At 43.1% G+C, this 144,179-nt stretch overlaps 1 protein-coding gene across 1 annotated transcript; it reads right to left on the reverse strand.

Moving 5' to 3' along the window:
• Nucleotides 1–38,893: 38,893 nt before the first annotated feature.
• On the reverse strand, nt 38,894–101,150 carry ETNPPL (ethanolamine-phosphate phospho-lyase). The gene is made up of 13 exons (XM_073602230.1): nt 100,996–101,150; nt 84,728–84,846; nt 84,410–84,569; nt 75,091–75,165; nt 74,645–74,738; nt 71,783–71,899; nt 64,040–64,122; nt 62,188–62,413; nt 57,737–57,891; nt 52,591–52,680; nt 50,992–51,122; nt 47,246–47,310; nt 38,894–40,430 (listed from the first exon to the last, which is right to left on the reverse strand). Exons 1-13 carry the CDS (start codon nt 101,049–101,051, stop codon nt 40,311–40,313), a joined length of 1,491 nt encoding a protein of 496 aa, XP_073458331.1. The 5' UTR covers nt 101,052–101,150; the 3' UTR covers nt 38,894–40,310.
• Nucleotides 101,151–144,179: the final 43,029 nt, after the last annotated feature.

A 144,179-nucleotide genomic window follows, 5' to 3' on the forward strand; every position in this document is an offset into this window, starting at 1 on the left:
CTGAAAGTTCTGAACATAACATGCTGACTGAACACTGTTCCTATGTCACAATAGAACGACAGCGACATGTTGTACAAAGATCTGGATATAACCAGTTTGCTTCTAGGTATTTACCAGAGGGCAAAGACCAAGCACCTGATAGTGTCAGGGATTTATGAACAGCTTTGGAGAACCATGTCAAGGTTTCCTAGAATGTCAGCACAATCATCTACGTTTGTGAGGTGTACAGTACTTCTACAGACAACGTCTGTCTGATAATGTGAAAAATATGATACTACTGTTGTAAACAAAATACATAAAGGTGTATGCCATTGTATAATAACATACATTTTTATGAGAAGAAAAATCTGACACACTAGTTTTATAGATGCAATGTGACTTCCCGGACACTATCCTTTCATCAGCCCGATCATGTGCCACATCCCATTGGGTATTTAGTTGGCCTTTGATTATTTAAAATTATCCTCATCTTCTTGAGGTCCAGCTCTGCTCCACCTACCCTGCCGCCATAGTCTGACATTGTCATCATTCTGGATTTGTTACTATCTAGGTATGTGTGTTTTGCATAGATCATTATCCATTTTGAATACTCTTTGGTTGTTCTATGGACATTGTTCTAACTATTATTGTTATACATACATAGAACTTCTGTGGCTTATGAGCCTATTCCCATGCAAAATCCTTTTTAGGTTTATTTGTTTAAAAATTGCAGTATAAAAATTGCAATGTAAAAAACACCACTATATAGATACAAAGCAGCCCTCTAGGTATGCAGAGAGGTGGAGGCTGCCTAGAGCTTGGCTGGAAGTGACGCATGGAAAACATCAGCTTGACGCGTTTCATCATTAATTGGCGGTGTTATCAAAAGCAAGCCGTTTTGTATCTACATTGCAATTTTTTACTGCAATTTTTAAACGAAAAAACCTTAAAAAGAATTTTATACTATGGGAGGCTGTCTCTCCATTTATTTTTTACCTGCCCAATAATCGTGTGGGACAACCCCTTTGGCCGCAACAGGGAGGAACTTTGGATTCGTGAGAGCAAGACACCAGGGATTGTGGGACAGGTCCCCCTAAAGACCTACAAGCTTTTCTGACTTTCCTTACTATAAGGCTAGGAAGTCACCGACATCTGGTGAATGTGGTGTGAACATATTACACGTGGTGGAGAACACAGGGGAAACCCTGGGAATGAGGCTCAAAGCACTCAAGATTGCACTAAAGACTGTTTGCACTATGTCACTTTAATTTTTATTTGTCACTTATGTTTATATTTGTACCATTGTTTGTCAGTTATTATTACATTAGTGGCATTCACAGTATGTCATAACTTTTTTGATAACATTAGTTCATGTTATAGCAAGCTCTGTCTGAGATCAGTTGATTAAAGGAGAAGTATGGGTTTGGGTTTCTTTCCCTATTCATATTTACCTAGGTGCATACTGTCCCCCGCTGTCTCTGCACTGAGAACCGAGCCACTGAACACCGCCGATGGCCTGGTTCTCCCGGCTCCCCGAGAGGAGAGCTGCTGACTGTCAATCAGCAGCTTTCCTACTCTGCTCCTCCATGCTCACTGGAGTGCTGAGCTGTGGAGGGGCGGGGAGCGGCCGTCTCAGGCCCTCATCGGCTTGCTGAGAGACTGAAACAGCAATCAGTCCAGGGACCTGGCGGATCCAGACTTCCGAAGTCGGATGGCGCGGTGACTGGACTGAACTTGGTGACATTAGCAGAGAGCTGACTTCAGACCGCTCTCTGCTGAAAACAGGTCACAGGGGTGCAAAATGAATTGCACTCCTGTGACCCTTAGGAGAAGCCCAGCCAAACAAGCCCAGGCTGGACTTCTCCTTTAAAGGAAGCATTCATGTTTGCTCACTATAGAAGCATGCTCTGCTTTCTGCTATGCAATGCTATACAGTGGTTATGCTTTACTGCTCTGTACCACAGCATGGGTTTATGAGTCAGCCTATTGATTGAAAACCACCCATTACCATGTGATGGCTATCTCAACAGCTGTTTAGCACCTGAGCAGAATATAATAATAAGTCTCATGAATTAATCTGCCTGGGTTTAGTTGAAAGAGGGTATGTTGAATCCTGCTTAAAATCTGTGAACCCCAATCTTAACACTGAACCCCATTGAAGTCTATGGGAGGTAAATCGTGTTGCCTTGGTATTGCCATTTTCAATGCTAATAGGCAAGCTACTGTTGAAAAAAGGACACGAAAAAGCTGAACGCTGTTATTGGGAACATTTACTAATGCAATCAAAAATTATTTAAAAATATCATATAGAATCTATAACAGTGATGGCGAACCTTGGCACCCCAGATGTTTTGGAACTACATTTCCCATGATGCTCATGCACTCTGCAGTGTGGTGGAGCATCATGGGAAATGTAGTTCCAAAACATCTGGGGTGCCAAGGTTCGCCATCACTGATCTATAAGGTTATTTCATGCGACTTCAATGGCCACATTGAAAACACACAAGTCATTTAAATAACATATTTGGGGGATGCCCTAAAGCTGTACTTGGTGTTATGGAACAGTATGCTTTTCATGGAAAATCTCAATGACTTTGTACACTGGCCATTTTTGGTTATTGAATTGATTTTTCTGTCTCTTTTACAATTAGCTTGGCTTACAAACAGTAGCACCCAATCATAATTCATTGTGGTTTAAATATAGTAATAAAAAATATCATAGATTACCCTTAATATTCGAACACCCCTTCTTGTACCAGACCAGGCTACATGCCTTTCAGGGGGGGAGGCTGTGCAAAGCACCCTTGTTCCAATGTTGACAGGGGTCTCCTTTTAACCTCAGTTTCTTCACTAAGGCAGGCAATAGATTATGTGATTTTCTTTCCTGCGACCACGGTTAAAGTGTTACTAATGGTTATTTTTTTTAAACTTAAAATACCAAACATGTTATACTTACCTGCTCTGTGCAATAGTATTGCACAGAGCGGCCTGATTCTCCTCTTCCAGGTCTCCTGCCAGCGATATTGGCTCCTCCTCTTGGGATTGCTATGGGAGCACACGTTGTATGCTCCCTCCCGAGCTATGTGTCTATGAAGCCGTGTCCATAGAAACATATAGCGGAGCTTAGCTCCGCCCCCCACTTCCTCCTCACTGCTTTTGATTGACAGCAGCAGGAGCCAATGGCTCTTGCTGCTGATCGAGTCCCCGTGTAAACAGGAAGAGAGAGAGGAAAAGATGCAGCCATGCACAGCAGTGGACCTTTTCTCCCCTCTCTTCCCCTTCACACAGGGAAGGTGGTGGGTAGAGCAATATAAAACTTTTTTACCAAGGCAGAGCTGTGGGAGGGCTCAGCAGGCTCCACCAGCTATAGGTGGCCTGCAGAAAACTACAGGAGGGGGCAGACACAAGACTAGTAACCCTGCACAAGAAGAGAGAGCACTGGTGACCGGTCTTTATTCCAGGAAGTTCCTGCACATAAGCAAAGTTTCCCGCTGGATTATTGCACAGGTATGGAAATACAATCAATACACAAAGCACAACAAGATTCAATTAGGAAAACAAGGGGTTTTGCAAAATTGGGTGCAGCTCTGCACAGAACCAATCAACTTCTGTTTTTTTTTTTTTTTTGTCAAAGCTTAATTGAACAAGCTAAAGTTAGAAGCTGGTTGGCTACCATGCACAGCTGCACCAGATTTTGCACTCTCCAGTTTTAGTAAATCAACCACATATGTCTCCTGTATTTAGATGATATTTGCTTATTCTGGAGTTCAGTTTTAATTATTTCATTTGAACCAAGACCAAATAGAATTTTTACCTGCACCAATTTAATTTCTTTGCGCTTAAACTCAGAAACACATGCCAGTTGAGAAAAGGAATCCCACATCTTATTGAACATGTTATGGATCAAATCTTAAAAAAGTAAATAACAAAGGCAATACATGTGTGAGATAGAAGGTGCAGAAACTAAAATGCACAAAGAGAACAAGAAGGGACAGAACGTGGCATATACACATCAAAAGACAATACAGTCAAGAAACAGAAGAAATGAGTACAAACGAGGAGAATAAACAATGAGCACTGAGCTACTGACAAAGCAGGAGACTGTGCTTCAATAACAACTTTATGATGAGTGACGCTTTCTTTGTTTTGTTACTGTTCAAGCATTTCTTTTTAAATAGACTCAGATTCCCAAAGTCTCTGTTGCTTGATAAAGCCCGAAAAATCTATTGGAATTAGAAATTAGCATAGACATGTGAAAAGTAAAAGGTACTTTGCTGAAAGTAACATTGCCATCATTTTCTTGACTGAGGTATTGCTGATGCTTCGGCCGTGACCTTACATCTCTAGTACATACCCTCGACTACCCCAGTAAAGACACAACCACTTACTTTGGATTTAAATAGCCAAAGCAGCCTTTTTATGAACAAAACCATAAATCACAAAATAACATATTAAACCATACTGTATAAACCGACATAATTTTTTAACCATATTGTACCTAACTGAGTATTTCCTGAGTCCTGTATCAATTTAATACCAATTTACCACCTGATGCAGCCCGATGACCGATAGCCCCTTATTGACGTCACTGAGTAGGTACGGTACACCCATACTGAGATGGGCCCAACCCATTACACTCCACCCACTGTTTTTTTACCCTGTCCACCTTAAAAACCTAAGACCCCTGCCTGCTGCTATGACAGAACCAACCCAAAACCCCTGTGTAAAGAACACCCCCGAGCTATAGCACTCTATAGCCCCCGTTGCCCCTGTAAGAAACAACCACGGGATGATACGGTCCATGTAAAAAACGCAGAAAATTGAAGGGAGGGCGGGCAAGTGTCTTTTTTGATGCTCTGCTCCCACTGATCTACAGCAACTCACACCTTCTGCTAGACCACTGGTGCCACACCCCAGCCACACCCTACCCCCCTATGTAATCAAATCAGGTAAACCTACCCACATTTCAAACCAAACCTCTTAACTGCCTGACTGTAGCCTGCCCAGCAACCCTGTCATGCAGGCCCTCCACCTATGCTGCACTTTCAGTTCCAGGCCTATACTTGACTGAGGTATTGCTAATGCTTCGGCTGCCATGACCTTACATCTCTAGTCCATATCCTGACTACCCTAGTAAAGACACAACCACTTACTTTTGATTTAAATGGCCAAAGCAGCTTTTTAAAACCATAAATCACAAAATTACATATTAAACCATACTGCATAAACCGACATAATTTTTAGCCATAATGTATATAACTGACTGTTTCCTGAGTCTTAGGTTAATGAAGGCACATATTCCTCTATAGCATCGGCTGTATCAACCACCACATTCCTATCTCGGCCCCCAGCAGCAATTACACCAGGACAATTTAATACCAATTTACCATCTGATGCAGCCCGATGACTGATAGCGCCTTATTGATGTCACTGAGTAGGGAAGGTACACCCATACCGAGATGGGCCCAACCCATTACACGCCACCTACTGTTTTTTGACCCTGTCCACCTTCAAAAACCATTGCCCCCCACATGCAATAAATAAACTGACAGACACGTGTAACACATAACATATACCCGACCAACAATGCTTACAACAGCAACCCACACCCTGATGAATCAGTCTGAATCAACACAAAACAACAAAACCTGAATGGGTCAAACATACTGTCGTTCACGAGGAATGAAAGAGTAACCAAAGACCAGGAATCGCTAAGATTTCCAACAACCAATTCTTTGCAGAACCTGGTCACCCAAAACCCCACCCCCTCCGTAGCGGACCCTATCCGAAAAGAATGTGAAGAATAATCTGAAGGGGAAAATCCTGCAACCTGCAAACATACTTTGAAGACCACAATAAATTGAAACCGCGACAAAGCAGAACCGTCAGCATGTTTCAATAAAGACCCAGGCCCAGTAGGCCAGATTGAACAAAGTCAACCTGTCTTCTTAACCCGCAACATCCAAATAAGCCAATCCCCCTTCCTGAAGGACTCACTAGTTCCCCTACCCGCAATGCTCCAAAAAAAGACAGCTCCTCTTTAAAAAGGAAAAAGTTAGAACAAATCGCAGGCAAGTGGTTCATTAGGGCATCAAGCATCGCAAAATAAACAGGGCGATGGGAATCCGCCACCTGTCGGCCTTTTTAGTAACCCCGCAAGGCCAACCGAATTAGAAAGAACTTAGTGACAAATTTGACACCAGACAACCTGAACAGAAAGGCCAGGCCGACGAAACTGAGACACCCTTCTTGCAGTTCTTCCCCAAAGATTACACCAGAATGTGGAGCCGGTACTCATCCCAAAACAACCACCAGCTCATATCATGCACGCTAAACCCATTCATATGCTATCCAGGTGGAATCCGCCACCGACCGGCGGGTAAAAATGACTTTCCACAAATGACTGGGGCACGTGATTCCCAGCTGCTCCACCTCCTAAGCAAACTGACAAAATCTGTCCCACTACTAGTGAGAAAGCGCGTCAGCCCCATTATTTTCAACCCCAGGAACATGCACAGCATTCATGAAAACAGTCAAACTCAGACATCGCAGAACGAAATGTCAATGCAAAGACACCACAGGAGGGGAAGAAGCACAAACCTAGTTAATGGCGTGCACCACAGCAAGATTGGCACAGTGAAACCTCACGCGTCTGTTCTGAGAAACCTGACTCCACAATTTCACAGCCAGTACAATCGGAAACAATTCCAACAGCACCCAGATGCGGATGAACACTGAACAGCTCCAGGTGTTCAGCCAACTCCCCGCGCACCACTGGCAGTAAAAATATGCTGCAAACCCCATGGAACCTGCCGAGTGTGCCCAAGATAGACCGCATAGACTGCAATTGCAATTTTTGCACAACGGATTGCACTGGAGACTCCCCCTCTCAGGTCCTTCAGCTCATCCGGCGGCAAACGACATTCCATTCTAATAGTGTCAATGAAATCCCCAAGAATTTTAGCTCAGTGGTGGGGCCCCCAGTTTTTTTTGCCACCGCTAACGGCACTGCAAAAACCTGAAACACATCTTGGAGTGTTGCCAGCAGGGTCAGGCAAATCCGGTCACCCAGTGGACCAATCACCAAAATCATCCAAGTAAGGACTGATCGATGTTACACCCGACAAGTCTCGCAAAACCCATTCCAGAAAAGAGCTAAAAAGTTCAAATTAGGAAGAAGAAATTGCTCAATCCATGGGCAGGCAACGATCCCTGAAGTATCGCCCCTCCCACTTGCAACCCAACAGCCGAAAACTGTCTGGTTGGACCAGCAGCAATCTAAAGGCGGGCTCCATGTCGGTCTTGGCCATAAGCGCGCACTTCCCGAATCTACGCACGCACACCACCGCCATGTCAAATGTCACATAGAACAGAGTGCTTAAGGACAAATCGATCGCATCATTCACCGAACCTCCCTTAGGATGGGAATGGTGATGAATCAGGCAAAACTTATTGGGTTTCTTCTTGGGGACTACCCTCCATGGAGAAACCTCTAAGTTAGCTATCAGGGGGGAAAGAAAACAGACCCACCATTCTCCCCAATGACACCGCATTGAGCTATTTTTTCAAAACCACGTCTGGATGTAAATATGTCGACTTCAAATTGGCCAACACCGGTGGGATATCAGACAATGTGCAAGGAATTGGAAATCTATCCGCAAAACCCCGCAAAAGCAACTGAGCAGCGGCCCAGTTTGATCTCTACTTAAAATTGCCGCCAGCTCTTCCTCCCTCTTTCCAGCTTCAGCAGATTTTCCTCTCCCTTGCTAGAAGCATTTAGAGGAAGGATGCGCCCCTCCACAGCTGAAGCATTTATGTCTAAAACGGCAAGATCCACTAAATCTGCAGGTCCCATCATTAAACAGTCAGCAGAACCCCTTCAGTGTTTCGGCCAATGGTAAAGAGGCAGCAGCACTCCCGGTCCCCCCAAGAAAGGTAGCAGGGGCTGCCCTTGCCTGGGTGATAAGGTTCATCCACAAGGCGATGTCCTTATAATCCCATCTAAACGAGGGTCTAACAGCCATCCACTGGCGAAATTGTTCGTCATATCGCAACAACGCCACTCCCTCATACACCCTCTGGGCCTCACTAATTGAGTCCAGATAACAGAAAAGGGCTGAACAGTTTTCCAACATCTTTTCTCCAGTGACACTGGCCAGAATATTAAATGCCTGAAGCCAGTTGGGAAAATTCCTGGGGATGAGACGATAACGCCTCTTTTCCTCTTCCTCCTTCTTACTCTCGTCGGGCTTCACTTTATCCAGATTGAACTTTTCCAAGGGCAATAGTGAAAATATTTCCACGTATTCCCATTTCTATATCCTGTCTTTTACTTCTGACTTAAGGTGCGCCCCAAGGGGGCCCTCATAGCAGACGTAAACTTTGCATTTTGTGGAGTCAGATAAACAAACCTTGTTAGAGGCCATATCCGCCTTCTTTGATTCCACCCCCGCTGTTTCCGAAGCGGTGGGCGAATCTGCCAAAAGAGTTTGCGTAAAGCCGCCCCATCAGTCGCCGTCACTACTGACCGTGCTGCAGCTGGGGGCCCCAATCGCGACTGCGTCAAACCAGCAATGGCTGACCCATTGTCCCCCGCAGATGTCCACCGCAGATGTTCTGACTTAAGGTGTACCCTAAGGGGGCCCTCATAGCAGACGTAAACTGTATTTTGCGGAGTCAGATAAAGGAACCTCGTCAGAGGCCGTATCCACCTTCTTTGATTCCGCCCCCGCTGTTTCCAAAGTGGTGGGTGAATCTGCCAAAAGAGTTTGCGTAAAGCTGCCCCATCAGTCGCCGTCACTACTGACCGTGCTGCAGCTGGGGGCCCCAATCACGTCTGCGTCAACCCAGCGACGGCTGACCCATTGTCCCCCGCAGATGTCCAAGCCATTACCGGGGAAACCTCCCTCGAGGAGGGCTGGGCCATCTTAATGAGAGAGCACATCTGGGCACTGCCCAGGGGCCCCAGCTGCATGGGGGGCCCCTGCACTTTCCCCAAAGAAGCTGCCCCTTGGGGGCCCCATGATGGCACTGAGAGTGATGGATACACAGGGGAGGCAGGCTGGCAGCGGTGCACCGTGCTGTCCAGAATGATACCTATTTCACAGCCAGCAGGGAGGGGCAGGCCGGAGCGCCAGTGATGCTCTGACCCCGTCCCATGCAGCTTAAATGCTTGGGACTCAGAGGCCGCGGGGTAGGAGTTGGAGTGGGAGCTGCTGAGTCGGCAGCACTGAGAGCCCACCTGTGGACGTGGCATTGTGGATGGTGTCATGGTGAGCCCAGCTGTCCAGCACTGTTTGCACTGAAGGGCTTGGAATGCCCGGAGGGATGCTCCCTCCTCCACCCCTCCTTCTGCCTGCATGAATTGATTGGCATAGGTGAGTCCTTGTCACAGTGCTGGAGGTGGGCACACTGTAGGGGGTATCAGGGATGTAGTGGGGTCACAATACAAGGGGTATCTTATGGTATATGGTAACATTGCTGGAGGGAATATCTATGGTGCAGAGATGGGTCAGAGTGCTAAGGAGATATCTGGGGTGTAGAGGGGTCAGAGTGCTGGTGGAATATCTGGGGTGCAGAGAGGGATTAGAGTGCTGGGGGAATATCTGGGGTGTACAGGGGTCAAAGTGCTGGGGGGGATATCTGGGGTGTAGAGGGGTCAGAGTGCTGGGGGAATATCTGGGGTGCAGAGAGGGATTAGAGTGCTGGGGGAATATCTGGGATGTAGAAGGGTCAGAGTGCTGGCGGATATCTAGGTTGTAGAGCGGTCAGAGTGCTGGGGGGATATCTGGGGTGTAGAGGGGTCACAGTGCTGGGGGGATATCTGGCGGGTAGAGGAGTCGCAGTGCTGGGGGGGGTATCTGGGGTGTAGAGGGGTCAAAGTGCTGGGGGGTATCTAGGGTGTAGATGGGTCAGAGTACTGGGGGGATATCTAGGGTGTAGAGGGGTCAGAGTGCTGGGGGGATATCTAAGGTGTAGAGGAGTCAGAGTGCTGGGGAGTTATTTATTTGGGGTTGAGAATCCAGGGGTGTGGAGGTGGTAATGGGATAACAATTTTAGGGGGAAACCTGGTGTGTGTGTGTGTGTGTGTGGGGGGGGGGGTTGGGTGGAGTTAGGAGTGCTGGATGTATATATGATGTAGAGGGGTTACAATGTTGGGGGTATCTGAGGCCCTGTCAGGCTGGATGGTGCCTCATGATTTTTATTGGCGGCCGTGTCTATACTTGTTACAACTGTCCTGAGCATCATTCTAGCAGATATATTATATGTACAGGACAGCTTTGTTACTTTATATATGTAGTATTTTCCCACTCTTTCTTTGCTGTACAGAATGATTGTTCATGTAGTTAAAGCGGACCTCCACCCAAAAGGGGAAGCTCCGCTTTTCTGCCTCCTACCTACTTGATGTCTGTTTACCTGCACTGTCTCCATTGTAGGGGCCCCAGAGCATTACTTTGCCCAGGGGCCCATGATGCTATTAAGACGGCCCTGGAGGAGGATGCAACCGCATCCTCCTGTGTCAGAAGATCCCTACACCCTGTCAACAATGCCATCTGGAAGTTGGACACCAGGGAATCCTGCCCCACTGCCGCATTGTCAGGCAGAGGGCCCCCCCACCATGCCCTGATCAACTGCGTTAAACCACCCAAGGAACCCCCTACAGCATCCCCAACAAACAAGACAGGAGACACAACAGGAAACGACAACAGAGACAGAAAGAGGAACATCTGCTATCCTAGGGCTGGGTCCAGCACAGCCGTTTCCCCAGATCCCAGATGCTGCTTGGTTTCATCCCCAGCCGTAGCATCCTCCTCCAGTTGTTCTTCTCCCCCCTCCGAATCTGAGATCTCACCTTCTGACCGGTATGCAGGGCTCTGGTCTCCGGGTGAGTTCAAGGCTGCAGGGACAGGGCGCACAGCAGCCATTCAGATGCATACTCCCTCACTGAGCACTCTGCCGGCCACTCCTGCCCACAGATGCTGTCCTCCTATCCTGAACCCTGGGAGGAGCGACAGCGACATCTCCTCTGCTTCTCCCCACAATGGTCGCGGCCGCACCAGTTAAGGGACTCGCACCAGTTAAGGGGCTCACACCAGCCGACACTGCTCTCCCTCGCCAGGCTGCCCTGCCAGCGGGAGAGGCTCCCGCCGGCCCAGCCAAATGGTCCTGCAGATGCTGAAAGGAGAGCAGGGAGTGCGGATCCATAGTAGAGCTCCTGTCCGGGTCCCGCCTAAGACGGGGATTCCTCCCAGCCCCACCAGTAAAAGAGGAATGCTGCCTCTTAGCTTTTGGGGCTGGAGGGTCCTTAATTGGGCTCCCTGAGCAGCAGATAACCCTTGGGGTCCCTTTTGGGCTGAGACGCGCAGGAGGCCTTGACCTCCTCGCCCATGTATGAGCAGGGGCAGGTGTAGCTGGAATTTGCCCAGCCCTCGACAGCATACCCAAAAGTTGTGCGTCCAACCAATGAGGGCCATTCGCCAATGCTGCTGTCTGCAGCCGTGAGAGCAAAATGCATTTTGTCTTCACAGGATCAAGGAGGCACAAGTGTCTTTTTCGATGCTCTCACTGACCTACAGCAATGCCCACCTTCTGCTAGACCACTGGTGCCACACCCCAGCCACACCCTAGCCCCCATGTAATCCAATCAGGTAAACCTACCCATATTTCAAACCGAACCTCTTAACTCCACCCTTGCTGCGCTTTCAGTTCCAGGTCTATACCTTTTTTTTTGTTTATTCAAATTTTATTTCTTAAAATATAAGAACATGCATTTAGTAATGTGTCTTTAAAACACCTGGTTCTACAGACCCTGGATCATACTGACCTCCCCATGTGACACACATGAGCTGTGCTCCATTCGCTTCAGTGGAGTGCATGGGAGACAACAGGGGTCTCATTAAAGAGAACCCGTCACTGTAAATATCCAAACTTATAGGGATTTATAAATCCCCTATAGGATAGCAATACACCTAAATTAAAAGAAAAAAAAAAAAGTAAAAAAAAAAAATGAATGTAAAAACAAAAACATTTACAGCCTCCCCCACCCCTACATAAACACATGGGTCAGTAGCTCTAGAAAAACTATATGGCCATCACCTATGGTTAATTCTTTTTTGTTTTTTGTTTTGTTTGTTTTTTTTCCATCTTATAATTTGTTCCCAGTCCATTCATATATGAACACAGTTTAGGTAATACATTTTTATTTAAACTTTTTGTAATGATATATCGTGAACCCATCAGGACCTGGGCTTTTTCCCGACGCCCATTCTTTTAAAGCTGTATTATTCTCCTCTTCTGTTATTGGTTTTTCTAATGTAATTAGCTTGTTCTCGGTTACTTCAGGTAGTCTGGCACTTTTTTTTTTAATTAGTTTTTATTGAAAAAACACTGTATACAAAGCATATACGAAAAAACATACATAAAGAAAAAAGGAAGGGGCGGGGGAGAGGTTGAGCAAATCTACTAATGAGCCTTAAAATGACATAGCAGACAATTAAAGAAAGGTGACTATTGTACATATCCAATATCATGTTATAGAATCAGAAACTCTATATATGACCGGTATCAATGTTCAATGTTGTCGCAAGCTAACCCAATTGCCCAAAATACTAAGGTTGTCAGCAGACATGGGACATAGACACCATTGAATTCTCTGTGAGGGCCCTCACTCAAACATAGAACATTTGAGAATTCGACAAAATAAAAAGTAAGAGGAGAAGAAATGAGAAAGAAAGAAAGAAAAAAGGGGGGAGAAAGATTAAGGGTAAGTGTGGGGGGAGGGGGAGAGGGGTGTCTGCCTCGGTCTAGTCCCTCTGAAAGAATATATTCGGCATATATCACATCATTTACTTATTTTGAGACATAATATCCGTATATGCGGATGTATATTTGAAGGCAAACCAGCAGGACCATATTTTCTTTACCAAATCAGACTTATTCCTGAGGGAATAAGTGAGATCTTCCATGTAATATGTGTGATCTACTTCCATTAGCCATTGGCGTAATGAGGGTATGGTCGGTAGTTTCCAATATCGAGGAATGAGTGCTTTTGCTGCATTAAGCAAGTGTCGTGTTATAGATTTCTTATAGGCTCCAACTGATGAGCCTGTACAATGGAGTAGTATAACCCATGGGTCATTGGGGATCTCAGAACCTTGAATCTCTTTTTTCCAATGCAAAATAGACAACCAGTATGGGCGAATTAGTGGGCAATATCACCAAATATGTGCATGTGTAGCTCGTTCGCCACATTGTAGCGCACCACTGGGGTATAGTGCCATCTCGTTAGCAGTTTATATTTTACTTCCGCCATTTTGGAGGCCGTGGAGGAGGTGTGAACCATTAGGAGGATAGTGGATTTCTGGACCTCTGATATCTCTTTATGAAGATCTTTCTCCCAGTTGGTTAGGAAAGTAGGGTTTCCTGTGATGGTTAGCGTCTGTAAAGCCTGGTAGAAATAGGAGATGGGTTTCTCAACTGGTTGATCCTCAGAAAAGGCAGATTGTATAGGTGTTAAATCTGAGGTGGTCCGGAGAGGTTTCGGGAGAGAATGAACAAAAGCTGTCATGAAATGTAACAGCACAATGCTTACTATGCCTGTTAAAACTGTGGCCTTGCATTATAAACTATCATAGGCGTGCGCACAGGGTGTGCCAGGTGTGCCTGGGCACACCCTAATTGCCTTGTGTGCTGCATATTTCCCCCTGTTTAGACCACTGATATTTCATCCCCCCTAAAAATGTTACACAAGCCAAACATTTTTGGGAAAAGAAAATTAACAAAATTACACTGTCCACTGCCCTACTGACACCATCAGTACATATACACATGCATATGTATTTGAGCTTTGGGGTGCACACCCTAATGTAAGAGGCTGCGCACACCTATGTAAACTATACTATGTTTTTCTGTTTATCAGAATACAAATCCTCCTATATAATTACCCCTGATGTGTAGCGGATTCTTTACTGTCAGAGCAGTAAGAATGTGAATTCCCTCTCACAAGCAGCAGGGAGCATCGTTAGTTTAAAAAAACTTTTAGATGGGCACCTTAACGATCGCAACATACAGGGATATAAAAATTACTATTGATATAAACTCACACACACACCACAGGTTGTATCAATTGGACTGGTGACCTTATTCAACCTTGCCAACTATGTATACTATGTATATAGCAAGGGTGCCATTCAGAGAATACATTTTCTGATTGTAGGGCTCATGTCACATTCTCCACCTTATCCAATCAGAGAACGCTATGCATTCATTCTCTCATAATCATTACCGATTGTGTGATCACTATCAATAGACAAGCTACAACCACCTACAGAACCCCAGACTGATGATCCATTATCTGCCATATATATTTTTATACACATGTCTAAAAAAACACATGGACTTAAAAAAAAAAAAAAAAATTATGCTCACCTAGGTGGATTCAGCATCGATCTGATACTGCATCTGTTCCCCACTGACTTTGCAATGAGAACTGAGTAATAAAAAACTGATTGCTCAGTTCTCCCTCTCCACTCTGAGCAGAGCACCGGTACTGTCAGTCAGCGGCTCTGTGCTCTGCCCCTTCAGTGCTGGCTCAGGTTCTCAACGGATCGCCGAAAGGCTGAGCTAGGTTCTGGTACAGGCATCTGGGTGGATCCTGACCATATGGTCGGGATCTTTCCTGAGCCTGGACCGGCTGAGGGATGTCAGCGGTAGGGATGAGCCGAACACCCCCCGGTTCGGTTTGCACCAGAATCTGCGAACGGACCGAAAATTCGCACGAACGTTAGAACCCCATTGACGTCTATGGGACTTGAACGTTCGAAATCAAAAGTGCTCATTTTAAAGGCTAATTTGCATGGTATTGTCCTAAAAAGGATTTGGGGACCCGGGTCCTACCCCAGGGGACATGTATCAATGCAAAAAAAACTTTTAAAAACGGCTGTTTTTTCGGGAGCAGTGATTTTAATGATGGTTAAAGTAAAAAAAAAAAGTGAAATATTCCTTTAAATATCGTACCTGGGGGGTGTCTATAGTATGCCTGTAAAGTGGCGCGTGTTTCCCGTGTTTAGAACAGTCCCTGCACCAAATGTCATTTTTAAAGGAAAAAATCTCATTTAAAACTGCTTGCGGGTTTAATGTAATGTCGGGTCCTGGCAATATGGATGAAAATCAGTGAGACAAACGGCATGGGTACCCCCCAGTCCATTACCAGTCCCTTTGGGTCTTGTATGGATATTAAGGGGAACCCCGCACCCAAATTAAAATAAGGAAAGGTGTGGGGCCACAAGGCTCTATATACTCTGAACAGCAGTATACAGGCGGTGCAAACAAGACAGGGACTGTAGGTTTGTTGTTAAGTAGAATCTGTTTGTCATTTTGAACGGGTACATTTTTAACGTGTTTAGCTCCAGCCAAAAAATCTTTTTTAAGCTTTTTGGAAAACATAGGGAAGGGTTATCACCCCTGTGACATTTGTTTTGCTGTCTTTCCTCCTCTTTAGAAGATTTCACCTCACTTTTTGTCCCAATGACAAATGTTTTTTGAAAATTTGGGTTTTTTTGTGGAACAAGGATTGGAAAGCATCAGTGGAAAGGAGAAATGTTTTTCCCATATTAACTCTTACAGGAGAGAATTTCCCTTCCTAGGGGTAGATTTCATCTCACTTCCTGTTGTCTCCTTCCGTTTGCAAGTAGGAGTCGTTTGTAAGTTAGATGTTTGAAAGTAGGGGCCTGCCCTATATACTCAGCATAAATTTGGCCCTTAGGTGTTGTTGTGGCCACAACAACGTAAGCCCTCACAGGGCCCTGCTGTGAAATATTAGATCAAGAATTGTAATTACATGCCCCTGTTGAACAGGGCAGAAAAACTGGGCCTTTGGTGGTGGTGGTGCTGGTGCCACAACACTGTAAGTCCTCACTCGCTCTTGGTGGGTGCAGAAATGGGCCCTGCTGTGAAATATTAGATCAAGAATTGTAATTACATGCCCCTGTTGAACAGGGGCAGAAAAATTGGGCCTTTGGTGGTGGTGGTGGTGGTGCTGGTGCCACAACACTGCAACTCCTCACAGACACTCTAGTTGGAACGCAGGAACGAGCCCTGCTGCAAAGTATTGCATCAAAAATTGTAATTACACGCCCCTGTTAAACAGGGGCAGAAAAATTGGGCCTTAGGCACTGGTGCTGGTGCTACAACACTGCAACCCCTCACAGACACTCTAGTTGGAACGCAGGAACGAGCCCTGCTGCAAAGTATTGCATCAAAAATTGTAATTACACGCCCCTGTTAAACAGGGGCAGAAAAATTGGGCCTTAGGCACTGGTGCTGGTGCTACAACACTGCAACCCCTCACAGACACTCTAGTTGGAACGCAGGAACGAGCCCTGCTGCAAAGTATTGCATCAAAAATTGTAATTACACGCCCCTGTTAAACAGGGGCAGAAAAATTGGGCCTTAGGCACTGGTGCTGGTGCTACAAAACTGCAACCCCTCACAGACACTCTAGTTGGAACGCAGGAACGAGCCCTGCTGCAAAGTATTGCATCAAAAATTGTAATGACATGCCCCTGTTAAACAGGGGCAGAAAAATTGGGCCTTAGGCACTGGTGCTGGTGCTACAACACTGCAACCCCTCACAGACACTCTAGTTGGAATGCAGGAACGAGCCCTGCTGCAAAGTATTGCATCAAAAATTGTAATTACACACCCCTGTTAAACAGGGGCAGAAAAATTGGGCCTTAGGCACTGGTGGTGGCGCCCAGAACCAAAAATGTTCTTTCAAGCTATCAGCGTGATGATTGAGGAGGAAGAGGATAATTACTCAGGGATAGTCACTCAGCATCAGCATAGGCAGTCTTTGAAGGGATCTGAGATTTAAAAAAAAATTATTCGGTTACATCAGCATCAGGTGCTTGGTAGCTGGTGGTGATCCAAGACTGATTCATTTTTATGAAGGTCAGTCGATCGACCGAGTCGGTGGACAGATGCACCCTGTGATCGGTTACAAAGCCTCCATCAGCACTGAATTTGCGTTCCGAAAGAACGCTGGATGCAGGACAGGCCAGTAGCTCAATTGCATACTGTGCAAGCTCTGGCCAGTGATCCATCCTCAAGACCCAGTAACCCAGAGGATTTTCGGTGGGAAAGGTGTCCAAGTCTGATCTTGCCCCTCGGTATTCCTGCACCATGTAAAACAGACGCTGGCGATGGTTGCTGGAACCGATCATACCTTGGGGCTGCGGACCAAAAAATTGTCTGAACGCATCGGTCAGACGGTCACCTTCTCCACCGCTCCTTCTTTGACTGACCGAAGCCTCAGCAACACGTTGTCCAGAAACAGGAGTTTGTAACCTCCCAGTCTCTGGGAACGCGTTGCACAGACCTTTCTGCAAGGCCTCCCGAAGATGTTTCATCCTCTGCTCCCTCTGCGATGGCAAGATAAGGTCCGCAACCTTACCCTTGTAACGTGGATCAAGGAGGGTTGCCAACCAGTATTGGTCCTTCTCCTTGATACCACGAATACGAGGATCCTTACGCAGGCTTTGCAGGATCAGGGAGGCCATGCAGCGTAGGTTTGCTGAGGCATTCGGTCCAGAGTCCTCTGGGTCACTAAGGACGACATGGTCCGCAGCCACCTCCTCCCAGCCACGTACAAGTCCATGTGTTTCTTGGGACTGATCCCTTAAAGACTGCTGCTGATGCTGAGTGCCAGGCTCCACCTCCATACTGACACAATCTTCCTCCTCCTCCTCCTCCTCCTCGTCCTCTTCCTGTGTGATTGGCGGGCATGCAGAAACACTGTCTGGATAAAGGGGGCCTTGAGAGCTAAGGAAGTCCTCCTCTTCCTGCCTCTGTTCTGCCTCAAGTGCCCTGTCCATTATTCCACGCAGCGTGTGCTCCAGCAGGTGGACAAGGGGGACAGTGTCACTGATGCATGCACTGTCACTGCTCACCATCCTCGTGGCCTCCTCAAATGGTGACAGGACAGTGCATGCATCCCTGATCATGGCCCACTGGTGTGGGGAAAAAAAACCAAGCTCCCCTGACCCTGTCCTGGTGCCATAGTCGCACAGGTACTCATTGATGGCCCTCTGCTGCATGTGCAGCCGCTGCAGCATGGCCAACGTTGAGTTCCACCTGGTGGGCATGTCACAGATTAAGCGGTTCTTGGGCAGGTTAAACTGCTTTTGGAGGTCCATCAGCCGAGCACTGGCATTATATGACCGGCGGAAATGAACACAGACTTTCCTGGCCTGCCTCAGGACATCCTGTAAGCCCGGGTACCTGCCCCAGAACCGCTGCACCACCAAGTTAAGGACGTGAGCCAAACAGGGCACATGGGTCATTTGTCCCTGTCGGAGGGCAGAGAGGAGGTTGGTGCCATTGTCGCAAACCACCATTCCTGCCTTAAGTTGGCGTGGCGTCAACCACCTCTGAACCTGCCCCTGCAGAGCTGACAGAACCTCTGCCCCAGTGTGGCTCCTGTCCCCCAAGCACACCAGCTCAAGCACCGCATGGCATCTTTTGGCCTGCGTACTTGCGTAGCCCCTTGAATGGCTACGGAGCACCACTGGTTCCGAGGACAAAGCACAGGAAGAGGCCATGGAGGAAGAAGAAGAGGAGGGGGTGGAGGAGAGAGGTGTGTCACAATCATTAGCATTTTGGAGGCGTGGTGGCGGAACAACCTCCAACACTACTGCACCTTGTCCTGCATCCTTCCCAGCTGCCAGCAGAGTCACCCAATGCGCCGTGAAAAGTAACATCCCTGTCCATGCCTGCTGGACCATGAGTCAGCGGTAATATGCACCTTACCGCTGACCGCCCTGTCCAGCGAGGCATGGACATTGCCTTCCACATGCCGGTAGAAAGCCGGAATCGCCTTCCGTGAGAAAAAGTGGCGTTTAGGTACCTGCCACTGAGGAACCGCACATTCCACAAACTCACGGAAGGGGGCAGAGTCTACCAACTGAAAAGGCAGCAGTTGAAGTGCTAGCAATTTTGCCAAGCTAGCATTCAACCGCTGCGCATGTGGATGGCTGGGAGCAAACTTCTTTCGGCGGTGCAGCAGCTGGGGCAGGGAAATTTGCCTGGTACAATCTGACGTCGGTGTACCAAAAGCAGATTGCCCACAAGTACTTGGCTGTGACACACCTAATTCTACACCTTCATTCCTCTCAGTGCAGGTCTCAGAGAGGACTGAAGGTATAGTGGGGTTGGAGATCTCAGCTGATGAGGAGCAAGGAGAGGTCCTCTTTGTTCTTTGGTGTGGGTCTTTTAGATACGCTTGCCAACAAACTGCATGGCAGGTCAACATATGTCTGGTCAAGCATGTGGTACCCAAGCGGGAGATGTTTTGGCCACGCGAGATACGCTTGAGACATATGTTGCAAATAGCAGCGGTGCGATCTGATGCACTCGTCTCAAAAAAGGCCCACACCAAAGAACTTTTTGAATAACGCGCAGAGACTGCAGCGCCCTGCACATGTGGAGCTTTGGGGTGTGATGCAGTCAATGTGCTGCCCTTAGGCTGGCCCCTGGAGGGCATCCTGCCTCGTTGGTGATGTGCCACCTCCTCCTCCTCCTCCTCCTCTCTCCTATCAGGCACCCACGTTGAGTCAGTGACCTCATCATCCCCTCCCTCCTCATCACTGGAGCAAACCTGGCAGTATGCTACAGCAGGGGGAGCATGACTGCCAGATTGCTGTCCTTCTTGGGCACCCCCTCTGTCTGCGCTCATGTTACTGCCTTCATCGAGCTCAGTATCATCATCAGAGCCTTCCAAACGCTGGGCATCCTCCTGGAGCATGTGCCCAACACTGTGGTCAAACAGTTCGAGGGACTCCTCAGGAGGACATGGTGGGGCTAGGGAAGGAGTCACTGATGACATTGAGCCGAGGGAAGAGGCCGCTGCTTTGCCAGACAAAGTACCCTGGGCATGGGTGAGAGAGGATGAGGAGGATGAGGACGGCTTGGTCATCCACTCGACCAAGTCTTCCGCATGTTGTGGCTCAACACGGCCAGCTGCCGAAAAAAAGCCCAAGCGTGTCCCACGGCCACATGCTGATGAGGATGCACCGTCTCCATGACCAGCACTAGACACAGAGCCTGCTTGCCCTCTCTTATTGGCTTGTGACTGTCTGCCTCTCCTTCTTGGCCTTCCAGACATACTAATGGCCTGTAGCTGCACTAAGCTGGGATATGTATATATATATATATATATGTACTGATACTGCAGCTAGCAAAATCAACTGCCTGCCTGTAGTATGAGAACACCACCAACCTTCTACAGGTAGCTTTAGCTGAACACTGTGAGGTGGACGCACCCCACTAACTTGTAGGTTTAGCTGAACACTGTGAGCAGGACGCACCCCACTAACTTGTAGGTTTAGCTGAACACTGTGAGGTGGACGCACCACACTAACTTGTAGGTTTAGCTGAACACTATGAGGTGGACGCACCACACTAACTTGTAGGTTTAGCTGAACACTGTGAGCAGGACGCACCCCACTAACTTGTAGGTTTAGCTGAACACTGTGAGCAGGACGCACCCCACTAACTTGTAGGTTTAGCTGAACACTGTGAGCAGGACGCACTGCACTAACTGTAAATAGTCTAGCTGCCTGACTGTGGTACTAATAGGATCAAAAGAACACCATTCATTTTCTTCAGGTAGCTGTATATACTGTAACAAGACAAGCCTGCCTGTCAGTAAGAAGAAAACAGGAACGGATCTAGCTGAACACTGTGAGCAGGACGCACTGCACTAACTTGTAGGTTTAGCTGAACACTGTGAGGTGGACGCACCACACTAACTTGTAGGTTTAGCTGAACACTGTGAGCAGGACGCACCCCACTAACTTGTAGGTTTAGCTGAACACTGTGAGCAGGACGCACTGCACTAACTGTAAATAGTCTAGCTGCCTGACTGTGGTACTAATAGGATCAAAAGAACACCAGTAATTTTCTTCAGGTAGCTGTATATACTGTAACAAGACAAGCCTGCCTGTCAGTAGGAAGATAACAGGAACGGATCTAGCTGAACACTGAGCAGGACGCACTGCACTAACTTGTAGGTTTAGCTGAACACTGTGAGGTGGACGCACCACACTAACTTGTAGGTTTAGCTGAACACTGTGAGCAGGACGCACTGCACTAACTGTAAATAGTCTAGCTGCCTGACTGTGGTACTAATAGGATCAAAAGAACACCAGTAATTTTCTTCAGGTAGCTGTATATACTGTAACAAGACAAGCCTGCCTGTCAGTAGGAAGATAACAGGAACGGATCTAGCTGAACACTGAGCAGGACGCACTGCACTAACGTGTAGGTTTAGCTGAACACTGTGAGGTGGACGCACCACACTAACTTGTAGGTTTAGCTGAACACTGTGAGCAGGACGCACTGCACTAACTGTAAATAGTCTAGCTGCCTGACTGTGGTACTAATAGGATCAAAAGAACACCAGTAATTTTCTTCAGGTAGCTGTATATACTGTAACAAGACAAGCCTGCCTGTCAGTAAGAAGATAACAGGAACGTATCTAGCTGAACACTGTGAGCAGGACGCACTGCACTAACTTGTAGGTTTAGCTGAACACTGTGAGCAGGACGCACCGCACTAACTTGAAGGTTTAGCTGAACACTGAGCAGGACGCACCCCACTAACTTTTGTAGGTTTAGCTGAACACTGTGAGCAGGACGCACTGCACTAACTGTAAATAGTCTAGCTGCCTGACTGTGGTACTAATAGGATCAAAAGAACACCAGTCATTTTCTTCAGGTAGCTGTATATACTGTAACAAGACAAGCCTGCCTGTCAGTAAGAAGATAACAGGAACGGATCTAGCTGAACACTGTGAGCAGGACGCACTGCACTAACTTGTAGGTTTAGCTGAACACTGTGAGGTGGACGCACCACACTAACTTGTAGGTTTAGCTGAACACTGTGAGAAGGACGCACTGCACTAACTGTAAATAGTCTAGCTGCCTGACTGTGGTACTAATAGGATCAAAAGAACACCAGTAATTTTCTTCAGGTAGCTGTATATACTGTAACAAGACAAGCCTGCCTGTCAGTAAGAAGATAACAGGAACGGATCTAGCTGAACACTGTGAGCAGGACGCACTGCACTAACTGTAAATAGTCTAGCTGCCTGACTGTGGTACTAATAGGATCAAAGGAACACCAGTAATTTTCTTCAGGTAGCTGTAAATACTGTAACAAGACAAGCCTGCCTGTCAGTAGGAAGATAACAAGAACGGATCTAGCTAAACTGAATACAGTGTATATATATATATATATGCAACACCTGGGATGCATATATATATACACAATACACTGTAAGTGCAGCTAACTGACTGACTGTTCTGCCTAATCTATCTAACTCAAATCAAATGTCACTGTCTGTCTCTCTCTCTCTCTCTCAATGAACGCCGGAACACACACTACACAGGGCCGCCGTGCAGTCGGCCTTATATAGTGTGGGGCGTGTACTAAATCCCCTGAGCCATAATTGGCCAAAGCCTCCTTGGCTTTGGCCAATTATGGCTCTCTGTTCAGGCGGCGCTGTGATTGGCCAAGCATGCGGGTCATAGTGCATGCTTGGCCAATCATCAGCCAGCAATGCACTGCGATGCCGCAGTGAATTATGGGCCGTGACGCGCCACACGAATTTGGCGCGAACGGCCCATATCGTTCGCAATTCGACGAACGATCGAACAGCCGATGTTCGAGTCGAACATGGGTTCGACTCGAACACGAAGCTCATCCCTAGTCAGCGGATTTTAGCCTGCTGTCGGCTTAATATGGGTAGCTGGAGTTCAATATTAACTGCACTACCGTGAGGAGAAGCATAGCCAAAATAGCTTTAAACTCTGTCTGCATTGTTAGTAAAGGTCAGTTCAGGTCTTGATTCATCTTAGGCCTAAACTATAATAGATAAAAGTGAAAAGTCTGCCTGTATAAATGTTTACTTAAATGATCATGGCTCTTCACATGCTGAAAATGACAGCACATTGCATAATACTGCTGACACAGCTAAAGATCAACAACTGAAATGATTCAGTCTCTGAACCAATGCCAGTGTTCTGGGGAAAGGATCCAGCAACTGTTCTTTAATACAGACATTAATTGTATTAATTCTCCGTAACTCCTACGTTTGAGTTCAATTCAGGATAGCTCGGGCAGAATGTCTTGAGCTAGCAAACAGGATGTTCCATGTGAAACAAAACATAAAAAAGCCATGTGGTTGCTGGCACAAGCTTCCAGCACAGTAAGTTACTTAAAGCTTTTATAAGCTTTTATGAAAATGTGCTTGACCTAACTGAGAAGCAAAATGTTATTCTGTACAGATATGTTAAATGCCCTGTGCCCTGTGGAACGCCCGCTCCATCTGTAACAAGCTAACATCTGTACATGACCTCTTCATCTCTCATGGCTTGAACATACTGGCCATAACAGAAACCTGGCTGCAAAATTTTGACTCAGCTTCTCCTGCTGCCCTCTCCCATGGTGGTCTCCATTGGACTCACTCCTCCAGACCCAACAGACAGAAAGGAGGTGGAGTTGGCTTCCTTCTGTCCCCACAAAGCACCTTCCAAGTCCTTACTGTCCCTCCCTCTCTATCCCTCTCTTCTTTCGAGATGCACTGTATTCGTCTGTTTTCTCCCATTTCTCTGAGGATTGCAGCAATTTATAGGCCTCCAGGACCGGTATCGCGCTTCTTTGATGACTTTGCTGCCTGGCTACCCTACTTTCTCTCCTCTGAAATACCCAGTATGCTCTATATAATTGTGTCCCATAAGGTGGTACCCCTATTCATACAGCCTGTGAATGCTACCGTTTTGCTTTTATTGGATTTAAAGCTCAACTGAATCTTAATTTTAATCACTTGCACTCCAGAAGATTTTACCCCCTTTCCGACCAGGCCATTTTTTGCTATTTGGCACTGCACTACTTTAACTGGTAATTGCACAGTCGTGCAACACTGTACCCAAAATCAAAATTTATATATTTTTTTCCCACAAATGGAGCTTTCTTTTGTTGGTATTTGATCACTACTGGGTTATTTATTTTTTGCGCTATAAACGAAAACTGACAATTTTGAAAGTAAAAACACAATTTTTTTCCTTTCTGCTATAAAACATATCCAATAAAAAAAAAAAAATTAATTTCTTCATACATGTTGGCCAAAATGTATTCTGCTACATGTCTTTGGTAAAAAAAGAAAAATCTCAAGGGTAATTGATTGGTTTGTGTGACATTTATAGCGTCTACAAACGATGCGATTTTTGCTGGATTATTTATTTATTTATTTATTTTTATACTACTAATGGTGGTGATCAGCGACTTATAACAGGACTGCAATAGTACGGCGGACAATCAATCTGACACGGGGGGGGGGGCTGACTAACTGCCACTGACATCACCAGTGACAATAATATAGTGATCAGTGCTAATAATATGCAGTCACTGTACTAATGGCACTGGGTAGGAAGGGGTTAACATCTAGGACGATGAAAGAGTTAAATGTGTGCCTAACATGTGCAATGTGTATGATATGTGCTGATTTTACTAAGGATCTTGTTGTTTTTTTCCTGCTTAGCAGGGAATAAAAAGACATCAAGATCCCCTGTCAGTGAACAGAGCTCTGTATTGTTTACAATCACAGAGCTCTGTTCCACGAATCACTGAACCGATCAGCGGGGTGCCGATGGTCAATTGTTGAATGAGACCCGATGATCGGCTTGTGCTGTAATGAATCACAGCACAGCCAGGCCGCACAGATCTTGAGGAGAATAACTCATTACCTGCCAGTATATTGCAGAGAGGGTCCTTACTCTTTTTATAGAGGCAGTGGTTTCTCTGCAAAGGTCCAGCACACCCCCTATAAAGCTAGGGCTTTCCAATCAGCAGGAGAACACAAACTTTGCTAATTGCAGAGTCATAGAACAGATTAGAGGGGCTTTTAAACTAGGTGATGGGGGGTCCAGATGTAGGGATTGCCAGCGTGGAACAAGGTTCTGAGGGTAGTATTGGGGGCATTAATGGTCAGGTGACTAGAGTAACTAAACCCAAGGTTAAGTAATTTGACAAATCTAAATTGCAGCCTTAGAACAACCAGCAAGGAGATAGTATGTGCATTCGTCTACTGTTCACCATTTCCTAAATGTTTTGCAGGACAATTTCATGGGTCAGATGGTAAATGCACCAACAAGATACAAAGCCTTACTAGACCTATTGATTACTAACCATACAGACCTGATCACGGATTTAGAAATACGGGGCAACTTAGGAAACAGCGACCACAGGTCAATTTGTTTCAGTATAAATCACAGAAATAGGAAACACAAGGGTTATACAGAGACACTGAATTTCAAAAGAGCCAACTTCCCTAAACTGCGATCTTTGCTAGAAGATAATAAATGGGAAAAAACCCGGGATCAAAGAACATGGTGGAAAAATGAGATTCCTATAAAAGCATACTAAATAAAGGTATTGGCCAGTGTGTTCCATTGGGAAATAAATTTAAAAGAGCTAACAAAAGTCCTGGGTGGCTTAACTCCAACATAAAAATGCACATAAAAGCAAAAGAAAAGGCCTTAAAAAAAATACAAGACTGAGGGGTCATCGTCAGCATTCCAACTTTACAAAGCATCCAAAAGGAAATATAAGGGTGGAATCAGGGCGGATAAGATAGAACACAAAAGGCACAAGAGGAAAGTAAAAAAAAATCCAAAGAAATTCTTTAAGTATATAAAAAGTAAGAAAGGGAGGTCAGAACATATTGACCCCATAAAGGATGATGAAGGGAATCTGGTTACAAAAGACACAGAGATGGCGAAGGCTTTGAATATATTCTTCTCCTCAGTCTTCACAAGGGAAATGGGGGGATACAGTAACCAAGAGAGTAATGTTAAGCTTGATAAAACGTCACAGGAAGCACCCTCATGGCTAACAGAGGACAGAATTAGAAATAGACTTGAAAAACTTAACATTAATAAGTCACCAGAGGGTCCTTAATGAACTGAGTCAAATGATAGCCCGTCCATTTTCCGTATTTTTTATGGACAGTTTACTGACTGGAATGGTACCAGCCGATTGGAGAAAAGCCAATGTAGCACCAATATTTAAAAAAGGGCCAAGATATATCCCTGGGAACTACAGGCTTAACATCAATAGTCTGCAAGCTATTGGAGGGGATGATAAGGGACTATATACAAAATTTTTGTAATAAAATTGGTATCAGTAGCAGTAATCAGCATGGATTCATGAAGAATCGTTCTTGCCAGACCAATCTATTAACCTTCTATGAGGAAGTGAGCTGCCATCTAGATAAAGGAAGGCCTGTAGATGTGGTGTATCCGTTATTTTGCGAAGGCATACGGTACAGATCTCCATAAACGTTTACTGTTGCCATGGACCATAGGGTGAGTACATGGATGGAAAACTGGCTACAGGGGCAAGTCCAAAGGGTGGTGATAAATGTGGAGTACTCGGAATGGTCTGGTGTGGAAAGCGGGGTCCCCCAGGGTTCTGTCCTGGGACCTATCCTATTCAACTTATTCATAAACGATCTGGAGGATGTGATAAACAGCTCAATCTCAGTATTTGCGGAGGATACAAAGCTATGTAGGGCAATAACTTCTACGCAGGATGTGGAAACCTTGCAAGAAGATCTAAACAAATTAATGGGGTGAGCAACTACATGGCAAATGAGGTTTAATGTTTAATGTTTAAAAATGTAAAGTAATGCATTTGGGCGCCAAAAATATGAATGCAATTTACTCGCTAAGGGGAGAACCTCTGGTGGAATCTAGAATGGAAAAGAACCTGGGGGTCCTAGTAGATGACAGGCTCAGCAAGGGCATGCAATGCCAAGCTGCTGAAAGCAAAGCCAACAGAACATTGGCATGCATTAAAAAGGGGATTAACTCCAGAGATCAAACGATAATTCTCCCACTCTACAAGACTCTGGTCCAGCTGCACCTGGAGTAAGCCGTCCAGTTATGGGCACCAGTCCTCAAGAGGGCTGTGCTGGAACTGGAGAGAGTCCAGAGAAGGGCAACAAAGCTAATAAAGGGACTGGAGGATCTCAGCTATAGGGAAAGATTACAAGCATTGAGTTTATTCTCTCTGGAGAAGAGACGCTTGAGAGGGGATATGAGTTCAATGTACAAATACCGTACTGGTGGTGACCCTAGCATAGTGAAAAAACATTTCCGTGAAAGGGAATTTAAAAAGACATGTGGCCATTCACTAAAATTTGAAGAGAAACGGTTTAACCTTAAACTGCGTAGAGGTTTCTTTACTGTAAGAGCGATAAGGATGTGGAATTCTCTTCCACAAGCAGTGGTTTTAGTGGGAAGCATCGATAATTTAAAAAAACTATTAGAATGGGTACCTTAACGTCTACAACATACAGGGGTATACAATGTACTATTAACATATTAGCCCCCACACAGGTTGGACTGGATGGACTTGTGTCTTTTTTCAACCTCACCAACTATGTAACTATGTAAATAAATTCAAGAGACCTCTGCAAGGAGACCACTGCTTCCACACAGACAGGAAAGATCTTTCTCTACTGTACAGTTGAAATGTATTTGGCTGATTTAAGCTGAAAATTGAATTAATAAAATGAAGTTAATAAAATGAAGTTCCAAACAAACATCCAATTTCATCACAAAAGCTCCACACTGTCTACAACACCTTCTTTTTACAACATGCTTCAGCAATATCTACGTCACAAAGCAAGGTTCATGGTCTTAAACTGGAGTTCAGTTCACAGGGCACTGTTGGGCACTCTGTAATTACCTTTGTTCTTACTTCCCCTTGTGACACATAGATACAATGTTTTCCTTTTTTCAGATCTCTTCAGGACAATACAATTTTTCTCAGAAATGTAAGAGATTCTGCAGTGGAAATTACTACAAATAAGAATGGATTTTATTATGTTTTATTATGTTTTTTTTTTTTTTTCCTCAATAAATTTTTATTGAAAAGTGTTTAGGTGATACAGAGTTAAAGAAACACGTTCAACATTATTTTTACAGGAAATTTAGTCATCGTTATGAGACTTTGGTACTATATGAGACAATGGTACATCTTGCCTAGTAGCAAATAAGTGGCATATACAAGGATATATGTGGTAATATCATTGGTTATACTATTCAACAAGTGTAAGGAACATTGCCAGTTAATCGACTATGAACCGGACACCCCGCAAGGGTGCTAGACTGTGTCCGTGAAGAACTGTCCTCCTCTCCCCTATATGTTAACCTCTGACTCCATCCGTCCGAGTGTTTAACCAACGAGAGTAAAATGTCATAGATTGAACATAAAGTGAGTTCTAAGGAGTAGATTGGGTGCATTGTACAATTAAGAGTTATGAGCGTCAGATAAGGTATTTCTGTCAGAGTTAAGGTTAAATATTTTGATAAATGCCGGAGATCTAGTCCAATCAGTCCACGGTTGCTACATGTGGATAGTTTTCATTTTGTCGTGGCGTAACGCTAGGGTTGTTTCATGTGTGAAGTGGACATGGGTAGTGTGGACTACATCTTTTAATGTGGGAGGATCTGGGTCTTTCCATTTCCTAGATATACTAAGTCTGGCTGCTAGGAGTATGTGTGTTATGATAATCCTCATCGGATTGGGGTACTGTTCTATGTCTAATGAAAGTAAAGCCAGGGATGGCCTTCCTCTGATGGTCAGGTGTGTAACTTCCGATAGTAGTTGAAAAATGGAGCTCCAATATTGTGTGAGCTTGGGGCAATCCCAAAATGTATGTAGCAAATCTCCTTTAATTCCTCATTTCCTCCAATGGGTGTTGTCAAGATCTTTGCTAAATTTAGAGATTCTATCAGGGGTCATATACCAACAATATGTCAGTTTATATGCTAGTTCCCAAAGGGTGGAGCAGCAGGTGGCCTTATAAATGGATTTACAAGCTTTTTCCCATTTGTCTATTGTGAATGATTGTCCTAGATCTCTTTCCCATCTGAGTATCGGTGTTGATGCAGTGAATGTGGTCTTGTGGTGAAGCAGGTTATAAAATAACGATATGCCCTTACGGTGTGTTACAGGAGATCTAAAGTAGATCCATGCTTCTTGGGGAAGAGTACATTTCCAGGTTGTGAGTGATGTAAGGCAGTGATGGGTGCGAATGTACAGGAACATGTCAGAGGACAGGAGGTGATATTCTTTTTGTAGTGAGGAAAATGATTTGGGTTTTTTTTTGTCTATCAAATCAGACAGGTGGATAATGTCGTTTTATTTCCATCTTAAGTAGGAAGTCGATATCATTAGATGGTGTATAGATTCTATAGGGATGTGTACATTGGAGGGTACAGAGTGAGTCAAAGATGACTGTTGGAGTCTGAGCCAAGCTTTAAATGTCACCAATATCGTCGGTGAGATGTGGGAAGGGACCTTCGCTCCTAGCGTAATGGCAAATAACCAAGAGGATATATTACCACCGGGGATTGCAGATGATTCTATTTTGCCCCACAGTGTGGGGAGGGGGGGGTAGGAACCATTCTCATGTTTTATTATGTTTTATTAATATGAATATGGTTGACCATAGGTAGCTTTTATCGGTGTGACATTGGCAAACGGAGACATATTTGCTCATCCCCAGAACATGGGGCTGTTGCAGGTCTCCCCATACAGTAGTTAGGATGAGGTTCTCATTATAAACCTTTATCACATCAGAAACCAAATCACAAATAATGCTAAAACCTGGGAGTACAGTACTGTATCAGTTTTTTTATTCATCTTTTTTTTTTCCTTGTCAAAAGAAGTTTATTGAGTATACAATGTTATAAAGATACATAAAGATACATAAAGTAAGTTTACAAGGATCTATAAAGTAAGCTCATTGTTTTACAGTAGGGTTTATAGAGGTAAATATCATGAAATTTCAAATATTAAACATTGGGTTCACGTAAACCTAAATTAAAGATATATATCATTTCCTTAGTTACTTTTGTAGGTATTTAAATGATTTATACCTACTATACATATTGTTTACAAGTAGAGTGTATATAGGTCAAATAAATTCTGATAATGAGCTTTAATCGTAAGGTGGAGAAAAGGAAAGAGAAAGAAGAAAAAGGGTTGAAAGGTAGAGGTATGGTCCACAAGGTTGTCCCGTTCGTCAGCTTATTATTCTTTTCAATTCTCTTTGAAGCCTTAGAATGGGTGTCTCTGTAAGTCATTTAATCTGTTACCATGGCAACAGGACAGAGTCATTGAAATTTGACAGGAACTGTTGTTTTATCCAAGGATGCCAAAGTTTTTCAAATTTTGAAATTTGATTTTGATCGATGGCTACCATCTTAGCATGGGACATTGTATTATTCATTCTGTGAATTGTTTCTGCTAGTACCAATGTAGGAGATTTCCATGCCTTGGCCACTGTTTGTTTTGCAGCCGTTATTAGTTGGATCATAAGTTTGAATTGAGAGAGTGTTAACCATTCCGGTTTTAGATTGAGTAAAGTTAAATATGGATCTGGTTGTATTATTTTTTTAAATTTTTTAGATGCAATCACGAAGACTTCTTTCCAGAAGGTTTGGATTACTGGACACGTCCACCATATGTGTAAATATGTGCCTATTTCTGGGCATCCTCGAAAACAAAGAGTTGAGGTATTAGGTGAATATTTTGCCACTCTAGCGGGTACAAGGTACCAGCGAGTTAGGACTTTATAATTTGTCTCCAGTGCCAAGATGTTGGGTGAAGATGACTTAGATGTGAGCCATATGTTAGACCAGTCCGTGTCTTCTAAAGTTCGTCCCAGGTCCTCCTCCCACCTCTGAACGTAAGAGGGTCTATTAAGATTTGCTACTCCATATAATTGATTATAAAGTGATGAAATTGTACCTTTAGTAAATGGATCTTTTGTACAGATTGATTCAAAAATGGATAATTGGGATAATGGTGTATCCCCCTTTAGGAATGGTGTATAGAAATTTTTGATTTGGAGATATCTAAATATCTCAGAGTTTGGTAGATCATATTTTTCTCTAAGCGATGGGAATGAAAGGAATGATTTAGATGCTATGAAGTCATTTAGTGTCTGAATGCCTGATGTTGTCCAAGCTTTAAAAGAATTTGGGTAGATCCATGCCGGATAAAAGGCCGGATTTCTGATAAAAGAAAGGAGAGGATTGTGTGGAGATTGTAACTGATATTTGGTTTTTAGTTTATCCCAGAGAGATAAGAAGTGTTTAGTTATGGGATTATGAATTTTAAAGCGGTCTTTAGGATCAAGCCATAATAAATTTGATATTAATAGAGGGTCATTTTCTGAAGCCTCTATAAATACCCATAATGGGATTTCCTGTTTTGCATGGTATTTGGACAGACTGGCCAAATGTGCTGCTCTGTAGTAGTTAGTAAAATTAGGGTATCCCAGGCCTCCTTTATTTTTGGGAAGATGTAGTGTGTGTATAGGTATACGTGGTTTAGAAGAGCCCCATATAAACGAAGTTGCTCTTTTTTGTACTATTCTCAAAAAATAGGAAGGAATTGGAATAGGGAGGACTCTGAATAGATAAAGCAATTTGGGTAGAATAGTCATTTTGATTGCATTAATCTTCCCTATCCAGGATAAAGGAAGTTGCGACCATTGTTTTATTAGATTTGTGATCTGTCTTAATACAGGAGGATAATTGGTTGAGAATAAGTCAGAATGAGATGCTGTTAAATGAATTCCAAGATATGGGATTGATTTTTCTGCCCATGTGAATGGGAGTGCAGCCCTAGCCGGGATCAATTCCATGTTTGTGAGTGAAATATTAAGCACTAGGCATTTCTTAGGATTAATCATAAGGCCGGATAGGGCTGCAAATCCATCAAGAGCTGGTATTAAGTTAGGACCAGAGACCTGTGGTGATGATAGAAAAAGTAATATATCGTCTGCAAATATACATAATTTGTGTGTAATACCTCCTACTTCAATGCCAGTTATAGTTTGGTTTGTTCTGATGTATTGGGCCATGGGTTCGAGTATAAGGGCAAATAATAAGGGAGATAATGGGCAACCCTGTCGGGTACCTCTTTCGATATTAAAGGCTTCAGATTTGTATCCAGCATATTTTATATAGGCTTTGGGTTTATTATATAATGCTTTGATCCATGTTAAAAAGTGGGGTCCAAAACCCCATTTTTGTAATAAATATTGCATATATTGCCAGGATACTGTGTCAAATGCCCTCTTAATATCGAGAGATAGAAAACATAAAGGGATTTTCCGTTTTTTAGCAATATGTGCCAATAACACTGCCCTGCGTATATTATCGCCTGCCTGTCTATTTGGCATGAAGCCTACTTGATCTCTATGTATTAATTTTCCTATAATGCTATTGAGGCGTTTTGCTATTATTTTTGCTAATAATTTAATATCGAGGTTTAACAGAGAGATAGGCCGATAATTCACACAGGAAGTATCATCAGAAAGGGGTTTTGGGATCATACAAACAATTGCCATTAGTGTTTCTTGCCGAAAAGAATGTCCATCTAGAAGTTTGTTAAAAGTTTCAGTGAGAATGGGAGAGAGTATTTCTGAGAATGTTTTATAGTATAAAGCCGAGTAGCCGTCTGGGCCTGGTCTTTTGTTAAGTTTTAGGTCTTTTATGGCGTTAGCAACTTCATCTATAGTTATAGGCTCATCCAAACTGCTTTTTTGATTCTGAGATAACTCAGGTAAGGTTATTTTTGAGAAGAAGGATTCAGCTTCTGTAGGATTAAATTCATTGTTTGTCTTGTATAAAGTTGCGAGATGTGAGTGAAATTTATGGACTATTTTAACTGGATTACAAGTGTAAACATTTTTTGATAATTTCAAACGTATTGGTTTGAAAGATTTGTTAATTGAATTTAATGCCCGAGCCAAATATGTACCTGGTTTGTTTGTATTCATGTAGAAATTGTGTTTGGAGCGTTTGAGGGATTTATCAACTGACTCAGTGAGAAATAGATCGTATTCCAATCTAGATTTTTCCAGATGAGATTTTGTACTCTGAGATGGATTATCTTGAAATGATATGTAGGCTGCATTAAAATTGAGTTCTAGTTTTTTTTCTAGATTTTTGCGTTCCCGTTTAAATAGTGCCATTTGTCTTTGTATTGTACCACGCAAGACAGGCTTATGAGCTTCCCACAGTGTTATTGGGGAGATGTCTGTTGTATTATTAATTGATATGTATTCCTTTAAAGCTTGTTCAATGGCCATCTGATGTAGTGGGTGTTTGAGCATTATGTCCGGTAAGTACCACGTTGGGTCATGCGCTTTTGGTATGGCTGAGGCTATAGTAGTGTATACTGCATTATGGTCAGACCACGGAATCGGAATTATATCTGATGCAATAATTTCTGGTATCATTCCTATTGTTAGAAAAATATGATCTATTCTGGTGAAGGTTTGATGAGGGTGCGAGAAATAAGTGAATTTCTTTTTGATTGGGTTACTTTCTCTCCATGAATCTACCAGATTGTATTTGGAAAGAAGTTGAGAAAAAGGTAATCTAGAGGTTATTTTGGATGGTGTAAAAGGTGATTTATCTAGAAATGGGAGGAGGACCTGGTTCGAATCCCCACACATTATCACTGTTCCTATTTTGTGTGTATTAATCACTTGTAATATATGTGAGAGGAATGGTGTAGGTTGTTTGTTAGGAGCGTAGTAGGAAATCACCGTGATTGCTGTATCCATTATATAACCCATGAGTATCAGGTATCTACCTTCTGGGTCTTTAATTTCTGATGATAAGGTGAATGGTGTGGATCGGTGAAATGCAATTAGAGTTCCCCTTTGCTTGGTACAGGCAGAAGCCGTGTAAATTTGTTGATAAAAAGGAGAAATATATTTTGGAGTAGAATCTTTGGTGAAGTGTGTTTCTTGGAGGCATACTATGTGAGCCTTCTTGTTATGGAAAGTACGGAAGGCTTTGGTCCTTTTTTGAGGGACATTTATTCCCTGAACATTCAGGGAAAGTATATTCAGTGGTGCCATGGCAATAGATCAAATAGTTTTGACTTACTTTTTGTTATGCAGAGCTGACTGCGCAGATCAACCTGTGTGGACTGAAGAGATGAATAGATAGAAAAGAACATCTTTTTTTTTTTATTCAGTCTGAGATGCTTATGAAGCATCAGTGTTAGCAAGGAGCACTTAAAGCCAGCCATACATGGATCAAAATTCAGCTGGTTCAACAGAGAATGGATGAATTTAGATTCAAGTATGGGCTATCGATCGACTTATGTACAACCAGCCTGTTGGGTTTTTCCTGAACGGTCAGTGCCGCCGGCTATAGCTGGGCAACACTGATCATTGTATTCTGCCGGCAGGGAAGGCTCCTGCTGGCAGAATATAATAGCTCAGTTGGAGTGAATCCGTTTTTTTCATTAAATCCACTGATTAAACGAAAAAAAAAAAAGGAATCATGTCTTACTTTATACAATGAGGAAATACTTTTTCAGCAGCATCTACCTGGTTTTATTGTCTCACCATGTGAGGCCAAAATGCAGTTTACATGGTTAATTTTATCACATGTGTCCTATTCAAAGGATTAGGCAGCTCATTGCTACTTTCACACGAGCGCCTCCACTTAACAGAATCCACTTGCTCAGCGGGGGGATTGCTGATCCCCACTGAGCAGGCGGATGACAGGTCTGTGTCCACTCTGCTGTGCAGAGCAGACACAAACACAGTCCTGCTCTCCTCTATGGGAAAATCAAATGGAAACAGACTGCCTGTCTGATCCGCCAGGCGGATGGAAAATAGGACCGCCATCCGTCTGTTTTTGGAGGACAGAATCGGATCGGATGGCGTCCACTGATGTCCACCGCTTCATAGAAGAGACTGTAGGGTACGATCAGGTCTGCCTGAAAAACTGACAGGAGGACCTGATTGGACACCCTATGTGAAAGGGCCCTTAGTCTTATGCCCCGTACACACGAGCGGAATTTCACGGTCACACAAAAGTTTTCTGAACTTTCGACAGTCAAGAGCGCGGTAACATTCAACACTATGACGAGCCGAGAAAATGAAGTTCAATGCTTCCAAGCATGCGTCGAATTGTTTCCGAGCATGTGTGGTTTTTTGCACGTCGGAATTGCATAAAGACGAACAGAATTTCCGTCAAGAACTTCTTCCGTCGGAAAAATAGAGAACCTGCTCTCAATCTTTTGCTGGCGGAAATTCAGACAGAAAAAGTTGGATGGAGCATACACACGGTCAAACTATCCGACCAAAAGCTCCCATCACACTTTTTTTGACGAAAATTCTGACTGTGTGTATGCAGCATAAGTTTTATAGGCTGTAGGAATTATTGGGGTTTTCAAAATTACCAATATGATATTTAATTTAGACTTCTATAAGGTAGCTAACTGATTTTCTGATCGGTTTCCCAGCTATTGATCCTGTGTTTTCGTTAAAGAGCCATTTTTGCAAGGGTAAGTTTCTATTTTCCTTTAAACTTTCTTTTAATCTGTTGCGTTGTCTAAAGTAGCGGTCTCTAAACTTCAACCCTTTTCTTGCCTTTTTCTGGCTCTCGGGGCAGTATTCCTCCCACTGATATGAAACACTATTCCTCCCACTGACACTAAAGACGAGGCACCTTTCTTTGCACCGACACCAATAGTGGGGCATAATTCCTCCCACTGATACCATTGACAAGGTACTTTTCTTCGACACCAATAGTGGGGCATAATTCCTCCCACTGATACCACTGACAAGGCACTTTTCTTTGACACCAATAGTGGGGCATAATACCTCCCACTGATACCATTGACAAGGCACTTTTCTTCGACACCAATAGTGGGTCATAATTCCTCCCACTGACATCAGTTATGGGGCAGGGGCACTATTCCTTCCACTGAAACCAATGATGGGACACTATTCCTTTCACTGATGGGCACTATTTCTCCCACAAATACATATGATGGGGCCCTATTCCTAATCACAGTCCCTATATAATTATTGTACTGCCACTGACCATCAAGCCTAAAACATTGTTTACTCCCACTGACACTAAGTAATGTTCTACTCCCACTGGCCACTGTCTGGCTCCCCTAAAAGCCGAAGTACAGTAAACTGGCCCTTTGTGTAGAAAGCCCCTGGTCTAAAGCAAACGTTTTAGAAATATAACTAATATGCTCTGTGTAATGATGTACAATACTTGCTAATTCAATACAGACTGCATGTGGTCCTGTTGGCAAAGTATTCATATGATAATCCCGACCACAACACCATCTGCCTGGAGTTTGCATGTTCTCCCTGTGCCTCCGTGGGTTTCCTCCGGGTACTCCGGTTTCCTCCCACAGTCCAAAGACATGCTGGTAGGTTAATTGGATCCTGTCTATATTGGCCCTAGTATACAGTATGTATGAATGTGTGTTAGGGACCTTAGGCTGTAAGCTCCTTGAGGGTAGGGACTGAAGTGAATGTACAATGTATATGTAAAGCGCTGCGTAAATTGATGGCGCTATAAAAGTACCTGAAATAAATAAAATAAATATGATAAGGATTGGAACATCAGTACAGAAAACATCAGAGATCCAATTCTTCTTTTTCTTATTTGCTTTGATGATCTTTGAAATACATCCACAAAGTCTGATGTTTCAGCATGTTCATAGCACTTTTTAACCCTGACACTAGTATCCTAATGCCATCCATACATCTTCTGTCATGTATTAAGACCATAAAGATAAAAGGTTAGTGTTGTGTTTCTGCTGTTCAGCTCTCAATAAATTCATATAGGGGAATGGATGTACATACACAATATGTCAGTAATTACCAAGGGGTAGTCATCCCAAAAATGTATATATGTGTATGGCCCCCTCTTTTTTTTTAATGGTGGACAGCTTTACCTATTATGTCTGATTAGAAGACATAGGATGGTATATTGTGCAAAATGTTTGTATTTCTATTATAGATGGCTACTTCTGTTTAGTGTATGCCTGTCCTAAAAAACAGTCCTGAAGAAGCCGACCACCTGCGAAACGCGTAAATTAGGACATTAGTGGCAATATTATTTTTTGATTTTTTTAATATTTACCGTGATGTTTTTATTGAGATTTTTGCAATAAATATTGGTTTTATGTGATATGCAAGCTTCTTGTGTATAACTGGGGGTCACCTTTGAACTTCTTTTATTTCATTTGTTTTTGGTCATTTTTTTCGGCTGTTCAAACATCCTTGTGTAGGATTCTCTTAGAAGTTTTTTCATTGAACAGATTGCACAGAGATTTCAAGTATGCTTATAAATGTCTATTGCAGTAGCCAAGGGTTTTCATCCCACAAAAGTGCTGGCAGGTCTCATTTTGTAACCCATAACAATAGCTTACATACTTCAAGTGCAACCTGTGCTGTGGTGTGGGCCCATCAAGCCCTATACAAGACTGATTATTTCAAACATTTGTGCAACATTTGTCTCACTAATGGGAACAGTACCAAGCCAGGATACTAAAAATGTATGTAGCATGACATGGTTATGGATAGTGTTGGCAAGCAGCATACAGAATTTATTTTACAGAAGACATAATTGGTGCAGAGAAATCTCATGAGCTACACATTGTGAAAGCTTGCCAGCAAGGTAAACACACCTAGGAATCATACGGTTGAAATTTACACAAGTCAGGAAGCACTCTGCCAAAAAAAGAATCAGCTTGTCTGAAAGAATGATTAAATACAAAGGGCATCGGTCACTAAAATTAAAAGGGGAGGAAAATCTTTTTTTCTACACAGTGGCTCTCTGCAGCCTTTTAAGCAAATGGGGCAAGATTTATCTTTCCAGCCTCCCTGGGCCAATTATCTGGTGTTGACCCTCTCTTCCCATCCGGCTGGCTACCTTTAGGCCAGCTATAGACAGAGTGATTTTCGCGATTTCTCAATTACCCCTTCAACACAGACAGTGTTGACAGTGGAATCCCTCCCACTGAGCCATTGTGTTGTGTCGGCAGGGGAGCAGTACTTGCCGGGAGAACACAGTGATTATTGCTAGCGGCTATGACAGCCGCTAACAATAAACACATGTAAAATATGACAGGCTGGTTGTACCCAAGCTGATCAATTGATCAACTTGGATACATTCAGCCTGCCCATACATGGTTCGAATCTCAGCTAGTTCCTGCTGAACCAGCCGAGATGCGAACCATCTACGGTCAGCTTTAGTGTCACACTACTAAAACCATTTGTCATAGTCACACAAGGCACACTGAGGCTGGAGACAGAGAGACTGAAAGTCCTTGAATTCTGAATCCCTACAATGATCTAAAAACAAAAGCAAACTTCAGCCTGCTCTGCTATAAAGTTGAGTTGTTGGTGTATGGACCCAGAATGAAAGTAGTACACTATTCTACCAATAATCTGTATAGAGACAGCAACAATGATGACCCAGCTACATTTCACAGGCAGGTCAACAGGGTGGTAGAGACTGAAATGAGAAAGTGTTACTGGCTTGAGAAAACAATGTAGGAGTGTTACTAAAATGCACAGAATCTAGTGCAGCTGTAATTAGTAACCAGTCAGCTTTTTAGGTATTAAACTATATATATATATATATATATATATATATATATATATATATATATATACACACACACACACACACACACACACACACACACATATATACATATATATATATATATATATATATATATATATATACACTCCACCCCAGACTGAAGAATGAAACAAGAATGCACTATTGTTATAAGTCAACAATCCATTTAGAAATATGGCCTACTTGCAAGATTAAAAGAAGCTATTTTCAGAATGACTTTTTTTGTAGATAAATATTTGATCAGCCTTATAATGGAAAACAGGTTGGAGTAATTCACCTTTGACATCTTTTATTTGTAAGATTAATGCAAAAGAAAAGAATATGCAACACACCAAGGCAAGTCATCATTTATATAGGATTTATTGATATGTCATATATTTATAGTAAACAGTAAGGAACAGTGATAATACAATGCCTTACCCCATAGACATACCTATTAGTTTAGTACTACCCGAAGTATTATTCTCCTGAGTTTCATACTGACAGATTTAACTGTGTAACTGTCGCATTGTGTTCCAGTAACTATGTTGTAAACCACATCTAGTTGATAGTTATGGTATTAAATGTATGTATTATATTAATATCACTTGATAACAGACAACATGCAAAATAATGCCATCTAAACCTTTGTGGGCTTCTTGTTTTTTAAGGCCTCATGAACATTGGGCATTTAGCCCCAGTGCATGAGATTCCGGTGTTCTGGTGCACGCAGAAGACAGAGGGGCACTGTTCAACCCCGCTGTCTGCAGCCTGTAAAACTGTAAGCAGTCCGAATTGTGGGCCTGGTTGCATACTGCTGTAAGTGCCATTTAGTGCAACATCCAGCCCCAGCCAACTGCAGAAACCTCTCATGCAGCTTTATAAGCTGCCGGCAGCAGGGCTGGAGGGTGCCTTCCATTTGAACCAAAATGCCAGGATCTCATGTACAGGGACTAAAAACTAATGTGCGTGAGTGAGGCCTAATGCATCAGTACATATCAAAGAGAGATCAAATGGATAAAATTAACAGTGTAGTCAGCCTGGTAACAACCATGTCATAACCCAACCATTTATATTAACCCTTAGCACCATGATCTGTAAATTGTTCATGTTTACTGTAAGACGTTGAACTCAATATTTTACTCTATCGCTAATTACAGTACTCTATATATCCTGAACTCATACTGAAATGTGTAAACGGGTAAAAACAGAACATTTATCTGTGCCATACACATTTATTTATTTATTTCTGGTACTTATATAGCGCTGTCAATTTACGCAGTGCTTTACATATACATTGTACATTTACATCAGTCCTTACCCTCAAGGAGCTTACAATCTAAGGTCCCTAACTCACATTCATACATACTAGGGACAATTTAGACAGGATCCAATTAACCTACCAGCATGTCTTTGGAGTGTGGGAGGAAACCGGCGTACCTGGAGGAAACCCACGCAGGCACAGGGAGAACATGTAAACTCCAGGCAGGTAGTGTCGTGGTTGGGATTCGAACCAGCGACCCTTCTTACTGCTAGGTGAAAGTGCTACCCACTACACCACTGTGCATGTATTATACTGTTCATAAAATAGCTATATATGTTAAAAAGTGTTAGATACTTAAGCCATTAAAACATGGATATATTTTCCATTCCAATACAATTTACTGAAATGACATGCATTCATACAATATGGAGAATTTGGAGCTCAGTAAAACACACATACATCAGTTTAGATAGAAACATATCGTTGTATTCCATTGCAGTTTGGGAAGAAAGAGGTCCCTACTTTGTTCTAATTCTTTTATTTGTGTTCAAAATATTTTCTGAGCGAAAACCATTTTCCTGGGGTCGGCAGGCATTTGCTGGTACATTGTTTGTGCTCTCGTGTGAGTTTTTCGCTTCCTGCAATAAAACAGGGTATGAAGATGACAAAATTAGAAGTCAGAGGTTTATGAAATTATAAACACAAGACCACAAATTTTCATTTAGTCTCATTCCAGTCAAAGATGAAAAGCAAAAATTAATTATGTTTACAGCCTATAATATTCCTTAACCACTTAAGGGCCGAGCCTCTTTTTTAGATGTGTTGTTTACAAGTTAAAAACAGGTTTTTTGATAGAAAATTACTTAGAACCCCCAAACATTATAGATTAAAAAAATGCATTATAGCAAAAAATGCTAACACCCTAGAGAATAAAATGGCGGTCGCTGCAGAACTTTCTGTCACACCGTATTTGCGCAGCTGTCTTACAAGCGCACTTTTTTTTGGAAAAAAATACACTTTTTTGAATTAAAAAATAAGACAACAGTAAAGTTAGCCCAATTTTTTTTTTATATTGTGAAAGATAATGTTACGCCGAGTAAATTAATACTCAGCATATCACGCTTCAAAATTGCACCCGCTCGTGGAATGGCGACAAACTTTTACCCTTAAAAATCTCCATAGGCCTAGAATTATTGCTCTCGCTCTACCGATTGCAACAACATGTGTGGTTTGAACACCGTTTTCATATGCGGGAGCTACTCATGTATGCGTTCGCTTCTGCACGCGAGCTCAGCGGGACGGGGCGCATTTAAAAATGTTTTTTCTTATTTATTTTACCTTTTATTTTTTATTTTTACACCATTTAAAAAAAAAAAAATTGTGTCACTTTTATTCCTATTAAAAGGAATGTAAACATCCCTTGTAATAGAAAAAAAGCATGACAGGACCTCTTAAATATGAGATCTGGGGTCAAAATTTACACTAAAATGCAATTAAAAAAAAAATGTAATTTAAAAAAAACAATAAAAAAAAAATGGCCCTTTAAGAGCTATGGGCGGAAGTGACGTTTTGACGTCACTTCCGCCCTGCAATGTCATGGAGACAGGTGGGGGCCATCTTCCCCTCACTCATCTTCATGTCACCCCGGGGGACAGACGAGATCGCCTCTGCTGCTGCTGATGGCTCCGGTTTGTGGCGGAGGGAACCAGAGTGTGGCAGGAGGGGGGCGGCCCTCTCCTGCCGCTGATAAAAGTGATCTTGTGGCGAATCTGCCACAGAGACCACTTTTATCATGTAGCGGTCCACCAGCCAAACAAGAGGATACCAGGGTTATGGCAGCTAGCTGCTGCCATAACAACAATACTCCTCCTCAAAGTAAGGACGTATATCGGCGCGTGGCGGTCCAGAAGTGGTTAAAGGGTAACTCTACCAGTAATATGGGCCTGAGTGACTAGATCTCCATAATATTCATGGTGTCAGAACAAACATACAAAACAAAAATCAAGCCCTTCCAAGCCTTGTTGCAAAGGCCTAGTTTACACTCTAGGAGGTTACCCATGTTTTTACTGCTCCCGACCTACACCCATATTGGGTTATACAAATGCCTTGGCTGCAATGCTTCGCATTATGGTGCAGCAAACATTATCCTCCCCCACCCACCCAATTGCATTTGGCAGGCAGTACTGCCATGAACATGACCAATTCAAGTGAATGGTGCTGCACCGCAACTCTATGCAATGCACGTAGCTGTGGCATGGTGATGCTGGCTTGTAGGGCATACAACAGGCAATGAGGAGGTGATATATTACCCCCTCACTACCTGTCAAACACCACAGGTAGCTATTCAGAGGGCTAGCACAAGTGTAAATGAGCACTTAAGCTGGGTAAACACGTATCAAAATGTGATCCGTATTTACCTCTCTCTGTTCAAGAAGCGGATCAGTATATCAGTTTCTGGTGAACAGTCTTGCTGGAGAACCAGCAATCGATCAGCTGCTGCAGCCATATAAGAAAACAATAGTGCAGTGGGAGACATCCCTGCATCACTTGTGTTGATGTGTAAATCTGTGAGGTTTCTTCTGTTCAACCTGCTGGTTGAACAAAAAAAAACTCAAAGTCAATACCCAGCTTTATAGCGTTTGTAAATCCAACATTTCATATTCTTGATATGTGCCTGTTGTACCATGTACTTGTATGAAAAATTATCCTGTTCTCTTTATATTGCTTCCTTTATGTGAAATCCCTGGTGTTCCTGCCAGTCCCTCTGCTTTCCTAATAAAAACTGACCACACTAAGCAGGAGAACACACTGGTCAGCTCTCTAGTTGTGCTGGGAACTCAGACAGCTCTCCTCCAATGATCAGACTTGTCCTGACACGCCTCTCCTGCACAGCCTTTCAATGGGAAGATCAGTGTGCTGCAGCTTCTCCTCCCCCCAGCTCTTATGCTGCTGAGAACAGGGAGAATAGGGGTTATTTACGAAAGGCAAATCCACTTTGCACTACAAGTGCAAAGTGCACTTGAAATTGCACTGAAAGTGCACTTGGACGTGCAGTCGCTGTAAATCTGAGGGGTAGATCTGAAATGAGGGGAAGCTCTGCTGATTTTATTATCCAATCATGTGCAAGCTAAAATGCTGTTTTTTATTTTCCTTGCATGTCCCCCTTGGATCTACAGCAACTGCACTTCCAAGTGCAATTTCAAGTGCACTTGTAGTGCAAAGTGGATTTGTCTTTAGTAAATAGCCCCCAATGTGTCTATACACAAATGTTTTGCCTTTTATTTCAATTTTAAACTGAATGGGTTGTTTTTTTGCACCAGTGATCAGCAGATTTGCTGGTGCCATGCAGGTCTCCAGCAGATCTGCCAGTGTATATGCTTACTCGTACATCCTGTATGGGTAAGCAGATACAATCTGACAGAAGGCATGAATGAACTACCACGGTGCTCCACAGCACTGTGGTAGTTCATTGAAAACTATAAGCCGAAAGCTGCAAAGGCTGTGAAAATAAATAAAGTAAATATTTGTGTCATTTATCTTACAAGAATTTTCTTGACGTTTGTGTGGTTTTACAACTTTGTTTCAGTTTTATTGTTCTCATGAATCAAAACATATGAGCTTATGTACAAATCAAAAAAAAAATATTTACATTGGTATGCGAAGGGGCCCTTATACAAAAAAAGGGGGCAATAAAACAAGTTACAAGCTTCCCTTCATTATCTAACCAGCCTTCGAAGAACGTGTTGCACTGGGTAATATCTCCACTTTTCTTTACTCTATGTTTGCTCACTTTGTTAGAAATTTACATTTCATTTTCCCTTCAAAACATTTTAACATCCTAGATTGAAAGCTCTAAGGAGCAGGGCTCTGATTCCCCCCTGTATCGAATTGTATTGTAATTGTACTGTCTGCCCTAATGTTGTAAAGCGCTGCTTAAACTGTCAGCGCTATATAAATCCTGTATAATAATAATAATAATAATAATAATAACAGCATGATTATGAAAGCAGTTCTCTTGGTGACAAGATCCTAGCACTGCATGATTTCAGTATGGGATCTGCATGTATGAACTGAGTATGCAGAATAGGGGTTAAGTGTTAAGGGCTCCTTTTAAAGTGGTTGTAAACCCTCACATATACTCAGTGAAGTGATTGGCCTCGGGTGATACACAGAGATGAAACAAATCCTCCTAACCAAGTTTTACCTGTCTATCTGTAGTCTCCTCTTTGCTACACCTGTTCAAATTGAGAGATTTATAAAGTTTGTCTGAGCTGTCAGAAAAAAGGGAGGCGAGAGCTGAACGTACACAATTCAGATCTCAATGAGGAGAGCTCTGAGAGCTGATTAAGGGAAGTGGCACCCCCCCCCTTCATGCAGCACACAGGAACAGAGCTGAGGCTGTCAACCAGCTGGAGCTCCTTCTCCTGTCACCTTTTTGTCTCTTGGTGTCAGGAAAACTTGGTAGAAATGATTTATGCTGAGAGCAGAGGGATAAAGCAGCGGACCGAAATGAAATACTTTGAGTACATGCTATAGAAGGATATGTGTTGTTCATATTTCATGTCTGAGGTTTACAACCACTTTAAAACTGGTGTTTAGATTTTTTTTTACTTATTTGTTGGGACTTTATTAATGAGACACTTTAAACAATTCCCAGCACCTTTCACTGTTAACTGTTTTAAAAATGCTACCTGCTTCCAATATGCTCATCCTTCTATACCAACAGCTAGTTACACATCGCTGTGAGCACTGAGGCCCTGGGTTTCCAGTTGGGGTGCTCCTGATGTCCTTTTCAACCCCCCCCCCCCCCGTTTTCTTTCCTTTTAATTACCTAGGCTCTTCAGGGATGTTTTTTCCTTATGTACTCCTTTGCCTTTTGCAAAGTGAAATCCATGTACAGGCATCTTTTCCACTTGCTTTTTTAAACCATTGGGGGGAATACTCATTTCCCTTTTTTTGGGTTTGTTGTACCAGGACAATTTTTTAGTATCTTTATTTAAGAGAAGATGTGTATGTGTATATATATATATATATATTTATTTTTCTATAGATTGTTTTTACACTTCTTTTTTATATATACTACTCTTATATATACATTTTATATAATATGAGATTTGGTATCCATTGTTGCTCTCATTGATGAATATCAGATGTTAGGTGTACACATACTGCTTAATTTAATTTTTAGATCATCTTTACAGTGTGCGGGGTGTGTAAATATATGTTTGTGTATATTGTGCTCTCTCTCTGAAGGGTTTTTGCTCTTGTTTATCCTTCCAGTCCTGCATTCATTAAAGGAAAGAATAGTGGTTCATTTAGGGTTTTCTTTTTCCCACAGTAATATGGTGCATGTTGGGGCTTCATTATTATGGCCGCCGTTATATACACTTGGAGCCTGTGACCAGTGTTACTATTGGCATGAACGACTCCAATATCATGGCCCGGGTTTTTGTATAGACAGGCCCACAACAAAATGGCACGCATCGTGGCTTCCCTTTAATGGCCGCCGATGCAGTAGATATTTCAGTAGCTTCCACCATCCGGTCAGATCCCCCTGAGGAAGACACGTGATCGCCCTGTGTCATCACACGTAGGGGAGGGGCCAGGACAGTGGAGGAGACAGTCACTTGCTCTCTGAGCTAGCTGCTGATTCACACAAGCCTGCAAACCATTTGGAGAGGATTTTAACATTGTATGTTCTCTATAGCCTGGTGTGCTGCAAGCACCCATAAAGTGTGAGTACCCTGATGTTCACCTAAAATACATTTCTATATTTAAAAGATAATGCACTATCTGGCCTCTTTTGTATTTTAAAATGAGGATACCATCTCTGGATTACACCTGGGGGAGCCTGTAAATCCTGCTACTTAGAGTCCAGAGGTGGTTCAGCTGCTGTTATGGACCAAACTTATTGTGTGACCGCACAATTGGAGGCAAGCGCAGTCACATGGGGGGGGGGGGGGGGCAGCACATGTGTGAAGTCATGGTTAATATTATTTGGATCATCATCACAAAGTCACTTTATGGGACATTATATTATATATATATTTTTTCACTGTGGACTTGCTGAAAATAAGTTTTGAATATATATTTTTTTCACTGTGGACTTGCTGAAATTAAGAATTTGATATTTTGATGTTTACTTTAATTTTGTTATATTTCTTTCACTGTGCAGTTGATTGACAACAAGTATTTCATTTACATATTTTTTTACCATTTATATTCTTTGTTTGGGAATTCAAGTTGCTCCAACATTCACTCATGCATTGCCCATGGCAATTGTATATATATTTTTTCACTTGAGTGAGTGATATATCACATAGCACTGCATTTGTTTATTTTTAATCTTTTCCACTTGTGCCTGCTTCTCTGGTTTAGGAACACTTAATTTCCTGTTATCCATATTGTTTTTCTATTGTAGTATGACTAAGGAATTTTTTGACACTTGCCACGGTTCCTATATTCAACGCACGACTGCCTACGACTTGTAAGTTATTGATACCAAACTTCTATATGTATATCTTATTGCAGTCACACGTTGTATTCTTTAAAACTTTTCAATAAAAATGTATTGAGATAAAATGCTACCTACTAACTGTTGTATTGGTTGCATTTCCTCTTTGGGTTACCGGTCAACTCAACTAGATAGCTGTGTGCCAAGTTACCGGTATGCCCCCCTCCCTTGGTTCTTCAACACGTTTCTACATGATGTAACCCTACAGACTCCTCCTTTTGGTCTAGTTATAAATGAAAGATCATCATGTCAGGTTTGCTCCGTGGTGCCAAGATCCTTAAAGCGATGTATGTACTGTGTATCTATGTGTGTGTCTATCGATCTATCTATATTCTACAGTATAAATGTATGTGTGTATGTGTATATACGACCAACCAAGCCGCTCTCTTCGGTCCTCCCAAGACCTCCTGCTCTCTAGCTCCCTTGTCACCTCCTCGTATGCTCGCCTCCAGGATTTCTTCAGAGCTTCTTTGGAACTCCCTACCCCAATCTGTCCAACTGTCCCCTAATCTATCCATCTTTAGACGATCCCTGAAAACCCTTCTCTTTAAAGAAGCCTATCCTGCTTCTAACTAATACACTGTTTTACTTCCTCCATCAGCTCATCCCCCACAGCTATTACCTTTATATCAATTGACCCTCCCTTTTTTGTAAGCTCTAATAAGCAGGGCCCTCTGATTCCTCTTGTACCAAATTGTAATGTAACTGTAATGTCTGCCTTTATTTTGTTTGTTGGCGCTATATAAAATAATATGTATATATACACATATATATATATATATATATATATATATATATATATATATATATATATATATATATATACACACACATACATACATACATATATATATATATATATTTATTTTTATTTATATATTATCTGTGGCTTTCTCCCAAAAAACAGCAAAAAAAAGTGCTCCAAAATTGACAGCTTACCTTTCTTTTGTTTCCTTTCTGTCTAGAAGAAATACTTGATTTGCTTCCCATTGCTTTCTCAAATGCTGTAAAAAATAGATATTTGTATGAACACATGCTTCTAGTCACCGACATGTTTCATGCTCACAAGAAACTCATAGTAATTGAGTGCCAAGGGAATGTAGAATCCTATACAGATGTGGACAAACACAGACTCCACTGAATACATACTGTATTTGAAAAGGGGTTCCAATATTTAACGATCACCACCCAATCCTGCCAAAGCTGGCAAATAGACAATGGTGGAGATTTAGGAAAACTGGTGCACACAAAATCTGGTGCAGCTGTGCATAGTAACCAATCAGCTTCTAGGTTTTAGCCCAGGTTCACACGCTGTACTTGCACGATTTCATTCTTGCATGTCAGTCCCAACTTCGAGGGGCCATTTCAGAGACATCTGTGCGGGTTTCTGCACAGATGTCAATGGAAATCGCACCCCCGAAATTGCCAAAAGTAGTACAGAAACTTTTTGGAATCAGTGCGGCGCCGCAAATGCGGCATCGCACCGATTCAGACACTGCCATTGCCAGCTATTTCCGACGATTTGGCATGCAATTTGACACGTCAAGTGGCATCATTGTGAACCAGGGCTTATTGTCAGAGCTTAATTGAACAAGCTGAAGTTAAACGCTGATTGGTTACTACGCACAGCTGCACCAGATTTAATAAATCTCCCCCAATGTCTATTACGGAAATGTCTATTGCTTGGGGTTTCCAGAAATATCTTAATGACCCCCCTGTGACCAATGGTATCCTTTTTGCGCACAGGTATGTTCAATTGGATATGCGCATATGTTTTATACAGATTTATTTAGGTACCATAATTTGGTAGTCAGATAATTTTATTAAATCTAGCTTCCAACTTTTGCATGGAAAGCCATCGTCTTCTGGCTCAAAGGTCACTGCCTGCTACTCTGAAAGCAATATAATTAGAACAACAGGTGGTGTAAAGATGCATAGAGGAATGAAAAAAAAAAAAAAAAGGGTCAATAACCATTTGTGGAAACTATACCCCAAGCACTTATGCAAAATTTTTAGGCCCCTTTCACACGGGACGGATCCGTGTTGATCCGCCCCGTGTTTATCCGCTGCTCAGCGGGGATCGCTCCGCTTTCCCCAGCTGAGCCGGCAGATGACAGGGCGGGACCCGCACACTGTGCAGGGACCGCCCTGTCAGATCTCCGCTCTCCCCTATGGGGGATCGGAGGAACACGGACCGTCTGTCCGTGTTCATCCGATCCGCTCTGCAGACGGATAGAAAAATAGGATTTTCTTCCGTCCGCAGAATCGGACGAGAGCGGAGCCGGACAACATCGGGTGTCAGCGGATGTACATCCGCTGACACCCGCTATCCCATAGGGATGCATGTATGTCCGTATTTCATCCGAAAACGGATGGATGAAATACGGACATACGGTCCGCATGTGTGAAAGGGGCCTTAAAAAGCATAATGGTTGATTACTCTGCCATATTAGTTATTGCTAAAAAAAAAAAAAATTACAGGTTTCAATGGTGGAGACAACCACTAAAAATTTAGCTCATGATAAAAAGAACATAAAATGTTCTGGATTGGCAAATGTAAATTTTGACTCCCTGAGCTAAGTAAAAATTTAAATCATTGGCAAATGTCCTGAATAATCTATACAAACTACAGCAATATTTAAACCTGAAATTCCAATTCCAGGAAGTGTTTACAAAATCTATCTAACCTTGTTCATTGCTGATTATCATATTTCATGGCAATGGACTTTATCTCTTATGACGTTCATGGAAAGAACATTAGCATATGATAAAAATGTGGACAGAAAAACAAAAAACAAAAAAACAAAACAAAAACAGAGCCCACTAATTTACTTTCTTTACATTTTTGAGTGGTGACAGACTTTCCATTATCTCAGCTACTTTGATAATATATATTTATAGCAGATAAGGTTTTCCTTGAACGATGCATAATATGTTTTGACCTAGTTTTTCTGAGCCATCATAAACTCTAGACTCCTGTCTTTTACTGTTGTGTTACATTGTATTATACATGGAGCCAGTGTTATGTGGAGTAATTCCACATGATGTTATGTTCAAACACACATTTTAATAACTACATAAAAAATACCGCGCTATAACCAAATGGGTGAAAAAATTAAAAAAAGAAATAAAAATTGAAAATAAACGTATTGAAATAATAAAATTATTGTGAAAAAACAATGATAAAATAATAGTTAAAAACTACAAAGCAAAAGCAGCTGCTAAAAGTGAGATACACACAGAAATAATGGAAACAGTTGGTAGCAGCGCTAACACCAATGATATTTGACACAAGTGCTTAAACATAAACTGTGATAATTATCGTAAAAATACATGAGTTATAGAGAAAACGTCCATCTATATATATGAATAGTGTTCAAAGCCTTAAACCAAATGTGAAGAATCATCTTATGTGCTGATTGAATAGATCCTCCACCACAACCACGTGATGACACCACACAGAGTGCTCGCTTACCCCAAGGCAAGCTCTATAAGCCTGCGACCTGTTACCCGGTCAGGGCCTTTATCCAAAAGAAAATCAGCGGGGCGATATTCCAGCAAACCCTACGAAAGTGGTCAGCAAACGGCACAGATCTCGCCGAACATGGGTCACGTGGGCAGCCAGATTAGATAGCATTCAATATCCTAAATATTGAATCTCCCAATCCAAGAGATAGGTAACTTCAGTGTTCATAAATCCATACACAAGTTCAACAAGGAGAGCAAACCCACCCAAAAAACAAAGCGGGGTAGAAATATGGTGGCCGTAGGAGAAATGAATCGGTCCAAAAACAAAGGTAAAAGGTTGAGATCTTCAGTCATCCCCAGAGAGAGGTGCTGTGTGCTGGACAGGAGTAAAGAGATGGAGGGTGCACTCTCCATCTCTTTCCTCCTGTCCAGCACACAGCACAGCTCTCTCTCATAGCTAGCTATGATTAAGCACTATTGAGAGTGTGAAATGCGTAAGTTTTTCTGCTTGTATCCTGCTGTTGTCATGAACTTTTGATATTTTTCACAATAAAGGCATTTTTATTGGAGTGCAGCTGTCCTGATTTTCTCTCTTCATTACTACATGCTGAGCCTGCACCTGCTACTTCCACCTCAAGGAGGGTGTTACCTTCAATACACCACCTGGAGCGGTAACAATCTTTTCTATTGTCACTGATTGGCAAGCCTGTAGCTTGCCAATCAGCAGCTGGTCAGCTTGTCCTGCCCACTGCTTTCTGGATTGGCAGCACTGCCTGTGTTGCTGAAACCGCCCCACTGTGTGCTGCAGTGTCTGGGAAGGGGAGCATATGACACACAAATGAAAGATTTTTTTTTTTAATTTATGAAACTCTTGCATCACATAGTAACTGGATCTGAGACGTGTTTAGACTGCCACACAGGAGTCTTTAGCAGTACCCTTCTCCGGGAACTCCTAAATGCAACAATTTGTAGGGGTGTCCTTTTCTGGCCATATCGTGTTTTTATGCTAAACAGGTGCCGAAAATCTTTATATCATATAATGTAATACAGGAAAACTGACCACAAAAAAAATAAATGATCAGAATATTGTATCTAATTAGCTGATTATTAATCAAAGTCGGTAACTAGCAGAACATGACTACAAGGTTTGTGACATTCAGTATTCAGACAGTAGATTCTAATTTCCAGTGGAATGTCTATCACTCACACACCCATACCTGTAAGAAGTTCATCAATAGCATCAACCACCATCTTAGCATCTTCTTTAGAAAAGCACATGGGGGGCTTGAACTTCAGTACATTTCTGTGTGGACCATCTGAACTAAGCAGGATCCTTTTTTCTTTTAGCCTAATAAAAAGATTGGTCATATCATTTGAATTTTTGTGGTACTGATAAAAATGCAATAATTTAAAAATAATTACATTTTTAAAAAGTTTCAGAAAAAAGACACGGCAAATATAAACAGCAAAAAAGGCGTGGCTTTCATAGTACAGTATATACAACCTTAACTCCGTGAACAGTGAAGTACACATACCTCAGTGAACTAGCTTGTTATCAATCCTAAATTAGCTGTGCAACAGAACATAGCTTACATAGAAATGTCATTAGGTGTGCTGTGTCATTTACCACCTGTCATCTGTCTGTTCTGTATCCGCATTCACCAGTAGGGATGGTTGTAAATGAAAGCAGGTTGTAAACTAGATAGTCTACAGAAATTATTAGTTTTACAAACCTTTTTATTTCAGAAAAAAAAATGCTGGTACAGGTGTGTATTACATCTAAAAAAAGATTGTAAAAAATATTGTAAAAAAATGTAAAATAAATAAGGAAAAAAAAAAAAAAAAAAGTTTAAAGCGCCCCTATCCCTCTGTGCTCACGCATATGTAAACGGTGTTCGTACCACACATATGAGGTATTGCCGAGAACGTTAGAATGAGAGCAATAATTCTAGCGCTAGACCTCCTCTGTAACTCATAACAGATATCCTGTAAAGAAGTTTAAAATGTTGTCTATGAAAATTTTTAGGTACCGTCGTTTGTTTCCATTCCACGAGCGTGCGCAGTTTTAAATCATGACATGTTAATCTATTTACTCGGCGTAACATCATCTTTCACATTATACAAAAAAATTGGGGTAAATATTGTGTTTTTTTTTTATTGCGTTTGCAAAACCTTTGCACAAATATGTGTGAAGAATTGCAACAATTGCCATTTTATTCCATGGGATTTCTGCTAAAAATAAAAAACAAAAAAAAATGTATAATGTTTGGGGGTTATAAGTAAATTTCCAGCAAAAAATACTGTTTTAAACTTGTAAACAAGTGCAAGAAAATGCCTGGTGGCTACACCTGTCTGTGTTGCTTTTGGAGAGGTTCCCTAACTTCTTGTCTGGTATAAAAAAAAAACAAGGGGATATCGCTTTATCACCATTCTGCATTTATACCAGAATTTTACCTTTTCCTACTCTTTCTAAAACAAAAAAAAGACAGAATTTAAAGGGAAATGCTATCACCTTGTATAAAATCATACAGTACATGGTCCATATAGTAAACGTGGTGCAACTGTAGACTTCCACAGGAAATTGTTCTTATCAACTTCGTAGATCTTTTAAAAAAAGGCTGCATGTCTTTCTTCATGTTAAAAATATAACTGGTTATTAACATTTATGAGTAATAACAGTGTAGATTGTTGATCCAGGGAGTATGCAGGCTTTATTTTTTATGTTTGGTTAAACTTGATGATCATGTATAGTGTTTCTACTGCCTGGATTGTTTGAAAGTGAATATTAATTTTCTCAGTGCTTTTTAATGACTTACTTATATATAATATGTTGAGCTTCGGCTGTAGCTGGAGTTCTCAGTTTTCTATCTTTTACCAGGTCGACTCCAATAAACAGTCCAACTCCCCTGCAAAATGAATATAACAAAAAAAGATTTGTTACAATGGGTACTGGGAAATATAGAAAGGGTGAATCTTTCCTGTGGGGACACAGAAAACGAAGCATAACAGGATTCGACATGCTCTTATTCTAACTAGAACCATTAAGGTTTGGCTTTAGATTTTTTTTTTTTTTTTTAGTACAAGATAAAAAGCATTTTTTTCTACTACCGGTATGCATGTTACAGTAATGTGGCCTAGTCTTAGCCACCTTATTCTCAGAAGTTGGACAGTTTCTAGATATACAGGTTTATAGGCTTTAATTGCCTGGCCATAAAGTTGCCTACCAAGTAGGTGGCTACTGGTTGTAAAAGTTTTTTCATCCTAGCACTAAACACAAAAGACTACTTTGTTATTCTGTAAAAATGGAAGACGTGAAAATTGGAGATGTCGCGCCTTGCAACAATCATTTTCCTGTTTTCTTAAAAAAGCAGTATAAAAAAAAAGCAGGTCAAGTTCGATGGATTACTGGAGACAAAAAAAAAAAAAAAACACACCTTTCTCCCCAGCTTTCCCTATCATATCCTCTTGTGTGCAAACACTATACAAAGCCATCACACACTATAAACAGAAAATGGATAATATGCATTGTGACTATATCCTTCTCCAAAAAGAATCCATACACATCTACTACTTAAAGAGGAAGTAAAGCCTCTGAAAAAATAAAAATAAAAATACACCCTGCAGGACAAAGGCATAATGAGTGCTTACTAGCTCATTATGAATGACTTACCTGAGATGGAAGCCCCCCGAAGTGACCCTCGTTCGCCCCCTCCGACGCCGCCATCTATCTTCCGGGTATCGCGGCACCAGCACTGTGACTGGCCGGAGCCGCGATGACGTCACTCCTGCGCATGCGCGCTGATGCCACCACTAAAGGCATGATCGCCGTTAGAAACGGCGTGCTCAGTGCGCCTGCGCCCGATGTTTACGGCGCATGCACCGTAGACATCGGTGCCGCTATTTCTGCAAATAAGGTTTAGGAGATATTTCTTGCACTTACAGGTAAGCCTTAATCTAGGCTTACCTGTAGGTTAAAGTGGTTGTAATGGGTTTACAACCACTTTAATGGTGGTCTGTTTTTCATTAAATCAATTCTATGTTTTTCTGCCTCCTTGTAATGTCCTTTGTGAGCTCCTGAGCCTCTCATTTTCCCCCCTCAATTGCAAGTGCATATTGGTTATGGTCATGTGCACCGCTCTATCCTCTAGTCTCCTAGATTGTAAGCTCTAACAAGCAGGACCCTTCTGTATTGAACTGTAATTGTACTGTCTGCCCTCATGTTGTAAAGTGCTGCGCAAACTGTTGGTGCTATATAAATCCTGTATAATAATAATAATAGTCTCTAGTTCATCTCGGAAACTAGCAAGAAAGAGGGGTTGGCTACATTCTTACATACAGGGGGACCAAGGAGGATGAATGTAGCCACCCTCTAACAGAAGGATGCATCACAGTAACAAAAAAAAAGAATTTGGAGGAGGCAGAGAGCAATAGATGGTACTTTTTCATATAGGAACACGCTACTTGAATAGAATATATGTTTTTAACCAGTCTTTGGTGTCACTTTAAAGTAATTGTAAAGCCTCCATTATTTTTTTTTAATTAAAGTAGTAAACATGTCATACTTACCTGCTCTGTGCAATGTTTTTTTTACAGAGCAGCCCCAATCCTCCACTTCTGGGGTCCCCCACCATTGCTCCTTGCTCCTCCTCTTTGACCCCACTTTCTATGGAGGCACTCATGTGGGTTCGCTCCCAAGCCTCTCTGCCTGCATCTATAGACACAGACAGCGGAGCTCCTCCCCACTCCCCAGTCCTAGGCTTTGATTGACAGCAGCAGGGGCCAATGGCTTCTGCTGCTATCAATCTGCACAACGCTGGATCAATAATGAGCTCAGGTAAGTATAAGGGGGGATGTCTTCTGCAACAGAAGGTTTTTGTTGACCTTAATGCATAGAACGCTTTAAAGCATACCTCCCAACTGTCCGTTATTTCGAGGGACTGTCCCTGATTTGGAACAAAGTTCCTCTGTCTCTCGTTCCCCCTCATTTGTCCTCATTTGTCCCTCATTTTTCTCTGATCTATATAGTTGTATATAAAATACATTTTTTATCTTTCAATCTTTCAAAAAGTGTTAGCCAGTGCTAAACCTTTCATCCAATTTCTAAAATTGCTTAATTTGTAAAGTCCAAAAGGTCAGAAGGAATAGTATGAGAAAAAAAAAAATACACTGGTGGGTTTAACATCATTTTTTCTTGTAGAATGCTCCTTTAAGGGGGCGTGGCAGGGTGGGTGTCCTATGCCTACATACTGTAATTTTGCTTATATAGGTGTCCCTCATTCCTATCTCAAAAATTTGGGAGGTACGATTAAGGTATAACTAAAGGCAAAACTTTTTTGTAGTTTTGGAGAGAGTAAAGGTGGATTAAAACACCTATTGGGTTTTTATGGCTGTCTGTGCCCCCATTAAAGAGATTCACCCTCTCCATTTGTGCTGTTTACCATTATTGAAAGTGAAAGTAAAAGAAAGTGCCACATTTTGGGTTGTCCCCAGAAAAGTAATAGAGGGGAAATCTTCCCATGAGGACACTAGGTGACATGGGGGTCCTCAACAAAATCCCTTAATTTGCAGGAATTTCCCCACTGCAAAGGGACACAGATGGCGAACGAAAATCTGACAAGGATTATAACCCTTTCTTGCTCTATTCAAAATGCCTATATTTCTACTTTAAGGTAAAAAAACTTGAAAGCTTTTACAACCACTTTAACCACTTCAGCCCCGGAAGGATTACCCCCCTTAATGACCAAGACATTTTTTATGATACGGCACTGCGTTAATTTAACTGACAATTGCGCAGTCGTGTGATGCTGTACCCAAATAAAATTGACGTCCTTCTTTTCCCACAAATAGAGCTTTCTTTTGGTGGTATTTGATCACCTCTGCGGTTTTTATTCTTTGCGTTATAAACAAAAAAAGACTGACAATTTTGAAAAAAAAAAATATATTTTTTTACTTTCTGCTAAAACATACCCACTAAAAAATGTAAAAAAAAATCTAATTTCTTCATCAATTTAGGCCAATATGTATTCTGCTACATATTTTTGGTAAAAAAAAAAAAATCGCAATTAGTGTATATTGATTTGGTTTGCGCAAAAGTTTTAGCATCTACAAACTATGGAATATTTTGATGGAATATATTGGGGTTTTTTTCTACTAGTAATAGCGGCGATCAGCGACTTATAGCGGGACTGCGGCATTCAAATTGGACACTTTTTTTAGGGACTAGTGACACTAATAAGGTGATCAGCACTGTCACTGAAATATGACACTGGCAGGGAAGGGGTTAGCATCAGGGGAAATCAAAGGGTTAAATGTGTCCCTAGGGGTTGCTTTCTAACTGTGTGGGGGGTACTTGTACTGTAAGAAGACAGAGATCCATGTTCCTGCTTAGCAGAAGCACAAGATCTGTCTTCTCCTGTCACAGACCGGCGATCTGCCTTGTTTACATAGGCAGATCGCCGTTCTGTCTACCTTTGGGAACAATCGACGGGTCCACCAGACCTGCTGATTGGCTCCCGCTGTGTCCAATCACAGCGGGAGTGGGTCACCAGTGGCGTGCGTGCGTGCCCCAGACTCAGAAGAATGAAATCACGTACAAGTATGGGATTTTGCGCTAAAGGGCCGCCTTGCTGCAGTATATGATACGTCGGCAGAAGGGCACGTACAGGCATACTAAAGTACCTGTATGTTGCCCTTTAAGAAGCGGCTTGCGGGAGTGTGCTCTTGCTGCAAGCTCCGTGAGTGTGATCGCGGGTCCCGTGGACTCGATGTCCGTGGGGATACCTGCGATCGTCTCACAGAGAGGAAGAACAGGAAAAATGCTGATGTAAACAAACATTTCCCCGTTCTGCCTAGTGACACTGACACTGATCACAGCTCCCTGTAATCGGGAGCGGTGATCAGTGTCATGCCACATATAGCCCCTCCCCCCTACAGTTAGAATCACTCCCTAGGACGCACTTAACCCCTACAGCGCCACCTAGTGGTTAACCCTTTCACTGCCAGTCACATTTACACAGTAATGTGAATTATCCCAAAATTGCGCCAAAAGTGTCCGATCTGTCTGCCATAATGTCGCAGTCATGAAAAATCGCTGATTGCCGCCATTACTAGTAAAAAAAAAAATATTAATAAAAATGAATAAAACTATCCCCTATTTTGTAGACGCTATAAATTTTTGCGCAAACCAGTCAATAAACGCTTATTGCGATTTTTATTTTTTTTACCAAAAATATGTAGAAGAATACGTATCGCCTTAACTGAGGAAAAAAAATGTTTTTTTTATATATTATTTGGGGATATTTATTATAGCAAAAAGTAAAAAATAATGCGTTTTTTTCAGTTTTTTTTTTCAATTCTCAGTTAAAGTGACGCACTGCCAGCCAAATGGTCCGGGGGTGAAGTGGTTAAGCAATTAAGGATCTGAGGTGAATTTTCAGAGGACATTTAATAGGTGGTGAGGTGGCGATATGTCGCCTTTTTTCACCAGTTTGAACCCTCAAAATGCTGCACTACTGTGACAAAATTGCATGCAATGCACATGGTTGCAGGGTGGTTGTGGTGCAGCCCCATCCACTTAAATGGGACACGTTATACGTTGGTGCTGCCTCCAAAAACGAAGTGCTGTTTCATTTTTTGTACACCCGACTAGCTGTATGCCTTCATTCAGTTGCATGGTCAGAAGATGGAAAAACGCCGCTGATTTTCCCACCCTGTGTCTGTTCCTGTGAACAAGACCTTTATATGTGTACAAAGAAGCACAAATAAACTGTTGTGAGAAAGCCTTTCCTCACATTTCAAACGTGTCAACGTGTCTTTACAGCAGCTTACTCATACAAGTGAGCTACGCCTGCCCTTACTTATAGTAAATTATAGGTAAACAGTATTAACAGTATAGCTGTTTGGAGTGTCCTTGGAAACCATACACAGACATAAATGAGTTGTGTTTCCCCAGAGCTCAGTCACCTGATATCTCCTATCAGCTGATGCTTTTCTTTCTGCTCCTCCAGCAGTTCCATCAGATAGTTGCCAACTCTGGTAGCATTTCCTCGTAGATCCTCCTTTTCAATAACATCCAGCACTGCCAAACCAATGGCACAAGAAACTGGATTTCCTCCAAACTGCACAGAAAGACATTAGTCATGGTCAGAGCCCTAAATTATACTGTTCTAAAATGCAAAGCTTAGCTTAAATAAAAAAACAAAAAGATTGCTAAATTGACCAGCTGCGAAGCTCTCTAGTGAGTCCTGGTGCCTGAATTTTGTTTTTAATGTGCTTGGCCTTGAGCCAGCTGTTCCCCTCATCATATTTTCCATCCCGAATATTCTCGGAGGTGACGTGCAGTTCTGTGAAAAAGAGACCGCTGTAAAACGCAGCCCTGCTGTTCTGCAGATGTTGGTTTATACGAAAACTGTCACGAGAAAAACTTGGAGGAGGCGGTTGCTGATCTGCTTATGAAAACATTACTTTTCTGCCTTTCAAGCTGATCCTCTGGCTTCACCACTGACCTGGACCAAGTATGCACATAAAAATCAGGTGACTTTTCTAGATCAGAGGGTCAGCATAACAATTAGGCATCTACCATTTTCAGCATGTAGCCTCCCGATTTCTTTCACAGAAATGAGGCAATGACTAAGCAATAACATTTGCTCGAAACGCGTCTACCTCTTTGTCCCCTGCTCCATCTTTGTCCCCTGCTCCATCTTTGTCCCCTGCTTCATCTGTCAACCACTTGTCATATGAAACCTTAATAAAAGGATTTTTGGAAGTTCAGCCATCCAGAATAATTTCCTCATACTCTTTCATAGTAGGTTTAGGCTCGGTTCACATTGGTGTGATGGAGGAACCCTGCGAATCCACTGCGGGTTCCCGCATCGCACCTGACTCGCAGGCAGTTCAGACTGCCCTATGCGAATCGCTGGGAGTGTCAATACAAAGTTAATGACACCCCCAGATCAGTTCGCATATCACAATGCAAACTGTCAATTCAATTTCATGCGATCCGATTCTGGCTCGGACCAAAAAAGGGTCCTACACAAGTTTGGTCCGAATGCGATGCAAATTCAGCCATACAATCTGTATAACTGAATTCACATTGCACAGACATCGCATGTGATTTTCACAGCAGTGCAGTGTGAATCACGTGTGTTGTCTGACATTGCAGCAATGGGAACTAGCCCTTATGTTGAAGTATATATGTCACAAGAAAACGAAAAATCCTTCCTTGCAGTGGGGCTGCCCCTGAACTGCAAAGGTAAGCTGCTCAATTCTGTCTAAGGGATGGGAAACACACTTTTGCTTACCAGATCCTCTGCTCTCCCAACGAACGTTGCTCCCCTATGTTCTATTGACGCGTACACACGATCGGACATTCCGACAACAAAATCCATGTTTTTTTTCCCGACGTATGTTGGCTCAAACTTGTCTTGCATACACATGGTCACACAAATGTTGTCGGAAATTCCGAACGTCAAGAACCCGTTGACGTACAACACGTAAGACACGTAAGACGAGCTGAGAAAAATGAAGTTCAATAGCCAGTGCAGCTCTTCTGCTTGATTCCGAGCATGCGTGGAATTTTGTGCGTCGGAATTGTGTACACACGATCAGAATTTCCGACAACGGATTTTGTTGTCGGAAAATTTGAGAACTAGCTCTCAAATTTTGTTTGTCGGAAATTCCGATGGAAAATGTCCAATGGAGCCTACACACGGTCGGAATTTCTGACAACAAGCTCCCATCGAACATTTGTTGTCAGAAATTCCGACCGTGTGTACGCGGCATAAGGGTGGACTGCCCCTTGGTTTCCTCATGTCCAGCGTAGGGCCCTGCATCAGTCTTGATGACATCAGAAGACCTTAGGCCACTGCAGTGCAAGGAAGAGGTTGCAGGGGCCAGTATAGCAGCATAGGAGGAGCCTGCAGGAGCTTAGGATCAGGTCAGTGTTGATGGGGCAATCCCCACCGCAGTGCTATTGTGTTCTACCAGGGAGGGGGGAGTACGGGGAAAACCCACAGAATACAATATAGCCGCTGGCAGTGATCGGGAGAATAAAATCTCAACAGGCTGGTTGTACTGAAGTTGATCAATGAATCATCTTCAGTATAACCAACCTGCCCATAGACAGATCAAAATTTCGATCTGTCTATGGCTGGTTTAAGTAATTCACTTTGACTTGGTATTAGCGTGTTTTAATTACTGCACAGTAGTGCTCAGACCACAGGAGGGTGAAAGAGCACAAGGAGCCAGTCAGTTGTGTTGCAGTACACAAGCTGTTGAGTGCTGTGGCTCCAACTCCATACAAACTGAATGATTAGCTGCAGCCAGAAACGCCATCCCTGGATGCAAACTGGCATTGTTCAGTCTAATCGCATGTAACTGTTCTGACAAACAATTTCATGCAGATGCTGACGGTTATACAAGGCGCCAACCCGGCTGCAGCTGTTTGCACACACTCTGTGGAGGGAAATAGTTTAACTGCCAGCAAGAATTTCAGATTCTTGCTGGCAACTGCCCATTTGAAAGGGTCCTTGCAGTTTGCCATTATTAGCAAACTGTAATAGCAGCAATGGGCAGTTAAAACATAAGCATTGAAAGGCTTCATTTAGATTTACAGGTGGGGGGGGCATCAAAACAGCGTATTTTTGCAGACCGCCAACTGCAACCCCCCCTTTAAACTGCAATAGGTAGCAAACAGGGGTGTTTACATGCTGCGACCGTGATGCTTTGCTTCACACCCACGGCAAAGTTCACCTGACATTAAGCATTCAGCGGGCGCAAGCCCAACAATTGCTGCATATTCAGGTAAGTAGGGAAGTGGCACAAATGTACGTGGTTGTGCCACATTAAAACAGGCGGTGAGGAAGCGATTAAGTGCCCCCTCATCGCCTGTTTTAATGTTAGAGCTGCACAATTAATCGTTAAGAATCGAGATCACAATTTTTTTCCCCTTGCGATCTTGACAAAGCATTTTCCCAATTCTTTCTATGCAGAAAATTCTCTGCTCAAGCTGACAGCTGTCAAAAAAACAAAAACAAACATGCACCCTGCCAAGTATCACAACATTCCTCAGCCCTAGGCTAACTATAAACATGGTAACATTTTGTTCTTTAGATCAAAGGAATGAACTTCGGTCTGTAAATGAGGGAAGTTTAACCGCTTAAAGACTAAACCTTTTTCTGACAGTTGGTTTCACGTTAAAATCATTATTTTTTGCTAGAAAATTGCTTAGAACCTCCAAACATTATATATATATATATATATATATATATATATATATATATATATATATATATATATATTTTTTTTTTTTTACACAGAGACCCTAGAGAATAAAATGGTGGTTGTTGCAATATTTTATGTCACACTGTATTTGCACAGCTGTCTTTCAAATGCAATTTTTTTTAAAATTCACTTTTTAATAAATTCAAAAAAACTAAAGAGTAAAGTTAGCCCAATTTTTTGCATAATGTGAAAGAGGTTGTTACGCCGCAAGACTCGTGATCTTTATTCTAAGCAAAAAAATTGTGATTCTCATTTTGGCCAGAATCGTGCAGTTCTACTGCCTGTCAGTAGCCTCTGGAACGCAGACCAGGCTTCAGAGGAAAGGGAGATTTAGATGCATGTCTAATTCTACCCTAAGATACCCCACTCTATGGATATCTACATGTAAATAATAATCTGTTTATCATAACCCAGCATTTTAATAGGAAAGACCCTGTACTTACTGGGGAAATGACAGCCCACTGAATTATAGATTATAATTCACTTATATTTTTCCACACTTTAGCTCTACCAATCATTATGCGATCTTAACAAAACTGCAGATATTGGCCAGTGAGTTCATTTATTGAACAGATACCAACAATTTAAGATATTATTTAGACACAATGGTTAGTATATATCTAAATCTGTTGTGCCCTAAGTAGTCCTGAAAGTAGACATGAAAAGTTATATTCCAAGCTATCATATTCATTACAATGAACTATAAAAGATTTGTTGTACTTTGCAAACCACTTAGCAGTATACTGTATATTAACTTGAACAGCCCAGATTAACATTGATAGAGGATAAGAATTGCTTTAACATGCGGAAAATACTTTTAATGCTACAGTTAGTGCTGACAATTAGGAACATTTTCAGGGACAACATTTTCCAGGAACAGGTTTCAAAACCTGAGAATGTCTTTGGAAATTGAGGACAGTAGTCTGTATATCTTTTTATGGATTTGGGTTAGCACATGCTAGAATTATTATTATTATTATTATTATTATTATTATTATTACTACCACTGCTCTTTAAGATTATAATAATCCAATATGATGGTTTAGAGCAGAGATGCTGTTTGATTGGCCAAACACAGACAGTCAGGTAGTTCATGTATAATTGTGAATATATTTGTAATTAACTTAACTTACTGTGTTAAAATACTCCAGTCCAGTAGCTCCAAAGGCTTCTGCAATTTCTCTGGTTGTGACAACACAAGACAACGGATGTCCATTGCCGATAGGTTTTCCCATGGTTACAATGTCTGGCACAAAATGTTCTCCTTGCAGTTGGAAACTCCAGAAGTGTTTTCCTACCCGGCCAAATCCAACCTGCACTTCATCTGCTATGAAAACGCCACCTGCCTTGTGTACATAGCTGAAACAGAGGAATAAAACAACATTCGAACATACAAAGGAAATCTAGAAAGCGGATATTTCATAGAAAGAATCTTTGTTTTAGAAAATTTCACGGATATAGCACCACTCTATTCTTTATCCGAATCTTAATGTGTATGCGGCGACACTACAGGTGTTGGCAGCTTGAATCCTTTTATTGATATTAGGATAATATTTGGGTACACATCCAGCTGTTTGGTGTTAGGATTTCATTGTAGCACATTTTCTTCAGTGTTAGCGCAGGAGTTTTTTTTTCTCTTTCACTTTTTAAGCTAATTAAATAATAATTGAGGGCAGTATTTTACAGCAACCAATTAGGGTTCAGATTACTGTAGTTAGATTAGATTAGATTACTAAAATACAAATCTGTCAGTGCTGGGTCACTTGAAATTTTAATTTTAATTGACATATGCCCCGTACACACGGTCGGACTTTGTTCGGACATTCCGACAACAAAATCCTAGGATTTTTTCCGACGGATGTTGGCTCAAACTTGTCTTGCATACACACGGTCACACAAAGTTGTCGGAAAATCCGATCGTTCTAAACACGGTGACTCTAAAACACGTACGTCGGGACTATAAACGGGGCAGTGGCCAATAGCTTTCATCCCTTTATTTATTCTGAGCATGCGTGGCACTTTGTCCGTCGGATTTGTGTACACACGATCTGAATTTCCGACAACGGATTTTGTTGTCGGAAAATTTTATATCCTGCTCTCAAACTTTGTGGGTCGCAAAATCCGATGGAAAATGTGTGATGGAGCTTACACACGGTCGGAATTTCCGACAACAAGGTCCTATCACACATTTTCCGTCGGAAAATCCGACCGTGTGTACGGGGCAATACAGTAATTATATATATCACAAGAGAAAGTAATAAGCTTTGTCTCACAGTACATACACATAGCTCCCAGCTGTCCCTGATTTCATGGGCCTGTCCCCAATTCGGAACAAAGTCCCTCTGTCCCTCCTTTTTCCTCATTTGTCCCTCATTTTGATCTGATCTATATAGTTGTATATAAAATGCACTATTTATCTTTCAAAAAGTGCTTCACACTGATAAACCTTTCATCTAATTTCTAAATTGCTTCATTTGTAAATTTCAGAAGCCAGTATAAGGGAATAGTAGTGGTTAAAAAAAAAAAAAAAAAAAAAAAAAAAAGCACTTGTGGGTATAACTAATCATTTTTTTTTTTAAATAATTCTCCTTTAAGGGACCATGGCAGGGAGCATGTCCTATGCCTACATACTTTTGCTTATTGGTGTCCCTCATTCCCATCTCAAAAAAGTTGGGATGTATGCATACAGTACCTACCACTCCCATCAACATATCCTGATACATGCAAACCAGTAAAATGTCCTTATTATATTTAACATTATGATAGCTAACCAAAAATATTTCCATGCAATCAGTGACATTGAGCTCTTACAATACTCTGCATTGTAAAATTCCTCTGTTATATATCATGAGTGTTTACTTTTTTTTATCTTTAAAATACATACTGTAATCACAAAAGCCTATTAACCAATATAAAACATTGATGACATTGTACAATTTAATAGCATTGATACAAGAGACATACAATGATTTATTTTCTACATACTCTGCCACTTTCTGGAAGTAACCAGGTGGTGGGATAATTTGACCTCCACAGCTCTGCATGGATTCAGCAATGAAGGCAGCAATCTATGTAAGAGAAGAGGACATCAGGGATGTGTTCTATCTTCTACATTCTGTAAATAGGTTTGCGTCCAGAGTTCGCAGCCTTTTTTTTTTTTTTTTTAAAGAACACTGAATAATAATTATTTCAAACAACCAAACATTAATGATCACATTGTGCTAAATTAGTAACCACTGATGGTTACTTTTAAATGGCTTCAAGCTTCAATGGTTTTCAAGCTAAAAACATAGGAAACTCATTAAAATATTGCCTTTAAAAACTTTAAATGGCTTCAGAGTCACTTTTCATCAATCTGGAGACCTCCATAGACTGGACAATAAAAATGATGCTGGGACAAATTTGGTTTGTACATACACTTTAACCTCAATTAACACTAAATACCATCAGGAGCTGAGCTTTTCTTCTGGGAAATAAAAGTCAGGTTATTTAGAATAAAGAGGTTATAAAATATTACAATAGTGTAAAACGATCTTCTGGATAGCCAAAAAGGAAATGCATATGTTATCAATAAAATAACAGGGATAGCTGTACTTAATGAAATATGTAGACTTTCACTGCTGACCTCCATCTAGAATGCAAAATGTGGATTACATGGCTGTGTATTTGTTCAATATTTTCGGAGAAACCAATTTGGGACATCTAGTCAAAGACCTTTTCTCCAGGTCTTGGGCTCAGAAAGTAAAGAAACCCATGATTCTGAATGGCAGCCAGGAAACTATTTTGTAGGAGAATTCAGCAAATGGCAGCCTTCATATTAAAGTATAACTAAATGCAAAACTTTTTTTAGATTTGGATAGAGTGGAGAGGGATTAGAACATCTGTCTGTTTTTATTGCTGTCTGTACATCCATTAAGGAGAGTCCGCCTCTATTTGTCCTGTTTACCATTATCATTGAATGTGATAGTAAAAGAAAACCCAAACTTTTAGGTTGTCCCCAGAAAAGTAATAGAGCGGAAATCTACCATTGGGTACACTAGTTCTGGTGACCTGGGGGTTCAATTAATTCCTTTAATTTGCAGGGATTTCTTCTCGCTTGCTGTTTGGCCATGGGACAGGAAGTGAAGGGAAATCTGCGCAATGGGACCCAGATGGCGAAAAAAGAATCTGACGGGTTATAACCCTCCCTTACTCTATCCAAACTGAAAAAAAAAAAAGTTTTGCCTATAGTCCTACTTTAGTTCAGTCATAATAGGAAAGTGATGTTAAACCACTGGTTCCATAGATCTGTTGTATATCTTGCACCTTAAGCTCCATTCACACATATGTGAATTGGATGCGTTTTGAACCGCATCCGAGTCGCATGACATGTGATTCAAGACGACTTTTAATGGAGCTGGTTCACATATGTGCGGTGCAGCTGCAGTGCAAATTCGCCAGTGCGTTTCTGAGCACTACGATCGCACGTCCGATCAGCTTTGAACACAAATTTGATCCACAAAAAAAAAAAAAAAAGCATGGGGGTTCCCCCAATCCATACCAGGCCCTTTAGGGTCTGGTAAGGATTTTAAGGGTAACCACATGCCAAAATAAAAAATAAATAAAAATAATAAATAAATAAATAAATAATAAAAAAAAAGGTGTAGAGTATAGATCTGGTATAGATTTTAAGGGGAACCCCCAAGCCAATTTTTTTTTTTTAAATGGTGTATCCATACCAGACCCTTATCCAAGCATGCAGCCTGGCAAGCCAGGAAAGGGGACGACGACAAGTGAGCGCCCCCCTCCCCCTCCTGAACCATACCAGGCCACATGCCCTCAACATGTTTATATGGACATGGGCTTCTTTCTTCTCCACAACCCTGGCCGGTTATTGTGGGGATCTCAGGGCAGGGGGCCTATCAGAATCTGCAAGTCCCCTTTAACAAAGGGGCCCCCAGATCCCAGTCTCCCCCGATGTGAATGAGTAGGGTGTACATTGTAACCCTACTCATTCACCCAAAAAAGTGTCAAAGAGAAAGACAGTTTTTGACATTACTTTTATTAAAAAAAAAAAAAAGTCCCCCTGATGTAGATCCATTGTCAATCATGATGCCTGCCGCCACCGATGACCCCAAAAAAAAAAAAAATAAATAAATAAAAAAGCGCCGCTTTTTTTTTTTACGTGGGCCCTATCCCCAAATCCATACCAGGGCCTACGCTAATTTTTGAAAAAAATTGGCGTGGGGTTTCCCCTTAAAATCTGTACCAGACCCAAAACGGTCTGGTAAGGCTTGGGGGAGGGACCCCAAAACTTTTCTTTTTTTCATGATTTTTTATTGCCGACAATTTTTTAAAAAATTTTTACATTCACCTTTCAGCGGGAAACCCCGCTGACAGCTGATGAGTCATCCGTTATTAAGGATGTGGCGACCGCTGGCTCCAACTAGGTGACTAGGTGTGAACCTAGCCTAAGAGACCGCTAAGCCTAACATGGAATTAAAAGGCAGTTAAAAATGATCTAACCACTTTCTCTGTATCATGTATTTGTGGCCGATAAAGTCCAACTCCATTCAACAAATTAATTTTTCAGATCTGGATGGATACCAGAGTTTTGAACCATCCTCTGCAGTTAGGGTCTTTGTCACAAAATGTCATTCAGTTTTGGGCAGAGCTTATTTTACACTTGCGGTTGGGGGGGGCAGTAAAAACACGTGTTTTTTTCATGTTCTCAATGTTCCCCCAACTGCTTCCCCTGAGCTGCAAGGTTAGCCATATGGGGGTATACACATGCCATGGCCATGATGCTTTGCACTGTGGCATGGCGAAAACTATCCTTGCTGTTGTGCTGGCCGCTGAGCAAGGCACGCAATGGGCACGCTATGACGTGGGCTTTTAAGGCTTAAAACAGGTTGTGAGGAGGTGACATAACACTTCCTCACCACCTGTCAAATGTTCTCTGAAGATAGATCCACCACGGATCACTCTTCAGAAGGCTAACACAAAAATAAAATGAGCCCTTTTGCTTTTATACACAATTTACATTAGGTTTCCCTTTAAAACAGATGTTTTCTCTATGAGCACTTTGCATTACAGAAGGGTCAGCCAGTATTTTCTTGCATCACAAAGTTGATCAACAAAGTGTGTATGTAGTACAATAAATCTTCTATACACTATATTCCAAGAGAGGCCTGGGAGGGTTTCCAAGGTAGCTGAGATTACTAGTCTTTATGACAGCCTGTTCAGCAACTGGGAATTGCCATCAAAACCTAAAATATGCAAGAAGGAGAAGAAAGGGAGAAAGAAAACTGCCCATTAGTGAGTACTTTGATCGTGGCTCCATAAAAGAGGTATGAATTACAGAGTACGCTCTCTCTAAAAAGATATGAATAGCAAAGCACAATAACAGCATAGTAATAACATAATCCAGAGTACGCATGCCGCGTTCTTGTTGTTTCATAATCACGCTTTTGTTTGTAAACTGAATGTCAGTCTTTCTTCCCTCATGACAAAAGCTGTTTATAAAGGCATAAAGAACAATTCACACATCAAATCATCCATCCCCGGTCCCATTTTCTGGATGAAGTAATGCTTCACAGCACCATTTCTCAGGATTTTTTTCGAATCAAAGACCAGCCATCCACTACAGACATTGTGAGTAATGTAACAATGCAGAATGAAATGTCAGAGACAAGATATTAAAGAACTAAAGATTCATGTATAACAGTCTAAACAAGAGCCAGAGCCAGCTACTATGTGATGCAAAAGCCTCACAAAGTAAATAAAACATTTTTTTAAACTCCCCTGACTAAGCCAAATCCTCCTTTATTTGTGTCTCACATGCTCACCCTTCCAGACACTGCAGCTCACAGTGGGAGGGTTTCAGCAGCGGAGGAAGTGCTGTCCATCCAAAAAGCATTGGGCAGGACAGGGTTTGTCCAGCTACTGATTGACAAACTCCAGGCGTGTGACAATGCTGACAGTCACGCCCCCCTGCAAATTTTATACATTTCTCTGTAGTGCAAGCAGGCATGGCCTACATAAGAGGCACCTCCTCTCTGAATTCAGGAGCAGTGCAATGCAATTGCCACCCCATCTCAGGAAGATGCATTAGGTGGATTTCACTGCCAGGATCACTTAATAATTAGGTGTTGCAAAACATATTTTTTCCATGGGAGAATGGTTCTGCTTTAAGGCTACAGGCCGGCACGCCTGTACCTGGCCCAGGTCCAATCAGTTCAACAGGAGGGCTTAGGAACCTGACCAGCATGCACTGCCTTATTGCTGAAACCGATCCCCTGCAGTGCATCTGGCATCTCCTCTTCTCCCTCCCACCGGCTTTTGTCTGCTACAGGGGGAGCCACAGGGGGATTGGTTCCAGTATTTGCTCTGCCACTCTGATCACCTTCCCCCCACTCTGATCATCCGCCTTCCTTTCCTCTACTCCAATCCCTGCAGTGCTCCGGCTTCCCCTCTTCTCCTTTCCGCCAGCTGCAGCTGCTGAGGGAGACAGGAGGATTGGGTTCAGGATGGTGAGCGGTCATTCCAGAAAGAAAGGGGCTAGTAAATATGACATATATACCAGCCCCTTCCTTTCCCGAGTGAACACAGTGAGCGGTCGGGACTGATCACGCCTGTGTTCATTTATAACTGAAGCATAGTAAACATTTAGAATGCTTTGGCTTGTGAATGAACAGGAAGCCTCTGTTCAGAGCGCTTCCTGTTCATTCACTCTCCAGTGTAGCTGAGGCTGCAGAGAAAGGAACTGAAGAATATCCTTAATCCCTTTCTCTGTCTTAAAAGGGATCCATCAGGTGTCTGTTTATACCCCTGATATTTTATTTTAAGCTCCCCTCAAGAGGGTATTGTGCGCAGTTGCAGGGCTCTTGCACAGAATAGGTCACATATGAAGGGGTGTAATTCCTGCCATGCCTACAAAGCAAAACATTGGAGCCACAACATGTGTACACCCACCCCCAGCCGCTGCATGGTGGGGGAGCGATAAAAGCACAGGTCAACGTCATTAGGGTGAATATGTTGCTTTTGCCTTTTACAGGCATTCACTGTCAGAGTTAGTAACTTTACAAGTCATATAATTTCTGCGCAGAATCTCTGTGAACAGTTGACATTATAGTTAAAAAGCAAATGTTTGCTTGTACAGGTGTTGGAAGGGGGTTTGCGGCTCATGCATGCAAAGTGGAAGCTGGCTGTGAAGCCACAAGGCTTCACTGCCGGTTTCCATTAGGTAAGATGCTGGCGCCTGGACCTGAAGCCTATTGAAGAATCAGCTCTGGTGAGGACAGTGCTGGATCCCTAGATAGGTGAGTGTCTTTCTAATAAAAGTCAGCAGCTACATTATTTGTAGCTGCTGACTTTAAATTTTTTGGAAGGAGACTGAAGCTCAGTTCATTTGGGCCTTAATGCTTTCTAAAATGATGGATTAAATAATGGATAGGAAAATTTTAGACATTTAAAGCCTGAGCTTTAAACAAACACCTATTTCAAATATTTCGTTGTTGACCTGGATGTCTGAATGATCTATATATAAAACAGATAAATAAATAATGACTGAAAAGTTATGTTTAAAAAAAGCACTTTCGAAACTTATGAAGACAGAGGCACGACTGTATTAACATTCCTAGTAACTGATGGTTAAATTTGTTCTCCAGGGCCAAAGACCTTGCCAACAAAGGTGTTCTACTTAGGGAAGTAAAAGATCACAGGATATCCTTGTGTTTTTTTTTTGGATGTGCCCTTTTCCTGTGTTAAGCACACATGGAAAAATTGTACAGTATGTCTTAGCAGAGCAGTTTTGAACATAAATTCAGTTCCTCTAGAGAAGCTGCTTTTAAAACATTTCTACAGAAACAGCCTGGCTTAGGGACTAAACAGTCCGTATGAAAAGACAAACCTAGAAAATAAAATTTCTAGAAAATTAAAAGTGTAATTTTTCTCATTGGAAAATGTTTATATCATTTGTCTACTGTATATAATGACTAATGTATTGAGTTCAAAACATTGCACCTCGGTAAGTATGATATAACTAAGTGTCCCACTCAAATAATAAAGAACAGACCAAGCTTGCAAATACAGCAATACTAAGTTATACCCAGTATTTAGAAACCTTATAATCGCGTATTTGTATTCTGACCAATGCTGTATAGCCAGGACCACTATGTAAACTAAGGTCCCAGGGATTACAAAAAAGATGTTATAGTATATCATACAGGTTAATGAAAACTAAGATAGAAATTCTAAAAACTACCTCCGTTTATGACACATTCCATGACAATTATCTTTAAAGAGGAGCTCCAGTCATTATTATGTTAAGTCAGCCGCTATAAAAACTGTAGCTGCTGATTTTTAATAAACAGACGCTCACCTGTCCCAGGATCCAACAATGTGCTCACCCAAACCTTCTGTCCCTTGTGCCTGCATCTCAACTGTGGGCACCTGGCTGTGACAGCTTGCAGCTTCACAGCCGGGTGCCCACTGTGCATGCGCGAGCTACCCTTAACATTGCGAATGGTCCTGCAGTATTCTGGGACCTGTGACGTGCCCCAGAAGCCTGCGGGCAGGGAGGCGGGAGGAGAGCCAGGTACCCCTCCACCCTTAAAAAAGTGCCATCTTGTGAATGGGGGGGGAGCCCTAAAGTGGAACTTACCCTTTTGGGTGGAGCTCCACTTGAAACAATTGAATTGCACAGTTTTGTTTATTGGAGGGTCTGTGAGTTTGGCAGTTTGCACAAAAAATGTTTGCTCTATTCTTATTTCATGTGCCTGCATGATTTTTCCCAAATCCAGTTAGGATGTACCAATCCAGGTGCACAATGGCTGTCATTCTCCGAGTGCACTGGTGTTAGACGAGTCACCCTCTTTGAGAAGGCACATGTACAGTCATGCCAATGAACATCTAAATGATTCAGAGAAGGATCGGGAGAAAGTGCTGTGGTCAGATGAGACCCAAATTTAGCTCTTTGGCATTAACTCAACTCGTCGTGTTTGGAGGAAGAGAAAACTTAAGGATTTAAATAAGATCTGTAAAGAGTGGACCAAAATCCCTCCTGAGATGGGTGCAAACCTGGTCATTACCTACAAGAAACATCTTACCTCTGTGCTTGCCAACATGGGTTTCTCTACCAAGTACCAAGTCATGTTTTGCTTGGGGATCAAATACTTATTTTACTCACTGAACTGCAACCTAATTTATAAAAAAAATTTGAATGTGTTTTTTTACTGAATTTTCGGTTGATATTCTGTCTCTATCATTTAAAATACACCTATGACAGAAATTATAGACTCTTCGTTTCTTTGTAAGTGGGCAAACTTACAAAATCTGCAGGGGATCAAATAATTATTTTCCCCACTGTATGCCATACATGTAATTTTATGTTTAAGTAGAACTATGGTTTCTCATAATATATTATGCTGCAGCATATCTACATAAAAGGTACATCTGCACTTCCAGTTCTCTTAAGCTCCACCACAGTTAATCCTGTCAGTAAAGTTCACTTAATGCAGCTCTCCACGATGGTATGGCAACGATTCTGCACTGTTCCTGAATTCAGTCACTGCCAATTTACAGGTCTGCAGATTGTCAATCACTACCGACCAATACTTAGTCCTGCCAAATGCTTTCTGAATTGTTTACTTCATGAGGCTTGTGCATCACATAGCACACACAGGAGCCTTTGGTTGTACTTTAAAGGAACATGATATGTTTTAGCAAATGATAGTTCTCACAGCTAACCTGGCGATTATTTTGGTGAGCTTCTCTGATGATGTTATTGACTTCCTCAGCGTATGCAGCTCCAGGATCTGGATGATCTTCCCTGTATATTCCTCGGTAGGTATCAGGTGATGAAGCCTGCAGCGTACAAATATTATTTTATTGAAAGCATTTAAAAAATATATATACATAAAGAGCTGCTTAGAGTGGAACTAAACTCTCCTTATGCTACTAGTCTTAGTAAATAGATAGGAAAGTCTATTGCATTTTTAGGCAGGTGGAACTTATGTTCCCATTTAATTCTTAAGACCCTTCCTGTTTTGTAATACTTCCTCTGGGTAAGCCTCACCTGTTACCTATTTAAGGTTTGGAAGGCGTTTCATCAGGGTTTTTTGGAAAATGTCAGCAGTGTGAGGAGTGTTTTCCTAACCGCAGGATGACGCACTTTGGGATGCCAGGGAAAGGACCGGTGGAGGCTTCTGGTCTAATAGGAAGTAGTGTGCCCTAACCGTAAGTAATACCATAGCACCCCTCATGGAACTGTGTGAGAAATAGCTAAAGTTTACAATGCCACTTTAAACGAAACTAAACTTGGATTACTAAAGTAATCCGTCATGCAAGAAATATGTAATGCCTCTCTATTGCCATGTGTTCTGGGCTATTTAAAGTATGTTGCACTCAAGTCAAATCGACTGCTTAATGCTAAGACAGGGGTCTCCAAAGTATGGCCTGCAGGACACATTCGGCTGACTAGGATGTTTTTTCAGGTCTGCAGCTAGAGTCCTAAGACTCACTGCAGGGACAGTTTCTCCTCAGGTTGTGAAATGTGCTTTGCATACTAACAGGCATTGAGGGGGCCTCACCCCCCCCACCAGTATGCAGTGTAAGTCCTGCACCCAACAAGGTCCAAATTATTTGAGTGCAGACCTGTTGCACCTCCCAGCTCCTGGCCTGCAGTTAAATTCAGCTTCCTTTACCGCTGTAATTTCAAATACAGTATGCCTGTGTAACAGTGGGGCAGTAGGTCTGAACTAAAGCCAGCCCTTGAGAGGCACACTACAGCGGTAATAGACACTGAACAGGGGAAATGTAAGGTGGTGCTGGGAGACTGATGGGGAAACAAATGTATGTGGGGGGGGGCTCTGATAGGGACACAGGTGTGGGACAAAAGTGTGGGGGGTTCTGATGGGGGACACAAATGTACAGGGAGGGCTCTGATGGGGACACAAGTGTGGGGGCGGCTTTGATGAGGATAACAGCGTGGGGGGCTCTGATGGGGATACAAGTGTGGGGGGAGGCTCTGATGGGGACACAAGTGTGGGGGGGGCTATGACTGGGGACACAAATGTGCAGTTGGGGCTCTGATCAGGACACAAGTGTGCAGGGGGCACTGATGGAGACACTTGTGTGGGGAGATGGCTCTGAGGGAAGACAAGTGTTTGGCAGGGGCTCTAATGGGGACACAAATGTGCAGTGGGGGATCTGTTGTGGACACAATTGTGCAATGAGGGCTCCGATTGTGACACAACTGGTCAGTGGGGGCTCCAATGGCGACACAAATGTGCAAGGGGGGTGTTAATGGGTACACAAACGCGCAGGGAGAGTTTGATGGGGACACAATTGTACAGGAAGAATCTGATGGGGACTCAGATGTATGGGGAGATTCTGATGGGGACAAGAATGAGCAGGGAGAATCCCAACAGGGAGACAAATGTGCGGGAAGACTCTGCTGGGGAAACAGAGCTATGGGGCGACTGATGGGAACACAGATATAAGGCCTCATGCACAATGAATGTGTAGCCCTTAGGTGTGGGCAGAGGATACGGGTGCACTATCCAGCCACACTGATGGCAGCCTTTCAAATTCTATTTTCTTCCATGGCTGTGAATTAATTGATAAACAGATTTTTTTTCAGCCTACGAATTTCTGCAAATTATACAATGTGGCTCTCGAAATGAAAAGTTTGGATTTTGGAATGAATACCTAATTTATTGTTAGAAATTTGCTAGTTTGAGAAAAAAATTCTAACCTACTCTTTTGAATTTTCTCTTCACTCAACAATTTGACCTCACTAATGATTAGAAAATCAAACACATCCATAAAAGGAAAAACTTCATCCAGAATTCTACTAGTGTATGGCCAGCATAACAGTAGGTGATGGGTAACGGAGGAGGGAGCCCTGGCTATCTGAGTGGACCTTGCATTTTACTGCAAGGTCCCATTTAAGTGTACATTTTGACTTTAAACAGGGCCATTTTCAATGAATGTATGGATTTGTGTGGTGTTCTTTTTCATATTCCATCTACTATATTTAAAATATGAATTCGGCCCGGTTCACACTGATGCGAGTTCATGACAAATTCGATGCGTCAAAAACACTTTAAATTCGCACGTCATCCCTAAAGTAATTTCACATACATGCGTTGCGATTCCTCTACGAATGCGATGCGATTAAAAAAAGGGTCTTGTGCGAGTTTACTGTGTTGCGAATTTAGTCTCTATAGACATCAATGTAAATCATTCTTGAATCGCATTGATGGTTCACATATGTGCGAATTCCACCACACTACTCTCCACAAAAACCAGGAAGTACACAGGAAGTTAATACCTTTTTTTTTTTTACATTATGATTCCATTGGCTAGAATATCAATCACAGTTATGTCCAATTCGCTGTAAAATCGCAGTAAATTTGCGGTAAAATCATGGTAAATTCGCACCTCACAAAGGACAAAAACACAGCGCATCAGTGTGAACTGGGCTTTACACATATAAAACTTGAGTACCCAGCAATGATAACTGTTTTCAGAGCCTATTGTCCTAAAAACCTAAAATTATGCCAATAATAACTAAAGGATTGTTTTTTTTTAAAGAAGAGTACTTACCACATGAACATATTCTTTCTTGGCTTCCTTTCCAAGTTGATGAAATTTATATGGACTTATGTCAATCAGAGACGTCACATGACCATGGTAAGCACTAAAGCATAAAATGACAACACAGGCATACATTTCAATGGTGTATGATTAAGATATGATAAAAACAATATGCAACAATCTTAAATATGCAAAGAGCTTTACTGCGTCCAAGTAAAACAAACCAATATTTGCATGTATTCTTTACCACTTACAGTATTCTTCTATACAAATAGATTGTTATAGGTTTTTATTATTTGCTAAATCTTTGCAAATATATAAAATCATCCTAAATTATAGTTATTAAAAATTATATTCAAATAGATTTAAAGCATAGTTTTTAATATAAATTATCACCATGAAATGCAAAAGAATTTTAGAGTCAATGCTCTTTTGTAACATGGAGTTGAACTTACTGATCAAGGGTAATTATGTCCAAGTGGCCAGAGTACTGTCGTGCCAAACGAAGAGCGAGGTCATTTGCCTCTGACCTGCAGGGAAGAATAAACATATGACACTTAGGACACAACTGCAGTTTATGAGAACATGCTATTATAGGTAAACTTGAGCTGCCAAAATACACATATCAAATAATATGTATCTGATTTTCACTGTGCAGCTGTGCCTTCACGCAAACCTGTGCTTTGCTCATGCAGGACACTGTAACAAGTTTATTTTAAAGTATAGCTAACAGCAAAATTTTTTTTGTTAAGATTTAACTAACATGGTGTGAGGCTAGAGCGACTGTCAGTTGTTTATTACTGTCTATCCCTATTAGGAACAATAACTTTCTCTAAATGTCCTGATTACCAATGTCCCCGGGAATGAAAGTGAGGGTAAATTCAAAATTAGAGTAAGAATAGAGGGGACATCTTTAAATTAGGACACTTGTTCCCATGACAGTTGTCTAAGATGGCATCTCCCTCTCATTTGAATGATATCCGCTCACTTCCTGTGGAGCCTATGGGACCGGAAGTGAAGTGAAATCTCTAATGAGACACACAATGGCAAAAAAAACAAACTAATAGCAGTTTTACCCTCCTCTATCCAAAGTGAAAAAAAAAAATCCTGTACTTCTGGGTATGGATATTTATATGACTCACTCCCATTCCTCTCATGTGACAATTCTGATTGCCCCAGTACTGCCACTTCGGGGTGGCAAGAGACTACTCAGCCCTGTGTAAGAACTAATGCTTCTTTTCTTGCTCCCAGCTGCTAAAAGTAGTGAGTGGCATGGATATGAAAGAAATGTGGGTATGTGCTGCCTGGCCTTGAAGCAAATATGTTGCTTTGCCCTTCTTGGAGAAATCACAAGCTTTCCTTAAAGTGCAATCGATGTATGTACTAGTATTCTTGCTGATAGGAGGTAGGAGTGACAGTTCTTACGCTTACTTCTGCAAACCTTTTATTGTGCCCAACCCAGCTACCCAGCAGTCTGGTGTGAGAGCCAGTTGAGACTTCTTGTATTGGACTGTTAAATGCTTGGTGACAAATCTTAGCCCATAAAAAGGGAAACACTGAGCTTGATTTACTAAAACCGGAGAGTACAAAATCTGGTGTATCTGTGCATAGTAGCCAATCAGCTTCTAACTTCAGCTTGTTCAATTAAGCTTTGGCAATAAAATCTGCAGAGCTGCAACCAGGTCTTTGCACTCTCCAGATTTAGCAAATAACCCCCTCTAAGCCTTAAGTCAGGATAGAGGTCAAAGCAAGTCCATGCACAATATATAATCAGGATCTAGGGGCTTCTTGGTACATAGAAAATGAATTTAGGATTCACAGATTACTTGTATCTGCAGTTTGAAAATATTGTTAGTTTGGAAACTGCTAATGTGACTTGATTCTTCAGATTTTTTCACTCAGGTTTTTAGTGCAGAGCATGTGTTGGGGGTCTGGAAGCCCTGAAACATATGTATTAGGCAAAAAAATAAAATAAAATAAGGAATCTACAGGCATTTTAAACTTCTCCTCTCACACTCCTCTCTGCATAATAGCAGACCAAGTCCAAGTCCACCCTTCCTCTTAGCATTTGATTGATTGAGTTTTTCCTTCCCTAGACATGATGCCCTTTGTAACTAGTGATCGATTTACCATTTCAGCGAGTTCTTATCACAAGGAACATTTCACCACACTAAATAAACCATACATATTCAGTGACTGTAATTTATGTTTTTTTTTTAACTGCATCGTTTTAAAAACTTTAGATATGATGTGACCCTTGTAATGCATTGGATATTCCAGTATTGCAAAGTTATTTTTATCTGATAGCCACTTACAACATCTTCTTTATTCTTATCTACAGAATGTATTGCAAATGTTAAGCCATTTTTTTTTAAACATTTTACACCTATTTGGCAAATACCAAGCAATGGAAATGTACATATTTTTGTAGGATAAATTGAATTGTTAAGAATAGTTGTATTTATGCAGCATATAATATGATATATGAGATCCATTAGAAATGATGGTCATCAGACAGGTTTCATCGTAGGTAGAGAGGCGCGGGATAGCTCCCTCAGGGCAATTCAGCTAATACACTGGGCCCGTACCCGCTCAGATCCCCAACCCTATATCATACTATCGACAGATGCGGAAAAGGCGTTTGATCGTGTTGACTGGTCGTATTTAGAGGCGGTAATCAGGTCCCTGGGGCTTGGGCCGAGGATGGTATCCTCGATCATGGCTCTATATTCTACACCTTGTGCACAAGTGAAGGTAAATGGGACGCTTTCACCTAGCTTCCCAATCAGGAATGGTATGAGACAGGGGTGCCCCCTCTCGCCCCTGCTATTCGCCCTGGTGCTGGAGCCGCTGCTTCGCACTGTGCAAACTAGTAGAGACATTAAAGGCTTGCAGATCGGTAACACTGAACATAAGCTCTCGGCTTACGCCAATGATGTTTTATTCCATCTCTCGGACCCCCTGATCTCACTGCCTAACCTGATGAAGGAACTTAAGCATTTCGGAACTCTTTCCAACTTTAAGATAAACTACTCAAAATCAGAAATCCTGCCCATCCATTTGCCTTCTCACTTATCCACATCTCTGCGAGCTGCATTCCCCTTTACCTGGACAGATTCATCCCTGCGTTACTTAGGGATACAACTGACAAACAGATTCGACACCTTGTATGCGACTAACTTCCCCCCGCTGCTCACGGCGATTAAGAAAGATCTATCACACTGGACACAAACTGCCTTTACGTGGTTGGGACGGGTGAATATAATAAAAATGAACGTACTACCCCGTATACTCTTTTTCCTGCAGATGCTTCCGGTTCCCCTACCTAGACTTTTCTTCGACAAGGTGACTAGCATGTTATCCGAGTTTATATGGCACTCACGGAAATCTAGATTGGCTCTAAGGATATTTAGACGCCCAAAATCTGAAGGCGGCTTAGGGCTTCCTGACATAAGACAGTATTACAGAGCAATTGTTCTCCAGAGGATACTCAACTGGCGTTTCCACACCCACTCAAAGCTATGGGTTTCCCTTGAGAAAAGCCTGGCAGCCAAGAACTTATCCTATGCCCCATGGTTCCCGAAGGAGCACAGAGGGCTGTCTGAAACGACTTCCCCGCTGACGACACAGGTACTCTCAGTCTGGGACCGGATCAATCCACTCCTTAAAATTGCACCTCCTGTGTCCCCACTTGCTCCTTTGGGTGGATTCCTATGGTTCCCCCCGGGTGAGCAGATGGCCTTTTTTGAACCCTTGGTGGCGGATGGAGACGCCAGTTGTGGCAAATTTATGAAAGAGGGTAAACTCTTGAGCTTTGAAGCCCTGCAGGTTAAAAATCGACGCTCACAAATGAATTTTTGGAGGTATAGACAACTACACCATTTTTTCGAGAGACACGGTCACGCAATTAGAGATCCTCTATCCCTGACCCCGTTTGAGCAACTTTTTGTGCAGGAAGAACCCGTCACCCATATGGTGTCAGAACTATATAAGCTAATAGGCTCGGCCGCCCAATTGCCCAAACCTATTTACATTAGAAAATGGCTTGGGGACGGAATTTACTGACTTGCAACTGTCTCAACTATACCACCTTACACATTCTTCCTCCATAGACTCCAAAGTACAAGAAACAAACTTTAAGATAATGTCCCGCTGGTACCGGGTACCAGAAGATTTAGCCCGCATTTATCCAACCAGATCGGATCTCTGCTGGCGAGGCTGTGGACATAAAGGCACGCTCACTCATATATGGTGGAATTGTCCAAAAATAGTACCCTTTTGGACTGACATAAAAGACCAGATAAAAGTAATAACAGGAATAGAGGTTCCTCTCTCTCCGATGCACTTCCTCTTACATATTCCCCCGATCTCACTCAACCAATATAAAAGAAATATACTGCCTCACCTTTTGAATGTGGCAAGGCGGCTGCTCCCAACTTATTGGAGGCAATCCAGAGTCCCCACAAGAGATGATTGGATCAAAGGGGTGAGTGCAGTCCGAGAGGCTGAGGAATGGTTAGCGACATGTAGAGGGTCCCGAGACCGGTTCCTCGGCATTTGGGCACCCTGGTCTGAATACACCACAGATTCTAGAGACATACCCTCCAGTTTAGATGTTGCTCTATTGGAATTAGCAGACCCAACCCTCCGCACTCATAGGCAGTCTAGACCCTAGACGAAGGGGGTTTACCCCTCTAAACATATAGCTTCCCTTATCTTACCAAAGGCGGTGTGCTTGGAAGCGACTTGTCTACAACCATTTTCTGGATGACAGGTACGTTTGGATTGCTCCCCTCCCCTGTTCCCCCCCTCCTTCTTTCTTTTCTCTTCTCTCATTACTGTCTCCCAATGTTCCAACGTTTATCATACGACAGATGTAATCAATTTTTATGCTATACTTCAAATGATTCACAGTTTAAATGACAAGCTGGTGCGAGAATGACGGACGTATATACTTAAAGTTACAGCAATCATAGGATAAGTCTCCTAATTTCGGGGAGACACTTATGGGCTCGCTTGGATGGGTGGGGTGGCTCCCTGGTACCCCAGAATGTGTGGAGGGTGGAGTGAGGTTAGTAGGAGGCCTATGGGCCCCCCTCTCTCCGACCTGGCCGCAGGAAGGGGACCTTACCTATAATGTGTTACTGTATGTGGTCCTCCCTGGGCCGTCCCTGAAAAGGGAGCTGCTCCCTGGAGGGATTAAATGTGCCGTATCCCCCACCCATCCAATAAATACGCCCATACCACTGCTACCTGATTGCTGTTGGTAACCAATTAGCTGAAGAAAACTGTCTCAGTCACTCCCACACAAAAATCGCTAGACGTTTTCTATTTTTCTATGGCATCTCTCTTTGTTTTTGTTTTTCTCGCTATCTTTGTTCAATGACTAAACGGAACATGTCAGACCCTAGTGGGTCATTGATTACATTATATTGTAACCTGTTGGACATGTCTTGTTCTATGTTTTTTTTTTGAAAACTGAAATAAAGATTATTAAAAAAAAAAAAAAAAAAAGAAATGATGGTCATAACATCACAAGGCCTATTGGATGAGCTTCATTTTGATTCCTAACACTGTTCACTGGGGTTTATTTATTAAAGGGGTACATTTCACCTTAGTCAGGTGAAGCTGTATGTACTACAATCATCCATTTGTGTTCTTTGCATATAGCTGGCTGCTCAAAGTAAACACATATTCAGTTGACTGCAACTAACCCTCTGCTAACCATCTACAGTGTAGAGGAGGGTTAGTAGAGAGCTTGCTGCACTCCAAGAGTAAAAAAAAAAAACAAAAAAAACAAAAACAAAAAAAGTTAATTACTTAGGGGCTAAAAGGGCAAAAATCTGGGGTGCATCTCTGCATAGAAACCAATCAGGTTCCAGTTTTTGTTGTCAAATCTTAACTGAACAAGTTGTAGTTAGAAGCTTATTGGCTACCATGCACAGCTGCAACTATATACAACTATAGGAGTATGCTTGCAAATTGTTTTGGCACTGAGCAACAATAACTGGTCATTTTTAAAGTTAATTGTCAGCCAAAATTATGGTTTCCTTTTAGATAGCATGGATAAGGGTTGAAACCTAGGGGGTTTATTTACTAAAGGCAAATCCACTTTGCACTACAAGTTAAAACTACAAGTGCAAAATGCACTTGAAATTGCACTGAAAGTGCACTTGGAAGTGCAGTCGTTGTAGATCTGAGGGGGACATGCAAGGAAAATAAAAAACAGCATTTTATCTTGCACATAATTGGATAATAAAATCAGCAGAGCTTCCACTCATTTTAGATCTTTCCCTCAGATCTACAGTGACTGCACTTCCAAGTGCACTTTCAGCGCAATTTCAAGTGCACTTGTAGTTTGCACTTGTAGTGCACAGTGGATTTGCCTTTTGTAAATAACCCCCTAGGTCAATTTTTCATTGCTGTCTAGGTTCTTATTGATGAAATTTCCCCTTACATTCCATCTAAAGGACAGGAGCAGGTACTGGTAAAGATATGGTAACTTTAATATATATAGAGCAGCGGTCTACTATTTGACTACTGGTATATGTAGTGGTGTATGTGGTTCAACAAAGTTTATTACCTGGATATCAGCAGGCAAGTTACACTTTTTGGCTACATTCAAACCAGCCTCCCGTGTTTGGTTTATTTAAATACAGGAGAAATTCTCTGGGAAGTATAAATTTTATGCTTCCCAGATCACTTTCTCTTGTGTTTTAATGTACGTGCATTTACATGCACCTACTTTTAAATGTACTTACGTTTACATGCTCAGAGTATCTAATCTGCCCCTCGGATGCACAGAATTCTACTTTTTTTAAACATAGCTAAACTGAGCACACGTAAACACAGGTAAATACGCAGGGCCGTCTTTAATATTGATTGGACCCTGGGCAAAAAATTTCTTGGGCCCCCCCCCCATTCAATTTCACTCTCCACCTGCTCTGAGACATACAATAAATAACAACTAGACTTAAAATCAGTTTACTGTATCAGATCAGGCAGCAATTGTGATTGGTTGCCAGCGGTTACAGCATATTATTACTGCTTACTGACTGGTTGCTAGAGGTTACAGCACACATTACGGCTCACTAATTAGTTGCTAGAGGTTACAGCAAATGATTTCCGCTTGTTAATTAGTTGCTAGAGATTACTGTACAGTAATACTGCTCACTGATTGGTTGCTAGAGGTTACATCACATCATCTCCTCGCTGCAGGAGAGCATGATATACATAGGAATGCCGCCTTTATTTACATATCAATGCTGCAGGCTGCAGCTATTTACTCAATAATGCCGCCACTATTTACATATGAATGTCGGTTATTTACATGTAAACACAGGGTCTGCAGGTGAGTCATCTGTTCACAACAATAGGGCAGATCTGGGCAGCATTAGTACCAGCACTTCACACTGAGATATCAGGACACAGCACAAGACTAAAACTTCAAGGGATGAGGGAATTTAAACTGGGATAGTTGGCAAGTATGAGGCAGCTGCTCTGGGCCCCACAACAATGATAGGGCCCAGGGCAGCTGCCCCTTTTGCCCTGCCTTAAAGACGGCCCTGTAAATACGCACAGTGGAATTCATAAAAAGGGGGTTATTTACTAAAGGCAAATCCACTTTGCACTGCAAATGCACTTGAAGTGCCGTTGCTGTAGATCTGAAGTAGACATGCAAGGAAAATAAAAAAGCATTTTTGCTTGCACATGATTGGATGATAAAATCAGCAGAGCTTCCCCTCATTTCAGATCTTCCCCTCAGATCAGCAACTATTTCCAAGTGCACTTTCAAGTGCATTTGCAGTGTACTTGTAGGTCAAAGTGGATTTGCCTTTAGAAAATCAACCCCAAAGTGTCATAAACACTCTTTGCAATTCCATGTGACAAATGTCAGTGCAGGCAGTAACTTGATTTAAAAAGAAAGAAAAAGAAAAGCACCTTGATTTTAAAGTTAATGAAAGACAGCAAGGATTTTTGAATCTGAAGCCTGCCATTTTAAAGGGCCATAGTGCAATTTCAAGTGCACTTTGCAATTGTAGTTTGCACTTGTATTGCAAAGTGGATTTGTCTTTCGTAAATAACCCCCATAGTTCCTTGCTTTTTCTAGCATGAAAAGAGAGCCTTTACTTTTGTATTCAACTTTGCTTCTAAGCATTAATAGTTAATGCTTAGAATTTTGACTGTTTGTGCCATGTTTGTCCTGCCTCGTTTTATAGGCATAAAAAACAAAATAGTAAAGTACATGAACCCATAGCAACTGATAAAAAGTTGATAATGGATTCTTCTGACCTGTAATTATTTTAAATCACCTATTAAAGATTTGTTTGTATTGGTACCAATAGTAGTAGTCATATAGGGGTTTATTTACTAATAGCAAATCCACTTTGCACTGCAAGTGCACTTGGAAGTGCAGTCACTGTAAATCTGAGGGGGACATGCAAGGAAAATAAAAAACAGCATTTTTGCTTGCACATGACTGGATGATAAAATCAGCAGAGATTCCCTAATTTCAGATCTTCCCCTCAGACTTACAGCGACTGCACTTTCAAGTGCACTTGTACTGCAAAGTGGAGTTGCCTTTAGTAAATAAACCCCAATGAGTAGTAACATGAGCAGAAGGAGTAGCATCTTTTTTACATGACACTACAGAGCTTAACAAGAAATATATTTATGACTTACATTGTTAGTACCATCTGGAAAATGATGAAGATGAAGGCATGACAACAGCTTTACAGAGTTTACCATCTAATATATATAGTTAGTATTATCAAGTATTATTAAACTCCATTAAACCTAAAGTATAGTTTGTTTCAGTGATAAAGTACACTCTGGGGGTTATTTACGAAAGTAAAATCCACTTTGCACTACAAGTGCACTGAAAGTGCACTTGGAAGTGCAGTTGCTGTAAATCCGAGGGGGACATGCAAGGAAAATAAAAAACAGCATTTTAGCTTGCACATGATTGAATGTTAAAATCAGCAGAGTTTCCCCTCGTTTCAGATCTACCTCTCAGATTTACAGCGACTGCACTTCCAAGTGCACTTTCAGTGCACTTGTAGTGCAAAATGGATTTGCCTTTTGTAAATAACCCCCTCTGTGTGGTAATGGGATGTATTCTATTACCTGCAGACAACTTTTTATGGGAAAAATATTTCCTGCAGTTTCTCCTTCATAGCTATCAGATGCTGCCCCGAACAGCTGTCCTCTGGTTATATTAAGATTAACAGCAGCCACTGCCACTGAGAAAAGTTGTGCTGCTTTCCCCTTCTTTCTGCCCTTTCAGCCATTCATATAGCTGGTATTTGTATTCTCCCACAATACATCGTGTTATGTGAAAGGAGAAGGTGCAGTTATATGACCACCCCCCATTCAGAATGTGGTGCATTGTGAGAGAGTAGTATTAGGAGAAATTTGAATGGCAGAAAGAGCAAAAAGGGGCAGGCGAGTGGCACAACTTTTCTTAGTAGCAGCGGCTGCAGTTAACCTTCATAGTGCTGAAAGATAGCTACTCAGGGCAGTATTCAGTGTCTATGAAGGAAGCACTTTAGGGAAGATTTTTTTTATCAGAAACAGCCATCTGCAGGTAATAGGATACACAACATTACACATAATTAATGCAACATCCATCCAAAAAAAAGAAAAACTAAACTTCAGCTTTAAATATGTTTTTTTAACAGTTCAATTCGATTCTATTTTGACAGCCTAATATAGATTTTTTAAAAATATATAATTTAATGGTACATTATCAATGAGAAAGATAGACAGACATACCCAGAATTAACTAAGTAGCAAACTGACAGCTTCTCAGGCAGGGTAGCAGTCAGACGTTCAGCGAACTGGACAAGGTTGTCATGTAAGAACCTCGAGTTTGTGTTTAATACCTCCATCTGCTTCACTGCAGCCTTTGTTACCTCTGGATGACTATGCCCAACTGGAAGGAAAGAATACATTATTCATAGGCATGCTTTGCCAAAAACCACAATGATCCAATAAGAACATACAAAGAACCTCTTACATTTGTGTTATACGATCTATTATACATATGTGTATATTGACTTACTCTTACTCATATTTTATTGAGGAACTTACCATGAGCCACATTATTTATGCAGTCGAGGTATCTTGCTCCTCTTTCATCAAACATGTACTGTCCCTTTGCACGTACAATCTTTATGGGATCTTCTGCAAAAAATACTTTACATGATGGTCTGAAAAGGAATAGAAAAATAGTAAACTGTATTTGTCATTTAGAATTTTAAGGCAGCATTTCTATTGCGGGCTTTGAAAGTGGAATTTACCCAGTAGATTATTTTTTTTTTTGGTGCTGGAAGATCAACAGAGTACAGTAGTTCTTAGGGTAGGGCTTTCCCTGCTGAAAAGGAATAACCCTGTGTCCCTTAAATGTTCCCAACAGTACACTATCCCTAACAATAAAGTGTGCCCTAACATTTAACCCTCCCCTCAACACTTGGCCTAACTCCTTAAACAAACCCCAACTATTGACCTATTTCTAACAATGAATCCTCACTTACAGCTGAACTCTGAGCACAAAAACTTTCATTTTAAATATATTCCTCAAAAGCCACAAAGGATTAAAAAATGATATTATGTGAACCAAATGACTTTGCAAACACAGCTATTACCTTAGGTAAGTAACAGCGACATCGTCACCATCCTGCACCTAACCTGTGCAAAGAGTAGAGTTGTGGGAGGGGCCCAACAGATCCAACCTTTACAGGCTGCCAGCAGAAAACTACAGGGGGCGGGGCAGATACAAGTCTGATTAGCATGCACAATGAGAGAGAGCTAAGGTAACTAGCCTTGATAACAGGAAGTTCTTGCAAAAAAAATGGAAATTACATGCTGGATTACTGCTGAGACAGAAAAAAAAAATACAAAGCACACTAAAATACAAGTAAGCTTACATATATCTATTGTGTTTAACTAATATTTGCTTATCCATGAGGATAACCTAAACCTTCCCAAAATTAAAAACATAATCCTTAAACAATAACCTAACCCTTTAAGGAAGCCTGTTCTGAGATCAACAGGTAAACATTTATTGCTGACCCCTTATCCTGAGAATGCTAGTTTTCTGGCCAGCAATAGAAGCCCCCATATATCTCTCATGACAGGTGTACTTTAACCAGACAGTTAAACTAAACCATCTAAACCCCTGACTCTAACAGTGAAATACTAATTAATAGTCACCAAGACATGACCCCTGCTGAACTGGCCAGCTTTAGAGTCAGTCCTAAAAGTTGTACCATGTATTAATTTTTTTTTTTTTTTTTACAAATAAACAAACACCTTTACATTTAATTGGGCTAAGTGCAAAATCACACCTTTGGTTAATCAGCCAGATTTTAGTCAGGGTAAAAAAAACAGCATAAAAAAATAAAAAAAACACAATCAGTATAAAATGGTTAATGTAAAAAAAAAAAAAAAGAAAAGAAAAATAAGTCCCTAAACCACAAGTTTCTCATAGCAGAGGAATTCGTTTATAGTTATGTGCACCAAAAGGGAGCTGTCAGATAAAAGCACATTCTCTGATGTTTCTCCTGCCCTACAGTCAGTATCACAGTAACGTGCACAGGAAATGTGTCCTTGCACAGAGAAACGTTTTTCTCCAGGCCAATGGAGTTTGCGTTACAGTATCTTTGACTCAGATGACAGTGTCCAAAATTTAATATACAGTAATGTATGATTATGTATGGTTCTTAAAGCTTTTGTTAACCCCCCAAAAAATGCTCCTTTAAAGCATGTTATATGACACAGTGAGTGTCGTGTGTCATTTGTAATACTTCATATTCCCATCGCACACATTCCTGGATGAGCTCACGGATATGGGTGCTGCAGCAACAACCAGCTGGATACTGGTTCAAGTCACAATGAAAATATTTGCCAGCACACCATGGAACGGCGTAGATAGCGTCCATACGTGTAATTTATTGCATGATCACAACACAAGGAGAGTGCAACGTTTCGGAGTCACACAGGACTCCTGCCTGATGCAGGGGTCCTGCGTGACTCCAAAACATTGCAATCTCCTTGTGTTGTGATCATGCAATAAATTACACGTTTGGACGCTACCTACGCTGTTTCATTGTGTGCTGGCAAATATTTTCATCATGTGTCATTTGGCCCCCTGTAACACCTAAAAAAACCTGGCTGATCCTGCCAGTTTCTCCCCACCCCTCTGTAAACTGTCCATGGTGTATCATGGCTGCTGAGACCAGACACCGTGGTCAGTTTATGTGCCTCTGTCATCAGCAGCCTGCTCTCCTCTCTGCTCCTGTGTCCTCCCCCCCACCCCTCCCCTCTGTCTGTGTGTGAGCCGCCCCTCCCGCTGCTCTCATAACTCTAACCTGTATACACCATCAGCACTGCCTCCTATTGCAGTGTCCCCCTCTGTGAATGATTTATACATATAAATGCTGTAAATACCCAATTTAAGAGCCGAGATTGCAATCACCTAACCAGTCAGCTCTCTCCTCCTCTCCTCCCCTCCAGACTGACATCAGCAGAGGAATCTCAGCCCCGCCCGCTGCATCTTTCAGAGCAGGAAAGGACAAGGTTAGAGTGGCTTAACACTTACGGACTGTCTCACGTCGATATACGTCCTAACTTTGAAGAGGAATATCATTGTTATGGGAGCAGCTAGCTGCCATAACCCCGGTATCCTTTTCATTGGCCGGCGGTCCGCTTTCAGATAAAAGTGGTCTCTGGGGTGGATTCGCAGCGAGATCACTTTTATCGGGCCCCCCCTCCCGCCACGATACGGTGCCCTCCACCGCTTACCGGTAGCGTCGGAACCGGATCCTTTCACATGCTGGGTATGGAGACGAGTGAGGGGAAGATGGACCCCACCCATCTCCATACCATTGCAGGGCGGAAGCCAAGTCAAAATGTCACTTCCGCCCATAGCTCTTAAAGGGCCATTTTTTTTTTTAAATGACATTTTTTTTTTAATTGCATTTGTAGAACCCTCTACCAATAGGCAGGCAGCTTATGTGGGAGCCCTGACCAATCCCCAATTGGTATTGGCAGGGGCGGGCCTCCTATATAAGCTGAGATGATATGCCACTGGAGGGAGAAGTCGGCTGACTGAAGTGAGGAATGGAATACTAGGCAGCAGCAGGAGGACACCCCCATCTGGGGGGGGGTGTACCAATCGCAGGAGGAGGCAAAGGGAGAGCTGTGAGGGAAAATTTCCTCTACACGGTCATTGGCAATGTCTTCGCCACCACATGGTCGGTGGTGAGGAACTCACACAGGGGCAGGTGAAGCTGTAGGAACGTATGGTCCGGTCAAATTCCTCATCAAGGACTCAGGGCGGTGGAAGGTCAGTGAGTGTTACCTCACACCAGTGGAGGGTTGGATGTGCCAGGAAGTCTGTGAGGGAACTTTGCTTCTACACGGTCATTAGCAAAGTCTTCATCAGTCATACCATGAATGATGAGGAGTCCTGGATCAGAGAAGGGACTGTGGGGATTTGTGTCAAGTCGATGTGGCCTGAGGGCACAGGATTTGCAAGTTGGGCTGGCTGGGAGCAGTAGTCCACCACTTAAAGACATGATTTTAAACTACTAGGCCTCCGGGCAGAGGTGCTGCAGGCCTCCGGCCTAGTAGCAGCGAGCAATCAGAGCCTGATTAGGGACTTATTCAGAGTGAGTCCTTAACTCTCAAAAGAAGATGCGACATGACTTTAACTCAGTAATATTAAGTTTGTGCAGGAGGAAACAAGTCTGTGCAGGAAGGGAAAGAGTTCTAAGACCATCATTTTTACACAGTCAAAAGTGATGTCTTCATCCTTCACACAGTGATGGGTGGAGAATTCTTAGAAGGAATGGTCTGCGGAGGTTAAGCAGAGGAGAAGCAACCGTCTGCATGGAGATGCAGGAGGAGAATCATACTCAGTATAAATGCACATCCAATCTTCTGGCTCTAACTAAGTGCTGTTGTGCTTAAATCTTAAAATATGATGGCAATTATAGATTCTGTGGGCATCCCATATCCCTATTCCCTATCCAAGTTGTACCCCCCAATATAACAGCAAAAACAAAACCAGCAAAAACCTGCTCATTGTCTCTGAAAGTGATGTATGAAGTCTGGCAGCAGGGTGAATTGGCGGATTGTTTGTTATTAGCAACAACTACATGGCTACACATTTTAGTGTAAATATGAGATCTGAGGTCTTTTTGACCCCAGATCTCATATTTAAGAGGTCCTGTCATGCTTTTTTTTATTACAAGGAATGTTTACATTCCTTGTAATAGGAATAAAAATGACACTTTTTTTGAAGAACAGTGTAAAAATAAAAAAATGAAAAGGCAAAATAAATAAGAAAAAAAATTGCTTTTAAACGCGCCCCTCCCCGCGCAGAAGCGAACACATGCGAGAGTAGCGCCCGCATATGAAAACAGTGTTCAAACCAAACATGTAAGGCATCGCCACGATTGGTAGAGCGAGAGCAATAATTTTAGCCCTAGACCTCCTCTGTAACTCAAAACATGCAAACTGTAGAATTTTTTAAACATCGCCAGTGGAGATTTTTAAGGGTAATAGTTTGTCGCCATTCCACGAGCGGGCGTGGAAGCGTGACATGTAAGACTGCTGTGCAAATACGGTGTGACAGAAAGTATTGCAATGACCGCCATTTTATTCTCTAAAAAAGTATAATGTTTGGGGGTTCTAAGTAATTTTCTAGCAAAAAAAAACTTGTAAACAACAAATCTCAAAAAGAGGCTTAGTCCTTAATTGGTTAACAACCGCTTTAACATGTGGTAAAGCCAGTTTTAGGGACAACTTTGAACTGTTAGCAGTGCTAGAAACATAGAAACACAAACAACAGAACATGAAACCTGAACATTAGCAATAGTCCCAGTGTTTTCCTGTGTCACAGTTGTCTGTAGTTCAAAGAAACTAAATAACTTCAGCTGTCCCCAAGGGTCACATTAGACTAATAAGCCTTCAATATACTGTACTAACAGATCAGTGACCAGGAGGTTTGAAGTAAGAGCAATACTTTATAACACACTCATTCACTAGGTATGAGTAAATAATAAAACAAAAATCCACCTCACAAGGGTTGAGAATTTGTGACCCACTAGCTACACTTGTATTAGTAAAACAAATAGGTGCTTCAAGATCGCACCTGAGGAAAAAAAAAAAAACTGACCAGGCTCTTGAACACCACTCTTTTCCCTAGGAAGTGATATTGGAATGCAAAAGGGCTTATCTGCAAATGACTTGCCAGTCAATGGGTGAAAGATACACTTTATTAGAGACAACAATCATAATAAACAATCCTTGATGTCTTTTGATAGGTCTCTTCTCCATAGGTCTCTATTAAAAATCACAGTGCGAATGAATCTTGTGATTCATAGTAGTAATAAACAAACTTTTGGATGCTTGGAGAATCAGCTAAATTGGATTATTAAAATGCCTTTGTGGTTACACTGTTGTATTTATAGAAAGGTGGACTAATCAGGGGTGTTCCTACCAGAAGGCAAACTGAGCCAGTGGCTCTCATGAAAGGGGTGAAACTGTGGCTGGAGTGTCCATGTGGAAAACCTGTTGCCTCAGGTTGCATCCACCCTGGCACACTCCTGGGGCCAATTTGATAATCCCTTTTCCTATGATTAGAATTTATAAAGCTGATAGAGCTCCTCCAACCCAATGTTAATCATATAATTAAATCTTTGCTTTATCCATGCGAAAAGCAATAGGTTTACTTCAATGCGTTATGGCCCGTATACACGATCAGAAATTCCGTCAGAAAAAACTTGGATGGTTTTTCCTACGGAATTCCGCTCAAGCTTGCCTTGCATATACACGATCACACAAAAGTTCTCGGAACTTTCGACCGTCAAGAACGCGGTGACGTACAACACTACGACGAGCCGAGAAAATGAAGTTCAATGCTTCCGAGCATGCGTCGAATTGTTTCCGAGCATGCGTAGGAATTTTGCACGTCGGAATTTGTACAGATGTTTGAAATTTCCGATCGGAACTCTTTCCGACCGAAAAATAGAGAACCTGCTCTCAATCTTTTGCTGGCGGGAATTCGGTCAGCAAAAGTCCAATGGAGCATACACACAGTTGCATAGTCCGACCAAAAGCTCTCATCGGTCTTTTGCTGGCTGAATTTCCAACAGTGTGTAGGGGGCATAAGAGGCACTTAGTGTCCTTTTTAGGGTAGTCTCCAGCCAGTCTGGGCTTGACTTCCAGCTTGGACGCATGAAATATACCTCAGGGTGAGACTGTGAGAGCAGACACACAGAATACTGGCTTCTAACCCCTTTATGCAGGAAATTGTGACTTTCTATTTGGATAACTGTTATGCCATTAGCTAGATTTAGGAAAGGAACAGTTGTTAAGTAAACCATTCAAAAAAAGAAGTCTGGACATTCCATTATTGGGTGATCTCGGATTTGTAATATGCTTAGTCTGTAAGAATTAATACACCCTGAAGGGCCTGAAGTATGACTTGGGCAGGAGACCAGTATGAGTTCCTGGTGGCCCTGTGTTTGTAAGATGATTTGGAGTTCCCCAGCAGGTGTGGCTGATCAACAACCCAAACCCTTCATGTTCCAGGGGTTCCAGGAGACCCCCTGGCCCACCACTAAAGGTCCCTTTTACAATCCCCCCCCCCCCATTCCCACTATTTACCAAGTAGCTCTATTCACCCAACGGGGTGCAGATAATAATCCCTGTGTAAGCTCCTTCATGACAGTTCTCATGCTTCGTGCTTGACAGAGCAGCACCCTGCACTGCTTTGTGTAAGAACGGGGACAGAGTCACATGATCCATATACCTGGAAGACAGTATCGCTTTGTCCCAGGCAGTCTAATGGAATGGTGAAGAAGTGAAAGGAAGGTGAGTATATGCAAGGGGGTGGATGAGCACTATGTGACCTTGTTGCTTTGCTTTAGCAAAGCAAAGGTTCAGTTTCAGGCTACTAAACCAGGCTTGCTTTTGCGTTTATATGGACTTACATTGGGAGGAAATGTAGCTTAGATGCAAGAAGCCCCTGTACATGATCCCTTTCCAAGAAGAGAATGGGACAAACCAAGTTTTATGCAGGGACCCAGCAACCACTAAAGGTTACAGCAACCTGTTTAACAGGTCACAATCAGTTTCCTGTTCGTAAGCCTGCAATTAGCCTTGAGATAATTGGGGGGGGGGGGGATGTTATGGAAAGACAAATTTTAAAACAAAGTGGAATAAAACTTATCTTCTACTACTAGTCTGAAGGTTAGCCTATACAGGCATACACCACTTTTAAGTACACAATGGGACCAGAGCATGTATGTAAAATGAAAATGAAGCAATACCTTTTTCACTTCTGGGGGGTCAGGGGCTATAGTGGGGTTGTCAGGGGCGGTAGAGGCGGTCAGGGGCTGTAGGGGGGGGGGATCAGGGCCTATAGTGGAGGGTCATGGGCTGTAGTTGGGGGGGGAGTGAAGTTTATAGTACTGTACAGTGCTGTACAGTAATCCACTTACGTTTAGGCAGCAACTCTGGGCTGGCTGGTAGGCAACTCTGAGCTGGCTGGCAGGAACTTTGCCTCTTCACTGGCGAAAACTCCAGGCAGCAGCTCCGCCTCTTCCAGGCCATACTGTGGTTGCGTGGTGTGGGAATGTCTGTACTTGCGAGCCATTTTTTGTACACTCAGGGATATGTCCGTACTCGTGAGTGTACTTAAAGAGGGGTATGCCTGTACATCTAATTACAGGCATACCCCACTTTTAAGTACACAATGGGGGTTATTTACTAAAGCTGGAAAGTGCAAAATCAGGCTCACTTCTGCATAGAAACCAATGAGCTTCCTGGTTTTATTACCACAGCTTAATTGAACAAGCTGGGGTTAGAAGCTCATTGGTTTCTATACAGAAGTGAGCCTGATTTTGCACTTTCCAGCTTTAGTAAATAAACCTCATTGTGTACTTAAAAGTGGGGTATGCCTGTATTATAGTTCTAACTTCTTTGGATATTCTTTTTCTCTTTTACATTGCTTGTTAAAACCTAACACACTCCCTTACTCTGTGTATAAAATGATGGTTTCTGGGCTATTCTGTTCATCTTACCAGGTGACTGAAATAAGCACTACATTCTCCATTCTGTCTAGCATTTCAGAAAAAAGTGTTACTATTTAGGTAAAAGCAGCAGAAATAATTGCTACAATAGCTTTCAAACAGTATCCTGGATAGTTTCATAAAGCTGACCCAAATTTACAGAGGGAAAGAATCTTAAAAAAAAAATGGCAGAAGAAATACTGTAATCCCTTTGAGAGATAATAAGTAGCTCTAAGTGTTATAATATAGCATATAACAAGCAAAATAGTTTTCCTAGCACACTTACTAGCTATTCATAAATAAAAAAAAAAAAAAAACACGACCTAACAATTTGCATGAAAAACAGAGGTTTTAGTTTGCAAATATATGTGGATGTCGCACTGCCTCATCTGTGCGACTGTGAAGTGTGATCCTAACTCTAAACCAGGGTTTCAAACTCAATTTCATTGCGGGCCGCATCAGCAGTATGGTTGCCCTCAAAGTGCCAGTTGTATTTGGGCTACAAATACAGAGTGCATGTTCAGGAACACGTTACATACAGAGTGCAGGGTTTAGGAGTGTGCAACGTACAGACAGCAAAGTTTAGGGGTGCGCTATATACAGGATATAGGGGTGCACTACATAAAGAGTTCAGAGGTGTGCTGAATGCAGAGTGCAGGGTGTGCAAACCCCCCCCCCCCCAAAGCTTCCTTGCATCTCTCTCCTCTACCTGGCCCAGGTCTAGTACCTTCCTGTGTAGGCGGCGTTCCTTGCAGGGAGCTTGCCCCCACCGTGCCCTGCTGTGAGTGTGTGCAGGAATGTGTTAGAACAAAAGCTGTCCCTAGTAAACACGGAAGGCCCCTGTGTTTACAAGTGACAGCAGGGAGCATTTGTGGGAGCTGGAGGAATAGAGTTCTGGCTGCAAAACTGGGTGCGAGGGCCACATGACAAGGCCTGGTGGGCATGATCTGGCCCACGGGCTATGTGTTTGACATATGTGCTCTAGTCAATGAGAGTCTCTATATTATAGCAATGGATATGTTAAGGGCAGGTTTGCCTGGAGGCAGCCCATTCTGTTTTAAAGACACAGGGCCCAGCAAAGCACAATGGCAGCCGAAGGCTTCCAATGTGTCCCCACACCAATTCCAGCAACCTTAACAAAGATGGCAACCACCCCAATAAATAACCAATGGTGCACAGTTATTACCAAAGCAGACTATGCTGTTTCTTTGAAGTTCAGTAGAAGGGAAGACTGGTGCATGAAATTCTTCTCTGCTATGAATTTTTAGATTGCACCATCTTAGATGGGGATCTTGGGCTAAATTTGAGCAGCACTGAGAGTGGACTTTCAAAGTACACAGGATCCATGAGAACTTTTCCATTTTCTCCACTGTTTGATCCTTAATGTGCTTCTCTAGGATGAGCGCTTTATAAAGAAAGCAATCACAACAGAGAAACATTTTGCACAAGAAAGTGTCCTATAGTGTTTGCAGTGCTTTCAAGTTTAGTGACTCCCAGTGTTCCTTTACTTCTTCCATTATGGTGTCTTACTGCTTTAAACAGGCTGGAGAGGAAAGCCCAGCTCGTGTAAAAAAAGTAAGGAAGGGGTGTAGGGGCCTCAGCAGAATTTTCCTATGAGAGACTAACAGAAGAGCTTGTTTTCGTGCTAGGAGGGATGAATGAGGGAGTGACACGCAGGCATTGTAAAAATCAGTACAACGTGTGAGCTTCAGTCTAAATGAAAAACAACTGGCTGGCAAAAAAAAATCACTACTTCCAAGGCTAGAGGAGATCTGCATAGCATTAGTGAGCTCAAAGCAGAGAGCTGCGGTTTTTCCACTTGAAGCAATTTTAATTATTTTTAGGCAATCAAAATTTGGGTATTTCTCTGAAATATGACAAAATATAAACTTGATGGACTGATGTGTGATGGTACTCCTGTTGGGCTTTCTAACAATCCTATGGACATTGTTGAATTGTCTACAGTCACAGGCAAAAAGCATGTGAAAGATGTCATTTCTTTCCTATCCCACTTCATGGTCATATTTGCTGAAATCATTCTTCGCCCAGCTTTTAATCAATGTCATTGTACAAAACATTTTCTTAAAATAAATAATACGATCACACAGATTGCCAGCACAAAGCGACAGGGAAATGGTATCTACATTACTACAAATTCTTATGTTGGGAGAAAATCGTAAAATGTATTTGAATCAATATTGGTAAAGCACTGGGTCAGAAAAGTGATTTTTGTGTTACTCAAACTTAGGGGATATACTGTATATAGGCAATTATAAAACAGTGAGAAATCTGATGTACAATTCTACAGGTATATTCTTACACACTGTCAAGTCAAATAAATGGGAACTGTCATTGCTGACTTATTCTGGAAGGTGTATGCTCCAGAGCTGTCATATCCTAACTTCAGTATTTGTAATTCAACAAACATACACCTTAGGTGTCCCCAACATCTAACCAGCACATAACTAAAGCATTTCTGCTCCTGGGCATTGACTTACAAAGTAAAATAAGAATAAATGACAGCTATGGAACACGTGTCCTTAAAACCAACATAATTACCCCGACAGGTTCCAAAGAACTGTAAAAGGAGATATACCTTAACGTCATTCAGAAAAAATCATATGATTCAACTTCCCAGTAACCAAGAAAAACAGAAATTTGAGATTTTGGTGGGGTTTTTCAGCCCACACCTCAAACTCTCACGCAATCACATGACAGTTAGTTACAAAACTACTGTCAAAGTCAGTCCAGCAGTTTGCTATTATGGATTACTTTGCAGATGCATATCTTTCCACATATGTGAAGTATCACTGGATCAGTATCCAAGCTGTCTAGTTTGTGGGTAATGTTAGTGTTACTAAAGAACTGTTCTCCTTACTTATTGGGGCACACATTTCAGTTAGGAGATCAAGATTGTGCATGTAGAGAACCTGAATGTACACTTGTTGGGAGCTAAGGAGTTCAGTTGAAACCCAGTGAAGAGTAGGATGAGGGTCAGGTTCACCGCAACCCAACCATGGGTTCAAAGTGAATCCTGAGGGTCTGAGATTCAGGAACCTGTTAAATTTATGCACATATTTACTTGCAGGAACTTTTTTTTTTTTTACGATATAATTCATGCATTTACTGCCCCCCCCCCCCCCCTTACCCATAGCATAGTTGCCAACATTCTGAAAAAATTAGTAGGGCTAATTTTTTTGTATGTAGGCGGAGTATTATTTTAATTAGGGGTGGGGCATTCATTTGTGAGTGTGGCTTAGTAGTGAGAAAAAATGCGGTGCATGTAGCATGCCACGGCGAAAAATGGGCATGGCTTAAATTAAATATTGGGGGTTATTTACGAAAGGCAAATCCACTTTGCACTCAAGTGCAAAGTGCACTTGAAATTGCACTGAAAGTGCACTTGGAAGTGCAGTCGCTGTAAATCTGAGGGGTAGATCTGAAATTAGGGGAAGCTGTGCTGATTTTATCATCCAATCATGTGCAAGCTAAAATGCTGATTTTTATTTTCCCCTCGGATCTACAGCGACTGCACTTTCAAGTGCACTTTGCACTTGTAGTGCAAAGTGGATTTGCCTTTCGTAAATAACCCCCATAGTTTCTGAACGGGGGTGTGGTTAGAGTCTGAGATGAAAGAGGGATGAGGGCAAAGGAAGAGGAAGAGAGAATGAAAGAGAAAGGGAGAAAGAGGGAGAGAAAAAAAAAAGAGAGAAAAGGAGAAAAAGGGAGAGATTCAGAGAGTGTACAGACATGGTATAGGACAGGGTGAGAGGGTGCAGACATGGTATATGGGTGGGTGAGAGGGTGCAGACATGGTACATGGGTGGGTGAGAGGGTGCAGACATGGTAAAGGACTTGATGTGCACCTCCAACACAGCGCTCTGTACCCTCCCAACACACAGAACGTTCAGCAGATCATCATCACCCCAGGCATGGCCACTCACCTGCAACATCCTGGTGCCTGCAGCATCTCCCTGCACCCCTGGCTGTCAGCTCACTGAAAATTAAGGGGGGGGGGCGGACGGTAGAGGGGAGGGCCTCTGACCTGGACCGATTAGCTGCCCGGGTCAGAGGCCCCTCACCTCTGTACACACAGAAGAGACCTGCTAGCCGCATGGAGATCCCTGTGGCCATATTTTTACAGCCGGGAGCTGCGGCCAGTGGCGGGCTGCTGTGACAAAGTCACTTTCCCGGGAAAATCAGGACTGTTGGCAGCTTTGCCATAGTAAAAGTAAAAGTTAGGCATACACCAGTTAGGTCTCTTTCACACTTGTGTGACTTGTTCTGGGACTGCAATGAGAACCATTCATATCTGTGCGACTTCAAGTCACACCGACTTCAAGGTAGTCCCTGTACTACTTTGGTCCGACTTTGATGCGAGTGGAGGTCCATAGACCTCAAGTTTACACAGACATTGCCTGAAATTGTAGCAAAATCGCGGCACAAATCGCGGCAAAGTCGCCTTAGGCCTAATATCCCTGATTAAAACTGTCCTGGTGCTGGCTAATTTTACACTACAGTATGAAGTGTCCTAAACCTTGTAGTAAAACCTTAGCCTGTGCTCTTTGTCTCTTTGTCTCTAGCACATTTATGCCAGTTCTTCCTCATTAGAATTGTCCTGCAACTGGCCAATTTTACACTGCTGTATCACCTGTGTTCTGTTTGTTGTTAAAGGATATGTAAACCCAACATTTTATCCTCCTGATATGTGCATGCTGTACCATGTACTTGTATGGAAAAGTATCCTGTTCTCTTTGTGTTGCCTCCTTGTGTGAAATCCATAGTGTCCTCGCCAGTCGGACTGCTTTCTGATTAAAAACTGATTACACTAAACAGGACAACACACAGTGGTCAGTTCTTTTGCTGTGCTGGGAACTCAGCCTGTTCTCCTCTAATAAGTCAGACTTGCCCTGACACACTAGCCCTGCACAGCCTTTCACTTGGAAGTTCAGTGTGCTGCAGTTTCTCCTCCCTCAGTTCTTATGCAGCTAAAAACAAAGGATATGCGATCACTTATAAAAAAGTGGGAAAAAAAGTATTTATAGTTTTATATCTAAAAACAAATGTTTTGCCTTTCATTTCTATTTTAAACTGAATATGTTGTTTTACAAGGTGAGGGTTTACAATCACTTTAATGAGAGTTTGAAATTGGCCAGCAGCGGGATGTTTTTTTTTTTTTTTCAGCGAGAACAGAGATATCTTCAGCAAAATACTGACCTATTTCTGGTCAAAGTGAGCCTATTATCATTTAATGAAAAAGCATACATTGCTACCAAAACAACCTGAAAAAAAATCTTTCAAACTGAACTTAATCAGATTGGGGTGCTGCGGTATGTAAAATGAGCAAATGAAGAATTTATTGTAGGGAGTATACACTTTTTCCCACAGGCTCTTCAACGTTTTTATATAGGGATGGAGAGAAAAAAAATTGGACCATTTCCTGGGTTTTCTCAGTCTATCAGTGATAAGCCTTCAGGATCTCAGGTGCATATCAAGGCTGTGATCCTGGAATCAGGAGTTATTCTCTACCTTACTGATATGCATGCATGGGTTACTTTCTGCATGAAATGTACTGTTATCCAGTGTTGCAAAAATCTCCATTCCCCCCACTGCACATTTAACTTGCCAGCCAATGCAAACAAAAAAAAAAAAGAAAGTTTCTCTACTAAAACAATAGTAGACACTTTGAACCATTTACAGTAGGAGAATCAACAAACAGAACTAACCGTAAGCCTGGGATAAGCCAAAATCAATGTTACATGAAAGCTTATGAAAGACCTGGCCACATACGTGAACAGCAAATGCCAAAAATTAAGTAAGATGGGCAGTGTGGGGATATATCAGTCTTTGTCAAATATCATTTAACGCATTTTATATGTAAGAACTCACATCTGTTGATGGCCATGAAAAAGGACTCCTCTTTGGGCCTCATGCACACTGGACATTATAAAAACACCAGTAGCTTTAGCTGTAAAACGCCACGTTAAAAACATGTGTTTTGTTGCGTTTTGTAGTGTTCTTTTAGCATTTGCTAGTGTTTTTTTTTAGCAAAGCTATACTACCACAAAAGCTTATGGCTCAACACCGCTCATTAGTTCTGGATTTTTTTTTCCAGCCAGAAAACGCTGATAAAAGCCTATGTGTGCATGGACATGTAGGATAGCATGCTGGGGAGTTTACTGGCTGCAGAAAAAACTGCCTGAAGCCATAAACAGCAGCTGTAAAAACGTCCAGTCTGCATGAGGCCTTAAAATGAACTTGGTAAAGCTAGAGCAAAACAAACTCAGTGAACTTTGTCGGTCCCCTCCTTGGGTTTAGACATTACATGTGTTGATTGCTATGAAGTCTGCATTTGCTTTAAAGTAAACTTGGTGTACAGAAGTGAAATGAACCCAGTGAACTTTGCCGTTTTAGGAAATGCCTCAACTCTGCTTGGTCTGTGCGAACTTGCAAAATTCTGTATTGTGCAGCTGTGCTAAAGCATTAACCCTTTCTGTATACAGCCTAAGAAGGGCAGATGTTACTTTTAGCTCTTTGTAGGGGAACTTGCTGACAACTTCTTAGAAGTTAAAGTGACACTAAAGGTTCTTTTTTTTAAAATAAGAAACATATCATATTTACCTCCACTGTGCAGCTTGTTTTGCACAGAGTGGCTCCGAACCTGCTTTTCTTGGGTCCCTCGGCGGCTCCCTCGGCTCCTCTCTGCATCAGATAACCCCCTAGGAGAAGCACCCCCCGGCAGCCGCGTCATTGGATTTGATTGACAGCAGCGGGAGCTAATGGCTGCGCTGCTATCAATCTATCCAATCACCAGTTGAGAACCCCCTAGCAAAAAGACGGCGCGTCCCCGTGGGACAAGTTCAAGGGTTCAGGTAAGTAAAACGGGGGGGGTGCATTAAGGTGAAAAAACACAAACCTTTACAACCCCTTTAAGGATGAATTATACAAGAATCTTTTTAGCCACCACAGTATGAAATTATTGCACAGCAACACCAGGCGATTAAGTGGCTGTCTACTATACACTGGTTAGAGCTACTAACTGAAGTGCGGCAGACAAACTCTTATGGATGTAGTATATATGGGGGCATTCTTTTATCTACAAAATACTTTTGCAACCCTTTTAACATGGAGGAACCCTTGAAATACTTTTCTACTCTTGGGAAAGCCCTGTTAATAAATATTAAATATCTCCAGCTCATGATACATTTGTCTGATGGTTGTAAGAAGAATGCTCCTTACATTGGTGGTCAGTAGGAAAAATCCCTCCCTTAGGCTCGGTTCACACTGCCACAACTTGGAATACGACTTGAGAGACCCCAAGTCGTGTGACATGTGAAATCCCATTTTAGTCATTGAGAGCTGTCTTAATTAGCACTACTAAAGTCGCTCTGACTTTAGAAAAGGTTCCTGTACTACTTCAAGGCGACTTCTACTTGACTTGTGCCCATTGACTTTAATGGACGTATCGGATCCTCATCTTAATTCATGTGATTTGGATCTGACATTACAGGAAGAATAACAGGCATTCCCTAAAGTCGCGCCGAAGTCGCCTGGCAAAGTCACACTATAAGTCGCGTGGCTTTCAGGTCCCAGCAGTGTGAACCGTGTGAGCCTGACATATACCTAAAAAGATCATGGTTATCAGTGGTTACTTAGAGGTAGAAATTGCTTCTTGCTCAAGGAACCCCTAGCAACTTTAGGAGGACCCTCAGGTTCCCTGGAACCTTGTTTGAAAAAGACTGACCTAGGGCAAGCTGAAAACCACTTTGTGGCTGAAGACCACTTTGTGACCAACAAAAGCATTATAAAAAATAAAAAGACACATTTCAGAAAAAAGTCTAATTCTTCCAAAAATATAGAAACAGTGCAGAAACGTCCCCATTTTCAGCTTACCTTGATGGTAAAAATGTCCCTCTGCATATGTAAGTTGGTATTGACAAATGCTAAATGAATAATGTCTAGATACCATATGGTATATTACAAGAGTGGATACAATGCTATGATTATGCTTGATAACTTAAAAAAAAATAAAAAATAATAATTACATTATATCTATATATATATATAGATATATCTATATATATATCTATATATAGATATATCTATATATATAGATATATCTATAGAGATATATCTATAGAGATATATCTATAGATATATCTCTATAGATATATATATATATCTATATATAGATATATACACACATACTTTTTTTTTATTTGCTATAGATTAACTTATAAAAATAAGATAGTCTCAAAAGTTAGAAATGCTTCTTACCCTATGTGTTTTTTCCTCATCTCAATAGTTTTCTCCTTGGTGTATGACTCACACATGTCTGCTGCTGTCAGCCTTCCCCTGGCACACAAGTACAGATCAGCTGGCTTCTCTGGCTGTGAGGTTTGAGTGCTTCTCTAGCCTTATTCTCTTACTCTATTTATAAGCCTGCTGTGTTTCCTAAGGACACTGCCTCCTACACTCCCCTTTCACGCCTCTGGCTGACATTAACCCTTCCAACGAATGACAGGGTGCAAATGGTTAACTTCTAGCCTCTAGGAGTTTTTTTTTAACCGGAGAAAACTGACGGATTTAAGAACACAATTAAAACTTCTGCAGTTTACCAGCTCTACATACTGCATCTCCATGACAGCACTGTCTTCATGGTTAATGTGACACTTAGGAGGTTAATATTATTTGTTAACGGTCAAACTTTGGATTATTGTGTGTTTTTTCAAATTGTTCTGCACTCTTGTGACTAGACTTCACTCCGATAACAAGAAAGTAACTCATTGTTCTGGATTATGTGCTAGTACTTCAATGGTAAGTATTTATTATTGGATGAGTGAGGACATGCACTTTAGAATGATCTCACATTCTAAACTACGCTACGATGTAGTCTCCCTAATGCCTTATACACACGATCGGACTTTCTGACAACAAAACCCTGGATTTTTGTTCGAAGGGTGTTGGCTCCAACTTGTCTTCCATACACACGGTCACACAAATGTTGGCCAACAATTACGAACATAGTGACGTACAAGACGTACGTGATATCTCCATTACGAATGCTAGTTTTACACGACCGAGCGCTTCCGGCTCATCCTTGATTCTGAGCATGCAGCATTTGTTGGCGGAAAATTTGAGAACCTGCAAGCCAACATTTGTTGGCGGAAAGTCCGACAACAAATGTCCGATGGAGCATACACACGGTCAGACTTACCGCCAACCAGCTCACATCCAACATTTCCCGACGGAAAATCCGATCATGTGTACGTGGCATTAAAGTGATTCTAAAACTTTTTTTTTTTTTAAATAACAAAAATGTTATACTTACCTGCTCTATGCAGTGGTTTTGCACAGGGCAGCTCTGATCCTCCTCTTCTGGTGCTCATGGTTCCTCCCCCTTCACCAGTGCCCCCAATAGCAAGCCACTTGCTAGGGTGACACTGGTACATGCTCACTTCTGAGTCCCACTCTATGTGCTCATAAGACACAGTTCTGCCCCACCACCCACTCTCCCCTCATTGGCTCATTGGCTGTGATTGACAGCAATTGCTCACGCTGCTGTCTCAGCCACTGAGGAGAGACAGACCTGGGACAGTCAAGCTCCTGTGCACATCTCTGAATCAAGAGGAAGCTCAGGTGAGTATTAGGGTGAGCAGCACACAGAAGGTTTTTTACCTTCATGCATAGAATGCATGAAGGTAAAAAACCCTTTAGCCTTTACAACCACTTTAACCGCTTGCCGCCCGCCCACCGTCAAATGATAGAGGAACGGTGCAGCTCTCCTTCTGGGTCATATGATCTCGCCCCAGAACGGCCGCTGTTGCAAGCCTGCGAGGGCACGCAGCACGGCGATCGCGGCCGCGCTGTGTTGCTAGGACACGGCACGACCCAGATCTCTGTAAAGAGCCGATCACGCAGCTCTTTAACCATGTGTTGGAAGGCAAAATGGTTAAGGTACAGATAAATGTATTGTTTTTTTTTTTTTTAAATTGAGAATTTTTGAGAAGCAACATGTTCATTTTAAAAAAATTTTTGCTTATACCATGGGGATCCATTTTAGAGTGGGTTCAGCCTAAAGAAATCATGGTTGTTTTGATAATTTGTTCAGAGTTGCAGGAGCCAGGAATACTAAGAAATACTAAGTTCCGGGGGTTCCAAGGAGGGAACTATAAGTAAATATAGCAAGCGAGCAGATATTGTGGATAAGAATTTGATTCTGCTCTTGTTTTTCGCTTCCAGAGTCCCGGTGGAGCGAGATTGGAGAGGTTTCTGAGACAGAGATGAAAGATGTTCATCTGGTTGGCAGTTTGTCTGTGCCACACCACACCGCAAATTTGTTCTGATAAACATTCAGGAGAGAAGGGACAAACAAAAAGATTCAGATTAATACTTGCGATATAAGGTTTCTTATTCTTATGGACAATTTAGTGCTAATGCTGAATCTGAAATACTGTGCCTATCAACAAGACTTGTGAAACATTTTGCCAGAGTCTCTCCTGTCATTTATGAATGCAAACGTGCTATTAATACATGTGCAATGGGTTGGAGGTTGGGGAAGGAATATAACCTGTCCAATCCTTCAGAACAAGAAATGTAAAATATGTTTTTTTTTGTTGGAGGGAGGAATTGAAAGAAGGGAATCATGTTTTTAATGTGTGACATGTATTGACATAACTAAATTGATATAGTGCAGGTACCCAGGAGGCTGGTACTTATGCATAATGAGGTGTCTGTTGGCCAGACTAGAGGGTGCCAGGTGACACATCAATGGAGTGAAAATTTCCCTGTAGGGGTGGTGTCTCAATCTTAGCAGTCCTACAGAGAGGTTCTCGGTTACTGGACATGTGGGACACCAGAGCTGGATATGGGGGAGATTGTCTCACCTGAGAGGTTGGAACCCTGCACAGGTAATGCCAGTGACTACACACGGGAGCACTGGCTACCAGGGTACAATATGCCTTCACCACATGGCGCTTCAGCATCTCACAGTGGTTGATAAAAACCTATTACCCTATATGTGCTGAGTATACACTGAATCAAATGCGATCATTGTACCAGGGACTGACTCCCAGAGATGTGCGGAAACAGAATGAGGTTCATGCAGGACTCTTATTTCCGAGGAGTAACCGCAAGAGGAGGGATGTATTCAGCACTATATTGGGGGAATAGGAGCTGGGATGGGTGTTGTTAATGGAGTGGACATCGGTCTCCTGAGGAACAAACTCTCAGTCATAGCTTCAGACAGTAAGCGGGGCTTTGTTACAGAGATTGGTAGCATCCTTAATAGCATTCAACAAAGTCACATAAATACCCAGGTTAAAGTCGCTCAGGATTTTGTCAACCAAGTTGAGAGGTTGGTAGAGAGTGGGATGGTACAGGACAAAAATCTGTCTTGGGCTCTGGCGTGCACGCAGGGGCAGGCAGAGGTATCAACCAACTTCTAGCTGATTTTACATTATCTATATGAGGGGCAGTGGCCTTATGGGTTAGCATCACAGCTCAGTAAGACTTTGCCAAAACACATCTCTTACAATAATCCAAGGTGGTGGTCGAATGCCTGGATGGGCTGTGATAGTTGGGATTATGAGAGATGTTATGCTTCCTCATTGATCCCATATACAGAAATGCAGACTCATTGGTATCATTGGGCTTGCTGACTGGGGATTCTACCTTGTTGCATCTGAGGCTAAATTACACACATGTGATCAGAGAGGATGGAAGCTGGAGGCAGGTTGATATTTTCCTCTGTTGGAAGCATGACCATGATGTCCTTTGTGGGCCAGGTCAATACACGGTGGTGAACGAGAAATGTTGGGAAGCTATTTCACTCTGAGTTTTGGATGGAGAGATCATTGCTGGGAAGGAAGCACCTGGGTATTATTTGGGACATAGACAAATTTTTTCTTTGTCCTAAAGGATACCGATGTAACGTTAGTCATGGAACTAGGGTGTTCCTTGAACCTAACAATAGGTAGAGGTGCATTGTTTCAGGGTTATATGTGTTAGACTCGACATTTATATAGAAGGGTCTCCCATTTATCTATGCAAGATGAGGGACGAATTGACGGTAAGGTCTCTTCATACAAGTTAGAGCCTTTGCTGCCAATTCAGAGCCCTGAAATACCGCTGATGTGCCAAAATTGGGGTAGGAAAGGCCATTATGAGCAAGCCTGCCTAATCCTGAACCCATATTTACAGTAAAGAGTTATAGGAGGTTGGGAGCAGGATGCATAATTTGATGGGTCACATATATATGCATATATTATGGTAATGGGTTGATTTTTGTTATGGTATATTGTGACATATGTGTATTTTAGGTTAGTAATATGGGTGAGTAAGGCCCTCCTCGAGACTGTGTATCTGAAAGCTGGTTAAAATATTGCTCTGAGTGTGCGCTGGTGAATGGTGAGTGAATGGACGCCCCTTGCCTGTAATGCACCATATTGTGAAGATACCGGAAAGGAGAAGACACAGAATGGTGACATGGAAGCTGTCATGGAAGAATGATGGTGGTGTGTCAGTGGCAAAGCGACACATGTTGGGAAGCACAACACGTTATGACCATTATGGACTGTTCCATAGGAGCTGTTTCTGAAGCACATGTTCAGAAGCGCAACTTGTTAAGACAGTTATAGACTTTTCCATAGAAACTGGTTTGGAGATACATGTTGGGAAGCGCAATGCGTTAAGACAGTTATGGACTGTTCCATAAGAGATGTGTCGAAAGAAGGGTGATATTCGCCCTTTAGGCGCAAAGCGGCATATATATATATTGGAAGGCAACAGGGTTTAATATCTTATTTCTGGAGTTTCTCTTTCTGGTTGATACCAGGTCTGGAATGTAACAAGTTGCACATCAAAGCTTTGTAGCATATCTGAAAGAAGCGATCAGGCCTTCATCAAGACTGAACAAAAGCTTAGCTCCGGGCTGTCTGGTGTTATAACGCTATGCAAGCAAGCTTCAAAGAGGGCCTTGGCTGCCGGGATAATTGATGAAGGTGGGTTACAAATATCAAAGGACCAACAGGCTTTGAAGATTGACCCGGCATACATAGACATGATACATGTACAATGCTGCCCCTAGAGGCCAATACAGCAGGACGGACAGTAATATAATATATTGAGGAGGAATGCCCCATAAATACTGTGATTCACATAGGCGTGTGCACAGGGTGTGCCAGGTGTGCCTGGGCACACCCTAATCGCCTTGTGTGGTGCATATTCCCCCCTGTTTAGACCACTGATATTTCAACCAAAAAAAAATGTTAAAAAAAAAAGTAAAAACAATAAAAATCTAACTAGTGACACTGTCCACTGCCCTAATGACAGCAGTACAGGCATATGTATTTGAGCTTTGGGGTGCACACCCTAATGCAAGAGGCTGCGCACACCTATGGTGATTCGTCAAAAGTCTAGATGGGATAGCAGTGGGGTTGGGTCTGGATGGTGTATGATTGAAGTATAAAAGGGCTGACCGAGTCAGAGAGCTCCCTCTCTACCATTTTTGAGCCTCATGGCTCTCCCTCTATCATCTTGAGCCCAGCTAAAGAGACTGTGCGATAAGTATCTTTGATGTTCTTGTGTAATATGTTCTATTGTTATATGTTTTGTAATATCTTCCTTTAGTATCTTCATGTTAGCATTTTCCTATTTTCTTGGGAAATAAATAAGACGTTGTTTTACTAAGCAGTGTGTTTGTTTTCATAGCTAACCTGTGTCCAATCACAGCCGGTCACATGTAAACACTGAAGTGCCGGTGATCAGCTCTTATCGCCTCACACTGACAGAGTGTGTGGTGAGGAGATCCGATCAGCGGCATCTCCTCGCAGGTAAAGCCCCCCAGTGCCACCAATCAGTGCCCAGCAGTGCCACCAATCAGTGCCCAGCAGTGGCCATTAGTGATGCCAGCCACTGCAGCCTTTCAGTGTCCATCAGTATCTGCTCATCAGTGGCGCCCATCAATGCCCATCAGTCCTTACCATCAGTGCCACCTATCCATGCCACCTATCAGTGCCCACCAGTGCTGCCCATCAGTGCCCATCGGTGCCACCTATCAGTGGCCTTCAGTGCTGCCCATCAGTGCTGCCTATCAGTGCTCATCAGTGTGGCATATTAGTGCCTCCTCATCAGTGCCACCTAATCAGTGCCCATAAGTGCCACCTTGTCAGTGCCCATCAGTGCAGCCTATCCTAAACATTTTTTGTTTTCATTTTTTAAATTTTCGGTCTTTTTTGTCTTTTTTAGTAAAGAATAAAAAAACCCAGCAGTGATTAAATACCACCAAAAGAAAGCTCTATTTGTGTGAAGAAAATGATAAAAAATTTATTTGGGTACAGTGTTGCATGACCGCGCAATTGTCATTCAAAGTGTGACAGCGCTGAAAGCTGAAAATTGGCCTGCGCAGGAAGGGGGTGAAAGTGCCCAGTAGGCAAGTGGTTAAAGAGGAAATACCAGTGAGTGAATTTATGAAAAATAGTTACATAGGCATGAAAGGCTTTGATAAAAAAAAAAAAACAGTGCAAACAATGTAAGTGATCATATCTGTCCCACAAATACCTGTTGTCTGCCAGTGAAGTCCACCTATTACATCTTCCTGTGATGGTGTGGCATCGAAGCTGCACTGCTCCTGAATTCAGAGCAGAGTTCTCACTCTGATGTAGGCTGTACCTGCTTGTACTAAAGTAGGCTGAGAAGATGTTGCAGGGGGTGTGTCAGCCTGTAGCTTGTCAATCAAACCCTGGCCACAGCTATACCCGCCCATGGCTTTTTTCCATTAACAGCACTGCCTCTGTTGCTGAACCCCTCCCACTGTGAGCTGCAGTGTCTGAGAAGGGGAATGCATGAGGCACACATGTAGGAAGTCTAGGCTCAGTCAGGGGAGGTAAATGAAGTTTATGAGGCTTGTGCATCATATAATTGGATTTGTCACCTGTTATACATACAATAGCCTTTTGTTGTACTTTAAAACACACACCAGTTTTGAACAGAGTGTGGAAGGATTAAAAACCCTGTCAGGTTTAGATGCTATTTTGGTAGCCATTGAGAGATTTTTCCTCACTTACTGTGTAGTCACTGAGACAGGAAGTCTGCATAAATATCTCCAATGGGGATAGAGAGAGAGCTAATAAAAAAGTAGCATTTATTATTATCTAGGGCTCCATTGGGAAGAACCCATAACTTTCTGTATGGTCATAATACAGGCTGGGGAGGTGAAATTTCAGGGATGCAGATGGCAAAAAAGACTTTAGATGGAGGTCCCTAAATTCTTACACAGACCATCTCATCTGCAAATCTTGTAGCCAGTGTCAGTCAAAAACATTTAATGCTGAACTTCAAACAGTTATTTAAAAAACAAAATATAATCCAATTATGTATGCAATAAAATAAGTCAATTTATATTATATGCAACTAGCTGTTGTATTTGAACCTGTCTGGATATCAGCATCCTGTAATCCCTCTACAGCAGCACACTGAGCTATCCAGGCTCAGCCCTGATACTGAACTTCCAGAAAAGGAATACAGAGATTACTTTATCATGTTTTATTATGCTTCTGAAGGGTTCATGCACAAAGCTGCCAACTGTCCCTGATTTTGAGGGACTTTCCCCGATTTGGAACAAAGTCCCTCTGTCCCTCTTTCCTCCTCATTTGCCCCTCATTTTGGTCAGACCTATATTATTGTATATAAAATGCACTTTTTATCTTTCAAGTGTTTCTCACTGCTAAACCTTTTATCCAATTTCTAACTTGCTGCATTTGTAAATTTCAAGAGCCAATATAAAGGGATAGTAGTGGTGAAAAAAAGAACTTGCGGGTTTAAGTAATCGATTTTTTTGTATAACTCTCCTTTAGCCCAGGTTCGCACTGGCAGCATGATTGAAATTGTGCGAGTTCAGGTGAACTCGCACAAATTCATACCCGCATGTCAGTCCGACTTCGGAGGTGATTTCAGAGACATCTGTGCGGGTTCCTGCACAGATGTCTATTGAAATCACACCCGAAGTCCTCAAAAGTAGTACAGAAACGACTTTTGGGAATCGGTGCACCGATTCGCACAGTGCCATTGCCAACAATAGACGCCGATTTGGCATGCGATTTAACATTTCAAATTGCATGCCAAATCGCATCAATGTGAACTGAACCTAGGCTAAAGGGGCATGGCAAGGGGGTGTGTCCTATACCTACATACTTTTGCTAATAGGTGTCCCTCTTTCCCATCTCAAAAAGTTAGGAGGTATGTCTATGCACAGGGCCGGATTTGCCACAAGGCCACCGAGGCCAGGCCTCAGGGTGGCAGTGTTGCAGGGGCGGTGCCACTCCTGCGGCGACTTAGCGGCCGCCCCCTCTTTCGGGCTGCCCATTAAAGTCTATTAGGGGCACCGGTGCCCGTAGAAAAGATGGCCTTGAGCCAACCACGCAACTGCGCATGCGCCGTTCCGAAGCCGGCCGAGCTTGGGATAGCTCGTACGCGATTGGCCGCACTGCTGTTCCGCCCTCCTCCATCCTTTAGCCCAGGTTCGCACTGACAGCATGATTGAAATTGTGTGAGTTCAGCTGAACTTGCACAAATTCATACCCGCATGTCAGTCCGACTTCGGGTTCCTGCACAGATGTCTATTGAAATCACACCCAAAGTCCTCAAAAGTAGTACAGAAATGACTTTTGGGAATCGGCGCACCGATTCGCACAGTGCCATTGCCAACAATAGACGCCGATTTGGCAAGCGATTTAACATCTGGTGGCAGGCAGCATGGAAAGTGACATCCCCATCTGGTGGCAGGCAGCATGACAAGTGACCTCCCCATCTGGTGGCAGGCAGCATGGTAAGTGACATCCCCATCTGGTGGCAGGCATAGTGGCAGGTGACATCCCCAACTGGTGGCAGGCAGCATGGCAAGTGACATCCCCATCTGGTGGCAGGCAGCGTGGCAAGTGACATCCCCATCTGGTGGCAGGCATCGTGGCAAGTGACAAGCGATGGTGGCAAGTGACATCCCCATCTGGTGGCAGGCATAGTAGCAAGTGACATCCCCATCTGGTGGCAGGCTTCGTGGCAAGTGACATCCCCATCTGGTGGCAGGCAGCGTGGCAAGTGACATCCCCATCTGGTGGCAGGCTTCGTGGCAAGTGACAAGCGATGGTGGCAAGTGACATCCCTATCTGGTGGCAGGCATAGTAGCAAGTGACATCCCCATCTGGTGGCAGGCAGGGTGGCAAGTGACATCCCCATCTGGTGGCAGGCATAGTGGCAAGTGACATCCCCATCTGGTGGCAGGCAGTGTGGCAAGTGACATCCCCATCTGGTGGCAGGCAGCTTGATAAGTGACATCCCCATCTGGTGGCAGGCAGCATGGCAAGTGACATCCCCATCTGGTGGCAGGCATAGTGGCAAGTGACATCCCCATCTGGTGGCAGGCAGCATGGCAAGTGACATCCCCATCTGGTGGCGGGCAGCATGGCAAGTGACATCCCCATCTGGTGGCAGGCAGCGTGGCAAGTGACATCCCCATCTGGTGGCAGGTATAGTGGCAAGTGACATCCCCATCTGGTGGCAGGCAGTATGGCAAGTGACATCCCCATCTAGTGGCAGGCAGTGTGGCAAGTGACATCCCCATCTGGTGGCAGGCATAGTGGCAAGTGACATCTCCATCTGGTGGCAGGCTGCATGGCAAGTGACATCCCCATCTGGTGGCAGGCAGCGTGGCAAGTGACATCCCCATCTGGTGGCAGGCAGCGTGGCAAGTGACATCCCCATCTGGTGGTAGGATTCGTGGCAAGTGACTTCCCCATCTGGTGGCAGGCAGCATGGCAAGTGACATCCCCATCTGGTGGCAGGCAGCGTGGCAAGTGACATTCCCATCTGGTGGCAGGCATCGTGGCAAGTGACAAGGGATGGTGGCAAGTGACATCCCCATCTGGTGGCAGGCATAGTAGCAAGTGACATCCCCATCTGGTGGCAGGCTTCGTGGCAAGTGACATCCCCATCTGGTGGCAGGCAGCGTGGCAAGTGACATCCCCATCTGGTGGCAGGCTTCGTGGCAAGTGACAAGCGATGGTGGCAAGTGACATCCCTATCTGGTGGCAGGCATAGTAGCAAGTGACATCCCCATCTGGTGGCAGGCAGGGTGGCAAGTGACATCCCCATCTGGTGGCAGGCAGTGTGGCAAGTGACATCCCCGTCTGGTGGCAGGCAGCTTGATAAGTGACATCCCCATCTGGTGGCAGGCAGCTTGATAAGTGACATCCCCATCTGGTGGCAGGCAGCATGGCAAGTGACATCCCCATCTGGTGGCAGGCATAGTGGCAAGTGACATCCCCATCTGGTGGCAGGCAGCATGGCAAGTGACATCCCCATCTGGTGGCGGGCAGCATGGCAAGTGACATCCCCATCTGGTGGCAGGCAGCGTGGCAAGTGACATCCCCATCTGGTGGCAGGCATAGTGGCAAGTGACATCCCCATCTGGTGGCAGGCAGTATGGCAAGTGACATCCCCATCTGGTGGCAGGCAGTGTGGCAAGTGACATCCCCATCTGGTGGCAGGCATAGTGGCAAGTGACATCTCCATCTGGTGGCAGGCAGCATGGCAAGTGACATCCCCATCTGGTGGCAGGCAGCGTGGCAAGTGACATCCCCATCTGGTGGCAGGCAGCGTGGCAAGTGACATCCCCATCTGGTGGTAGGATTCATGGCAAGTGACTTCCCCATCTGGTGGCAGGCAGCGTGGCAAGTGACATCCCCATCTGGTGGCAGGCAGCGTGGCAAGTGACAAGCGATGGTGGCAAGTGACATCCCCATCTGGTGGCAGGCATAGTGGCAAGTGACATCCCCATCTGGTGGCAGGCAGCGTGGCAAGTGACATTCCCATCTGGTGGCAGGCAGCGTGGCAAGTGACAAGCGATGGTGGCAAGTGACACGCTCAGGGCTCCCAATGATTCTGCATTATGGTGAGTTGAACTATTTCATTTTATATTACAATGTAATGATAGAAATAATGTGTTTCAATCATCCTGACACCATACCAACCATGGTGCCGTGGATGATTGAAGCACTAACACCAGCCATTGCCCTGAAAAATTGCCCATGAAAAATCCTTACCCCTCGCTGGCTTACCCTGAAGTATTTTTAGTCTGTATAATTAAAGCCAGTTATTTTCAGTGTTCTCGTGTGTGGAGATATGTTTTTAATTGATCTATTGTAGCAGTCATCGATAAAGGACGAGAATGGTGGTGTGTGTGTGTGTGTGTGTGTGTGTTTGTGGGGGGGGGGGGGGGGCATCATTGAAGGACCCAGCCTTGGGGCGGCAAAGGGAGCAAATCTGGGCCTGTCTATGCACACTGTGTTTTGCCTGTAGAAGCTGCTCAATGTTATCCTATGTGTCCAGCAGTGACTTCTGTCCTCTGCCTCTCCAGCGGGGATCCCTGTCCTCTGCCCTGCCAGCAGTGATCCCTGTCCTTTGCTCTGCTAGAGGTGACTCCTGTCCCCTGCCACGCCATTGGTGATCCCTGTCCTCTGCCTTTCCAGTGGGGATCTCTGTCCTCTACTCTGCCAGCGATGATCCATGTCCTCTGCCCTGCCAGAGGTGACCCCTTTCCTCTGCCACTCCACTAGTGATCCCTGTCCCCTGCCTCTCCAGCAGTGATCCCTGTCCTCTGCTCTGCCAGCGGTGATCCCTGTCCTCTGCCTCTCCAGCAGTGATCTGTGTCCTCTGCTCTGCCAGCGGTGATCCCTGTCCTCTGCCCTGCCAGAGGTGACCCCTGTCCTCTGCCGCTTCATCAGTGATCCCTGTCCCCTGCCTCTGCAGCAGTGATCCCTGTCCTCTGCTCTGCCAGCGGTGATCCCTGTCCTCTGACCTGCCAGAGTTGACCCCTGTCCTCTGCCACTTAATCAATGATCCCTGTCCTCTACCTCTCCAGCAGTGATCCTTGTCCTCTCCCTCTCCAGCATTGACCCCTGCCCTCTGCCTCTTCAGCAGTGATCCCTGTCCTCTGCCTCTCCAGCGGTGATCCCTGTCCTCTGTCTCTCCAATTGTGGCCCCTGTCCTCTGCCCTGCCAGCAGTGATCCCTGTCCTTTGCTCTGCTAGAGGTGACTCCTGTCCCCTGCCACGCCATTGGTGATCCCTGTCCTCTGCCTCTCCAGTGGGGATCTCTGTCCTCTGCTCTGCCAGCGATGATCCATGTCCTCTGCCCTGCCAGAGGTGACCCCTTTCCTCTGCCACTCCACTAGTGATCTCTGTCCCCTGCCTCTCCAGCAGTGATCCCTGTCCTCTGCTCTGCCAGCGTTGATCCCTGTCCTCTGCCTCTCCAGCAGTGATCTCTGTCCTCTGCTCTGCCAGCAGTGATCCCTGGCTTCTGCCCTGCCAGAGGTGATCCCTGTCCTCTGCCCTGCCAGAGGTGACCCCTGTCCTCTGCCGCTCCATCAGTGATCCCTGTCCTCTGCCTCTGCAGCAGTGATCCCTGTCCTCTGCTCTGCCAGCGGTGATCCCTGTCCTCTGCCCTGCCAGAGTTGACCCCTGTCCTCTGTCACTTAATCAGTGATCCCTGTCCTCTACCTCTCCAGCAGTGATCCTTGTCCTCTCCCTCTCCAGCATTGACCCCTGCCCTCTGCCTCCTCAGCAGTGATCCCTGTCCTCTGCCTCTCCAGCGGTGATCCCTGTCCTCTGTCTCTCCAATGGTGGCCCCTGTCCTCTGCCCTGCCTGCAGTGATCCCTGTCCTGGGCCTTTCCAGTGGTGACCCCTATCCTCTCCTCTGCCAGAGGTGATCCCTGTCCTCCGCCCTGCCAGAGGAGATCCCTGTCCTCTCCCACTCCATCAGTGATCCCTGTCCTCTGCCTCTCCAGTGGTGATCCCTGCCCTCTGCCTCTCTAGCGGTGACCCCTGTGCTCTGCCTCTCCAGCAGTGATCCCTGTCCTCTGCTCTGCCAGCCATGATCCCTGTCCTCTGCCCTGCCAGCCGAGATCCCTGTCCTCTGCCCTGCCAGCCGTGATCCCTGTCGCCTGCCTCTCCAGTGTGATCACTGTTCTCTGTCCTGCCAGCAGTGATCCCTGTCCTCTGCCTTGCCAGAGGTGACCCCTGTCCTCTGCCGCTCCATCAGTGGTCCCTGTCCTCTGCTTCTGCAGCAGTGATCCCTGTCCTCTGCTCTGCCAGCGGTGATCCCTGTCCTCTGCCCTGCCAGAGTTGACCCCTGTCCTCTGCCACTTAATGAGTGATCCCTGTCCTCTACCTCTCCAGCAGTGATCCTTGTCCTCTCCCTCTCCAGCATTGACCCCTGCCCTCTGCCTCTTCAGCAGTGATCCCTGTCCTCTACCTCTCCAGCGCTGATCCCTGTCCTCTGTCTCTCCAATGGTGGCCCCTGTCCTCTGCCCTGCCTGCAGTGATCCCTGTCCTGGGCCTTTCCAGTGGTGACCCCTATCCTCTCCTCTGCCAGAGGTGATCCCTGTCCTCTGCCCTGCCAGAGGAGATCCCTGTCCTCTCCCACTCTATCAGTGATCCCTGTCCTCTGCCTCTCCAGTGGTGATCCCTGCCCTCTGCCTCTCTAGCAGTGACCCCTGTGCTCTGCCTCTCCAGCAGTGATCCCTGTCCTCTGCTCTGCCAGCCGTGATCCCTGTCCTCTGCCCTGCCAGCTGTGATCCCTGTCGCCTGCCTCTCCAGTGTGATCACTGTTCTCTGTCCTGCCAGCAGTGATCCCTGTCCTCTGCCTTGCCAACGGTGATCCCTGTCCTCTGCCCTGTCAGTGATGATCTCTGTATTCTGCCTCTGCAGCGGTGACCTCTGACCTCTGCCCTGCCAATGGTGAACCCTGTCCTTTGCCCTGCCAATGGTGACCCCTGTCCTCTGCCCTGCCAATGATGACCCCTGTCCTCTGTCCTACCAGTGGTGATCCCTGTCCTCTGCCTCCCCAGCGGTGATCCCTGTCCTCTGCCTCTCCAGCAGTGATCCCTGTCCTCCGCCCTGCCAGCAGTGACCACTGTCCTCTGCCTCTCCATCAGTGACCCCTGTTCTCCACCCTGCTGACCCCTGTTCTCAGCTTAGCTGACCCCTATCCTTGGCTCTGCTGATCTCGGACCTTTGCCCTACTGCCCTCCTGTACACTGCCCCACCTATTTGTGTACAGTCCCCTGCTGACCTTCCATTCTTTGCCCTGTAGACCCCATGTACATTGCCCTAACATTTTATACTGCACACTCACATCAGACAGACTAGATCTGGCCCTGTCATCTACCCACCCAAATGGTAACAATACAGCCGGACAGGGCTGTACACATGCCTGGGTCACAATGCTTTTGTTCATGGCCAGGGCATTTTTAACTCGGGGTACAAGGTTTGACAGGTGGCACTGCCTGTCAAACTTGCCCATTGAGTTCAAAGGGCCACCCTGCAACCTTGAGCCGAACACTTGGCTTGCAATTGCGGTGCAGTCCCACAATGTAAATTTGTTATTGGACAATTTAAGTAAAAGTAAAAAGAACAAAAACATGTGATTAGGATGCTACAGAAGTGCCTCCTAAACACCTGTCAGCTGCTGCTATACTGCCCTCTGAAAAGTGATCCACCACAAATTGCTTTTCACAGCCCAGTATACAGCACCTCAGCTCTGAAAGAAACCTTATTGTCAGCAAGGTGGGAGAGAAGAGGTGGCTTAATAAACAAAACATCAGCAGTCATTGTTTTCTAATGTCACTTGTCAGATCAATGAGCAACATTGCCATGATTTCAAGTGGGGGAAGGGTGTTAAATCTGTAAACACAAATTCTGCTTGAAGCTGCAATGTCTCATTAAAAAGCGGTAAAGCTGCCTACACAGCCTGAGGGGACTGTTCACATGCCGCGCCCACGATGCTTTGCGTTGCAACCGTGGAAAAGCTAACATTGCTCTGTGTGTACAGTCTGTCTTGAAACAAGATGTTCTAGTCTAAACAACGTCTGAGCAGGTTTTATGACCAATCTTTAAATCTCTTGATTGTTAAAAAAGAAAAAAAACATCCTCTATAAGCTCATCTTTCCATGAAACACGCCTAAAAATTAACATACCATGAAATCCTAACAAAAGCTGCATTACTTAAATTCATCCACTGCAGCAATTTACTTGAAATGAAACTAGAATTTGGAGCACTCTGGTTCACATGGAACTTAACAAATGACACAGTAATAACTTCAAATGTAGACCTCGGGAAACCAAAAATGGAAGTTGAAAGGATAACGGTTTAAACTAAACTAAACATGACACATTAAGCATACTTACCAACCTATTAATTCCAGTGCCCAGGACACTGTCACCACCACCCACACTTGATATGCCCAGCTTCTGGTCGGTCCTGTTCAGATTAGCCCCACTTTATTGGTGGTCCCACACAGGCTGCACTTACTTCCCTAGCAGATCCACCCCTTAATATGTGGGAACCACCACCATGATTTTCAAATAATACATTCTTTTTCATAACGTGCATCACACTCCCCTTAGGGGTTTACAGTCACCAGAAAATTTAAAAAAATAAGGCGTTGAAATGTTTTTAAATGACCGTCATGCTCCTACAATGCTTTGGTCTACATCTGCAGACCAAAGCCCTTTGGTCTACAGATGTAAACGCATGGCTTGCTCCCGCAATCTTTGTACATGGTGGAGACGATTTGCAGCGCTGACACTATCCATGTAGGAGGATGACAGTCATTTAAAAACATTTCAACGCCTGATGTTTTTAATTTTCTGGTGAGTGTGAACCCCTAAGGGGAGTGTGACGCATTGAGGATCTCTGGTGTGAGGTGCACTTCAACAAACTCCACATTTATATCACCACCTGTGTCTTTTGCACTGACTATCACCCTCTTTTTTTATATTTTCTCTCATCTGGGAATATCTTATGAAAGCTGTTCATAATAATTAATGATAGTAGCGCTGCTATGGTATATATAGGTACCTATCGAGGTGCCTGTGGACATTTACTATTCTTTATTTATACAGTTTACAAATTTAGGGGCTGCTATTTTTTTTGAAAATATTGGAAGTATTTATATGTTTTAGAGTTTGAGGTTCCATAAGCACCGAGGTAGTGGATATAGGCCTTTCTTCATTGTTTTTAAAAATACATTATTTTTAGTTAACGTGTATAAAAATTTGAAATCATATATTCATTTCCAAATTGTATCAACTATTTCTATACTGCTCCTATTATTATGAGCAATCTGAAAGTTATGTAAACTTACTTTGTGAAGATCCCCACACATTTATTTCCTTAAATTTTGTGATACATATTCACTATGCCCTGTTTATACTCACTGCGGTGTCACAGAAATCACAGAGCAGGCCTTCTGAACCACAGAGGTGCTCAGAGGAGAAATTTCAGGAGGCAGAGTCAGCACAGGAATGATTGCTTGCAAGCAGCATAAGCTAGAAAAGCGCATGTAAAGCGCATCTGATATGATGATGATGTCCAAAAGGACGAAACGTGTCGGGTGACGCTCGTGAGCTGTTGCAGTTTTTTTCTGATGTCTCTTTGGATATACATGTGCTTTTCAGGCGGACTTGTGCAAGTGTACATCTGTTTTTACGATAAAACCCTTTTATACAGTTTTACACTACGTGTGGCTGTTTATTCTCTATATACATGTTCGGGAGAAGCCTTCCTTTCTGATGTTTGCTGTCTGTTGGGAGTCTGTCTGTTTAAAGTGGAACCATTTCATTCAACTGGTGTTGAGGTGTATACAGACCATCCATCCGATACAGCCAGACAAGGTTGAGGTATTACCTCACACATGCTTGGTTGACTCATTACAACCAAGTATATGAGTCCGCATTTTTTGGTAAGCATGTTCATTTTACTCCTTGGTGGTGGATTGCACAAACCAGTGACCAGTGTTTTTTCTATTGTGCCTTCACATGGGTAGCTTCATGTTCATTTATAGGGGTTGTAAACCCTCGTGTTTTTTCATCTTAATGCATCCTATGCATTAAGGTGAAAAAACTTCTGACACTCAGCAGCCCTCCAACCCCCCCATTTTACTCATCTAAACCTGTTCGTTCCCTCGGCAGAGACATGCTCTAACTCTCTGCCCGTTGTCTCAGCTCTTGATTGGATAGATTGATAGCAGCGCAGCCATTGGCTCCCGCTGCTGTCAATCAAATCCAAAGGCGCGGGCGCCGAGGGGTGGGGCCGAGTCCGGCATTCTGTGTCTATGGACGCCCGCACGGTATACCCCAGGGAGAGCGCTTCTCCTAAGGGGTTTACCGATGCGGGGAGGAACTGATATCGCCGCTGGGGGACCCCAGAACAGGTGGATCGGGGCCACTCTATGCAAAACGAACTGCACAGTTGAGGTAAGTATGACACAAAAAAAACAAAACTTTAAGGGTTTAGACTTCTTGGTGGACTATTTTTTCATTATCCATTATTCACTTTTCAATTTTCATTTTTTCACTTTGAATGGACTTTAACTTTGGAGTCATTGAATGTTATACATTTATTAGCATTTTTTGCTTTTTGATCATAGCATGTTATTCACATCTGAATTTGCTATTGCATTTCATGTTTTGCTAATTGTGTGCAAAGTAACAGTTTTTCACATCACATCCATTGCATTAATACTTGTTCATTGTACGGTATCATTATTTCTTTCACCTTACAGCGCTGCACTATGATTTTATTTATTTGTTTATACGATTTGTCCAAGTGAGTGCCAGCTGCTTTTCATCATCTTAGAGCACAGTTTCCCATTTCCTTGTCAAAAGAAGTTTATTGAGTATACAATGTTATAAAGATACATAAAGTAAGTTTACAAGGATCTATAAAGTAAGCTCATTGTTTTACAGTAGGGTTTATATAGGTAAATAACATGAAATTTCAAATATTAAACATTGGGTTCACGTAAACCTAAATTAAAGATATATATCATTTCCTTAGTTACTTTTGTAGGTATTTAAATGATTTATACCTACTATACATATTGTTTACAAGTAGAGTGTATATAGGTCAAATAAATTCTGATAATGAGCTTTAATCGTAAGGTGGAGAAAAGGAAAGAGAAAGAAGAAAAAGGGTTGAAAGGTAGAGGTATGGTCCACAAGGTTGTCCCGCTCGTCAGTTTATTATTCTTTTTAGTTCTCTTTGAAGCCTTAGAATGGGTGTCTCTGTAAGTCATTTAATCTGTTACCATGGCAACAGGACAGAGTCATTGAAGTTTGACAGGAACTGTTGTTTTATCCAAGGATGCCAAAGTTTTTCAAATTTTGGAATTTGATTTTGATCGATGGCTACCATCTTAGCATGGGACATTGTATTATTCATTCTGTGAATTGTTTCTGCTAGTACCAATGTAGGAGATTTCCATGCCTTGGCCACTGTTTGTTTTGCAGCCGTTATTAGTTGGATCATAAGTTTGAATTGAGAGAGTGTTAACCATTCCGGTTTTAGATTAAGTAAAGTTAAATATGGATCTGGTTGTATTATTTTTTTAAATATTTTAGATGCAATCACAAAGACTTCCTTCCAGAAGGTTTGGATTACTGGGCACGTCCACCATATGTGTAAATATGTGCCTATTTCTGGGCATCCTCGAAAACAAAGAGCTGAGGTATTAGGTGAATATTTTGCCACTCTAGCGGGTACAAGGTACCAGCGAGTTAGGACTTTATAATTTGTCTCCAGTGCTAAGATGTTGGGTGAAGATGACTTAGATGTGAGCCATATGTTAGACCAGTCCTTGTCTTCTAAAGTTCGTCCCAGGTCCTCCTCCCACCTCTGAACGTAAGAGGGTCTATTAAGATTTGCTACTCCATATAATTGATTATAAAGTGATGAAATTGTACCTTTAGCAAATGGATCTTTTGTACAGATTGATTCAAAAATGGATAATTGGGATAATGGTGTATCCCCCTTTAGGAATGGTGTATAGAAATTTTTGATTTGGAGATATCTAAATATCTCAGAGTTTGGTAGATCATATTTTTCTCTAAGCGATGGGAATGAAAGGAATGATTTAGATGCTATGAAGTCATTTAGTGTCTGAATGCCTGATGTTGTCCAAGCTTTAAAAGAATTTGGGTAGATCCATGCCGGATAAAAGGCCGGATTTCTGATAAAAGAAAGGAGAGGATTATGTGGAGATTGTAACTGATATTTGGTTTTTAGTTTATCCCAGAGAGATAAGAAGTGTTTAGTTATGGGATTATGAATTTTAAAGCGGTCTTTAGGATCAAGCCATAATAAATTTGATATTAATAGAGGGTCATTTTCTGAAGCCTCTATAAATACCCATAATGGGATTTCCTGTTTTGCATGGTATTTGGACAGACTGGCCAAATGTGCTGCTCTGTAGTAGTCAGTAAAATTAGGGTATCCCAGGCCTCCTTTATTTTTGGGAAGATATAGTGTGTGTATAGGTATACGTGGTTTAGAAGAGCCCCATATAAACGAAGTTGCTCTTTTTTGTACTATTCTCAAAAAATAGGAAGGAATTGGAATAGGGAGGACTCTGAATAGATAAAGCAATTTGGGTAGAATAGTCATTTTGATTGCATTAATCTTCCCTATCCAGGATAAAGGAAGTTGCGACCATTGTTTTATTAGATTTGTGATCTGTCTTAATACAGGAGGATAATTGGTTGAGAATAAGTCAGAATGAGATGCTGGTAAATGAATTCCAAGATATGGGATTGATTTTTCTGCCCATGTGAATGGGAGTGCAGCCCTAGCTGGGATCAATTCCATGTTTGTGAGTGAAATATTAACCACTTGCCGACCGCCTAACGTATATATACGTCGGCAGAATGGCACGGGCAGGCAGAATCACGTACCTGTACGTGATCTGCCTCCCGCGGGCGGGGGGTCCGATCGGACCCCCCCCGGTGCCAGCGGCGGTCGGCATTTGACTGGGAGCGTCGGGAGGCGAGGGGGAGACCATCCGATCGTGGCCCCTCCCTCGCGATCGCTCCCAGCCAATCGGAATCCTCCCCTGCCTGTGTGTAGTTTCACACAGGCAGAGGATGTGATGTCATCTCTCCTCGGCTCGGCAGTTTCCGTCCAGCGCCGAGGAGAGAAGACATGTAAGTGCACAACACACACAAACACACACAGTAGAACATGCCAGGCATACTTTACACCCCCGATCCCCCCCCGATCGCCCCCCGATCCCCCCCCAATCACCCCCCCCCCGTCACAAACTGACAGCAAGCAGTATTTTTTTTTTTTTTTCTGATTACTGCATGGTGTCAGTTTGTGACAGTTACAGTGTTAGGGCAGTGAATATTACCCCCCTTTAGGTCTAGGATACCCCCCTAACCCCCCCTAATAAAGTTTTAACCCCTTGATCACCCCCTGTCACCAGTGTCACTAAGCGATCATTTTTCTGATCGCTGTATTAGTGTCGCTGGTGACGCTAGTTAGGAACGTAAATATTTAGGTTCGCCGTCAGCGTTTTATAGTGACAGGGACCCCCATATACTACCTAATAAATGTTTTAACCCCTTGATTGCCCCCTAGTTAACCCTTTCACCACTGATCACCGTATAACCGTTACGGGTGACGCTGGTTAGTTCGTTTATTTTTTATAGTGTCAGGGCACCCGCCGTTTATTACCTAATAAAGGTTTAGCCCCCTGATCGCCCGGCGGTGATATGCGTCGCCCCAGGCAGCGTCAGATTAGCGCCAGTACCGCTAACACCCACGCACGCAGCATACGCCTCCCTTAGTGGTATAGTATCTGTACGGATCAATATCTGATTCGATCAGATCTATACTAGTGTCCCCAGCAGTTTAGGGTTCCCAAAAACGCAGTGTTAGCGGGATCAGCCCAGATACCCGCTAGCACCTGCGTTCTTCCCCTCCGCCCGGCCCAGCCCAAGTGCAGTATCGATCGATCACTGTCACTTACAAAACACTAAACGCATAACTGCAGCGTTCGCAGAGTCAGGCCTGATCCCTGCGATCGCTAACAGTTTTCTTGGTAGCGTTTTGGTGAACTGGCAAGCACCAGCCCCAGGCAGCGTCAGGTTAGCGCCAGTACCGCTAACACCCACGCACGCACCGTACACCTCCCTTAGTGGTATAGTATCTGAACGCATCAATATCTGATCCGATCAGATCTATACTAGCGTCCCCAGCAGTTTAGGGTTCCCACAAACGCAGTGTTAGCGGGATCAGCCCAGATACCTGCTAGCACCTGCGTTTTGCCCCTCCGCCCAGCCCACCCAAGTGCAGTATCGATCGATCACTGTCACTTACAAAACACTAAACGCATAACTGCAGCGTTCGCAGAGTCAGGCCTGATCCCTGCGATCGCTAACAGTTTTTTTGGTAGCGTTTTGGTGAACTGGCAAGCACCAGCAGCCTAGTACACCCCGGTCGTAGTCAAACCAGCACTGCAGTAACACTTGGTGACGTGGCGAGTCCCATAAGTGCAGTTCAAGCTGGTGAGGTGGCAAGCACAAGTAGTGTCCCGCTGCCACCAAGAAGAAGACAAACACAGGCCCGTCGTGCCCATAGTGCCCTTCCTGCTGCATTCGCCAATCCTAATTGGGAACCCACCACTTCTGCAGCGCCCGTACTTCCCCCATTCACATCCCCAACCAAATGCAGTCGGCTGCATGAGAGGCATTTTCTTTATGTCCTCCCGAGTACCCCTACCCAACGAACCCCCCCAAAAAAGATGTCGTGTCTGCAGCAAGCGCGGATATAGGCGTGACACCCTCTATTATTGTCCCTCCTGTCCTGACAATCCTGGTCTTTGCATTGGTGAATGTTTTGAACACTACCATTCACTAGTTGTGTATTAGCGTAGGGTACAGCACTGCACAGACTAGGCACACTTTCACAGGGTCTCCCAAGATGCCATCGCATTTTGAGAGACCCGAACCTGGAACTGGTTACAGTTATAAAAGTTAGTTACAAAAAAAAGTGTAAAAAAAAAAAAAAAAAACACAAACAAAAATATAAAATAAAAAAAAAATAGTTGTTGTTTTATTGTTCTCTCTCTCTATTCTCTCTCTATTGTTCTGCTCTTTTTTACTGTATTCTATTCTGCAATGTTTTATTGTTGTTATGTTTTATCATGTTTGCTTTTCAGATATGCAATTTTTTATACCTTACCGTTTACTGTGCTTTATTGTTAACCATTTTTTTGTCTTCAGGTACGCCATTCACGACTTTGAGTGGTTATACCAGAATGATGCCTGCAGGTTTAGGTATCATCTTGGTATCATTCTTTTCAGCCAGCGATTGGCTTTCATGTAAAAGCAATCCTAGCAGCTAATTAGCCTCTAGACTGCTTTTACAAGCAGTGGGAGGGAATGCCCCCCCCCCCCAACGTCTTCCGTGTTTTTCTCTGGCTCTCCTGTCTCAACAGGGAACCTGAGAATGCAGCCGGTGATTCAGCCAGCTGACCATAGAGCTGATCAGAGACCAGAGTGGCTCCAAACATCTCTATGGCCTAAGAAACCGGAAGCTACGAGCATTTTATGACTTAGATTTCGCTGGATGTAAACAGCGCCATTGGGAAATTGGGAAAGCATTTTATCACACCGATCTTGGTGTGGTCAGATGCTTTGAGGGCAGAGGAGAAATCTAGGGTCTAATAGACCCCAATTTTTGCAAAAAAGAGTACCTGTCACTACCTATTGCTATGATAGGGGATATTTACATTCCCTGAGATAACAATAAAAATGATTTAAAAAAAAAAAAAATGAAAGAAACAGTTTAAAAATAAGATAAAAAAATAATAATAATAAAGAAAAAAAAAAAAAAAAAAAAAAAAGCACCCCTGTCCCCCCTGCTCTCGCGCTAAGGCGAACGCAAGCGTCGGTCTGGCGTCAAATGTAAACAGCAATTGCACCATGCATGTGAGGTATCACCGCGAACGTCAGATCGAGGGCAGTAATTTTAATTTTAGTAAATATAAAGTGGTAACCTGTAAAGGCTTTTAAAGGCTTTTAAAAATGTATTTAGTTTGTCGCCACTGCACGTTTGTGCGCAATTTTAAAGCATGTCATGTTTGGTATCCATGTACTCGGCCTAAGATCATCTTTTTTATTTCATCAAACATTTGGGCAATATAGTGTGTTTTAGTGCATTAAAATTTAAAAAAGTGTGTTTTTTCCCCAAAAAATGCGTTTGAAAAATCGCTGCGCAAATACTGTGTGAAAAAAAAAATGAAACACCCACCATTTTAATCTGTAGGGCATTTGCTTTAAAAAAATATATAATGTTTGGGGGTTCAAAGTAATTTTCTTGCAAAAAAAAATTATTTTTTTATGTAATCAAAAAGTGTCAGAAAGGGCTTTGTCTTCAAGTGGTTAGAAGAGTGTGTGATGTGTGACATAAGCTTCTAGATGTTGTGCATAAAATGCCAGGACAGTTCAAAACCCCCCCCAAATGACCCCATTTTGGAAAGTAGACACCCCAAGCTATTTGCTGAGAGGCATGTCGAGTCCATGGAATATTTTATATTGTGACACAAGTTGCGGGAAAGAGACAATTTTTTATTTTTTTTTATTTTTTTTGCGCAAAGTTGTCACTAAATGATATATTGCTCAAACATGCCATGGGAATATGTGAAATTACACCCCAAAATACATTCTGTTGCTTCTCCTGAGTACGGGGATACCACATGTGTGAGACTTTTTGGGAGCCTAGCCGCGTACGGGACCCCGAAAACCAAGCACCGCCTTCAGGCTTTCTAAGGCCGTAAATTTTTGATTTCACTCTTCACTGCCTATCACAGTCTCGGAGGCCATGGAATGCCCAGGTGGCAAAAAACCCCCCCAAATGACCCCATTTTGGAAAGCAGACACCCCAAGCTATTTGATGAGAGGTATAGTGAGTATTTTGCAGACCTCACTTTTTGTCACAAAGTTTTGAAAATTGAAAAAAGAAAAAAAAATTTTTTTTTCTCGTCTTTCTTTATTTTCAAAAACAAATGAGAGCTGCAAAATACTCACCATGCCTCTCAGCAAATAGCTTGGGGTGTCTACTTTCCAAAATGGGGTCATTTGGGGGGGGTTTGTGCCACCTGGGCATTCCATGGCCTCCGAAACTGTGATAGGTAGTGAGGAGTAAAATCAAAAATGTACGCCCTTAGAAATCCTGAAGGCACTGATTGGTTTTCGGGGCCCCGTACGCGGCTAGGCTCCCAAAAAGTCCCACACATGTGGTATCCCCATACTCAGGAGAAGCAGCCAAATGTATTTTGGGGTGCAATTCCACATATGCCCATGGCCTGTGTGAGCAATATATCATTTAGTGACAACTTTTTGTAATTTTTTTTTTTTTTTTTTTTTTTTTGTCATTATTCAATCACTTGGGACAAAAAAAATGAATATTCAATGGGCTCAACATGCCTCTCAGCAAATTCCTTGGGGTGTCTACTTTCCAAAATGGGGTCATTTGTGGGGGTTTTGTACTGCCCTGCCATTTTAGCACCTCAAGAAACGACATAGGCAGTCATAAATTAAAGGCTGTGTAAATTCCAGAAAATGTACCCTAGTTTGTAGGCGCTATAACTTTTGCGCAAACCAATAAATATACACTTATTGACATTTTTTCTACCAAAGACATGTGGCCGAATACATTTTGGCCTAAATGTATGACTAAAATTGAGTTTATTGGATTTTTTTTAGAACAAAAAGTAGAAAATATCATTTTTTTTCAAAATTTTCGGTCTTTTTCAGTGTATAGCGCAAAAAATAAAAACGGCAGAGGTGATCAAATACCATCAAAAGAAAGCTCTATTTGTGGGAAGAAAAGGACGCAAATTTCGTTTGGGTACAGCATTGCATGACCGCGCAATTAGCAGTTAAAGCGACGCAGTGCCGAATTGTAAAAAGTGCTCTGGTCAGGAAGGGGGTAAAACCTTCCGGGGCTGAAGTGGTTAAGCACTAGGCATTTCTTAGGATTAATCATAAGGCCGGATAGGGCTGCAAATCCATCAAGAGCTGGTATTAAGTTAGGACCAGAGAGCTGTGGTGATGATAGAAAAAGTAATATATCGTCTGCAAATATACATAATTTGTGTGTAATACCTCCTACTTCAATGCCAGTTATAGTTTGGTTTGTTCTGATGTATTGGGCCATGGGTTCGAGTATAAGGGCAAATAATAAGGGAGATAATGGGCAACCCTGTCGGGTACCTCTTTCGATATTAAAGGCTTCAGATTTGTATCCAGCATATTTTATATAGGCTTTGGGTTTATTATATAATGCTTTGATCCATGTTAAAAAGTGGGGTCCAAAACCCCATTTTTGTAATGAATATTGCATATATTGCCAGGATACTGTGTCAAATGCCCTCTTAATATCGAGAGATAGAAAACATAAAGGGATTTTCCGTTTTTTAGCAATATGTGCCAATAACACTGCCCTGCGTATATTATCGCCTGCCTGTCTATTTGGCATGAAGCCTACTTGATCTCTATGTATTAATTTTCCTATAATGCTATTATTTTTGCTAATAATTTAATATCGAGGTTTAACAGAGAGATAGGCCGATAATTCACACAGGAAGTATCATCAGAAAGGGGTTTTGGGATCATACAAACAATTGCCATTAGTGTTTCTTGCCGAAAAGAATGTCCATCTAGAAGTTTGTTAAAAGTTTCAGTGAGAATGGGAGAGAGTATTTCTGAGAATGTTTTATAGTATAAAGCCGAGTAGCCGTCTGGGCCTGGTCTTTTGTTAAGTTTTAGGTCTTTTATGGCGTTAGCAACTTCATCTATAGTTATAGGCTCATCCAAACTGCTTTTTTGATTCTGAGATAACTCAGGTAAGGTTATTTTTGAGAAGAAGGATTCAGCCTCTGTAGAATTAAATTCATTGTTTGTCTTGTATAAAGTTGCGAGATGTGAGTGAAATTTATGGACTATTTTAACTGGATTACAAGTGTAAACATTTTTTGATAATTTCAAACGTATTGGTTTGAAAGATTTGTTAGTTGAATTTAATGCCCGAGCCAAATATGTACCTGGTTTGTTTGTATTCATGTAGAAATTGTGTTTGGAGCATTTGAGGGATTTATCAACTGACTCAGTGAGAAATAGATCGTATTCCAATCTAGATTTTTCCAGATGAGATTTTGTACTCTGAGATGGATTATCTTGAAATGATATGTAGGCTGCATTAAAATTGAGTTCTAGTTTTTTTGCTAGATTTTTGCGTTCCCGTTTAAATAGTGCCATTTGTCTTTGTATTGTACCACGCAAGACAGGCTTATGAGCTTCCCACAGTGTTATTGGGGAGATGTCTGTTGTATTATTAATTGATATGTATTCCTTTAAAGCTTGTTCAATGGCCATCTGATGTAGTGGGTGTTTGAGCATTATGTCCGGTAAGTACCACGTTGGGTCATGCGCTTTTGGTATGGCTGAGGCTATAGTAGTGTATACTGCATTATGGTCAGACCACGGAATCGGAATTATATCTGATGCAATAATTTCTGGTATCATTCCTATTGTTAGAAAAATATGATCTATTCTGGTGAAGGTTTGATGAGGGTGCGAGAAATAAGTGAATTTCTTTTTGATTGGGTTACTTTCTCTCCATGAATCTACCAGATTGTATTTGGAAAGAAGTTGAGAAAAAGGTAATCTAGAGGTTATTTTGGATGGTGTAAAAGGTGATTTATCTAGAAATGGGAGGAGGACCTGGTTCGAATCCCCACACATTATCACTGTTCCGATTTTGTGTGTATTAATCACTTGTAATATATGTGAGAGGAATGGTGTAGGTTGTTTGTTAGGAGCGTAATAGGAAATCACCGTGATTGCTGTATCCATTATATAACCCATGAGTATCAGGTATCTACCTTCTGGGTCTTTAATTTCTGATGATAAGGTGAATGGTGTGGATCGGTGAAATGCAATTAGAGTTCCCCTTTGCTTGGTACAGGCAGAAGCCGTGTAAATTTGTTGATAAAAAGGAGAAATATATTTTGGAGTAGAATCTTTTGGTGAAGTGTGTTTCTTGGAGGCATACTATGTGAGCCTTCTTGTTATGGAAAGTACGGAAGGCTTTGGTCCTTTTTTGAGGGACATTTATTCCCTGAACATTCAGGGAAAGTATATTCAGTGGTGCCATGGCAATAGATCAAATAGTTTTGACTTACTTTTTGTTATGCAGAGCTGACTGCGCAGATCAACCTGTGTGGACTGAAGAGATGAATAGATAGAAAAGAAACCAGTGAATTCTGGAGTAAAGAGTAAACAAAAAACATATGAGATTAGATGATATATTGTATAAATTATTTTTTGCAAGTAATCACAATTTACCCGTGAAAGAGAATAAATATCTCTCTCAGGGGAATAAGTGCCTTCATCACACTCCCACATAATATGGTTGGGAGAATGAGGAGGGCTAATGGGGGTACACGGATCTTCCGCTTACAGGAGAGAAGTGCAGAATATAGTTTTTGTTGAAATTATTTATTCCAGGGTGGTTGTATATGGTTAGTCTTGCCCTAGGCTAAATAATTCAGTTAGAAAGGTACTGTTAATAACTTTGGTATTGATGAAGATATTTTGAATTATTTTGGGATTTTAACTCTTTTAGAGTAAACAATTACATATTTTATTCATATGTAACTGTTTAGATATGTTAACTCATAAAATTGAGGTTGTATTGCTTCAGATTAGAATAAACAAAAACATAATTCTAGGAACTAGTTAGGTAATAATATATTTGTTTTAAGAAAAGAAAGAAAAAGCTTCCATTACTTCTGGATTATTGAACATATTTGTCCTAAAAAGTAATAAATCTATTGTTATTACCTGAAAATATATAACTGAACAAGAATGTCCTTATTTCACTTATATATTCTAAGGCTATATAAATCAGAAGTAATAAGAAATATAACTGGAATGTAACATGATCCCACATAGTGTGTGACTATCAGAATGCAGTTACATTCAGTTATAAATATAGGTTTTTTATAGAGAACCATCTCTTAGTATAACAAATGAAGAGATATCAGGAATTAGGATGTCAGTCCATTGAATCTTCTTGGTCCATGGATGATGTGGCATAACGGCCTCTTTTGTGAGAATGATGATTCCCATTTTGTTCTGAAATTTTCTGGGTGCTGCCTGAAGGTGAAGATGATGCCATTCTTCTGCGTGTGGGAGTGTTGCTGCTTGTGGGTTCTGTCAGATTTAATTTTAAAAGGGTTTGTTGTAGTTCATCTGCTGATCTGCTTCTGTAAATTGTACCTTGGTAGTTAAATCTGACTGAAAAGGGGAAGCCCCATTGATACATAATGTTGTGGCGTTGCAGTTCCATTAGTTGGGGTTTCATGGATCGTCTTTTAGTAATAGTAAGTTGGGATAGGTCAGCAAAAATTTGATAATTGTGCCCTTGAAAATTAAGTTCCTTTTTTTCTCTTGCAGCAATTAGTATTTGTTCTTTCGTTCTGTAATAATGAAATTTTGTGATTATATCACGTGGGGGTCCATCTTTCTTTTTGGCTGTGAGGGCTCTGTGTACTCTGTCCAGTTCTAAACGTTCAATAGGGATATCTGGCTTTAGTTCTTGTAATAGAGCAGTAATAGTAGATTGCAGGTCTGTCACAGTTTCAGGTATTCCCCTTATGCGCAAGTTTGAACAAGGATTTGTTCTGTATCTGACTCAAATGGAGAGTCTTGCTGTGACATTTTCTGTCTGTGAGAGTGCCCTGATGCTGTATCTTGTGAGGTGACTGGAGCTGCTTCAGCTGCAGTGAGTGCCTGTGAGCTCTTTGTGAGGTGATTTCCCAGTACCATATTTCCTGCCCAAACTTTCACAGTTTGTTCCCTGGGGCAAAAAGGTTCAAATGGATACCTTTTGAGTCTGCAGGTTCCGCTTTGTCCTTCTCTTCTCTCCTCAGCGGTGTGGAGCTCTAACAATGCATGTCTGCTCCGCTAGGCTCCGCCTCCTGCCCCCTGACAGTTTCCCATTTCCAAAAACAGTGTTTAGTTCTTCCGCCTTTAGCAAAAACATGAGGACCTTTTGGTAATATAACTCCTATTGTGTACTTCTGTCCATCTCTCTTTGTGTTCATTTTAATGCTCAAAGCCTCACTTAGTTCCTCACTTAGTTCCTCACACAATTGTTTTTTTCCTATGTTGTGACCTGTGTAAGATAAGTAACTAACCTCTTACTTGAAGTGTCAGTTCCTGCCTGTGCAGGCCCCTGCTCCAGTGAGTCCTGGAGCAAGGGAGCGAAGGGATCAGCGGAGGGACAGCATGACATGTGCGGACTGCACAGTCACGCTGTTAGATAGCTGTAACTTTAAGAGAAGGGGAGTGGTTTTAGCAGGGGAGGCGCTCAGGAGGAAGAATTTGGAGAATGGGGGGAAGTGACGTCAGTGGTGAGTGGCGGGGAGTGAAGATTATACACGCTCCCACTGCTCGGTTGCTTTCCCTGCTACTATGGAGAACTCGGCAGCGATGGAGGAGTTAATCACTCGGCTATGAGCGGCGGCTGCAGAGCAAGGGGCTGACTGTCTGCAGGCTCAGGTGGCGGCAGTGCTACAGGAGAGCGGAGCGGCGGCGAATGGGGGGCCCTGAGACTCCACGTGCACGCTGTTACCGGCTGCCGGAGCGCTTCAGCCCTGACACCGCACCTGTCAGGGCTGCAAGTCAGAGGCCACTGACTGAGAGGAGAGGAGCCATCCATCCAGTGAGTGACAGCCGCAAGGAACCAGGGATGGAGACACGAGGAGGACACAGCGCAGAGGCCGGAACGGAAGTATGGGGGAGCCCAGCGCAGCACACGGCTCTGCCCCCCCGGATGCGATGGAAGGTACGAGCACCTAACCGGCCCAGCGGGGGATGACCGTGCCCCGGGGGGGGCTGGCCAAGTGACCGAAGCGGCCAGCAGCCCTGCAACTTCCAGAGGGATGAATGTGAGAAGCACAGTGAAGCGCAGTAACGGTGAGCAGAGGCGGAGAGAGATCGGCAGCGGCCCAGGTCAGTCAAAGACGCAGAAGTCCATCGAGGCGGGCAATGCACGGGTCTGGCATGACACTGCAGAGAGCTGGACGAGAGAGACAACGCAGACCCACGGCAGCCAGAGCAGGTCCCTCTGGGGTGCAGCCAGCGGTCGTTTGGCGAGAAGAGATCAGCGACAGATTGAAGGGAGAGCTGTCCGGGTCGGAGAGGGACGAGGACCAGGGGCGTACGGCAGCGGTGGATTCAGGAGTGGCGGCTGATGGGCCCAGTCCTGGGCAGCCCGGAATGTGCATTTCTACTTTATCTGTTTCTTCTTTATTAGAAAAGTTGTTAGAACAGGGCAGAAACAAGGGGTCCCCCGGTGGGAGTAGTTCAGCGGGGGCAGGAGGGGTTAGGCCCCATACAGAACAGCCCAAGGAAGTAGGGGACAGGGCTGGCGGGGTTGGTTTGCAGGATTTACTGGCGGGTTTGCTTGAGTTTGTACAGCGCTTCGAGCCGACCGCGGGGGGGCAGTTCTTCCTCGGCGCAGGCGTGGGCTACACCACAGGGGACCGGAGGTGCTACAGCGGCTACTCCGCCGGCAACAGGTGCGGCCGGGGACGATGCAGCTGCTCCAGTGATGGGAACAGGGTGAGCGGTGGTCGATCCGGCCGCAACACCGGCCAGCGTTTCGGCCCCTGGAAAGTCGGGAAAAATTGGCAGAGAAAAAGGCGGAGTCGGTTAGGTTGGCGGATTCCGCGAAGAGCGAGGTTTATGTCTGTTTTGAGGGCCCTCTGGGAGCTCATCTCAAGACAGAGGTAAAGGAAAAAATTTGGAAGGGTGAATATGTAGAGATATTCACATTGTTGCCGTTAGAACAGTTCAATCTCGACAGATTGAAGCCAGAAGCGAACAAGAAGGAAGATGAAGTAAAACGCAGATATAGGTTGATTCCGCGTACCTTTTCCAATTGGCTGCAGGCGTTCGCCATCTTGGCGAGTGTAGCTGGGGAAAAGGCCCCTGAGCACTGCTCGGCTTTGTTCGTATACTTGGAAGCCATTAGTGAGGCGCACCGGACGTATGGCGGGGTAGCGTGGCTCTGGTACGACGAACAGTTTCGCCAACGGATGGCTGTCCGACCGTCGCTACGCTGAGACCACAAGAATATCAGCCTGTGGATGAAGATTATGACAGCGGCAAGGACTCCTATGCATTTTTTGCACACAGGGGTCGGAGGTAACACAGCTCCAGGACAACCGAACGACAAGAAATGGGGCTTCTGTTGGCAGTTCAACGAGGGCACATGTAGGTATGGTGCAAACTGCCGATTTAAGCACACATGCTCCGGCTGCGGGGGTTCTCACGCATTGTCCAAGTGCTTTAGAAGAGGGAAGGGGCGTGGCTGAGAGCCTGCGAGTAAGAGGGATGACGATGGTGCGGGTGGAAAGGATGCGTCCTTTCCTCAGTAGGTACCCCGACCGAAAAGCGGCCCAGTTGTTAGACGCAGGTTTCACGTTTGGTTTTAAAATACCGTGCTCATTGACGGCGGCCCCTCCCATGGCGACGAATTTACGTTCAGCCCTGCTGCATCCGGCGGTGGTTTCAGAAAAAATAGAGAAAGAAGTAAGTTTAGGCCGCATGTCCGGCCCTTTTACTTCCGTTCCTCTTCAGGGCTTGGTGGTATCCCCATTGGGGGTAGTTCCCAAGAAAGAGCCAAACAAATTCAGATTGATTCACCACCTTTCCTTTCCGAAGGTTGGGTCGGTCAATGATTCGATTGCGCCAGAGGAGTGTGCGGTGACATATACTTCCTTTGACGCTGCAATATCATGGGTGCGTTGCTACGGACAGGGGTCACTGATGGCGAAAGCGGATATTGAATCTGCTTTTCGGCTTTTGCCGGTTCATGCGGACAGCTTTCGGCTACTGGGCTGCGCATGGAATGGGGCGTACTACGTGGATCGTTGCCTCCCGATGGGATGCTCTATTTCACGCGCTTTCTTTGAAACGTTCAGCTCATTCTTGGATTGGGTAGTTCGAGACGTATCTGGGATCAACTCGATCATTCACTATCTTGATGATTTCCTATGCGTCGGCCCACCGGGTTCCAATATTTGTGCTGTCCTCTTAGGGACGTTACAGCATATAGCGGAGCGTTTTGGAGTACCGCTAGCTCCGGAAAAAACGGAAGGCCCCAAGTCTAACATCGTCTTCCTGGGAATCGAAGTGGATTCCATTGGAATGGAGTGCCGATTGCCTGTGGACAAATTGGAAAGTCTCAAGGCAGAGGTACGTGGGACCACCGGCAGGTGCAAGGTGCAATTGCGGCAATTACAATCGTATTGGGGAAGCTGAATTTTGCTTGCTGAATAATTCCCATGGGTAGAGTGTTTTGCCGGCGGTTGTCGGCTGCTACTGCCGGGGTTCAGGCTCCCACTCACTTTGTGAGTCTTAACAAGGAGCACAGGGAGGACTTGCGTGTATGGCAGGAATTTCTTGAATCATTTAATGGGCGCTCCCTTTGGATGTCAGGTCCCATTAGTAATTGGGATCTTGAATTATTCACGGACGTGGCAGGCTCGACGGACTACGGGGCTGTCTTTCAAAGAAATTGGAGTGCTGCCCGATGGCCCCAGGCTTGGGAGGAAGCTGGGTTCTTAAAAAAACTTGTCCTCCTGGAACTGTTTCCAATTGTGGTGGCAATGGAAATATGGGGGGAGTCATTCCGTAACCTGAAGGTGCGGCTCAACTGTGACAACCTGGGGGTCGTCCAGGTGATTAACCGATTGTCGGCCAAGTCTATGCCGGTGGTTAGGCTGCTGAGACATTTGGTGTTTCGCTGTTTGAAATTGAATGTTTTCATCTACGCTGTACACTTACCAGGGATTTAGAACACCTTGGCTGACACTGTGTCTCATTTCCAGTGGGACAGGTTTCGGGAGTTGGCACCAGACGCGGAGCAGCAGGGGGTTACCTGCCCCGACTGGATGTGGAACGTTGCTGGGAACGTGGCAGGGTGGATTCAGCGCTCCGTGAGTAAGGCCATTTGGGACGCCTACTCCAAGGTATGGCAGGAGTGGTTAGCATGCTTGCGCAGGCTGGGTATCGCCCCTGAGGGCCCGGAGGTAACCCATGCGATTCTTTATTTTATTAATATGGGATTTGAGGGGGAGATTTTGGCAGCTGCCATTGAAAGGAAAGTGGCAGGTCTGGCCTTTCTTTTTAAATTACAAGGGCAACGGGACTTTACAAAAGAATTTTGGGTGAAGCAAGCAGTAAAAGGATACAGGAAAGAGCATAAGAAGATGGATGGGCGGCGCCCAGTGTCTTTTCATATGCTACAAGGCCTATTCTTTCATATTTCATCCATTTGTGGTTCTGAATACGAAAGTGCATTATTCCGGGTGGCGTTTGCACTAGCGTTCTTTGGAGCGTTATGGGTGAGTGAGCTCGTCAGCCCTTCAAAGCGGGCGCAAGGGGGGCTGCAGTGGGAGGATTTGGATTGTTCAAAGGATTCAGTTAGAATTTGAATAAAACGGTCTAAAACTGATCAGTTTGGGAAGGGTTATTAACTGGAAGTTTTCTGGATTTCGGAGTCCCCCATTTGTCCGGTAAGAGCGGTGCAATCGTTCAAGGACATGCGGCCGTGTTTACCAGGCTCCTTTTTGATGCACGCAGATGGGTTGTCCTTGTCTAAGTTTCAATTTATAGCGGTGTTCAAAAAATGTTTATCGGCGGCTGGGTACGATCCCAACGGTTATTCCTCACATTCTTTCCGCATAGGCGCTGCTACAGAGGCAGCCAGGGCCGGGCTTAATTCTGAGGTGGTGAAGCACATAGGGAGGTGGGATTCTGACAGATTTAAGCTCTATATTCGCCCACATTTGTTACAGTCTTAAAAAAAAAAAAAAAAGAGAGTTTGGGGGGTTTACTTGGGGTTTAGTGTTTTTTGGTAGGGAGGGTACTTACTCTTTTTGTTTGTCATCTTCTGATTCAAAGGTGAAGAGGTGGGCTTGGTTTGGATCCTGGGCCACTCCTTCGTGTTTTGGGGGGCCAGATGAGCTGATGTTCGGCCGAATGGTAGGCAATTGGGCATCCCCAGGCATGAGGCACAGGTCAGATGCATCGGGTTACCGGGTTTGCTTTGGAGTAGGGTACGGTCTGAAGTCCATAGGTTCGCCCATTGGGACAGGGCACCAGATGTCTTGGTGCTAAATGTGGGGGGGGTATGATATGGGAGCCAGGTCCATGAGGGAACTAATAAGGGACATTAAATGCGATTTAATGAAATTGGAGAAATTGGAGAATTTGGAGAAAGGGGGGAAGAGGGGAGCAGCGGGGAGTGAAGATTCCCACCCACCCTCCCTGGTTTAGGTGTAATTAGGAAGGGGGATACGGTGATGGCCTAGGCAGTGGTTTGGGTCTGTGAGGAGGAGGAGAGGTTTGTTATATGGAGATATAACATGGTTGGTACCTATGACAGACTCACCCGGGACAGAGGCTATTGGAGAGGACTGAACGCAAGCCTCTTGCCCACCGATTATGGGCCCTAGCATTTGGGGGAATGGTGCTCTCTGTGAGCTGTATGCCTGGGGACCCTGGGGTTTGGTGTTACTTTGGATTCAGCTCCATGTCCCCCCAAAACACACAGACTCTGGGAACCCTTTATATGCCATATTAGAATGATAAGACTGAATTATACTGTTGGGACACATCCTGTGAGGAGATGCTGGTGTCATCAACTCCAACTACCTGTGTTTATGTTAATTGAATGAGCTGATCACATTGTCCTCTATACAATGTAGGAGACGGGACGACTCCTATTGGAGCTGCTGCTATTGTGAGAAAATGTCCTGTGATAATTAACTCAGTCTGGGCAATAGGTCATGTCTCAGTCACCTAGGCTGTATAAAGGATTAGTTAATTATCTCATGTTAATTAGGTTACGTTTGTATTGTTAGAGTAATCTTCTCCTGTATATAAGACTGTATTCTGGTTCTGAATAAAGTGAGTTCATGTTAGCAACAAGCAAGTGTCGCCTTGTTTTGTGCTCAGAGAGGTTGGAATATCTGATATCTGTATACAGACTGGGAGGAAGTGGTATATGACGGAAGCACTCAAGCGGAGTGTGGGACGTTCCGTGACATTGGTGGCAAGCAGCAGGAAAGCTTCCTGCAGTCTGGGACATCCAAACCTCCAAATGGATCCAAGATCAGCATAGCAGACTTCAGTCACCCCAGCGGAGATATGGACCTGGCATCAGAGTTCCCGGGGCTGCTGCGGATCATCCTTTCAACATACACCAGGACTGTGTCTAAGGATGAATACCTGGAGCTCAGGCAGCAGATTCGGGTAGCGCTCTGGATCGGAGCCCTCCAGCTCGCTGGTATAAAACAGGGCAAGTGCTTTCCAACCCAAGAGCAACGGGCCAGTGACCAACGGGCATTGCGGATGGCATTCCTGGGAGAGTGGCCCCAGGAGCAATGGGTGATTGAGTTGGACAGGCTGGTCCAGCAGGAGATAGAGCTGGACAATCGTTATCGGGCTCTGCAATGGCACGCAGAGGAGAGATATTTAGGGGAGACAACAGAATGCTCTCCGGAGGGATATGACTTTGGAGGCCCTGGATTGCTGTGGGAGAGCCTTACAGATCATTTTATGTTTGGCGATGAAGGGGAACCTGACCTTGAGGACCTGAGAGAATATAGAGAGTCTATGCTCGGTCTTGCAGGGGTCTCAGAGCTCAAACCTGATCTGGACCATTTGCTAAGGAAGGAACAGCATCTGGAAAGGGCATACAGGAAACTGCTAGAACAAGTTCAGCAGCATGCCAGAGAATCGGCAGTGGAAAATCCGGAGATTGCCGTCCCCAAACCTGAAGTGCTGACAACAGGGCAGAGCTCTGCTAACCTCTGCACAGAAATTATAGCATCTTCTGGGTTCCATGGACAGGAGATGGTGAACCTCTATCCCCAGACATCAGTTGCAGAGACATGGGATTTGATAGACTTTTCTGCTGAGGAAGAACAACCTCCAGCAGAAGAGCTGCTATCAGGGCCAAAGTTCACTGTGTTCTGCCCAGCACCAACAGTGGCTTCGGCCTTCTTGAGAGAAGAGGTAGTCGGCCTTTCTCCCACAACACTGATTTTCTGCCAGCAGCATCTATGGAGTTAAAACAAACTTCTCCAGTTGAAGATCTGGTAACTGAACAGAGGGTCCAAGACCTCTGTCCCACACTTTTACCAATTCCAGAGACTGGGGATTTAATAGACGTTTCTGTAGAGGAGGAACCACCAGGCAAACCCCCAGCAGAAGTGCTGGCAACCGGACAGAGGGTCCAAGACCTCTGCCCCACACCTGTGACAGTTTCGGAGGCTCAGGGTGAGAAGGTGGCAATCACTTACCAGCAGCAGATACAGGGGGAGAAGGGAGAGGAGGTGTGCGTTGTCCCTCCCCAACAGTTGGCCAGGGTGGAGGAAGCGGACATTCCTCCCCAGCAAAGACCCGTGCACCTGGGAGACAGTACCATCGACATGCCGTCCCAGCAGCCAGATGAGGGAATGGAAAAGGAAGCAGCCAGCTCCCTTTTCCAATGGCAATTACACAGTTTGGGAGTGGAGGAAGCCAGCCTCCTGCCCCAATGGTTAGCTGGAGCGGAGGATGCAGAGTCCCCAGCAGAAGTGCTGGCAACAGAGCAGAGTGCTACCAACCTCTGCCCAGCATCGGCAACAACTGTGGAGTTCCAGGGAGCCGGGGCAGTTGGCCCCTTTCTCCGACGACAAGCTGATGTAGTGGAGCTGCTACTCCCAGCTGAATCGCTGGCAACAGGGCAGAGCACAGCTGGCCTCTGCCTAGCACCTTGTGTCTCTCTACAGCTTCAGGAAGCTGGGGTGATCGGCCCCTCTGCCCAGCAGCAGACCGAGCCAAGGAATGTTAAAAACAATCCAGCTGAAGCCCTGGCAGCCAGACGGAGAGTAAATGACCTCTGCCCCACATCTACTGAGGTCAACTATTCCTTGCAGCCAAGAAAGGAGATCATGCGGGAAGACTATGTGAGTTCACTCTGCCTGACTAACGCAAGTCCAGACCAGGTGGAGGTCTGGGACCTTGTTAGTCAACCTTTGATGGGGGAGAAATGTGACAGACTCACCCGGGACAGAGGCTATTGGAGGGGACTGAACGCAAGCCTCTTGCCCACCGATTATGGGCCCTAGCATTTGGGGGAATGGTGCTCTCTGTGAGCTGTATGCCTGGGGACCCTGGGGTTTGGTGTTACTTTGGATTCAGCTCCATGTCCCCCCAAAACACACAGACTCTGGGAACCCTTTATATGCCATATTAGAATGATAAGACTGAATTATACTGTTGGGACACATCCTGTGAGGAGATGCTGGTGTCATCAACTCCAACTACCTGTGTTTATGTTAATTGAATGAGCTGATCACATTGTCCTCTATACAATGTAGGAGACGGGACGACTCCTATTGGAGCTGCTGCTATTGTGAGAAAATGTCCTGTGATAATTAACTCAGTCTGGGCAATAGGTCATGTCTCAGTCACCTAGGCTGTATAAAGGATTAGTTAATTATCTCATGTTAATTAGGTTAATTAGGTTACGTTTGTGTTGTTAGAGTAATCTTCTCCTGTATATAAGACTGTATTCTGGTTCTGAATAAAGTGAGTTCATGTTAGCAACAAGCAAGTGTCGCCTTGTTTTGTGCTCAGAGAGGTTGGAATATCTGATATCTGTATACAGACTGGGAGGAAGTGGTATATGACGGAAGGACTCAAGCGGAGTGTGTGACGTTCCGTGACAGTACCCATATGTAATATGGGGTTTATCTGGTACCTTCCGGTTACGAGGGGTTAACCAGGAAGGGGTTTAGTTAGGTCACTGTGAAGGTTGGGTACTGTCTCGCTGGGGTTGCGACTCGAGCCCTAAAGTTTATTTGAAGTTTATCGCAGTGACCAGTGGCGTGTGTTCCCCTCCAAGACCCCAAGAGAATACTGAACGGTTATTTAAAAAGTTATTAAAATGTTATTTATTTCGTTTTATGTTAATTTTCAAGGCCATTTACTCCAATACCTTGTCAAGTCATTTGTGGGAAGGTTTTTGGAGGGTGGAGAGTACGGTTAAGGGGTAATTCGAGGACTGGGGAGTAAGTCCTTCACATGTCATGCCTCCTCCCCTTGCTGCTATGTAGGCAGACAGCAGGAGCCTAAACAACTATTTGTTAACAAACATTGGGATTTCAAGCATTAGCTATCTGGCCATCTAAATTTAACAGGCTTGGAAATACTAAAGAGCACATTTGAGTGACAGCAATGTGGAAAATGTGTGATAGGACCTTGTTGTCGGAAATTTCGACCGTGTGTGGGCTCCATCACACATTTTCCATCGGATTTTCCGACACACAAAGTTTGAGAGCAGGCTATAAAATTTTCCGACAACAAAATCCGTTGTCGGAATTTCCGATCGTGTGTACACAAATCCGACGCACAAAGTGCCACGCATGCTCAGAATAAATAAAGAGATGAAAGCTATTGGCTACTGCCCCGTTTATAGTCCAGACGTACGTGTTTTACGTCACCGCGTTCAGAACGATCGGATTTTCTGACAACTTTGTGTGACCATGTGTATGCAAGACAAGTTTGAGCCAACATCCGTCGGAAAAAATCCTAGGATTTTGTTGTCGGAATGTCCGATCAATGTCCGACCGTGTGTACGGGGCATTAGTCTGTCTGGTGCTGATATCAAAGATAACAAAACACAGCAGCAGTCACAGAATGTTCAGTATTATAACAACATCAATATTACAAGGAAATTACAAGCACAAAGCATGGTTATCTGATACAGAATGTAATGATTTAAGATTGTTGCTAATATTAATAGTATATTAATAGTATTAGGACAGGGTCCCTTTAAATAACGCCCTCCACAGTAATATTTAAGTCCTATACTTACCTATTGTTTCTCCTCTAAGATACCTATTGTGTTGTACTACCACATAGAAGTGTCACTGACAGGCTCTTCTGTGTATTCATGCTGTAATCTCCATTCATGCCTATCGAGAAGCCGCCTTTGCGATGCATAACATATGGCTTCTCCATAAAAATAAATGAAGATTCATCTATGCATGTGCAGACAAAGAAGTGCCTGGCCAGGAGACTTCAGCAGTAACTCTGACACCCAGTGGGCTGCAAAACATAGGTCTCAAGGGAGCAAGACAGGTGGCCTAGGATGGCTTGCTGGGTGGGGTTTAGTTAAAACAAATAGCTACCTATAAACTGAGCAAAGTTCCTAATGAACTGACTGGAATTCTTTCAGTGGATGGCCTGTTGGCACCACTTCACCTGACCAGTGTTGCCAACCTTCCTGATTTAAATTTACTGGCACGACACCCAAAATTTACTGACATCGCCGACATTTTTACTGGCTTTTCCAAAAGTTAAAAATTGCAAATTTTAGAATTTAGGCTACAAACAAGTACAATATGCAACTAGACATGTGATTTAAGATAGATATTAAGGCAAAAAACATATTTCTTATTTTATTTTCGATATAGTAAGTAGCTTAGGGACAAGACTCAGGAGGGCAAGAAACTAGAACGGGCAGGCACACACACATGAAATTGATTCTCACAGGGACACTGACAGCAGCACAGATGATGATGACACCTCACCGACATGACACGTCCCCTCCTGAGTCCCAGTGACAGTCTTTCTCCATGGCAGGTGGTCTCTTCAGTCCACTCCAGTCCAAACAGTACTGACAGTTCTGCTCCCGGCTTGACTTGCTTCCATCCCGCACACCCACACCCGAGGCTTCGGCTGCTCTGTTCAGCTCCCTTGCACCATGACATCACACAACGTGCTCAGGCACCGCCTCCGCCAGACCCGCCCCCTGCCGTCACCACCTGAACACACTGTAGCAGGCACTCGGATGGTCTCGGCCAGCTCCAGCCTGGAACTGTGCATGCCATATTTTTTACTGGCAACCTTTTCCTGTCACTGGCATTTACTGGCAGGAGAAAAGTGCCTGTTTTTTACTGGCTGCCATTAAAAAATACTGACAGTTGGCAACACTGCACCCGGCACATTTGACTGAAAAAAAAAACAAAAGTGCTGGGCAGAAAAATTCAGCCGAACAGATGCAGGTACTGTTCAGTTATTCTAACAGCCAGATTCATCCATCTCCGCTGTTTTAAGTGGATGGAAGAATCTGTAGACTAAATGAAAGATATCTAAGGATGTACGGACAGCTTACCTGTATAAAAAGTGTATAGTTTTTCAGTTACAGGTATATGAGATTACAGGTAATTCAGGTTATTTAATTGTGGAATACTTATGTTTCATGAACTTCTATGATTTACCTATAGCCCACCAATTCATTTTTCTTATGTTTGAATGTATTACTTTGTAAGTTCTGTGCAGAAAAATAAACGGTATTAACTTTAATGACTACTGCCACGATTGCAGCAAGGCTGCCATGAGGCAAGGGTGAAAACTTTGCAGGAGACCATATTCTAACTATTCCGTCATAGCTATGTTGTTAAAGTAGAGTTGTAGATAAAATATGGAAGGATTATAATATCTTTCAGGCTTTAGTTGTTGTCTATGTCCCCATGAGGAAAATTTCCGCATACCTTCTGTCCTAGAGACATGACAAGATGTGAATATAAATTTCCCCCTAAGGCTCCACGCACACTGGGCTTAAAAAAAATGTCTGTTCTCTTGGGAGTAAAAAACGCTCATATGGAGCATTTTTTGTACAAAGTTTAGATGAGTTTAGGAGAGTTTTACGTTTTTTCTGCCTCCAAGTTCCAATCAGAAACGTTTTTTCTGCCTCTAAACGTTAAACTCATAATATGCCTCTTAACGTCCTAATGTGCATGGACACATAGGAGAACATTGAGCTGCTTCTACAGGCAGAACACAAAGCAACGTTTTTTTAAGCCAGTGTGCATGGAGTGGGAATCCAAAGTTTGACAGTTGTTTTAAAAGCAGGTGTCCCCACTAGGAAATTACCCCCTATATGTACTGTAAACTGTAATACTTTGGATTTCTACTCACATTCTCTGGTCACCAGGGAATAAAATTGGGAGTAAATTTTCTCAATCTGAGTAATTGTAATGGAATAGATGGAACAGATCCATGCATATATTATTGTAATGCACACACACGTCAATTGTCCTGCCATATATTTGGTAACCTAAAGTCATACCTGCCAAAAAAATACCCATCTTTGTGGGCTGCCTGATAGTATTGCTGCCTACCAGATTTGTACATATGTTCATGGTTCCTCTCATGTCATAAACACGCTACACACTGGGGAGGTTCATGTACACTGTACTCCCACAGAAATGTTATTTTCCAAACAAGCGGTTTCCTTCCCTCCTATATAGACATCCCTACAGCTGCAACCAGAACAACATAGGGAACTGGAGTTTCAATCCACACTTTCAATCACAGCTCCCACCAATATTAATGCTGCTTCTTGGGGGTGTCTGAAACTCTGTGACCTGGGTGTCAACTGGGGCCAACTGCATATCAATAACTGTACACCAAGGATGAACCAGAGAGGTGGCTCTTGCAACCAGGTGTGGGGCAGTCTATAGGGGGAGTATCAGGGAGAATTTCCTAGCCTTCAAAGCCAGATTCTAGCACAAGGACCTGTGTGTATCTTTCATTGTGCATGCGCACTTACTGCAAATATAAAGTGATCTCGCGCGGTAATAAAAATCACTCTAAACATAAAAGAAAATCCACTAAGGGATAAATAAAGTGCAAAAATATTGTGCAAAAATATTAAAGTGCAAAGTCTTGATATCACAAAAAAAGTACAAACAATGAAAGGGAGAAGTATGAAAATGTGCACAAAATGTTCAAATGATGTCCAAAAATCCTTAAAAAATAAATGGATAAATGCATGAATTAAAAGAAAAAAAACACTATATAGCATCCTAAAAAAAGTATAAAGTGTCAGGGGAGACTCCAAATTAAGGAGAAAGTGTACACAGTACATAGATATATAATGGGCAGATGTAAAGTGGTAAATTGTCCATAAAATTACTCCACAAGTTCCCTCTTCAAACACTAGTCTCACAGAACTCTCACCTTATGAAAATGAAGCAAATTGCTTCAATAGGCAAGTTGGACTCTTCACAGCATCCTATTGGGGCCTTGTTGTGTTTACATACACTGCTGGTGGAACCATGGGTACTTCTCCAGCTATATAGATTCTCCACTGAGCCGTCCTAATATGCTCTGGTACAACACCACAGCAAAAATGGGGGGGGGGGAGAATGCCTCCAATGTTGTAGTATGTTTAAAAGACTAAGGTGATATTTATTCAAGTACCAAATAGGTGGTTTCTTACATAAAAAATATAAAAACAAGCAAAAGGTAATAACAAGTGGCATTCTCAGTACCTTCTCACGTCATATCCGGTGTGTGTCTGATTCCAGCCACTCCCTACGTGTTACGACACGTCACGTGTCTTCATCATTCATTGTTTGCACATTTTCATAAGGTGAGAGTTCTGTGAGACTAGTGTTTCAAGAGGGAACTTGTGGAGTCATTTTATGGACAATTTACCACTTTACATCTGCCCATTATATATCTATGTACTGTGTACATCTTCTCCTTAATTTGGAGTCTCCCCTGACACTTTATACTTTTTTTAGGACGTTATATAGTGTTTTTTTCTTTTAATTCACGCATTTATCCATTTATTTTTTAAGGATTTTTGGACACCATTTGGACATTTTGTGCACATTTTCATACTTTTCCCTTTCATTGTTTTCACTTTTTTGTGGAGCTATCAAAACTTTGCACTTTAATATGTTTGCACTTTAATATTTTTGCACAATATTTTTGCATTTTATTTATCCCTTAGTGGATTTTTTTTATGTTTAGAGTGATTTTTATTACCGCGCGAGATCACTTTATATTTGCACTTGGTTTATTTTGTGTATTGTGAACACTACGAGGTTTTGCTGCTGGTTTTATTTATTATCACTCTACTTCTGTAGATAGGTTCATTCCATAGGTACTCCAAGTAGCGCGAGGGACACTTTTACACATGCGCACTTACTGCTTATAGTGGTGCTAAACTGACTATTTAAAGCTGAACAGAAGTCGTCAGCTCTTTAACCATAACTACTGATTTTGCAATCTGATACTGTGATTACTGTTACAAAATTCTCTTGTTTCTTATCCTGTCTTTGACCTTTCCCTGTCTATTCATCAGCTCCTGTATTGACTCCAGCTTGTTTATCAACTATGATGACTGCCAATGCTGGGAACCTGTCTGTGCTGTGCTGTGATGACCTGGTCCAATCCTACCACTATCTCTGCCTGCTGATATGATACCTGTCCTTTGCTGACTCTGACTTATTCCTGACCACTTTTCAGCAGTGGCCTTCATCTCTTACTCTGAACCGCCTGATTACTATGCTCTTAAGTTCCAGTGACACCAACATTATCCACCTTCCCTACATGCCCTGTTTTCTTACCTAGAAGTGTTTGGACTGAAGAAGTAAGGGAGGCAGTCGTTGTCATCTTTAGCCCCCCCTTCCAGGT

This window comes from Aquarana catesbeiana, linkage group LG01, assembly GCF_042186555.1.
Source record: "Aquarana catesbeiana isolate 2022-GZ linkage group LG01, ASM4218655v1, whole genome shotgun sequence".
In the NCBI taxonomy this organism is placed as follows: Eukaryota; Metazoa; Chordata; class Amphibia; order Anura; family Ranidae; genus Aquarana; species Aquarana catesbeiana.

Coding starts and splice junctions, on each gene's coding strand:
- ETNPPL (XM_073602230.1), bottom strand. CDS start 101,051: ATGTGTGAGTCATACACCAAGGAGAAAACTATTGAGATGAGGAAAAAA. Junction 84,570..84,727: donor CATAAATAATGTGGCTCATG/GTAAGTTCCTCA, acceptor CTTTCCTTCCAG/TTGGGCATAGTCATCCAGAG. Junction 62,414..64,039: donor TACTTCCAGAAAGTGGCAGA/GTATGTAGAAAA, acceptor CCTCTGTTTCAG/CTATGTACACAAGGCAGGTG.